The 142,152-nt window shown below is 38.6% G+C and overlaps 14 protein-coding genes, 2 long non-coding RNA genes and 1 pseudogene across 25 annotated transcripts; 11 read left to right on the plus strand and 6 right to left on the minus strand.

Moving 5' to 3' along the window:
* The first annotated feature begins 346 nt into the window (after positions 1-346).
* Positions 347-5,785, plus strand: LOC126793781 (disease resistance protein RUN1-like). Of its 2 annotated transcripts, XR_007672099.1 has the most exons (6): positions 347-462; positions 1,253-1,785; positions 2,146-3,250; positions 3,765-4,043; positions 4,139-5,286; positions 5,404-5,785. XR_007672099.1 is itself a non-coding variant. In XM_050520403.1 (5 exons), exons 2-5 carry the CDS (start codon positions 1,256-1,258, stop codon positions 5,186-5,188), a joined length of 2,964 nt encoding a protein of 987 aa, XP_050376360.1. In that variant the 5' UTR covers positions 347-462; positions 1,253-1,255; the 3' UTR covers positions 5,189-5,785. The 2 variants fall into 2 exon arrangements, 1 of the variants encoding a protein (XP_050376360.1); XM_050520403.1 differs by having other exon boundaries at positions 4,139-5,785.
* Positions 5,786-5,860: 75 nt separating this feature from the next.
* LOC126794701 (mannose-6-phosphate isomerase 2-like) lies at positions 5,861-8,677 on the minus strand. The gene is made up of 4 exons (XM_050521471.1): positions 8,192-8,677; positions 7,925-8,092; positions 7,330-7,542; positions 5,861-7,251 (listed from the first exon to the last, which is right to left on the minus strand). The coding sequence occupies exons 1-4, from the start codon at positions 8,525-8,527 to the stop codon at positions 6,664-6,666; spliced, it is 1,305 nt and encodes a 434-aa protein (XP_050377428.1). The 5' UTR covers positions 8,528-8,677; the 3' UTR covers positions 5,861-6,663.
* A 5,025-nt stretch (positions 8,678-13,702) lies between these two features.
* Positions 13,703-15,466, minus strand: LOC126794959 (uncharacterized). The gene is made up of 3 exons (XR_007672199.1): positions 15,326-15,466; positions 14,982-15,220; positions 13,703-13,886 (listed from the first exon to the last, which is right to left on the minus strand). It is a non-coding gene; the product is annotated as an uncharacterized LOC126794959 (long non-coding RNA).
* Positions 14,952-16,881, plus strand: LOC126794958 (expansin-like B1). The gene is made up of 5 exons (XM_050521759.1): positions 14,952-15,241; positions 15,345-15,451; positions 15,620-15,801; positions 15,927-16,059; positions 16,378-16,881. The coding sequence occupies exons 1-5, from the start codon at positions 15,094-15,096 to the stop codon at positions 16,579-16,581; spliced, it is 774 nt and encodes a 257-aa protein (XP_050377716.1). The 5' UTR covers positions 14,952-15,093; the 3' UTR covers positions 16,582-16,881.
* A 313-nt stretch (positions 16,882-17,194) lies between these two features.
* On the minus strand, positions 17,195-19,476 carry LOC126795101 (pentatricopeptide repeat-containing protein At1g32415, mitochondrial). Its single transcript, XM_050521922.1, has one exon. It carries the CDS (start codon positions 19,440-19,442, stop codon positions 17,229-17,231), a length of 2,214 nt encoding a protein of 737 aa, XP_050377879.1. The 5' UTR covers positions 19,443-19,476; the 3' UTR covers positions 17,195-17,228.
* Positions 19,477-20,328: 852 nt separating this feature from the next.
* On the plus strand, positions 20,329-21,527 carry LOC126794565 (transcription factor MAMYB). Its single transcript, XM_050521313.1, has one exon. It carries the CDS (start codon positions 20,452-20,454, stop codon positions 21,370-21,372), a length of 921 nt encoding a protein of 306 aa, XP_050377270.1. The 5' UTR covers positions 20,329-20,451; the 3' UTR covers positions 21,373-21,527.
* Positions 21,528-29,706: 8,179 nt separating this feature from the next.
* On the minus strand, positions 29,707-33,148 carry LOC126794783 (F-box/LRR-repeat protein At4g14103-like). Of its 2 annotated transcripts, none has more exons than XM_050521561.1 (4): positions 32,761-33,148; positions 31,444-32,487; positions 31,100-31,270; positions 29,707-30,182 (listed from the first exon to the last, which is right to left on the minus strand). In XM_050521561.1, the coding sequence occupies exons 2-4, from the start codon at positions 32,443-32,445 to the stop codon at positions 29,868-29,870; spliced, it is 1,488 nt and encodes a 495-aa protein (XP_050377518.1). In that variant the 5' UTR covers positions 32,446-32,487; positions 32,761-33,148; the 3' UTR covers positions 29,707-29,867. The 2 variants fall into 2 exon arrangements, with proteins under 2 accessions (XP_050377518.1, XP_050377517.1); XM_050521560.1 differs by having other exon boundaries at positions 31,444-32,596.
* An 8,786-nt stretch (positions 33,149-41,934) lies between these two features.
* LOC126794811 (vacuolar protein sorting-associated protein 55 homolog) lies at positions 41,935-45,266 on the plus strand. The gene is made up of 5 exons (XM_050521591.1): positions 41,935-42,082; positions 44,194-44,325; positions 44,431-44,470; positions 44,620-44,701; positions 44,815-45,266. Exons 2-5 carry the CDS (start codon positions 44,227-44,229, stop codon positions 45,005-45,007), a joined length of 414 nt encoding a protein of 137 aa, XP_050377548.1. The 5' UTR covers positions 41,935-42,082; positions 44,194-44,226; the 3' UTR covers positions 45,008-45,266.
* Positions 45,267-51,660: 6,394 nt separating this feature from the next.
* LOC126795140 (eukaryotic translation initiation factor 3 subunit B-like) lies at positions 51,661-54,467 on the plus strand. Its single transcript, XM_050521965.1, has 4 exons — positions 51,661-51,804; positions 51,917-52,157; positions 53,167-53,310; positions 53,988-54,467. Exons 1-4 carry the CDS (start codon positions 51,692-51,694, stop codon positions 54,141-54,143), a joined length of 654 nt encoding a protein of 217 aa, XP_050377922.1. The 5' UTR covers positions 51,661-51,691; the 3' UTR covers positions 54,144-54,467.
* A 433-nt stretch (positions 54,468-54,900) lies between these two features.
* Positions 54,901-58,016, plus strand: LOC126793931 (uncharacterized). Its single transcript, XM_050520565.1, has 3 exons — positions 54,901-55,252; positions 56,791-57,776; positions 57,920-58,016. The coding sequence occupies exons 1-2, from the start codon at positions 54,933-54,935 to the stop codon at positions 56,798-56,800; spliced, it is 330 nt and encodes a 109-aa protein (XP_050376522.1). The 5' UTR covers positions 54,901-54,932; the 3' UTR covers positions 56,801-57,776; positions 57,920-58,016.
* LOC126793928 (phosphoacetylglucosamine mutase) lies at positions 57,955-63,407 on the minus strand. 3 transcript variants are annotated; one of them, XM_050520561.1, is made up of 10 exons: positions 63,355-63,407; positions 61,204-61,296; positions 60,869-61,131; positions 60,649-60,768; positions 60,427-60,569; positions 60,077-60,325; positions 59,079-59,497; positions 58,804-58,979; positions 58,480-58,576; positions 57,955-58,109 (listed from the first exon to the last, which is right to left on the minus strand). In XM_050520561.1, exons 2-10 carry the CDS (start codon positions 61,262-61,264, stop codon positions 57,955-57,957), a joined length of 1,683 nt encoding a protein of 560 aa, XP_050376518.1. In that variant the 5' UTR covers positions 61,265-61,296; positions 63,355-63,407. The 3 variants fall into 3 exon arrangements, with proteins under 3 accessions (XP_050376518.1, XP_050376517.1, XP_050376519.1); XM_050520560.1 differs by lacking the exon at positions 63,355-63,407 and having other exon boundaries at positions 61,204-61,972; XM_050520562.1 differs by lacking the exons at positions 61,204-61,296; positions 63,355-63,407 and having other exon boundaries at positions 60,844-61,117.
* A 126-nt stretch (positions 63,408-63,533) lies between these two features.
* LOC126793930 (uncharacterized) lies at positions 63,534-63,995 on the plus strand. Its single transcript, XM_050520563.1, has one exon. It carries the CDS (start codon positions 63,556-63,558, stop codon positions 63,841-63,843), a length of 288 nt encoding a protein of 95 aa, XP_050376520.1. The 5' UTR covers positions 63,534-63,555; the 3' UTR covers positions 63,844-63,995.
* A 1,853-nt stretch (positions 63,996-65,848) lies between these two features.
* Positions 65,849-66,414, plus strand: LOC126795287 (disease resistance response protein 206-like; annotated as a pseudogene).
* Positions 66,415-68,168: 1,754 nt separating this feature from the next.
* On the plus strand, positions 68,169-71,690 carry LOC126794663 (uncharacterized). Its single transcript, XM_050521424.1, has 10 exons — positions 68,169-68,431; positions 68,594-68,721; positions 68,819-68,890; positions 68,977-69,122; positions 69,211-69,325; positions 69,411-69,491; positions 70,125-70,259; positions 70,884-70,971; positions 71,129-71,242; positions 71,455-71,690. Exons 1-10 carry the CDS (start codon positions 68,176-68,178, stop codon positions 71,496-71,498), a joined length of 1,179 nt encoding a protein of 392 aa, XP_050377381.1. The 5' UTR covers positions 68,169-68,175; the 3' UTR covers positions 71,499-71,690.
* A 4,901-nt stretch (positions 71,691-76,591) lies between these two features.
* LOC126793716 (probable methyltransferase PMT14) lies at positions 76,592-82,365 on the plus strand. The gene is made up of 7 exons (XM_050520318.1): positions 76,592-76,760; positions 77,862-78,533; positions 78,845-79,055; positions 79,662-79,944; positions 80,792-81,163; positions 81,292-81,369; positions 81,832-82,365. Exons 2-7 carry the CDS (start codon positions 77,889-77,891, stop codon positions 82,061-82,063), a joined length of 1,821 nt encoding a protein of 606 aa, XP_050376275.1. The 5' UTR covers positions 76,592-76,760; positions 77,862-77,888; the 3' UTR covers positions 82,064-82,365.
* A 19,715-nt stretch (positions 82,366-102,080) lies between these two features.
* LOC126795149 (two-component response regulator-like APRR2) lies at positions 102,081-108,036 on the plus strand. Of its 6 annotated transcripts, none has more exons than XM_050521976.1 (13): positions 102,081-102,208; positions 102,990-103,194; positions 103,720-103,799; positions 104,009-104,075; positions 104,249-104,295; positions 104,557-104,634; positions 104,729-105,268; positions 105,401-105,541; positions 105,889-106,164; positions 106,269-106,340; positions 106,444-106,518; positions 106,701-106,778; positions 107,242-108,036. In XM_050521976.1, exons 2-13 carry the CDS (start codon positions 103,065-103,067, stop codon positions 107,401-107,403), a joined length of 1,746 nt encoding a protein of 581 aa, XP_050377933.1. In that variant the 5' UTR covers positions 102,081-102,208; positions 102,990-103,064; the 3' UTR covers positions 107,404-108,036. The 6 variants fall into 6 exon arrangements, with proteins under 6 accessions (XP_050377933.1, XP_050377934.1, XP_050377937.1 ...); XM_050521977.1 differs by lacking the exon at positions 102,081-102,208 and adding an exon at positions 102,288-102,376; XM_050521980.1 differs by lacking the exon at positions 102,081-102,208 and adding an exon at positions 102,467-102,856 and having other exon boundaries at positions 106,444-106,494.
* Positions 108,037-120,477: 12,441 nt separating this feature from the next.
* LOC126795156 (uncharacterized) lies at positions 120,478-122,102 on the minus strand. Its single transcript, XR_007672238.1, has 3 exons — positions 121,971-122,102; positions 121,647-121,796; positions 120,478-121,164 (listed from the first exon to the last, which is right to left on the minus strand). It is a non-coding gene; the product is annotated as an uncharacterized LOC126795156 (long non-coding RNA).
* Between the last annotated feature and the right edge of the window lie 20,050 nt (positions 122,103-142,152).

The following is a 142,152-nucleotide window of genomic DNA, read 5'->3' on the forward strand; positions in this document are numbered from 1 at the left end:
GTTTGACATCTAGTTATGAGTTGTTTTTTCACAATTATCTTAGATGCGTTTGTGCATCTTGTTATCTTTTATTGTGTTTCGATGCTTGCATCGCCCCATGTTTTATCTTTTAATTTCTTAAATATAATTTTTTCCTTGTTTTAAAAAAAATGTTGTATTTTGAGAATAGTGTTGTAGTTTCAAAATATGTGATTTTGTTTAAATAATTATGGCCCTTTAATATTGTTTTCTTTGGGCAATGAGCTGTGAACACTAAAGTATATATTGTTGACCTTTTGTTTTTAGAAGAAGTATATATTGTTGACTTGAGAGAACTCTCTTCCCGGAAGCTCTTTTTCCTCTTTAATTCAATTGTCTCCTCCATCTACTATTCGATCCGCCATCCTCTTCTCAAATTCAAGCTCCATTTTTCCTGCAGTTGAGTTGGGGATTCAGAATACAACTACATCAATAGTCAGGAATGTAAGTTTTTTTCTCTTTACGCAAATATGCTCCGCCGCTTTCCTTGCTTGTTGAATTGTTCATTTTTCTCCAATGTTCAACTTGAATCCATGTCGTCTGTAGTTTCTCTCCAATGTTGGGCACCTTTGATCTTACTATGTAGTTTCTCTCCAATGTTGGGCACCTTTGATCTTACTATGTAGTTTCTCTCGTAGGTAGATCAGATCAGATACAAATGTATATAATAAGCAACCCATATGATTGATTGCTCCTGCTACAACAGGATCCGTGTCTTCACTGTCAATTTTATATTTTTAGATCATATGCTGATAGCCAACAGCTAGCATAATTTGTTAGTATAAATCTAAATCAAGGCCTTTTTGACTCTCACTAATGTTCTCCTTTGTTGTTGAAACGAAAACAATGCTTAAAACTTCAATAAACATAAATGATGGAAGTGCGTGCTGTCTTTTCTGAAAGCGCAGATGTATTCTTTTTCTGCCAATATAAGGATGTCCAATAGTAAGTCTCCTTAATTTGAAGAACAGTAGAGGAAAAAAGAAAAAGGGCAGTCATTTCGTGAAAAATTAAAATGCCTACTCACTATGTACAAGTCTCTTGCGGTTCTTGTTTGCTACTTGTTTTTGTGTTTCATTAAGATCAGTCGTAAAGACTGGAGTGTGTCCCTGTGACTGAGCTTAGCGTTATGTAGCCCGCATTTATTTAACACGCAAAAGGAAATGAAAAAAAAAAAAAAAACTACTGTTAGTCATCTGAGCATCCTGCCTTCTGACCAACTGCCATTTTGCAGTCGATGCTACCAATGGCTACCAGTGGGAAAAGGAAATCCGATGAAGCCTCCTCATCATCTGAGTCATCTTCCTCGCATAAATCCAATTATGATGTTTTCTTGAGCTTCAGGGGTGAAGACACGCGCAATAACTTCACTGGCCATCTCTACCTGGCCTTAAAGGAGGCTGGCATCAATGTTTTTATTGACGAAAATGAACTCAAGAAGGGAGAGCTTATACGTAAGGAATTGGTTCAAGCAATCCAAGGGTCCAAAATATCTGTCATTATCTTTTCAAGAAGGTATGTGGATTCTAGTTGGTGTCTTGAGGAGCTCATGAAGATCATGGAGTGTAGAACAACTCTGGGGCAACGAGTCTTCCCTGTATTTTATGATGTTGATCCTTCAGATGTCCGGAAACAGAGTGGTAGTTTTGCAGAGGCTTTTGATCAGAAACATGGAAAGGAAGATGAAAATAAGGTGAAGAAGTGGAGAGCTGCCCTTACTGATGCTGCAGATTTGTCTGGATGGGATCTTAAAACCACAGCTAATGGGTAATATTTACTAACTGATCTACCTTAATTTCTATCTATTAACCTTAACTGATGTTAACAAAATGTAGTTTGCTGGAGTCACAGCTTTCATTACTTGGTTTGCTCAACCCTTATCCCATATCTGGAGCTTTTTACTATAGAAAAAGATGACACTTTAGATCAAGGAGTCACACAATCATATGCACAACCTTTCTATTTGGAGAATTTGATTGATTGAATTCTGAGTTCTAAGTTGCGATTTTGTTATATTCTTTAGGAATGATAACTGTAATCATATTGAAAATTTGAAGTGTGTATCAATACAACATGAAAGAACGATGAGTGTCTACACCTGCTGTGCTGACGTATTGCTATTGCCAGGCATGAAGCGAACATTATACGGATGATAATTCAGGAGATCTCTAAATGTCTTAAAAATAAAGACTTAACGGTGGCAGAGTATGAAATTGGACTCAACTCTCGTATGGAGGATGTTGTTTCTCTTTTAGGTGTTGGAACAACACGAGGTGTTCTCATTGTTGGAATTTGTGGTATGGGTGGAATCGGGAAAACAACTGTTGCAAAGGCTCTTTACAACAAATTTCGTCAACGCTTTGAAGCTTCAAGTTTCCTTGCCGATGTCAGGGAAACTATGCAAACAAAGGAGGGTATGGTTAGGTTGCAAGAAAGGCTTCTTTCTGATATCTCGAACACAATCATGTCAGAGGTAGGTAACGTTGACGAAGGGATCAATGTGATAAAAGATAGTCTCGAATGGAAAAGGGTATTTCTCGTAATTGATGATGTTGATCAAGTGGAGCAATTAAAGGCATTAGCAGTAGACCGTGGCTCGTTTGGCCGAGGAAGCAGAGTGCTTATAACGACAAGAGACGAACATTTGCTAAAGCAACTTGGTGTGGATTCAGTATATCAAGCTCAAGTGATGGACAGAGAAGAAGCTCTTAAACTCTTTACATTGCATGCCTTTAAAACTCATTGTCCTGATGATGAATGTCTTAAACTATCAAGAAGGGTTGTTCATTGCTGTGGAGGTTTGCCACTAGCTCTAAAAGTTCTTGGTTCTTTCCTAGTTGATAGAAACACAAGCTTCTGGGAATGTGCAATCAAGCAAATGCAAACACTTCCTACCCCGGAAATTCAAGAAAGGCTCAAAATTAGTTACAATGGGCTAAGATATGATACAGAGAGAGAGATATTCCTTGACATATCATGTTTTTTTATTGGGAAGGAGGTTGACCGTGTCAAAGAAATATTGGATAGTTGTGACCTTTTCCCAGATTCTGGAATTGAGGTTCTCATTCAACGTTGCCTAATAACTGTTAATGAGGAAAACAAGCTGATGATGCATGATTTGCTTCGCGACATGGGTAGAGCAATTGTTCGTGGAAAGTTCTCAGGGCAACCTGGAAAATGGAGTAGAGTGTGGCGCTTTGAGGATGCAGAAGAGGTGTTGAGGAATGAATCTGTGAGTACCATCCTCGATCAAACATATTTTTAGTTATATGCATATTTTATGGGAGTAGCATTAGCATCCCTCGTCAAATTAGAACTCCCCACATGTGTTTGAACTCATAAAATGAAAAGCTTCCGTATGTTATTGCGTTTAACTCTGATTCACTGGTTGTATTATTAAATGATTTCAAATACAAAACTTTCTATTTCTAAGTAAAATAGATGTTATGCATTATGAACCAACAGTTTCCGGTAATATCCAAAATGTGTATGTAATGCAGTTTTTTTTTCCCACATCATTTAGTATTGTGCTGCTGCATTTAATAAAATTTAAGGCTCGAGTCGTGAAGAATCTACAAATACTTGCTGATTGATAGAGTTTATTAGTGATTTTTAACTTGATACCGTGTCATGTAGCTCTCTAGTAGTTTAGGCCTACCTGTTTTTATAAATCGGCTTATGCATGCGAAGATGTAAATTCACATGCAAATATCCCTGTGTGTGATTCGATGCTTTTTTGCTTACAGGGATGTGAAGAAATTCAAGGATTCACTGTGGACAGGAGCCATAAATATGAGAAAATTCCTCTAAGGACTGAAGCATTTGCAAAAATGAAGAGACTGAGATTTCTCAAACTCAGGAATTTAGAACTCACTGGAGGCTACAAATATCTCCCGAACAAGTTAAGATGCCTTGATTGGACTGGATTCCCTTTAAAATTCATACCAAAAGAGTTTAGTCTAGGAGAAGCAGGTGCTATCTATCTACAAGGCAGCCAACTCAGATACGTTTGGAAAGATTCTAGGGTATATTATTTACAAACCAAATTATCAGTTCTTTACTTGGTTTTGTTCATTGCATCACTCTTGAAATCTATTTTTGTTTTGACCTTGTCCAACAGGTCCTAGCGAAATTGAAGATTCTTGATCTTAGTAATTCTTATTCCCTAAATCAATCACCAGACTTTTCAACCATCCCAAATCTCGAGAAATTAGTCCTCAGATGCTGTTACAACTTGGCAGCGGTTCACCAGTCTATAGGAGGACTTGAACGGCTTTGTTTGGTTGATCTGGAGAACTGCAAAATTCTTGAGAAGCTTCCAAGGAGTTTCTATAAGTTAAAATCTGTAGTAACTCTTGTTCTTGATGGGTGTGAAAGATTTGAAAAATTGGATGAGGACATAGGGGACATGACCTCGTTGTCTACTCTGCGTGTGGATTTCACGGCCATAACAGAACTGCCATCTTCCATAGTGAGATTAGAGAACCTGCATTGTTTATCTCTACATCGAGTGAACTTGTCTTCCTCTGTGCCATATAAGGAGATGGCCCTCCGTCAACTTTTTCGTTCTATGTTTGCTACACGGGCTACACCGGGTTTATACGGTAATCTCATATTGCCTCCTTCCATTCAAGGCTTAAGCTCTATAGTTGATTTATCAATCAGTCACTACATTATGACTAACGTTCCCAATGATCTTGGAAGTCTATATTCCTTGAAAAGATTACATATAGGATTCAGTCAATTGCAAAGCATGCCAAGCCTCAGTGGCCTGTCCCAGCTTGAAGAGCTACGCTTGAAACATTGCTATCTTACTGATGAAGTGATAAAGGTTATGGATCTTGAGAGTCTTTTTGCTTTGAAATCGTTAGATTTAAGTCGCAACAGGTTCAGATGTCTTCCAAGCCTCCACAGCCTATCTAAGCTTGTCCTTCTAGACTTGGATAATTGTAGGAATCTTGTTGCAATCCCAGAGTTACCAGCAAGTTTGAAGACCCTGAGAGCATTTGGCTGCCCCTTATTGCCTGAATTTGTCCTGGAAGTGGAAGTGGAAGAGCTGCACGAAACCATCACAAGGTTTTATGCACAAAGGTTTTCAGACGAGCCAGATTACATATATGAGGATAGTTCGGATAGTTCGGATGAATTTTTTGAATGTGAAGATATATGAGAACGGACTGTGTTGCAATCCCAGGTCCCACAACTGTATTCATGATCTCTCTCTGCTTCACTTTTTTCAAAAGGAAATGCATGGTGATTTCACTGATTGTAAGTTCAATTTGGAAATCCTCCACTTTGTTGAAGTTTCTATTAGAAATATATCTTCATCTTTTGGGAGTGAAGAAATCAGAGGTCACAGTGGTCACTATAATATGTGGATTTCAGGTGCTGGTTGTGATGATAATGCAGTCATCTGACGAGCTGAGACATGAAGCCATTTTGAGGTATTAAATCGTGGTTCTTGTAGGTACTTGTGGAGCACATTCTGGAGATATGCTTGCCATTGGCCAAAAGCTATTCAGAGATCATGATGTTGGTCAATTTTTTCTGTACTGGTAAAAGTGCAAGCGAATATAGGAGGCATACAAAAGAAGAAAGATTCAACAGTGCCTTTTCATTTGATATATGTATGTATGATGTTCTGTTTTTCGATTGGTTTCTTTTTCCTGAAAGTAGGAGCATGCTTGAGTCATACTCGGCAATATCTTGGTGGTATGTACATTTTGCTGAGTAAATTAAGTTCCTCTGCTTTTATTCTCACAATGGATTTCCCAAGTTTTATATATTTCATTCTGCTGAGGAAATATGCTTTACAAGTAGTCGATAATTTTTGAAAATTTATCAGTTCATCTGAATGAATCTCAGTATGTTGTCAGTACTTTCATATGAATTGGTCTATGTACCAGCTCACCTGTTCAGACTATATATCTGTTACGGGTTCTTTCAGATTATGATGACAGAACAATACCATATACCCAATGATATGTACACATTTCTGTAGGATACTTAAACTGACGAGCTCTACCTTAACTTTTACAGATTCATCTTTGATACCTATAAGTTAAGGTAGAGCTTGCAGTTTTAAACTTATAATATTCTACTGGGCTATGTGTACATATCATAGGGTATACGGTATTGTTCAGTCACCATAATCTGAAATAAACTTGCAAAAGGGCATTGCCCTTTGTTCTACACTTGAATCACCACTGTCCGAAGCTTAGATAGAAGATCGAAAGGGGGTTCAACTATTGTTCAAAAGGAGGTTTCTGGAGAAACCGAATCTGTAACTCAGCCAGGTGATCTCGCAAACTCGTATCCATTTCCATGAAAAGTTCACTTTCAGGGATCAACTTGTATCAGAAATTCATGATGTGTAAACAATGTTCCACTATGCAGTGCTCGTAATGAAGTTTGAGTTTGAATGTAAGGCTATCCTTTATATTCATTAAATCTCTTTTTCTTTGCCACCAGTTTAGAACTTTATATTGATCTCATTCGTATAGAACCGGAACTACATACGTTGCATAGACACACACATGAAAGAGCTTTAATATATATCATATCGATCTATATCAAATATGCTTGATCAACAACTTGTTTGCATACCAACATGCTAATATGTGACGCTGGATTCTGCAATTCCCGTCATGGGACTTGAAAGAACTTGCTGTTCACTCCTGCTCTATATATGTGCAGCTCAGATGCACTTGTAATGCCAATCTCAGTATCTGCAGGCATAAAAAGTACCTCTCCTTGTGTAATATTTATATCTCCTGTAAAATCGCTTGTATATATGATTCCCTCCCCAAAGGTGACGACGAAAATGGAAGGACCTTGGACTGCAGGAAATTCCACTGATTCTCCTTGGGGAAGATGGCAGCGATCAACCTCAAATTCATCAAAAGGCGGGAGGTACCTCGTCACATAAGAATTTAAGGCAACTCCTTTCAGGATTTGAGGGTACCCCTGCTCGTAAGTGAGCATGGAACAAAGGGTCTTCACATCCCGATGCTTGGGAGTAAGGCCGGCCCTGACTACATTATCTGAAGTTGCCATGCACTCAATGCAGTCACCAAACAGATAGGCATGGGGTTCATTTGCTCCGAGGTATAGTGCTTCTCCCGGACTAAGTTTGACATAGTTGAGAAAGAAAGCAGATATCACACCAACATCATCCTGATATTGCCTTTCCAGTTCCAACACCAGTTGCTCCTTTTCAGTCAACTGCCTCACCTGATCATATTATGAATATACTTATTCAACTATTGAAGAAAAAAAAATGAATACAGATTGATCATTGTTAGAAATTACCATGTTTTCCATGTATAAACGATTTTTCAATTTAGTTGTTGCAGTAGTTATAATCTCTTTGGTTGCTGACATGAGTTGGGTAAAGATCAAACGCAGAACAAACTTGATTTTATCTTCCCCATCTTCACTTGTGGTGTCAAACACTTGGTTTGCTACTTCACTACCAACCACTTGTACAATCTCAGGAACATTATCAAGCACAACCTTAAGCTCCTGCAAGTTATTCCTCAATCAAATCAGAAATATTAATTTTGCGTATGATAAAGGGTGGTCTCTATGGTCACACACACACTTGCATATAGAGCTTTTTGACCTTTTTAGCATAATGTCAAATTTCTGGCATGATGTCATTTTTGGGTCCCCAAATTAGGCAATCACAGTTATAAGTCAATTACTTGTTTAATGACCAACACAAAGATAACATAGGAAGAACCTAAGCATTTGAAAGCGGTGATGATTATCACGAAAAGGATCAGATCATCAGCAAACAAACAAATTCGTCTAGCTAGCAAGAATATTTTTGTTGAGAAAAACAAAGGGTGTCAATTGTTCGTATCTTAAAAATGGGTGATAGTGACAGAATGAGGATATGTACCTCAAGACTGATAAAGCCACAAAGAGCCTGAAAATGTGTAATAGCAAGAGCCATCTCAGGCTTGTGATTATCGTCCTTGTAAGCACTCGGCATAAACTTGTGCAGAATTTTGGCCAAATCCTTATCCGGATGAGCCTGTATTGACAATGCCTTCCTCACAGACAGCACCTGATTCCGAAAACAGGCACGAAACCATTACAATGTTTGAAGTTGAAGATAGTGATGCTTCTGATGCATAACTGAATTAAAACAGTAATGGTAACTCACTTTGAACAAGAAAGGGAGGCCAGAGCCCCATTTTTGGGCGACTTTGAGACCAAGCAGCTCATTTGAGTTGGACGAAATCCACTCCTTGAGGGACATGGGCATGCCATTGAAATCCTGATGAATCAAGAATGAGGGTCCAGAATCATGAGTTCCCATCCAAAACTCGGCATAAGACTTTTCCGGGTCGATTTCAGAGCCGGAATTGGAGGCATAGAGCCTGGCCACCTCAGAGTCATGGCCAATCTTCCCCCAATCATAGTTCTGAACAGAGCAGCTTAACCTCTGAACACTCCTCTGCTTCAGTTTCATGGACTTCTCGATCAATGTCTTCTCCATTGATCAATACAGCTATCTGTTATCGACTGGCTAAGTAATTAGCAAATGAAAAACAGAACAACACCTGTGTTATATGCTGGAATGGAGATGAATTGTGTAAGGAAGGTTGTGAATATCACTCAAAGTGAAAGAGAATGAGATGCTTGTGAGCATAGGCATATATCATGTGGTAGTTGCTGCTTTTATAAGCGTTTGAATATATAAGGTACAACCAGAGTGAGGGAAATTTACTTACTTGTTAGATAGGGAAAGAAACAGAGGGAGAGGGAGAGAGTGAGTGTAGATGAAGTTAAGAGAAGGAAAGAGATAGAAGGACAGTGGCACCAGGTGGTGGGGTTAGTTTCGATGATGAAGGTGATCTGACTTTATCCACAACCTTGTTACTCTATTATTATTATTATTATTATTCAGTTTCGTACTTGCAGGAAATTTCCTACATTCCCAACGTTGGGGAATCAGAACAATTCCAAAGGGAATTTCATGTAGAGGGTCAATCATCTTAATCATCTATACCACCACCACATATCGTCGTAAAATCTCGAGCATATATTAAGCGACGGGAAGCTTCCATAAACACAACAAATCTCATATATATAAGATTAGAACTTTCTTACAAAGTTGAAAACAGCACATTTTCGTAATCAATTCATTATTAGGGTTCTCTGGGGACTTTTAATTTCGATTCTGTAAATTTGGGTTGCCCTTGGCTTTCTCCTTAGTTCCGTATTGTAATAGTGTTCTTAGTTATTTTCATAGAAAAATAAATTAGGAAACTAGTGTGCGATAGTATAGAAAGAACATCACGACCACATTGCATGGAAGTAAACTTTTCCAAAGCTGAAGGTCGAATATACCAAAGTTTATTGTCCATCAGGTGCAGTTCATACAAAACCCTAGTGAAAACGTAAAAATTTATAGTTGAAAAGACAGGCATGCAACACCATTCAAAATCAAGCGGTGCCCAAAAGTCCACCAAAGAATGAAAGTGAAGGTCTGGGAATATAGAAAAAGAGCGTACCGAGTCAGAAGAACTTGCCGTCGCCGTCAAGGTCGATCACCGGGAGAGAGGGGAAAGAGAGAACGTACTAGGGTTGGTTTGGGACTTTGGGAGAAAGTTTTGGTTATTATGAAGGGGAAAGTTTTTACGACGGGGACGGGCGCCAAGCAAACAAAGGAAGTTAACCGAATCTCATTGCCATGTTGACGTGGTACTCTACTATCTAAACACGTTTCCTTGTGGGATTTACATTCTTATCTTGTCACTCACGGCAAAACGGTGGTGATTTTTTTTCCTTTCTATGTAGCCCATAACTGTCCATCAAGCCCATAATTGCAATGTAATTATCGGGGTTTTGGATATTGGAGTTTAATTGTGATGCCGACAGTTGCCAATATAATATTTCTTAGGCCGAAGACGGATTCCATGACATAATTCTAATCATCGAAAATAATTTATATTCAAAATCTACTACATATATATATATATATATAATTTTCTCCAATCTGACTCAATTAAGCTATATGTGAAAACCTGCATCGATCAAAAATACCCTGCAAAAACTGAGGGTGCTAATAGAATAGAAGAATGAGGCACGAAGATGGACTTAATTAATTATTGTGCAATAGAACTTGTTAACTAGGAGACAAGGCGGTTAGCAATAGTGCATGAAGCACACACAACTTGCAAAAACCCATAAGAAAACATGGCTCAAAGCATGGGATAGTACAGAAAAATGAGGCACGAAGATAGATTTAATGATTTATTGTACTCGTGAACATATAAAGATTAAAATTGGAGAAAAGACAAGATGTGGTGCATGAAGCACACAACGGCCAATGAATGAAATAATGTAGAAGGAGGCACGAAGATGAACTTATTGTGCAAGAGAACGTACTCATCAAAATTAAAGACAAGATCGAAAAACAAGTGGTGCATGAAGCACACAATCATTTGAATACACATAATTAAAACACATATTCAAACGATAATTAAAATAGTATAGAGAATGAATGAGGATGAAATTACTGTGCAAGAAAACTCATATTTTTGATCAGCAAAGTAACCATTCAATAAAGGTTACAAACATCGGAATTAATCTTAATCAATTCAATAAGTCATTCAGACCCATGCCATTTTAGACACAATACAAATTTTCACTCTCATATAAAAGATGCATTTGGCAAGACCATGAAGTTCCACGGAAGAGGGAATAAAAAAGTTGAATTTGTTCCTTTTCTCCCGGATTTGAGGAAGCTGAAACATAGGGATTTGTGCCATAGGGCGGCAACGGCAATCTCCGGCGTCTTGCATGCGTGTTTCAATGGTCCACCGAGTTCTTCTTATGGTAGTGGAGGCGTGTCTGGTCTTGCATGGGCGGATTGTAAGCGGAGGAGGGTAATTTTGGCGGTTGTTGGCTTTGACCAATGAGGCTTCGATGGTGGTGCCGCACCTGTGCTAATTAACTTAACAACGCTCTTTGCTTGAAGCTCGGGGGTTACTGGGGTTAGTAACTTATGAGTTATGACTAGATTCGGTCATTATGGGTGAGTAGTTCATTATTATAGGTTACCTCGTCTCAAAAGTATATAAATCAATTAGGAAAAAATATTTTTCGCACTATTTTGTCAAATAGTGTAAGTACTCTTCCAGTGAGCTGTCAAGACTAGTAGCAAATTTTCATGAGGTGAAATTTGCTACTAGTCATTTTCTAAATATAAAAACAGTGAAAATTTGCCACTAAAAAATAAGGAACTGGGATGGAGAACAAACATTGAAATGCACAAGGAAAAACAGAAACTTAGAAGATCAAACAACTTTCAATTAAGTTGAGCGGTATACTTCCACTGTAAATCCTGAGAAACAAAATGTTCAAAATCAAATTGCGTTTAAATATGTGCTAATAATGAATGGAAGAAATAGAAAGAAAAATCAAACGTGCACAAGGTATTACTATCAGGATCAAAATCTTCACTATGGCAAGCAATTTAGTCAATCAGGTAACCATTGCCTTGCATCCGCGAGAACAGGAAATTTCCAGGCTTAACATCTAAGTGCACCAAACCCTGCAATCACAAATTAAAATGTCAGACCGCATTCTACAAAGATTACAAGAGAATATGATTGTTGTATAGCAACTGTAGTAAACATGCAATATAATAGCCATACCATGGGAGCAGATCCAAAAGTTGGAAGAAACTAAAATAGGACCTAAATAAATGGTCACAATTGTGGTAAGCATTTCTTCTAAGAGGTTCAGTATCAGCGCATAGCAACATCAGCTACCACTGACAATTCCAATCTATTTATACTTGCACAAAATGAGTTGGGTCATTAGCTCAAAGAGACTTGAGCCTATCAGGAATATTTCTAAACAAAATCATCTCATAAGTACCACAGGCCTAGAGATAAAGAAGCAAATAAACGTACAAATCTTTAGACACAAAAACGAAACTACAGCCACATTAATCATGCAAATGCATGCAACACACTTAATGTTATAGACTTATAGTACGTTTGTTCACCTGGTTAAACCATAAGCAATAAAGCCACTCCACTGCCACCCTGTGTTGTGTCCAAAACAGTGCGACTGGAAAGTGACTAAGTGAGACAATTTCAGAGAACGTCACTGAGCTTTTGTACTACGCATCTAGCTAGGGATTTATTCACCTCTCTTGTTAGCACAGTTGTGCTCACCATTTTCCAACTGCAACCAATCACTTCAAAAAACAATTAACAAAAATCAAAAACTACAGAAACATAATGAGATTTGCAGCACTCAGGTTTGGGAGGGTCAAGATTTTGTTTATTATAGAAGAGAGAAACCGTTCATCCTTTGATCCTTTCCCTTGAGGCCTCTTGTCCCTCTCTCTGAAAATTAAGCAAATAAAAAAGTCATAGTGTTAGCTATGATGACTGATCAGAATAAAGAAAACCCCAAAGAGTAATTATGTTTGGCTACAAATCCCAACTTGTGATTATCCAAGAAAGTTTCAATCTTTATATATCCACGCAAAATTGATACTCGGCAGCACAACAGAATGTTCAAAAGACCAATTCAAGTCGAGGAAATAAAAACTAAGAATCCAACAACAAAAGCAAAATGAATAATAAGATCGAAACGATGAAATAACCAGCTGAATCAACCCAGGTTGAAACTCGAGGGTTGAAAGTGCCAGCAAGTTTCTTTCTTTTCCTCTGCTCCTTGCTGTTCAAATTAGTACATGTTAATGATGTTATAACTGAACCAGAACAACCAACCCTAACCAAGGCTTCTTATATATTTTCGTATGATTCTGCTTTTTACCGATTGGTTCGATCAGTAGGGAAAATGATGTTTTAACCTACATTTATACCCCATTAATATTATGTAGCTCAGCACACAGTAGTCGGCATTGCCTCAGAATAATAATCATGTTCTGGGTTTTACAGTTACTTTTGATGACTTGTGCTTCATAATAATACACAGCAATTTGAATCTCTCAAATCTCTCAAGTCTCAAGTTTGAAGAAGTTCGGACATAGGACCATCCCAGCGGAGTGTTTTTATTCAAGTAGGTTGTATAGTGATTGCTTGTAAATTGATCTTAGCATAATGATGGAGATCATGGTGTTCTATTGTCGCAGCATGATCTAATGACCTTACTGCTTACCAGCATGTTGTCTTACACACCATCTCTTTAGACTTGAACCATAATTTTGTAGTTGTGAAAATATGGTAATTCTCTTTAGGTGGAACAGTGTTTAACTTTTTGTGTCTGTGATCCAAGATTCTAAAAAACGCTAGGCGTTAATCGGGCGGACAGTTAAAAACCAGCGCCCAGAGGATTAATCGGGGATTAATCGGCCCAAAATTGAGGCGGCCAAGGGTCTCCGGGCGCCTAGGCGGTCCTAGGCGGGGATTTTTAGAACATTGCTGCGATCACATTGTAAATGTTAGACAAACTCAATACACATGAAGAGAAAATTTGCTCCATCTCTTACGTTTACGTGTCTTTAGTTTTTGTGTAGTTCATAAAAACTGCGTAAAATTAAACCTATACGTGTACAATGATAGAATCTCATCACTTCCATTTTCTTCAAAGACTAAACCACCACTAGAAAAGGAAGTGCAGGTCTGCAGCATAAGATGCCTTGCAATTTGCAACTTATGATGCAACGTTTCAAGCCATTCCCATTTCCCAGCTCTTTCCTCTTACATAGCTAGGCAAATTGAGATTGCCAAGGTGTCATCGTCTGGTCCTTGAAACCCTCAAAGTGGTTTCCATGTCATGGCTGATTTGGTTCTACAGATGTGAGATGTGTTTTCTTTTCTTCAATGGCAGTCCACCTCGGCATGCTCCTGTAAAGCATCTTAACAAGCCTGTCAACATATTCATAAAGTCTTGGTCAGATAATCAAATAAACAACTTAAGAGATAATGATGAACATTATCCCTTATGCGTATATGCATTTCAAACAGTGTTTAATATATGTCTTATGCCTGCCCTATACGGCTATATGTAATAGAAAATTTCATAAAAGTTCGTTTTTAGGGGCATGCTTGGAGTCAAATTCAAGAAACAATGACATCTTTTAGCAGTTGAACTATGCTTTGAGCACAAGTACAAATTAATATGCTATGTCTGATATTCAATAATTACCATCAATGGAATAGTGACCCACTTTGGTTAATTAACTTATTGTACAATATTATGCAGGAAATTTCCCTTGATGTGGTTAACAAACATCTTTTATAGTTTGAGTCATCTTTGTCTAATACATGAAAAAAGCATGCTCTCACCATGAAGTAATAACTAGATTAATACAAACTTCTCCTAAGTGGGAACATTATAGATGCCTAACATATGGTTTCAGAGTGCAAAAACACCAAACTCTGCCTGCTAACTCTATTTCAAGTAAATCCATTTCGTAGTCATTCATTCATTCAAAGGTCTCAATCTTTAATTCTGACTTCTGCCTCTGATTTCAAAAGTCAGTTTCAATTCTGCCTATCATAGTCAAATAACAGCATAACAAATCAACTACGTTGTAAGAATCAAATATTTCCTACCTAAAAGTTCTTATTGAGGGCATGCTTTAATATACTGGTTCTTACTAAAAATATCAAATGAAGAGCCACCAGAAAATGAGGGGAAAAAGAAATTATGTTAACACTGCCTAATAGAGAAAGATAGAGAATGCACTCATTGGATTTTACAACTAGGAGTTGGTAAGTATAATGATTCACACTTGAATACAGGTTAAGTAAAGGCTTTTATTTATTTATTTTAATGCAAGAGATCCAAAGGGGGAGAAGTATCGCAATCACATTCACAACGACATTCAAAAGTCGCAGAAAAGTTTTCCACAATAATATTCTGGATCAGACAAATTAACCTATAGCAAGCTAGGAAGGCAGCAGACAAAACAGTAGTTACAGTAGCAATAGCAAAATGTCAAAGTTGGTGAGGTTTACCAAATTGAAGAGATTACACTTCATAGCTACTATAAATACCATTGTAACCATTTAGCTTCATGCAATATTCCAGCTACACCTCTCATTGAATTCCCTCATCTTCTGTCCTACAATGGCTTTCTGTCTGCGATCACCTTTGTGCCTTCTCATTGCTTTTCTTTATTTACAAACACTAGTCGGCAAGGCTGCAACGTGTGATGACTGCTTTGTTCAATCTCGAGCAGCTTATTATCCAAATTCTGAAACACAAGGAACAGAGAGTAAGAAGATTTTAACTTTCATTTGAACAAAAAATAAAAAATAGAAATGAACAGCATATTTAATATAGATATTCTTATTGATACCTTCTCTTTTGAACTGTAGTCGGTGCTTGCGGGTTCGGTGCGTTTGGAGCAACCATTAATGGTGGGGATGTGTCAGCCGCCTCTGACCTCTATCGCAATGGGGTTGGCTGTGGTGCTTGTTACCAGGTAAGACTGCAAAACTATGAAGATCAGAATATGTGTGTCCTTGTGTGTGATTTTAATAAACTGTGATGAAAGGATACAAAATCTCCAAAGTATGATCTTCATATGCTTAAGTCTGAACGGTGTGTGTACTGTTTGAAATGATAATTTTTTATCCTTCATAATCACTAGGTGAGGTGCAAAAACGGTGGCTACTGCTCGGACAAAGGAGTAACTGTAGTTATAACTGATTCAGGCTCCAGTGATCGCACAGACTTCATCCTCAGCCAACGAGCGTTTGCCCGGATGGCTCAAACAACTGATGCAGCTGCTTCTCTATTATCTCTTGGTATAGTTGATGTTGAATACAGACGGTAAGAGCCTAAATACTGGAGCAACATGTCTAGCTATCAACTGCTGGTTCTTATTCTGTGGAAGACTTTATAGGATGATGGATTCTAACTCAAGTATTGCTCTCTCTGACTCCCTTGCCAAACAGTGTCTCATGCAGCTACCCAAACAAAAATATCACAATTAAGATTGATGAGAACAGCAACTATCCTTATTATTTGGCTTTTGTCATATGGTACCAACAAGGCAAGAAAGATATTACAGCTGTCCAGCTATGTGAGGTATTTAATTCTACTATTAAAGTAATAGCTCTTGCTATATATGATCTTTACCCTTGGATCATACTTGGTACTTTCATCCAAGCATTATATGAACCGAAGCAAGTCTGATTTATTCCATACAGTGATTACTGTTGAAACACAGTAAATACTTGCATGCTAGCACAGTTATAGTTTAAACAGGAAAAGGAGAGAAGAAAGTCTCTACTCTTTTTACTGAACATCTTCTTACCTAATAGCCTATCGTTCTGATCAGCATTGCTTGCTATATATCCACTCATCATCTTCATTATATAATTGGAAGATTTTTGAATGTTGCAGACAGAAAACTTTGTCTGTAAGTTACTGGACCGAAGCTATGGAGCAGTTTGGACGACTACCTCACCTCCAACTGGACCCCTGCAAATAAGGATGCTATTCAGTGATGATGATGGTGATGAGAATTGGGTTGTTCCTGTGAATAACATACCACAAGACTGGAAAGTGGGACAAACATATGACTCAGGAGTTCAAGTGAACGTATAAACATACAACAGATTCCATCATCAAATTTCTTCATATTATAAGGGTCATTTCTTTTATTTATATGTTTCAGCTTTATTCATTATTATTTTCAAATAGAAATATGCTTGAATAAGAGGATTAGCAGACTAGCAGGATTCCATGATGTAATCACTGATTTGTAATTTTTGACCTAGTCGAAAGAATTAATCTTTTACGTAGTTGTTTAATACAGTGACTTCCTGCTATACTTCAAATAAAGTGTATCTTCTGTAAAGAGTATGCTTTACTTAGAGGATTAATAGCAGAATTTTAGTTTATCAATATGCTTAAACTGTACTCTACCTAATCAAAGATTCTTTTACTTGCCTGCAAGATTTCATCCATGTCTGCTTCAACCGAGAGAAGTATATGTTTTTCGATGACTAAATTACATTTCTCAGCTATAGTCTAGGTTTAAAATGTCTATTTCCACTCTAAATCGAATTCGAGCATATTTACTCTTATGTGAAAGTGGTATACAACTATAGATTCACAGTAGTAGAAAAGAAAAAAAGAAAAAAAAGAAAGCAACTACGAATCAGAAGTAGAGCAAGTTTACCCTCCATTATGGGATCAATTCACTGTCACATCGATCTTTCTTAAACATAAGGAACTGTACCTGCAACTCTTTACACAGCGGACTCTTTTTGTGATTTATCCATATCGCCAAATAGGATAGAAAGCATATCATTGACATCTGGGTGTATTTTATCTCCAGAGAGGAATACATTAACTCTTCCTTGCACCAGAATCCAACTGCATCCAGGAAACTTTTTTACTCCTTTCAATCTCATCTCTCTTCGTAGCGCTTTTTCCTCAATATGCAGACCATTTGCTGCATATATATTACAAAGGACCACATGGCCTGGTGCATTTAAAGGATCTATCTCCAAGAGATGTTTCGCTGCATATTTAGCAACCTCAGCATTTGTTTCACCAAACCCACATATACCAAGCAATGCTCCCCAAACAGCATGATCTGGTTTTAAAGGTAGCCTCCTAACCAATTCTCGGGCTTCCTTTACCTTCCCAGCTCTTCCCAGAAGATTAATCATACAAATGCAATGCTCCGAAGCTGGTTGAATTCCATAAACATCATTCATGGCATTGAAAAACTCCCATCCTCTGTGGACTAGCCCTGCATGGCTACATGCTGACAGGATGCCCAAAAAAGTTACAGAGTTTGGGTGAGTCCCGGATTGCACCATTGCTTCAAAGATCTTCAGAGTTTTGTTTGCATGCCCATGGTCTGAAAACCCCATGATCATGGAATTCCAAGAAATCAAATCCCGCAAACTCATGTTTAAGAATGTATGGTAAGCATCATCTATCTCCCCACATTTGGCATACATTGAGATCAGTGAGTTACTAATCAACAAGTCAAGCTCATAATGTGTTTTCGTCAGCAGGCCATGGAACTGTCTGCCAGAATCAAGATATGACATTGCACCTGCAGCTCCAAGAAGGACTGAATATGTTGAATTCAGAGGCGAAACACCTTCTTGACGCATTTTAAAGAAGATATCAGTGGCTTCTGCAAATAGCTCATTTTGGATGTGCCCTGAAATCATCGCTGTCCATGAAATTGCATCCCTATCTGGCATAATTTGGAACATATAACAAGCCTTTGACACTTCCCCAACATTAAAATACCCGGTAATCATTAACGTCCAAGAGATCTTGTCTCGGGTTGGTAGTCTGTCAAAGAGATTTTGAGCCCACTCTAGTTGCTCGATTTGTATGTACCCGTTGATCATAGAATTACAAGACTGAACACTATGAGTATTTGAGTGCCTAACAAACAGAAACTCTGCATAATCCATGATCCCGTAGGCCGAGTACATGTGAATAAGGCCCTTCGATAGCCTCCCATCATAGTCATCATGGTTCCAATTGTTGACAAGCAACTGACCATGTAGTTGCTTTCCAAGCTGAGGCACCCCAACACCGGCACAAGCATATACAAGCGATATGAAGGTTTCTCCATTTGGCTTTGCTCCATTGTCTCCCTTCATTTCAAGGAACAGCAACAGAGCTTCTTTATAAAATCCATTCCAAGCAAACCCCCCAATCATGGCTGTCCAAGAAACAACATTCCTCTCAGGCATTTCACGAAACAAAGCATACCCTTCATCGACATCACCACATCTACAATAACCAGACACCATACTAGTCCAAGTAACCACATTCCTCTCCATCATCCCATCAAACACACCCCTCGCCTCATCCATCCTACACCGCTCCGCATACCCACCAATCATCACATTACACGAAACCACATTCTTCACCGGCATCCCCTCAAAAACCTCCCTCGCCCCCTCCACATCCCCATTCTTGACCAACCCAGCAACCATCGAGTTCCACGAAACAACATTCCTCTCCGGCATTGCCTCAAACACCAGCCTCGCGTCCTCCACCCTCCCTGCCTCAGCCAACCCACACATCATCGACGTCCATGACACCACATTCCTCTCCGGCATCTCCTCAAAAAACCGCCAACCCTCACTCAGCCTCCCAGACTGCACATACCCCGACAGCATAGCGTTATAACTAACCACATTTCTCTCCGGCATTATGTCAAACAGAACCCGTGCCTCGTCGACCCAACCGCCTCTGGAGTACTTGGTCACCAAACGAGTCCACTCGACGATGCGGCCGTGTCTGTCCCTGCTGGGCATTTTATCAAGCACCTTGCGTGCATCTTTAAGCAGACGCTGGGACAGGCACCGAAGCAGCTCGGAATCAAAAGGAGTGAGCTTTGTGAACTGGGTAGTGTACAATCGGAAGCTGATTACGGTTTTGAAGAGGGTAAACTGGGCGGGTCTGTGAAACAAGGCGCGCATTAGTGATGAGTTTGTTTTTAAATCAAAGACTTGACCTTTACGCATAATTCTCGATTTTGATTTGATATTGTAGGCGCCAATTATTATTATTATTATTTTTTATCAAATAAACAACTCAAATACTGTAGCGCAGTCACGACCTCCTACTTATAAAGTGAGACCGACACTACTGTGTATTAAATTTTGTATCGAGCACTTTTCTATCTTACGGTTCCAGCAATGGGTGAATTGATACGAGAAATTGGCTAATTTTTAATGTGGTAAATTGATGGAATCAATACTTATCTCATTTGCTAAGGAAAAGAAAATACTTATTGTCTCTCACATGGAATTGAAAGAGGAGGGAAATATAATTTACAAGAAAACTTGTATCCTAACGTTCCGTAACATAAAAAACCTTCTCCGAGAATTGTTAAAAATATTGTGTAATTTACATGACAATTTGCAACAAAAAAAGATTTTGAGTTTGAAACTTAGTATTTTACAACAAGTATTTCCTGTCGTATTAGTATTTCTTTCCTCATAATTATTTTATGTGAACCAAAAAAATAGGTTAATTGAGTTGAAATGAGATTTGTACAAGTTGAACCTAAAAAAGGTACCAAAGGAGCTATTAGGCATCTCCACCAGCCTAGTTATTTTGAAATTATTGGAAATTTAACAATTTTAGGATAATTGATAGCTCCAACAGAATAATTATTAAAAAATTAAATATAATTTTAGCTAAATAATCTGGTTAAATCTAGCTAGACAATGAATAAAACACTATTTAAAAATTAAATATAATTTTTATTAGAGTACCTTTCTTAAAAGTGATATTGATATTTAACCAACGAAGAAAGTCTTCAATTTCTTTGAGTACGACCTCTCTTGATGTATCTGTCAGTAATGGAAGCATACATGAGTTCTGTCTTTGGTCAGCACGATGAAACGGGTCCAAACGACGTCGTCTCTCTCACCTAAATTAAAACCTCCGGGGCGCAACTGAGATCCAGACTCGGATTCAAAAATGGAGTTCCTAGACGAGGACGCAAGGCCAAGGTTCCTCTTCCAATCCAAACCCGTGACGTCATCTTCATCAGAGTCCAACGAGCCTCAGAATCTCAGCAAGCCCTTGATCGCCGCCACCGTTATAGTCTCGCTGCTCCTACTGGCTCTCTCTTTCTTCTTCCTCCAATCCGAGCCCTACCAGTCTCTCCTTATCTGGGTCGCTGTGTCGGTCCTCGTCGGCCCATTCGCGCCGCCGTCTGTCACCGGCGGCGACATAAGAGTCGGCCGCGGCGCGATCGTGGAGTTCCCGGAGGCTATCGGCGAGGTGGAGGATAAGAGGGCTTCGCAGAAGAGGCAGAAGCCGCGGCGGGGAGAAGATTCCGGCGGGAGTTCGGCCGGAAATGGTGATGGGTATGTGAGGGAGGAGAGAAAGGTGGAGGCTTTGGGAGGTGGTGGGAATGGGGTTAGGGTTTTGGAGGAGGAAGGAGAATGGGGTGAGGAGGATGTGGAGGTGTTGAAGAAGCAGATGGTGAAGAATCCGGTGGGGAAGCCGAGGCGGTGGGAGGTGATTGCTGAGGGGTTGGGAGGGAGGTATAAGGTGGAGAGTGTGATCAAGAAGGCGAAAGAGCTGGGGGAGAAGAGGGTGAGTGATTCGGATTCGTATGCCGAGTTTTTGAGGAAGAGGAAGTTTAATGAGAAGAAGGTGGAGAGTGGGAGTGAGGAAATGGGGGAGGAGGGCCATGCTGATGGTGGAGTGAGTTGGGGTGCGAGTGAGGACATTGCATTGCTTAATGCGTTGAAGGCGTTTCCGAAGGAGGCGTCGATGAGGTGGGAGAAGATTGCAGCTGCTGTGCCGGGGAAGACCAAGGCGGCTTGTGTGAAGAGAGTGGCGGAGTTGAAGAAGGGATTTCGGAGCGCTAAGGCTGCGGCGGAGGAGTAGATTGGAGGATCAGTTTTGATTTGGAATTTGAGGAAGGTACTTTGATGAATCGTTGAGTTTTATTTTGCGGTATCTGTTGAATTTGAGATCAGGGTCTTTGTTTTGAGTCGGTTATGGTCGATGAGAAATGTTATTTTGATTACAATCATGAAAGATGTAATGGCCTACTTTAGAGTTTTAGTTCTCATGTTTGATTACTTAACAAATACGAACCAAGTTTCATGCTTGTATACTAGAGAGTGTCTTTGCATATGGCGTTCTATCCAATATTGTTTACATAATAAATGGAAAGAAGATACTTTGATGGTTTTCCATCCCTGTGGTTCTATTGGAAGTTTGATATACAACCTAAAGCTGTAGAAACTTACCAGTAATGAATGATGAAGTCTGAAGAGCACTTGTCAAATTGAGGACTAGTACAGATGAATTAGATCTCTGCTGGTGATATTAGGAATGTCAGCCTCATAGAAAATATCAAATGTTACATGGATAGAAACTTGAAATCCCAAACCAGGCAACAGATTGAGGTTGTTTCCATTAGTCATTTTTAAATAACACTCTCCTCTGCTTGTCTTGGCAGAAATGTGAGATTCCATAAGTTTTAGTTAAAACCCATTATGTATTGGAAATTATGGAAATCCTACTATGGATTAAGCCATATAATATCGGCATTTATATCTGACTCCACTAATGTCTAGTTCTGTGATTATTTTCAGCGTATGTTGAATACATAATTCTTTATTGTAAATTATTGAAAGATATCAAAACACTTTTTTGAATTGTTTCATCCCTTGTCACTCGTATGAATTACAAAGAAGGGATCATATTCTCCATATTCGGAGTTATCAACCATCAAATAAGTGAAACACTGAAGATAATCACTTGTTGATTGGCTAACATATTTGGTTAACGTTTGGTCCGATGAATTTAGACTGAGTAATTAGTTATTGCTGGGTAGTCGTACAACTGAGTGAGTGCGTTAGAAATTTCTTTAGAGCTGGTATATGCGATTGTGGAGGCTGAGATAGTAATCACGGTTCACAAGCTCTTCTACATCTAAGAAACACATCTTGGCTTTCCTCAGGCATTTGGTATTCTTCAAAGAATAGCTCACCAGAAGATCATAGTAGATATCCAACTCTTCAAGATTTGGAGCATCAGCACTAACAAACATTTGGCTCCCATAATTTTCATAATCCTCATGATGATGATCTGCAATTATCATAGCAAATTTACGGACAATGAAACTAACCAAAACCTACTAGGCAAAATTCTGTTGGGCGCCAAAGCGACCATACCAAGTACCAGTCAACACCACCAGGACTACACTACCAATCTGCCATGCCTGCCAAAACCCAGTATCGTTCTGATTTGTTGCTCCTACTCTCGGAGACCTTTTGTTTGCCGTTCTTGTGTGAAACCAATCCCGTCTACGCTTACATCATTCTTCAGACAATAACATCCAACTCTTCAAGACAATCAGCACCAATGAGAACTGAAAGCTTAATTTATTGAAGTAATTGGCACCATGAAACTCATCGGCATTGATACTATAGGATGCAGAATTAACAAGAATTCGGCATTCAGAAACAGAATACCCACCAAGAGTTCCAGCAATACTGAAGCCAGAATCAGTAGGAAATAGGAAAAACATACTGATCACCATAAGGCCAAGTAATACCAACGCCGCCCTCAATGCTAAAGTGGGTAATCTAGCAATGGATGAGGATGGAGATCGGAAGACACTATAGACACAAGAAATTTAATGAAGTAAATCATTTTCATTAAATGATTAAATCGATCAAGAATCCGACAAAATTACACACGTGACCTAAAAGTCAACAAAGTCAGTACAGACCCGAATAAAATTCGCGTAAGCACATAAACGGATGATCGTAATCAAAACTACGTGATTCCGACTTTAATTGAAAATTAAATGTCATTAACGATCGAAATGGTAATCGGATATTTCATTAAATTAATAAATTTCTTTATGGTTATAATTAAATCAATTATTTGAATCTTGATTATTTAAACTAATCAGAAAATACATATTGATTTAATTATACAACTAAAAAAATATTATTATTTTAGTGTCATTAAAATATTCTATAAAATAGAATATTCTTGAAACTATAAATACCTCTTTCAACATAAAGAGATGAAAGATTTTTTACATTGGAGAAAGAAGAAAATCACTTGAGAAATATCACTCTCGACAAATCCCGAAGTCTCTCAAGTCCACGAAGATCATCAAATTCACGAAAAATCGTCAAGCCATCAAATCGCTCGTTCTTCATCAAATCCAAATCCAAACTCAAGTCCACGAGGAATCATCAAGCGGCCAAATCGCTCGTTCTTCATCAAATTCAAATCCAATCTCAAGTCCACGAAGAATCATCAAGCGGCCAAATCGCTCGTTCTTCATCAAATCCAAATCCAAACTCAAGTCCACGAAGAATCATCAAGCGGTCAAATCGCTCGTTCTTCATCTAATCCAAATCCAAATCAAACTCAAATTCTCAAGATCAAGTGCACGTCACCTTGAGCCAAGTCATATACAAAGATAGAATCAGAGGAGTTCAAAAAGATTGTAACCCGGCGCTTGATATTCAATAAATTACATTTTATTTGTACACGTGTCTGCATTCTCGTTTGTTTTCAGATTCGCGTTCTACAAATTGGATTTATTTTGAAGCACCGAGGCATCGAAGTAGATCAATCCAAAATTAAAGCCATCCAGGAAATGTCGGAGCCAAGAAATTTGCGCGAGTTGAAAAGTCTCCAAGGACGGCTTGCTTTCATCAGACGGTTCATATCAAACTTGGCGGGCCGTTGCCAACCATTCAGTCGACTCATGAAGAAAGATGTTCCATTTATATGGGATGAAACTTGTCGCAATGCCTTTGAGAGCATAAAGAAATACCTGGCGAATCCTCCGGTGTTGGGTGCACCTATCGTCGGGAAACCTCTTATCATTTACATCGCGGCACAAGAGAGATCACTTGGGGCCCTTCTTGCCCAAGAAAATGAAGCTAAAAAGGAGAAACCCTTGTACTACTTAAGTCGGACCCTCACCAGACCTGAGCTAAATTATCCGCCGATAGAGAAAATGTGTCTTGCACTCGTGTTTGTCATTCAAAAGTTGAGACATTACATGCAAGCTTACACAATGCACTTGGTGGTGCGAGCCGATCCAGTTAAGTTCATATTATCTAAACCAGTTCTAACCGGACGCATGGCTAAGTGGGCGTTACTATTGAACCAATACGACATCGTATATGTGCCCGCTAAAGCAGTGAAAGGACAGGCATTTGCCGACTTCCTGGCAGACCACCCTATTCCAGCGGATTGGGAAATCTCAGATGAATTCCCGAACAAGGAAGTCTTCCTTGCAGAGGTCCTCCCTACTTGGAAGATGTTTTTCGATGGCTCATCTAGAGCAGACGGGGCAGGGGATGGTGTTATCTTTGTCTCTTCACAAAAGTAGATATTGCCTTATTCTTTCACTCTTGGGGAATTGTGCTCCAACAATGTCGCAGAGTACCAAGCCTTGATCATGGGATTGCAAACAATATTAGAAATTGAAATCCAAAGTCTCGAAGTGTATGGACACTCGAAGTTGGTGATTGATTAACTGCTCACTAAGTACGAGGTCAAGAAGGAAGATTTGGTACCTTATTTCCAACTCACCACACAACGCTTGAAGGGGTTTGATAAAGTTACACTCATACATGTGCCACAGAAAGAAAATCAAATGGCAGACGCATTGGCAAACTTGGCATTGTCTGGAGACGAAATTTTGGACATCCCAATTTGCCAAAGGTGGGTCATGACAACAAAGCATTCACTCCAGTGTGTCAGTTCTCATGTAGTGTCAGTTTACACCATTGATGTTGAAGATTGGAGGGATCCTTTTATCGACTATCTTGAGCACAACAAGCTTCCCGAACATTCAAAGCAAAGGTGGAGCATCAAGCGGCGAGCACCGCGCTTCCTCTACTACAAAGAAACTTTATATCGGAGGTCATTTGACGGAGTACTTCTTCGATGCTTGGGAAAAGATGAAGCGGTCAAAGCCATGGAAGAGGTTCATTCTGAAGTATGTGAAGCACATCAGTCAGGACCAAAATTACATTTTCAAGTAAGACGACTAGGGTATTATTGGCCCACCATGGTCAAGGATTGTATGGAGTATGCACAGAAATGCCAAGCTTGTTAGTTTCATACCAACTTTATTCATCAGCCACCTGAGCCGTTGCATCCGACAATTGCTTCACACCCATTCGATGTCTGGGAAATGGATGCAATCGGACCCATCACTCCGAAATCATCGGTTGGTCATGTGTACATTTTGGCAGCCATGGATTGCTTCTCAAAGTGGGCAGAGGCGATACCGCTCAAAGAAATAAAGAAAGAGAATGTTGTGGAATTCATTACGTAAGCATTATACAGCGCTATGGTATACCACGGTGCATCATCACATACAACGCCAAGTACTTCTCGAATACCGCAACAGAAAAGTTAAGCAAACAATTCCACTTCAAGCTTCACTTCTCGTCAATGTACAATGCTCCGGCAAATGGTTTGGCAGAAGCATTCAATAAAACGCTTTGTAACATTCTGACGAAAACTGTCAGCAAGAAGCAGAGGGATTGGCATGAGAAATTGGGCGAAGCTCTCTGGGCTTATATAACGACGTATCGGACAGACACAAATGCTACACCTTATTCTCTTGTCTATGGTGTCGAAGCCGTGTTACCATTAGAGAAAGAAATCCCTTCATTGAGAATCGCTTTGCAAGAAGGTCTCACAAATGAGGAAAATTTCAAGTTGCGCCTTCAAGAGTTAGAAGCTTTGGACGGGAAGAGGTTTGATGCACAACAACACCTGAAATGCTACCAAGCTCGGATGTCACACGCCTTCAACAAAGGTGTTCGACCACGGTCATTTCAAGTCGATGATTTAGTTCTTGCTGTTCGAAGACCCATCATTATGACGCACAAGTCTGGCTCCAAATTCAAGTCAAAGTGGGATGGTCCTTACGTCGTCAGAGAAGTTTACACCAATGGAGCTTATAAAATTGTGGCAGAAGACGGTTTGAGGATCGGTCCCATCAACGGCAAGTTCTTGAAGAAGTACCATGCTTGAAAACGTCAAAGATGCTCCAAGTCTGCACGAGCCTAAACTGCACAAGACACACAAAAAAAAAACAAAAAAACAAAAGAACATGCTCCACGCCTACATGAGCTTAAACTGCACAAGGCACCAAAAGAAAAACCCTTGAACTACATGATGACTTGATTCTTTCTTTAGAAGGATACGTAGGCAGCTTGAGAATAGCAATCTTAAGTTCAGTCACATCAAATGATAGACAAATTCTTATTTCACTGCGTAAGTCCACTACAAGACGGGAGTTGAGCTGCCATAGAATGAAGCTTTAAAAGTGAATGGCCCAGTAAGAGAGGGATACACGGTTAAAATGGTGCCATCATGTTGCCCATCTTCAACATCGTCAAAGATAGTGATTGTCTCGTCTTTGAAACTTCTGAAAGCCGCCATGCTGAATGTGATGCGTAAAGCCTAAAATGCTTTCATTGAGTGTTGTCAAGTCTATGAATTTAGAGCAGTCAAGCGATTAGATCGTTTACGTTCTTCAAACTCTTGAAGGCCACCGTGGTGAATGTGATGCGTAAAGCCTAAAACGCTTTTATTGAGTGTTGTCAAGTATATGAATTGAGAGCAGTCAAACGATTAGGTCGTTTACGTCCTTGAAACATCTGAAGGCCGCCATGTTGAATGTGATGCGTAAAGCCTAAAACGCTTTTTATTGAGTGCTGTCAAGTCTATGAATTGAGAGCAGTCAAGCGATTAGGTCGTTTACATTCTTCAAACTCTGAAAGCCGCCATGTTGAATGTGATGCGTAATTTTATTGAGTGCTGTCAAATCTATGAATTGAGAGCAGTCAAGCGATTAGGTCGTTTACGTTCTTCAAATCCGTCAGAAACCTACGCGTTTCGAAAGAAATCGAATGGTTAGATTGATCGCGGCGCTCGAATTGTTGTCAAAATCCTACAAAAAAAAAAGGTTAAAAAAATCGGATTCAAACCTCAAAAAAAAAATTTTGGATTCAAACTGTAAAAAAAAAGTCAAAGTCAAACAAAAGTCAATGTCAAAAAAAAGGTCGCACCTTAAGCCTGCGGGCAAGCCCGCACAGGATCATACCAGCCGGGGTCGCACCTTAAGCATGTGGGCATGCCCGCACAGGATCATACCAACCAAAACAAAAAGAAATCAGCCCGAGAATAACCCATAAATTCACAAAAGCTCCCCCTCATTCTTGCAATCCGATCTCTGGCGACTCTACACCTCTGGCCGGTGCACCACCTGCATCACCATCAGCTCACCGTCGCCGTCCTCCCTTCGGCCTTGGATGGCCCCGCCGCCACCGAAAATAGGAGAACAAAGGAAGAGACAGTCGGCTCTTTCCGGCGTCTCCGACCACCTGTCCGGCCACCATTTTGGGTCAACTCCGGTACTTTTCTTCTTCTTCTCTTCGTGCTAAACAAGTTTGTGTAATTAGTTTTTGGAGTGGATGAAGATTTGAGGAATCTGGATTTTGGAAATTCTTGAAGCCGTGTTGTTCTTCGTGCTTTGATAGTAAAGGCTGCTGCTGCTTGATTCTATTATTCTTGATACCTGTTGTGAAGTCTGGTTGTTAGCTTTCTGGATTGAATGGATGAAGATTCAAAATTTCTGCATATTGATTGTTGAAATGCATGAATTTTTCTGAGCAGCTACGGGTAAAAAAAAAGGGGAAACAGAAAACTACCTTGCATCCATGGCCTTATGTTGTTAGACTGGCAGAACGGAAGAACTCCAAGTTGAAGAGGAAGATGAAAATTAAACAGCTTATGTTGAACTAGAAGATCACGGGTGATTAAATAGAACTTCATGGGAGAATGCAAAAGCACGCTCAAGCAGACAAACATGCAGCTCATTAATGCAGGCAGAAGAAAAAAAATCCAACACTGCTGAGCAATCAATGCAGCTCATTAATGCAGGCAGAAAAAAAAGGCAACACTGCTGAGCAATAAATGCTAGAGATGAATTGTCAATGATCATCAATAAATGCTCAAACCATGTCAAATCAACACCAAATCAAATAAATCGACGGGAAAATGAATAATTTCTCTTTGTGACGAACTAAATCTCGTAAGTCATAAGGAAAGATTACTACAAAATTTACAGAGTCCCAGAAGCTAGCTCCAGAAATTCTCCAAATTAAAGTACATACTTCAAGCTGCACTTTTGGCACGTGACGACGACATGTCTGCAGCACGACTTGAAGTTGAGGCATTTATAGACACAAGAAATTTAATTAAGTAAATCATTTTCATTAAATGATTAAATCGACCAAGAACCCGACAAAATTACACACGTGGCCTAAAAGTCAACAAAGTCAGTACAGACCCGAATAAAATTCGCGTCAGCACATAAACGGATGATCGTAATCAAAGCTACGTGATTCCGACTTTAATTAGAAATTAAATGTCATTGAGGATCGAAATGGTAATCGGACATTTAATTAAATTAATAAATTTCTTTATGGTAATAATTAAATCAATTATTTGGATCTTGATTATTTAAATTAATCAGAAAATACATATTAATTTAATTATACAACTAAAGAAATATTATTATTTTAGTGTCATTAAAATATTCTATAAAATAGAATATTCTTGACACTATAAATACCCCTTTCAACATAAAGAGGGGGGATTTTTTACATTGGAGAAGGGAGAAAATCACTTGAGCAAGATCACTCTCGACAAATTCCGAAGTCTCTCAAGTCCACGAAGATCATCAAATCCACGAAGAATAGTCAAACTATCAAATCGCTCGTTCTTCATCAAATCCAAATCCAAATTCAAGTCCACGAGGAATTATCAAGCGGCCAAATCGCTCGTTCTTCATCAAATTCAAATCCAAACTTAAGTCCACGAAGAATCATCAAGCGGCCAAATCGCTCGTTCTTCATCAAATCCAAATCCAAACTTAAGTCCACGAAGAATCATCAAGAGGTCAAATCACTCGTTCTTCATCAAATCCAAATCCAAATCAAACTCAAATTCTCAAGATCAAGTGCACGTCACCCTTGAGCCAAGTTATATACGGAGATAGAATCAGAGGAGTTCACAAAGATTGTAACCCTGCGCTTGATATTTAATAAATTACATTTTATTTGTACACGTGTCTGCATTCTTATTTGTTTTCAGATTCGCGTTCTACAGACACTATTTAAAAAAGATACAAAGTTAGCAGTTAAAACCGAAGTGCACATAAGTAAAGGCACGTCATTCCCAAAGAAATATACATGCCAAAAGATTGTTTGGAGGAAACTTGGAGTTACCAGTTAGAACTTACAATAAAGAACGAAAGTAAAAGGGCTATATCTAAAACAGCAACATATTCCCCAGAATGTGGATCCCAGTCAAACAATTGTCTGAAATTCAATTTCACAGTTCTTGGAAGCCATCGGGAAATTAGAAAATTTGGACGATAAGGTGATAGGAGACTGTGACTTTGTCTCTTTGTCGTCACTAAGACGAGTATGAATAGTCACCTTATTCAAAGACTTGGCATGCTTCACCAAGTACTTTGCCACTCTTATGTCGTTTGGACACCCCTTGAAATCCCATAGGCAAACAGTCTTGAGGAGTGAAATTAAACAAGTATGTGCAAACTCTGGTGCTTCCCATTCATGAACAAGAACATCCTCATCGCCATCATCACAATATTTGGGTTCCTATTTGAAACAACGCGAGTTAAATTTACTTCTATAGGATACCGGTATATAACTTGGCGAAAGTTATTCAATGCACGGGCCGTGCATATGGACGGGTCATCTAGACCGTTCATATCAACACGTGGATGTATTTTAAGGTCGTCTGAGATCAGACGCCAATTTAATCCAAGAGTCGCGTGAGGCTCCTAAAACCATCCATAGCTGCATCTGGGTTCAGATGCATTAAGAGTCCCATCTTTCAAAATTTTGAGATTATAATCAAATGAGAAGAGGAGATACAACGAGGTGATCAAAGTCTTGCAATCAAGTTGCCGTCGTAGCTTTGCAATCGCCGAGCTCCCAGACCTTCAACATATAACTTCTTGATCTTCCCATTTCAATTAGAATTATGAGTCTGTCTCTATAATTTTATTATTTTTTTATTCCGAACTGAGTTCTTGTGGATTAAATTGGAACTGAGATTTGGGAGTGAGATTTCTTAGCCGAAGAAGGAGAATTGGGAATTGGGATAGTTAAGCGGAGCTCAGCGATGATTGTCGCCGATGGCTTCGGTTTTGAGGTTGACTCGATGGGACAGTGGGGAGGCTGCGGCGGCAGAGTAACCAAAACATATCAAATAGGGGGTGGGAGATGAGATGAAGGAGTGTGTTGTCTTGTTTGTACAGAGAAGGGGTGGAGGGATGGAGGTGTTGTGTTTCATGTGCAGGTCAGCCCCAAACACCAGTAGCACTAATAGCGCGTGCCGTGCAAACATCCCCGTGTATATACACGGCCCGTGTATGGAATAAGCTCTCATAACTTGGAACAACATCCGCATTGTCATCATCACAATAAATGGAGTCCTTTTATAATTGAAAATAGATCTTCTATATTATACCCGTATCATCTTGGGATAAAGACAGTCAAGATATACTTACATTTCTAAGCACGTATTTTGTGATTGCCGATATCTTGAGATGCTCCAAATTTGGTGATATCTTGAGCAAAGTTGCCAGTGATTGCAAACATCGACAAGTCTGAAGTTGTAGCTCCAAGTGGTTCAAATTCTTAAAAGTAGGCAGAAGATGATGATGTCCGACATTGAGAGCCTACAGAAATGATGAAGTAAATAGGTCAGTCAAAGAATAACAGTTTGTTGCCATCATATAGCTTACATTCCACTGAAAAATCCCAGCAATTGGACAGAGAGGCTTCTATTGTTCAAAAAACAAAGAAAGACAGAAAGGCTTTCAATCACTGCATGAACAAACAACATACGTACCACCAAAATTGGAGCTTCTATTGTCAAGTACTTCGCATGACAAATGCCTACATAAATCTGACGAATGCGATCAGCTAGGCCAAGGAAACAATCATGTTTCTCTAGCTCTTTCAAATCAGAGAACTCTATCTTGGCTTTGCTTAGACTTTTGGCATTCTTCAAAGAAAAGCTCACCAAAACATCAGAGCAGAGATTCAACTCTTCAAGGATTGGAGCATCAACATTAACGAAAGTTTGGCACACATAATTTACAAAATCATTAGCAGGAGGAACCATGGCAAACTTATGAACATAGAGCTTAATTTGTAGTCTCTTTAGTTTAGGTGCAGATACATCAAGTTTGAAAGCTGATGTGTCTGCAAGGTTCCCAGCTATAATCAGATCTTCAAGCACAGGGAAATGAGAAAAGAGCTTCTCCATCGAGTCAGAATCGGGATACGATAGTCTGACATCAAGGAACTTGAGACGTGGGAAGCAATTTGAGCTAGGAGTAATGACACTAATACCTCTGCGCAGCCACAGCTTTAAACTCACCAGTGTGCGGCACATGAAAAGCCTTTTGGGAACCTCAAAATGTGGGTCTGTAGGAGTGCCAATACTAAGATCAAGCTCCAAAACATTACGCCGAATGGCAGTGGCAATCCAAGCATAAATAAGAGAAACATCATGCATTCTTGAAGCTACAAGGCGGAATCTATGAATGTCTCCAGGGCAACGAAACATAAGTACTCGATTCACAAACTGTGCAAACCAATCCGGGCGATATCTTTTAGTCCGAGGTAAAGTATGATACATATATGCTCTGTGATATTCTTCTTCATCCAAATCAAGAATGGGAACTGAAGCCCACACATTCTTCCATCTATGTGATAACACACTGGTCCTTACAGCCTCTCTGGTCGAAAAGCACGAAAGAATGTGGCAAAGAAGTGCATCAGACAACCCACTAATCCTATCCTCGTTTTGAGAGCATGACTTGAGACGCTTTGAGTTTGAATCCATTTTATGATGTGAAACTTTTTCTGGAAAACAAAATGTGGAGCACTGGTTAAGACCCAACTGCAACCATGTTAGTCGGATGATCCCCAATCTCCCCCCAAATAATTATATAGCAGAACTTCCATAAAAAACAGATCAGGGTATTCCATCTTTACTGTAAAGTACTAAACTCAAGTTAGTTTGATTGGAAAAACAAGCTTAAAGTACATGCAACAACTGGATATGAAACAGAGAAGACAGATTGCGGAGATAGCAAACTGGGTGTTCACTTTTCAAAGTTGAGTAATAATCGAATAAAAACAGAGATTGGGGAAGTACCTGAGGCGGAGGGAGTCAGACGGCGTCGTTTTGCGGGCGGTTGTTGGTGGTGGTTCTGGGGTGTAGGAAGAGGTGGCGATAGTGCTGGAGGAGGAACAAGAGGAGCATTGTACGAGGGTGTAGTGGGGTTAGGCTGAGTCGGTAATGGGTGTTGTTAAATACCCGGCAAAGTGCCCTTCTTGCATACATTCATGGAACCTATTCTCTGCCTCAGCCCCCAGGTCGTTGTTTAGGAATCATGATGAATCGTATGAGATATGAACATGCCTAACATGAGACAATTACAAAAATCTTTGACGGATTATATAATTATAAGTTAAGCTAAGCTAAGAGGAAACACAGATTTCATGGGAGCATTGGATGGACTCATATTTGATGAAAAGCTTGAACGTGCGCTCTTCTAACTCCCTCACAGAGTCTCTTCCTCCTCTTCTGTTTGTAAATATACCCTCAAGGCCTCGTATGGTTCTCTTGCTTGGTTAGAGATTTCTATCACTTTGTTATCTCTACTGCTATAAAACCACACCTCAAGTACCAACTTTCAAATATATCAATATGTAATTTTACTCTCACACACATAGGCATAAGGACACTTACGTAAAAATACTGATTAATTTTTTTTAAAACTATCTTTCTGTTTCAGGATGAAATAATTGTGTATTATTGAATGATATGGTGGTCTTTATATAGGCATTACAAAACTACAATCCCGTAGGATTCGGAGTCCTAATCTATTACGGAGATGCTAATCTATCTCCTAACAGGAAACCTATTAGGCTAAGACACACATAAGGGTAGAATAGTAATTCTCCCGGAACACTCCCCCTTGTGTCGCATGCCTAGGTTGCATGGTGCACACATCGTTGCCTCGGTAAAAACCTTGTCAAGCAAAACAAAAACCTCTTGGGTAAAACAAAAGCTTGATCGAAGGGAAAAAGAGCACAACGCACCGTCTACATTTGATAGCATCATGTGAGCTAGACTCCCCCTGAAGTCTACGAAACAACTCCCCCTGATTAATGCCATAATCATGGAGTACAAAGAACAACGTATACAACGTTCATTACATGCTTCTCAAACGTAGTCTTGGGCTAATGATTAATCATTAATCTAGCCACACATCCTTAGATCATCCATGCTATACTTAGCCAAACTTAGATCTTAGGAAACAAGATTGCATAACAACTCAAAACAAGAGTTTGCAATGAAAATCAGATTCTCGGGTAGAATGACCTTCACTCACTTAAACGGCCATAACTTCTTCGTCAAAATAGGTATCAGTGAACCGTAAAATGTTCTGAAAAGTAGACACCCGTGTCTTTCCAGTGACATAAGGTTCACAACCTCATCCGATCGGAGCAGTTCACAATGCTCTGTCGAAGTTGACTGACTTGCAAATTTCCAGACATGACTGTCCTATTTTGCTAAAACGGGCATAACTCACTCAATATGATAGCTATGAACGAATGGTTGATGTGCATGGAAAGTAGACACATAGGCCTTTCCAACGGTACCAATTTCACCATATTTCATCGAGCGAGCTGTCTTGTAGGTCTCGTTGAAGTTGACCTACGAAACTGGACAGATTCTGATTTGTCACATTTAATGTGTCTTTCGCGAAAAGAATGGGGGAATGGACCAATGAAGGACTGATTTTTAGTCCAAGACAGAACCGTACGCATCCTCTACGCTACCAGTGTCGACTGCTACACCAAGGCGTACGTTGATGTTGCTGGAGCTGCTGGCGGCGTTGGTGTGGATAGGATTTGTGTTGGTTCACTAAGTGTAGAACTAAACCCATGTCAAAGAAGCAATGCAAGTCCAATGACAATGCATAGGCGCATAGTTAATCACGTCATAATGAAGGCAATAGTGTCCCAACAACACTAGCATGCATGAATGTATAGCTCATTGAATCTCTTCATCATCTATACTTAGACGGAATAGAGAATCAAGAATTAGCTTCATATGAACACATATGGGTATGAGTTCTTGCAACCGATTGTACTACGTTCTCTCGAACGTCGCAATCTGATTACATAAGCTCTCCGTGGTCTAGAGGCATTTAAAGTCCCTCAGGCACTCTCATATCTGCGTCAAGATCCCTTTACAGATATTCTATGACCACTATCATATGCTGCAAATCAGTTTTCATGGACACTACTACTGATCAAGTAGCGGAAAGAAATTATGTCCATAACGAGAGAATATAACTCATCGTAGTCAATACTAGGATAATGAGACAATCTTTGCGCCATAAGTCCTGCATATATCGCATGACTTCATCTTTCTCATTACACTTACGAACAACGACCAACATAACAAGTCTAGTTCAGCCTGTATTGATTCTTTCCACTTCGGTCAAGTTGCTCATCGTTGATGCTTTACAACGGAATAAGAGCATAAGCGAATACATCATCAATCATGGGAGATCAATACATTAAACACACGCGCGCGCTGTATACGATCAATTCGTGAGATTTCTATTCTTCTCTAACATCAACAAAAGGAGTCTGTAGCGTCCCACAGAAACTTAGTCGATACACATGTTTAGAGAATATCTCTTGATGATGGGCGAAATACTTGTGCCTACGCACTTCGCTTCTTTCTAGTTTTGATTCTAGAGAATAATGGTCTCCCCCTCATCTAGGCAGGAGCCAAGACCGAAGCTATGACCCTTACTAGTCCATCTTTGCGTTTGCCGCCCTTATTTTGTGGTGCAATGCCACGGGCGCCGACAACACCACAGCGTACGATGGTGCCATCGCCGGCTTCCTTCCCACTGTCAGGGATGGTGCCAACGGTGCTAGGACCAGGTCATATGAAATTCTCTCATATTCTGAGAGTTCCAACCTTACCGGCACATCACAGCATTTATGTGCGATCTCGTCACTTTCGCAATATCGGTAAAGTCATTAAGCATCGAATCTTTGACTTTCTGGAGGTCGATAATGCGTTGCACATTTGCTCACTTTGAGTAGTGCGGGATCTTAATGAGACATAGTGCCACACCACGTCAATTCCTGGCGTTAAAACCAGAATGGGAGCATTCCATATCTCCCCCTAACGACGGGAAGTATGTCTCATCAAAGTGACCGTCTGCTAATATCGCAGGATAGAGATCAACGGTTGTAGATTGGAAATAGCGGACAAGTGTTGGTGATTCATAAATCATAACCAACCAGAATACTTAATCGTTTCAAGTAGACCCCTTGAGATAACTACAATAGAGGCACATAAACAACTTTAACCAAATAGGCGTTAGTGAAAAGAACGTTGGGACCGTATCCAGTGACCATCTGGTACGCACTAAACGCTTGGCAAGTTGTGGGTCTGAAACGAATAAGTGTCGCTGCATGCAACATCATTACATATCCCCATGCAAAAATCGGCAGGTTAGTACCCATAACCAAGTCCGAGCTCTGCTAGATCGTGCGGTGAATGAACATGAGGAATAATATGTTCAACGACGATCCTAGTAGATATGCAAAACGAAATCATCAAAGTCGTGGAGGTGAACTCTCCAATGGTATCCATTCAAATAGATTTGAGAGGATAGGAAGGGTGGTGAGCCCTTAGTATGATGATCATAGCTAAAAACTTTAGCGAATGCAGCGTTTCTTGTGGAAAGCAAAGCGACGTGTGACCAACGCGTCGATGCTCTTAACCTATACCATAAAAATACTGAAAAATGTCTGTATTCGGTTGGATAGGGTCCACTAATGTCACCTTAAATACTTTGTAAGAATGGAATGTTCTCGGTTGGAGCCTTAGCAAATAAGGACTTCCTTGAAATCTAGCAAAAGAACAAGCTTTGCAAAATGAGCGATTGGCATCAGAGATTGTCATGGAGGCATTAGAAGACACGGGAGGCATCACAAGCTCCTGTGAAGGAGGGGATGCCGCCACCGACGGCCTTAATGCCATGGAGCCGCCGAAATAGGCAGGCTCGGCCTCACCGTGTGGAGCATGGGTGAGGTGGTCCTCCAATCGCTTCGTGAACATGAAAAATAGATGATAATGTGAATTTCAAAGAACTCGAATCATCATATCTTGTTCAAAATGACCAAAAAAACGATCATGTCAAAACCGAGAAGACAGTAAAACCGAACCCATGATTCAAAGAATCTTGAGTTACATAAAGCTACTGCTGCAGGCAAGCAAAACGATGTCTACAGGCTAACAAAGCTATTGTCGAAGCTTGAAAAAGATACTGTCAATGAAATCTGACAGATTTATTCCTCTCCATTCTTAACACAAATATCAAGATGAAAATCCATCATTGGCATGTATGGCCTTTAAAACTTAGCAAGGCACGAAGATATAGAACACAATCTCCGCACGAGATCCATAAAACAACTACCTGCGCCGTAGGACAGTGTGGGTGGTTACGCAATTAGCAAGACACTCGATTTCATGGCGGGACATTCTCAAAATGAAGATTAAGAAAGTCAACGACGCGGTGAACTTCTCTACACAATACGCCGTAGGATATTGTAAGAGAGGGGATTGAAACAAATGGCAATCCCATCGAATGTATCACATGGCAATAGAACTACATTCTTCAACTCAAGAGTTGGAAAAACATGGTATTCGAGCAGTTGAATACCAAACAATTTAGGTGGTAAAAACCATCCAATTGGTGCGGGTGGTCACCAATAATAATAAAATCATTTGAGCTATGAAACGACTTGGAGAAAACCGGAAAATTAACCGGAAAACCATGTCAAATTAACTCAAAACCGGGTGAATTTTGGACTAGGAAAACATGGCAGCAAGAACTGCTGAGATATGCCGGAAAAATGACGAGAAACGACGAAAAAAAAAAACACGTCGGAAGCCGGCGGCACCGATTGCCGGAAATCCGGCCGGCGGTGGCCGGACCTGGCCGGTATGGAGGCCGTAACTTCAGGTCCGACAGGGAACGCCGTCCGGAACCGGATGGCGGTGCCGGAAACGCCGGCAAATGGCCGGAAGGCGGCTAATACGCCAGTAAAACGCCGGAAAACGTTCCGGAAACGCCGGAACAGTGACCGGAAAAAACGACGTCAATTTTGACGTTCCGAGGTCCGTTTTCCAAATTTCAAAGTCCAAAATCACAATGTAGTGCTATTGGGGTCCCATGTAACCCAAAAGCGGCCAATTTAAAAACCACGTGAGTTGCAACGTTGACCATGCATGCTAAGCCAAGGCAAATAAAATTCTCACGAGTCAATCTTGTAAACAAGAAATACGAGAGATTTTATAGAATATGCCAATATTTAATACAACACAAACAAGCTTCCAATTCCAATAGACGACTTAAGCTAAAGTCGAGCAATAAGCATGGCAATGCCAACGTCATACTTGAAAAATAGTAAGCAGAAAACATAGTCAAAATAGATTGACTAATCAAAAGTCCGTAGCAACAAATCTTGCATATCGGATTGGGCGGAGCCTTAGCCTGAGGCTCAAAAATGTTTGCTTACTTGAGAATGGAAGAATGTTACTTTTCCATCTCCAAAATTCCCTCAAGAAATAGATACAGGTGCCAAAAAGGGCATGCGTTTCTTGGATGTGGAGTATGCATCAAGGTCAACTCTGATAATACAACGTCATAGACGTTCATTAAATCACTTTAAGTGTGTCCCATAGAATTCTTTATTTTTGAGATCTTTTGTCAGCAAATAGTGCTGCATCAGAGTAATGAATCAACTCAAATAAATGAGTACGTAGACCTTGGGATTATCGTTTATAGACATGAGTTTAAGAAAACTCAAACATTCAAATAACAGTCGCGATGGCGACGCATCCATAAGAAACGAGGGTTGTATAGGTTTCGAATAATCGAAATATTCAAGTATGTAACCGGAATTAGAAGGGTTGTGATGTATATGGTCACAAAATAATCGATGCATATCGGCGATTCTCATGATCGCACCCAAAACAGCGGTGCACTCAGGCGACCACACGAAATCGATATCTTCCTTTTTAAATAATAACGTGACTCCCCCAGGACCGTCACACGAAAAACGTCGACCAAGAGGGGAATCATATCCCTCTTTGGTCTCATCGGCGTTATAAGAAAGGCCGGAAAAGAAGACATGAAAAAGGCTAATAGCGCCCGATAATTTATATATATATGTTCAAAAGCAGCAACTCTAAGAAAAACATACTTGTTGGTCTGCCAAATAGACCGCATATAAGTAAATTGCTCTGCAAATCGATCGTCATGCATGAAGTTGCTTGTTGAATTCCTTTTCGATCTTCGTCCGATGACATAAAAATCTTGGGAGGATACGATCGGAATCGTATGTAGATGGCAAAAGTATCGTCCATCTCGGCATGAATGTCATCACCATAGTACGACGAGTAATCACTTTTCCTATGCAAGCACGCGAAACAGAGTTAGAAAACGAAACCGTGCAAATAAATGATTTAATAAGCAATAGGAAAAGAAAAAGGAAAAAAGAGAAATAGTTTAAAGGCCCAAAATGGTAGAGAAGACGGGAGTAGCTTCTCTTGAGCGAAGAGTTTGCTTGTGCAGTTCGCGTTCATTGCGTATATATGCGGGAGGAGCAATTTTGAATCCTCTGATGCGGGGTTTGTCGGGGCAAAAAGATGTTTTTGCGGAGCGAATGCGGAGGATACCCTGCGGGGCTGCGGAGGCTGCGTGCAGGGGTAGCAGGGGGGTCGCAGGGTCTGCAGGGGGGGTCGCAGGGGCTGCAGGGCAGGGCAGCGTGCGGGGCTGCGGGGGGCAGCGTGCAGGGGCTGCGTGCGTGCATGCAGGGGCTGCGCGCGGGGCTGCGGGGGCAGCACGCAGGGGCTGCGCGCGGGGCTGCAGGGGCTGCGGGGCTGCGTTGCGGCGGCAGCGATGCGGCGGCTGCAGGAGGTGCGCCGGCGAGGAGATGCCGGAGCTTGGAATCGACGGCGGCCGGCGGAGGAGAGAGAGAGAGAAAAAAAATAGGGCTCTAAAAGTTCAGGGTTTTAGAGCAACGTGCTGATAACGTGTTTCAGGATGAAATAATTGTGTATTATTGAATGATATGGTGGCCTTTATATAGGCATTACAAAACCACAATCCCGTAGGATTCGGAGTCCTAATCTATTACGGAGATGCTAATCTATTTCCTAACAGGAAACCTATTAGGCTAAGACACACATAAGGGTAGAATAGTAATTCTCCCGGAACACTTTCATAATAAACAAAATTACATAATAATATTACATTTTAAACTTAAAATTAAACGTTACAAATGACAAACATGTGTTATAAAATCATGTGCATCGCACGGTTAATAGGTTAGTTCTATTTAAAGTCAAGTTTTTTAATTAAAAAACAAACTCACAACAATAATCATCGTTATAAAGTTTTTCATTTGATTATTGAAACACGGAAATGTAAAAGAGAGAGATAGGGAGGTGATGTGTATGCTCTTTTGGAATAGAGTTTTTTTTTTGATACGAAAAGAAATGCATTAAAAAGATGAGCTTCTAGGACATCCACATTGTATAATATCAAATAATAAGACATTAGAAGCCTCATTAGGAACCCTATCCAACCAACTAGTCCCTTGGCAATGCGAGTGATCAAGGTTTGCTACAACATCAGCAACAAAGTTTGCTTCCCTATAAACATATTTGAAAGAAATTGAATCAAAACTTGCAGCTAGAGTTCTAATGTTTTCCACAACGCTAAATAGGCGCCACGGAGCTCCATAAACACTATTGATTGCATTGATTACAAATTTTGAATCACATTCGACTTCCAGATTGCGAGCCTTTATCTTTTGCAATGACAAGGCTATCTCTAAGGGCTATAGCATCAACGGGTACTGGGTCTAAATAACTAAGGGGCAAACCAGAAAAATAAGTGATAAAATTAAAATATTAGGTATATTTAGATATTTATTTGGTATATTTGACTGCACCCGTCGGTATTATAATTAGAAAGGTTTATGTGTCGTAGAGTTGAGTCTTGATATTTCTTTAGAATCCCACATCGAAAATAAATAAGTTAGTGCGAAACGGGTTTATATGTGTTTGGCTGTTTGTAAATAATGTGGGAGTGTACCCCACGGGGTACGTATGACCTATGCGAATTGGAATACATACCTGTGCCTTGGACATGTAGCCGACTTGTTCCTTGGACATGTAGCCGACTAGATTCTGACATGAACTTGTACTGCTAACATTAACTTCAATTTGGCTAACGCATCCACCAAAACAGAGAAGGATCCCAAGATAGTGATAGACATAGACTAGACTCTCCTTACCGTTCAAGGTAAGCTACTTGAAGAGTATATAGTAGATATGCCATTGAGGAAGTCATATTTGCTATGAGTGCCTTGAGCAGAATACATTTCCTCACTTATTTGCTCGTCTTGCTCTCAAATTTGGATTCTGTGAATGAAGGGTTGTTGGGATCATTAGATTGACCGGCCGCTGAACTCGTCCTTCAAACTCTTAACACATTTTACTTGCACAAATTTTCTCATGGAACTGTGGTTCATCACAGATATATCACTCTCCCACACCATCACAATCATCAATCGTGCCCACAAAATAAAAATATAATGGGGTTAAAGGAGTTCATTGCATTTGCTTTTTTGCAATGATGTATACTTCTAGGTTGGTTTGGCCATATATGTATACCAGACATCATTTCTAATTTCATGTTCTGCTACAAGAATTTTGTAAGGTCACTTTACGACTTTACGTTGCAATACTTGGCTAACCGGGTGTTTGTTAGGTACCTATTAACAAAAGAAATATCCCCGTGGGTAAGAACAACAAACAAGACATGCACCAAAAACATGAGATTTGAAACTCTAAAGCAACACATAGTTGAACTCTAAAAATGAACACTCAGTGTAAATCAACATTCGTTGCGCTACCAACTTCTTAATGTGAATTATAAAGCATAAACAAGAGAACAAGAGGTTAAGACATGCATAAAGTTTCTAATCCTATAATTAAATAAATCGCTCCTTTCTTTTGGCCTTGAGTTATACGATTCGAGATGATCTAAATATGTTTGGTGGATGAATGTGATAACTAGATCATGAGATCATCTACCATGACGCACCCAAGTCCCCGCTCCTATGCTTCGCATATTATTATTTTTCTCTATTTATCAATATTAATTTAAATATACCACAATATATATACCACTGTCACTCCAAATAGGTATTCTTTCTTTGTTGAGCTGCGTAGCTGTCACTCACTTCATCTCTTCTCAGACTCATCACGTTGCTCTAGAATTGCAGCACTCACCTCCGATCCGGCCCACGCCTTTCGATCAGCGCAGCGTGTTTGGCTCTCACAATCAATCCCAGCTCCGGTACGCCTTCCTTTCCTCTTCTCATATTCAAAGTGTGTGTTGTCTCGGAAAGATGAAATCTTTGCTTACTAGAGTTCAGAAATTTCGAATCTTTTTTACTCCTTGGTGTGATTCTTGTGGATTTGAATGGGCTAGTGGTAATTCTTGTTTGTATTGAGCTTTGAAATTCTTCATCTTTGGTTACTAATTGTGTTGGTTTCATTTCATTGCAATTGTAGTTTTATAATGCAAGACTTTTGCTCCAATTGAGTAATTTGATCCCATGGCTTTTTACCACTGAAATGTCGTGTAAAAAAGTTCAACCTTATACCAACTGTTTGTCTGTTCCAAAGTAGGTGTTTAGTTAGGAAAAGTTGGACCTCAGTCCTTAAAGAATTGCTTAAGTTAGCTCTGAACTGCTTGTTATGTCAGAATTGATGAAGTTCTTTAGGAAATTTTGATTGTGGATGATGTCGCGCAGCGTCACACATCAAGAATACAGTGTGTCCTAGGAAGTGTTCTGTGGAACAGTTGTTTTTATTTGTAGATTTTTGGATCCACGTTTTAGGTCCTGCAATAAGCTTTTGAAATGTTTTAATAGAAGTTTGGAGCCATGCTCATAGTGGAAGAATGAATGCAATAAATGTCTGGAGGCTTGAATTTAGAGTCAGTTTAGATATCAGAATGCGGGTCAACGCAAGGAAGATCATACCTTAGTAGTTATAATTTTCATCTTCATCATCATAATTAGCAAACACTTTGGTTTAAATTCAACTTTTTAGTCTTTCAGGTTACTTCTCATGTTATTTCTAGTCAGTCTGTTGGTCTTTCTCACGATGCATTTAGCTTTCTATATCATCGATGGTCAGTTAAATCATATTCCAATTTCCAAATGTTTCTTAACAAAGGCGTTGTAGGTTAATCTTTTCATTCACTCTTATTATATTTCTCAACATTCTCATTCCTGGAAACATATATGCAGATGTTCTCTATTAGTCCCAAATGTTTGCTAATTATGGCTACTTCAATAAGAGTAATGTAGAGTTTCTTTAATAAAATCTTAATCACATCGTACCAGTTATCTTGGTGTAGTTGTATCTCTGTCTATTAAGAGATCTCAGTTGATACCCACCTCCTCACCCAATATGCTTTGAAATTAGAGACCAAACCAACCTGCTTGCAGGTCTGGGCTTGACAGTAGGTTATACAGCCAAAGCTTTGATCTTTACGATACTTCCTAGCAACTAGCAGGGATGGTACCATAAAGTATCAATTTCTCTCCACATCTGCCGTTAATATTCAACTTGAATAATGTGCAAGAAGTCAATATCTTAGAAATGTATTTCCCTTGTCCGACTGCACAACCTTACCCATATGGAAACAGTGTCTAGAGTAGTTTGGAGCTTCCTATCTGGCACTAAATGTCTTTGAACCTTTTCTTTCTCACCTTATATGGTTATTTGGACTGCCTTTCAATGTGGTTGATTTTACCAACTAATATTTTTCTAAGATTAACCTAAATTTACACACAAAAAAGGCTCTATTTGTGTTATGGTTGAAAATACGCTTGAACTTGACATGAATACATTTAGGAGTATCTCTAACTGTTAATGTGCACACAGAAAAACTATTCCCTTTGTCCAATTTCAAAGCAGTGAATCATGTTAATATTAGTCATGTAATGTTGTGTCACGCGAAACATAAGTAGTCAAATTCATTTGTACGTTAACAAATAGATGATTATTCCATCACTGGCACAGTTTTTGTTTAATTATATAATAACTAATTCAAGTATGATGATATGTTAGTTTACTGGCCAAGACTTCTGTTTCACATTAAGTTACGATCAAGCGGATGATACTCCTATTGTGCATGGCTTTTGTACCATGGCATCCACTGTGGCTTTGCTTCAAAACATGGCCTGAATAGGATGTCAATTATAAAAATGTGAAGTAAATGAAAATATGTGTATTAATCTCTAGCTCAGTTGTTTTGTTCATCATTATGGAGAGTTGTAGGATGTCTTAGATGTGATTTCCTCTTTGTGATCCCAATGGATTTATTTCTGTCTTTTTCTCTTCTCCAGTATATATGTTTACACTATAATAATTGTAATCATTTCACAATTTCAGTTGTTCTGATCTATGAGGTGAAGCAAGCACGTGATGGCTGACTTACCACGATATATGCGTCTCTGCTTGCAATCTGGAAAACTTGCTTTCGTGGCAATTTTGGTATCTGGAGGGATTGTATTGCAAATTTTGGTGGGTCCTTATTGTCTTTTCTATCTGCTCAAGTTTAATGTAACTGTTGAGCTTTTCCTTGTTTCAAGGTCATTAAGTTGTTCCATGTTATGTGTTTTGGGGCAGGCATGTGCGTTGTTCAATAACTGGTGGCCGATGCTAACTGGTAGGGAACTAAACTTCTGTATCTTACAAGTGTTACCTTGTCTCTGAGAAAATGGTATTTCAAAACTGGTTTCCCTCTAGAAGATAAGGTCACAACAACTTTCTTTTTGTGATAACATATGGTCTACTAATCTCATTTTTCTCTTGCAGTAATAATGTATGTGATTCTTCCCATGCCATTGATGTTCTTTGTGGGATCAGATCTTTCTATTTTCCAGGCATCTGATAATGTGTATGTCTCTTTTCTCTTGAACTGATTAACTGAAACATATATATTTTGTTTCAAAGACTGAAGCTGGATCTGATTGCTGCTTCTTACTTTCTTTCCAACCACTGATGAAATAGCTGGGTTAACGTAACCAAGTTCTTGACTGGAGCTTCAGCCATTGGAAGCATTGCAATACCAGCCATCTTATTACACGCTGGCGTTATTGGTTGGGGTGCCCTGGCCTTGGAGCTCTCATCCTTTTTCGTATTTGTACTTGCCATAATGTGTTACATTCGAACAGGCGATGACAACAGCTACAGTTCTATCTGAGGTACGCCTCTCTACAAGATTATCAGATTACTGTAAAGATGCATAGGTTGCAATAGGAATATAGGGAGGTTGTATCTGTTTGTGTGCGATGATCACCACTATCAGCTTGTTATAGTTTCAGAAAACTCTCTGGGTGTGATTCTTTGTCCATGTATTTGAGTGGGGTTTTGAATATTATACGTTTCGACCCCCCATAACAAACTCGAGGTCGATTGTATTGACATAAAATGCCTTTCTGGTTATATTTTTTTAGCACAAACTGTGAAATTTCCAAAACAGGATTAAGTTTTAACAGAAAACCATTTACTTGAAGCAAATTGTATAGCAGTAGCCAACATAGTGAGACAAGCTAAATTAAAAGCAAGAAAGCACAGCTAGTAGCGTGTGGGTGAGCTTCAACTTCATCCTTAAGAGAGATTTAGGTGATCGACCAAATTATGGAGGGAAACGGAGACTCGAACTTGTTAATTTGGATGGATGTGATAAGAGACTCAAAAACTTTGTTTTCTGAGACCAAAATAAAATTATATATCTGGTTCATATAAACATACGTTTCGTCAAAACGTGCATATTTGACAATTGCATACCAGAACTAGTGTCTCTAAAACATATGAAACGTACAGTACCCTGAATGTAAGGATGTAGATTCGATAAATAGGAACCCGCCAGAGAAAGTCTCACAATCTCCTTTTGGATTTAAAGGCTGAGAATCTTAGAAAGTCCAGGCTCAAAAATCTTCATTCCCCTAAATCCCTAATGATGACGAGAGGAATGAGTGGAACGTCGACCTTCGCCTTATAGATTCAATCATGGATAACTTCCTAACTATGAGGTTAATCCATGTTACCGTATGTCGCTAGTATACTTTATCTTCGACAAAGTTAGGTCTATCAGAGTTAACTTTTGGTTGTTACGTCCCTGTGTTATAGTAACTCTTGATCATAATGGTAACCAGGTAAGTGATAGATCATAATGGTGATCACAGTAGAGGGAGAGAGAGTCGAGCGGCCGTGCCGGCGAATAGAGAGAGACAGCAACAAAGAGTAGTAGATGATTCCCCGGTATTTGAAAATGTTTTGGCAACACTCTTGTTTCCGATATATTCTTAATCTAATAGCAACGTGATGAGCCTCCGCCATCTCAACTGCTGAATCCTAAACCCGCGAGCTCCAGATCTTCGAGGACTGAGTTGTTGATGGCTCATTATTTACCTGCGTGCCTTTTTCAATATGATTGTCCGTAGTTCCTTCTTGGTTCTGCTGATTCATTTGGATCCACATTATCGATCACCGTCACGTCCAATATATTAACATTGTACTAGCTGGGAAGCAGTAACATTGAAATTATGGCGCAGCATCACTATCACGACTAGTTGAATCTAACACCTTCACTTTGGTTCTCTCCTTATCTTGGAATTGAATGTGGTGATCTAGGTTGCACGGACACACCACTGCAATATACGCCCGCGTGTCTGACACGGACACGCACACGAACACGCCGGAGTGCCGGACACGCGAACTGACTTTGGATACGGTCCGGACACGCGAGTGTCCAAATCAGACACGCGGACACACTTCAACTCATAATAAAAGTGAAAGTGATTATGGTGAGTCCGACACGCACACACACACGAACACGCCGGACACGCGTGTCCGCATTCGGACACGCGAACTGACTTTGGATACGGTCTGGACACGCGAGTGTCCAAATCAGACACGCGGACACACACCAACTCATAATAAAAGTGAAAGTGATTATGGTGAGAATCGAACATTGGTCATCTAATGACCTCAACAACTCCTCAACCATTCCAACAGATTCAGTTTTTGTTATATTTATGCACACTTTAATATATATAAAGAGAGAAACTCGTGATAAAAATAAGAATGTTTGTGGTGGGATTCGAACCTTGGTTATCCAAGGTACTTATCAAGTCCTTAGCAATTCTAACAAGTTATGTTTTCATCATTTTAATGCACACTTTGACATATATATATAAAAAATTCTAAATATTTTCAAATTTATAAAATAATTTTTTTAATAAATATATATATATATTAAAAATAATATTTAATTAACGTGTCCACCACGTGTCCGTGTCCAAAAAAAATTATATATGCCGTGTCTACGTATCGAATCGTGTCTAATACGGACACTTGTGTTCGTGTCCGTGCTACTTATGTGGTGATAGAAAGATTGCCGATCTAAGGCTTTGTAATTGTGGCAACTCTGGACGAGACAAAAACTTCAGTTCACTCGATTTGTTCTAGCTAGGTGAGTGGATGTTACACCGGTAAACAAAGATGCGGCATAGACATTCTCGACGTCCACAACCACATGCCTTCCACTCCAAGAAAGCTTTACAGAACCTCCACGTACATTGACCGGCTCCAAACAGTATATATTATGATCAACCTTTCATGCATATCGCTCGTGGAAGAAAATAAAAGGCAAAATAGATCCTTCATAAACGCCGTGATCGGAAATTCATATTCCGGCCTGAAAACAAGTTGTATGAGGTCTTCGCATCGATGACATGAAACAAGGTGTTTGATTTTAGTTCTCTGATGTCCATGTCTAGTCTGATCATTCCTATCGCTCTTTGTCCTCCTTGGTTAAAACCTTGGATCATGAGACGACTCTTTGATAACTCATCAACGTTTAACCCGAGTTGAGACATGGTTGACTTGGGCATGATATTTACTGCTAACCCTCCGTCTATGAGCATGCGATTCAACTTCCGCTCTCGTATGTATCATGTCACAAAAAGAGGCCGATTATGTGGCTTATAACCCAATTGGAGGTCATCATCTATGAAGTGAATGGTATCACAATATTCATCACACACGCCACATTCCTTCATGTTTGTGGAGTGTTTTCCTACATCAATGAGCAATTCCACAAGCGCGCATCTCGTTGATTTTAGAAATTACATCAAGTCAGAGAGGCTAAGTTGGAAAGGTAGACTCTCCAATTGTTTCAACACCTCATTCTTCTTTAACACTTGACTTGCACCTATTTCTCTCGCTTCAGGCTTTTCATCTTTTTGGAGCTGACTTCACAACTTGTGGCCATTGAAGTGACCTTCGGTTGTTTTGTAGGCAATTGCTCTATTGACAAGTTCCGGTGAAGAGGCTTCCACAAATATGGAACGACTTTCGTTTCAAAACGTCCTCGTCCATTATCCTCCATTCGGGGAGGTGATTTCTTATGGCTTGGTTGGGCAATCGGTGAATTTGACATCATACCTTTACGAGTTCTTCTCCAGGTGACCAATATTCATCCTTCATTATCGGCATTAGAGGCAACTTGGAGGATAGGCGTGGAAGTAGGACATTCTTTAACCTCTTTGATCTTCTTACGTTCGTGTGTCTCCTTTGTGAAACAGAACGGTGCTTTCATCGGGTGAAAAGGGAGTAGAACTGGTTCGAACGACCCGAATGTTACGGTAGTGCAATGGACTTCAGCAACGTCGTCAACGTCCAGCTCAATCTTCCCTTGCTTGGCAAGGTTCATTAACCAATCCTTGAGAACAAATCACTTCTCTATAGGGTGACTAACGAGGCGATGATATTTGCAATACTTCGGATCGTTGACACGATGCATTTCTTCTGGACGCTTACACTCCGGAAGATCTATTATCTTGTTTTCGAGCAGATCCTCTAACATGCCCGCCACATCAGAGTCTGGGAACATGTACGTCTTTCGCTCCATCTCCTTCAACGTGCGTTTACTTCTATCGTAGGTTTGAGGAGGTTCCACCTTATTGAACTCTTTCTTATCCCGCGTAGAGATCTTAACAGGTGCAGTATTGATGACCATTGATTCTTTGGAAGGCTTCTTCACAACCTTGTCAAATCTGCTTCCGAAGACTTTGTCTTTTCATTGGTCGACTAGGGTTTCATTCTTTCCCTTATGACTTGCCAAGCTTAGCTCCATGTCGTGGGCTCGAGTAGCCAACTCTTCAAAAGAACGAGGCTTAATTCCTTGCAAGATGTATAGCAAATCAAAGTGCATGCCTTGGATGCACATTTCAACGGCTGACACCTCTGACAGTCGGTCCTTGCAATCGAGGCTAAGTGAGCGCCATCTATTGATGTAGCCGATCGCGGGTTCATCCTTCCGTTGCTTCGTGTTAGTTAGCTCCATCATGCTCACCGTCCGCCTTGTACTATAGAATCGATTAAGGAACTCGCGCTCCATTTGGTCCCAACTGTCAACATACTCCGGCTCTAAGTCTGTATAGCACTCGAATGCATTTCCCTTCAACGAGCAAACAAACTGCTTGACAAGGTGATCACCTTCTGTCCCGGTGTTACTGCAAGTCTCCACAAAGTGGGCAACATGTTACTTTGGGTTCCCTTTACCTTCAAATTGTTGGAAATTTGGTGGCTGATACCCCAACGGTATCCTTAAGTTGTCAATCCTCTTAGTGTAAGGTTTGGAGTAAGTGAGGGAGTCACGAGAAGAACCTCCATATTGAGCCCGAATTGAGTTGGTGATGATGTCCTGCAATTGCTGGAGTGATAAGGAACCAAGCGAGTCGCCATCCTTCTCGAAAGTTTCTTTCTTTTCATTTACTTTGCTCCTGCCAGACAACCCTTTGGTGGAGTTCTCATCTTTATGATATTCCAACTTGCTATAGAGCTCAGCGATTTGCACATCCTTTTCTTCAACCGTTCAGGTGAGCTTTTCAACCATCTCCAACAGATTGGAGAGTTGCTTTTCGATTGTGGATGCCCCCGTCACCAAGACCTGCGCATTGTCAGAAGAGGATTCATGTGCCATATAATGAAAGTTATCGCCATCTTCTTTGGGACTTCCATGGTATGATGCCGTGCTTGATTCGTCATAAGAGAAAACGTCTTCCAGGATAGGGCCATCACCATGAACGGATAGAGGAGATTGCTCCTTTGGCTCATTCTCCTTTGACAATTGCTTCTTCCCACTTTGAGAGGCATGCTTTATTGCTCCCAAGCTCTCCAAGGTGATGACTGGTTGACGAGGCTTACTAGCAAGTGCCATAAAACGTCGTGAGTTGAGCTCTAACGACGCTCCGGGTGACAAGGGCAATCGGTTCACTCTTTGATTTGGAGAAGGCTTGTTTGGATTTCTTGACCGGCTCGGCCTCTCCGCTTAATCTCCCGGTTGTGGACTTGGATTTCTTCAATGGAACGGCTTGGTTGTTCTTGGAAGACATCGCACAAACGAAAGATTTCTTCGGAGAAGAAGATGAGAGGCCAAAAATGTCCCACTGGGCGTGCCAATTTGTAGAACGAGAATCTGAAAACAAATATGAATGTAGACACGTGTACAAATAAAGTGTGATTTATTGAATATCAAGCGCGAGGTGACAATCTTTGTGAACTCCTCTGATTCTATCTCTGTATATGACTTGGCTCAAGGGTGATATGCACTTGATCTTGAGAATTTGAGTTTGATTTGGATTTGGATTGGATGAAGAACGAGCGATTTGGTGGCTTGACGATTCTTCGTGGATTTGATGATCTTCGTGGACTTGAGAGACTTCGGGATTTGTCGAGAGTGATCTTGCTCAAGTGATTTTCTCTTTTCTTCTCAAGTCTCTTCTCTTCATGTTGAAGGAGGTATTTTATAGTGTCAAAGTTTCTATTTTGTAGAATATTTTAATGACACTAAAATAATAAATTATTTAATTGTATAATTAAATTAATATATATTTTCCGATTAATTTAAAATTAGTTATTCTCATACCTAAATTAAACTGAAAATAATTGACTTAATTATAACCGTTAAAGAATTTATTAATTTAAACAAATATCCGATTACCATTTCGAATCGTCAATGACATTTATTTTTTCGATTTACATCTGAATTACGTAGTTTCAATTACGATCATCCATTTATGTGCTGACACGAGTTTTATTCGGATCCGCACCATCTTCGTTGACTTTTGGGTCACGTGTGCTATTTTATCGAGTCTTTGGTCGATTTAATTATTTAACGAAGATGATTTACTTCATTAAATTTCATGTATCTACAAGCAGATTCATCAAATAATTTCAAGATGCAATTGATTTGATCACAACCATGATGATATCATGCATTCTTGTGTTTCGTTCATAATGTTTTCCTTAAATATGTAGTGTAATGTATGCATGCATGTTTATTCATGTAGCTGCTTCACATACCCTATCCCTGTATAAAGTCTGTCATCGTTAGTTGTCACAGAGACAAACACAGATAGATGTTCCTCTTACTTGCTTCATAGTAACAGGTATTTTTTTTCCCTGTTTTGATGAACACTAGCACTTTGTACGTAGAAGGGAAAATACTAACAATTGTATCATGGACAAATCAGATCATCCTTGCAATTTTATTTTCATAATGAACTGAAGAACTTGAAAGCTCAGCAATTTTAATCGTAGGATAGCGAAATTGTTAGCCGAGAAAGTACGTGTTTACATTCATAAATAGGGGTATACATATACAAGCAATGTAATGAGAAATAAAATTCTATCCAGAAGGCCTCTGTGTTTGTGTTTAGAGATGCTATTGGGAAAGAAATACATACTTCAAACCAGTACTGTACTGGAGTATTTATTACAAGGTGTTTGTACCGTATTTGTACAATATCCTCTGCACCCTATAAAAACAAAATAACCGGTCTCCATTCCAAAACGCAGAAGTACCAAACAGGCAAACATGACAGTAGACAGCGCCACCATGGAAGACATGGAAGCCGAGGCCGACCACCTCGGTATCCAACTCTCCTCCATCGACATAAACTCTACAAACCCACCTCACTTTGATTTCAGGTACCCAACACCCTACACAAAGAGACTCCCTTTTTACGTTTTTTCGACTTCTAACTCCAAACTTGTGTTTCAGTGATTCACTTATAATTGATTTTTATTATATGTATTACAGTGAATGCCAAGAAGTGTTTTACGACGAGAATGGTTTCATTCCCAATATTGAGTTTGGGAGTGTGATTGTGGTTAATAACCTGCCCGTTGTTGAGGCAGAGATGGCCAAGGAGCTCGAAAGCGAGATTCGAGTGGTGTTTAATGATGTTGGTGTTATTAAGGAAGATGGGTTTGCGATGCCTGTGAATCCCAGCACCCAGGAAACCTTGGGTCATTGTTTCATAGAGTTTAATTCTCATCAGGTAGGGTTGCTTTGTTCTCTGCTCTGTTTTTAGTTTCAATTGTTTCTTGGGTTTGTTTGGTGTGATGTAGAGAATATGTGTGGTCTTTTGTTTTGTGGAATTTAATTTCTGTTGAATTTGATAACCCAATTTTGAAAAAATTCACAGCGATATGAGGTTTATCTTGGAGTCATGGTCGCTTAGGCTACATTCTGTAGACATATTGTAAACTTTAATCTTTAGTTAATTAGTTGTCAGATTGTATGGAAACTTGTGATTGAGTGCAGTGCCTAGAATATCGCTGAGTTCATAGAACTCCATTTTCTCAAGACAAGCAATGGTGAATGATTTTTAGTGTGTGGTATCTTTGTATCCTGGAGGACAGATGAATAAATAAAATAACAAATTGAATTTCGAAGCAACGAAAATGGTTTTGGGCTTCTTTTTGTTGTCAGTTCCCTCTTAGTTTTGGTTAATTCAGTTTCCCCTTATCTGATGCTGTATTTAACATGCAACTTGGTCTGTTTAGTTATTGTCTTCTTAGTTGAGCTGTTATAAGTCGTCAGGTGTCTTGGACATTGTTTGATGTTGAGGTTTGCGATTTTGTATGCATTTGAAGATGCATTCAAGAGGAAAGCTTGTCCTCACTATCTTGGAAATTTGACTCATACCATACTAGATACAACATCTGTTTCTCCTTCTAAAAACAAAAAAAGGTATTGTCTTTAATTTGTGTGAGTATGTGTGCGCGGCTCCTACCGGGGTGGAGGGGGAGGAGGGGTTGTGAGTTAGCTTTCTTGCTGTAAATGTGTTTGGGTGCAAAGGGGCACATGCATTCAATATGATAACCCAAAGTCCTCTTCATTTGCCAATGTTTGATACTAATAATAATTGGTTTGATAGTAAAATAGAGCTGTTTTATTTTATTTTCATATACAGTTTCAGGTCAGTATCTCGTGTAATAGTAAAATCATGCTTACAGAGGTATGGTATTTTTAGTCTCGTCATCGTTTGATGGTTGCTTTTGTAGGAAGCTGCACTTGCTAGGAACAAGAGGGATGGACACACGTTCGGTAACTGCAAGATGTCAGTAACCCTATATGATGCCTTTGGCAGTTTAGTTGAAACCCCTGACCCGGTGACTTGTTCAGAGACTAATGCATCCTTTTTTGGGGTAAGTTCCGCAATCACTTTGTATTTTTTGGGTTTTATATATTTGAGTTGTATGTGCAATCACATCCTTCTACTTTTTCTTATGTATGTGTTTCATTGATTAGGCAACATTTCAATCAAAGTTCAAAGCACTCTCCACAGATGGAGAGATTTCTTATTTATATATTTGCATTCAATTTTCTGGTAGCACGTCTCATTGAGTTGAGAATAGCATGAACAGAAGTATCAGTAAAACAGTAAGTACTAGATCTAACAAGCTGTTTTCTTTGGCTTCCTATTTAGTGAGACCACTTACAACTTGTCATGTCGTGAGGAGGGGACCCTTAGTTGCATCATGATGCACTTAAGTGGCCCACTATCCACCTATATCACTGATTTTTCTATTCATCTAGTATCTTGAGTTCTTTCTTTTCAAAAAAAAAAAAAAGGTATATTGAGTTCTTAAGTTGGTTGGTGTTTTAGAATCCATCTAATATTTAGGTGCTACTCATGATCCTCGCTTAACAGAAGCTTCAGTCTCTGCAAATCACTAGGGATTCCATTGATCCATTCTCACGTTTCTTGGTACTTTTTGTTGTCACATTGGGCAATTGTTTACCAGATTTGATCTTTGGAATTCTGCTAACAAATTTAAGTTTGTGGTATTGATTTCTCACATATATACTCTTTATGCTGCAGTCCTCAAGGTACTCAGGGTCGCCTTCCTTGCTTAACCCCGTGACAGAGGAAGACGAGGAACCCGTTTATAGTGATGTCTCTACTGTGGATGACCTCCATGAAATAATGCAGTGGAGTGACCAAGAAAGCGATATGAGCAGTGAGAAATTTAGGTAACTCACGGATTAGTAGTATGATGAGAATTCCCAAGAAATGTAGTGAAACCAATTAGGTTCAAATTCCTCATCTTGCCTTGTTCTGGATGATTACAAGCTTTCCGTACACTCTTTGGAAACATCTGACCTGCCTTCACTTGTAAAGTAGTAGGAACTAGGAAAAGATTGTGTTCTTGTAAGCAGGATGCTGTTATGCAGTTTGAGCTATCAAGTATCAATGTTGAAAACTAGTATCCTTCTTTGCTTGTAATTGAAGAAACATAAATGTCTTCAATTTCTTTTGACATCTGATAATAGACGTCGTCATAGATAATTGAAAAATGAATTCAGATTTGTGAAAGAAAATATGTATAATGTGCCCATTGATCACTAAAGGAAACTTCAAATATGGAAAGAATTGAGATTGCCGCACATTGCTGTCATCGTTTTGGCCATCTGCTTCACATATAAAACTGCTAGCATGGTTAATTCTTTTGCTTGTAAAGAATCAAAGAGTCGTACCAATTTGCTTAAAAGAGAATCAAAGAGCCATACTGATTTGCTTAAAAGAGAATTCAGTGACATTTTTTGAGGAAAAATCATACGATTTTATATAATCAACAAAGGTTAGAATAGTCATAGCTCATTACATACCATTCCGCTGTCATGTTTCAGACAAACTAGGAATCGAGTGTTGTGGTAAGGTTTTAAATTTTACCGACCCAAGGCCTCGGTAACTTTATGTTTTTATAAGAACAGTGTTTTGCCGTCTCCAAAAATATCGAATCCCCAACCAGAAAAAAAAAACAGAATGAACGCGGCGGCGAGGAATGGGTGGAGTCTGTTCCGGCGGGCGAGTGAGGGGCTGGGCGAGTCACTGAGTGGCGGGGCGAGTCATGAGCAAGTTCGGGGGATCCGGGTGAAGGTGCTGAACGGGAACTTGGAGCAGGCGCTGGCATTTATGCAGAGGAAGATGCGGACGAGTGGGATCGAGAGAATGATCAAGAACCCGCAGACCTTCCACCTCAAGAACTCCGAGAAGCGCGTGCTTGCACGCAAGACTCTCGAGCGTAGGCTCAGGTCCCAAGACCTCGCCCGGAAGCTCAAGGCCATCCTCCTCAAGAAAGTCAGGTATTTTTTATCTGCTTTCTACTATTTTGGGAGATTTGGGAATTCAATTTCTGGGTTTTGGTTTTGAATTGCAATGGAGATGCTATATGCATGTTTAGGGTTTAGGATAGTGTGTTAAAGTAGAGAACTTTGGAAATTCTTGAACTCTATAGGGTGATGTGTATGTTTAGGTGGCTTGAGAATTTCATTTGGGGTTGGGAGACTGTGAATCAATCAGAGATATCTGATTGTGTGTGCATTGTGTTTGAAAGGTTTAGGCAGGGTGAATGAGGAGGAACTAGCTTGGATTTGGAAATGGCTTGGTGTGGTTATTCGTGAATTTAAGTTGTTAAATTAGAGGAATTTTAGGGGCCTTTGATGAAATACATTTCGTAGGAGGGTGCGTTGGAATTTTGACTATACAGTAGTTACGCTTATTCGATTGTATTGAAAGTAGAGTACTTTGAAATCTTACCCCCGTCAACCTAGGTAGTATTTTCCTGAAATGCTTTAATGTACCAGTTTACTTTATGAAATGAAAATGGGGAAGGAAGATACAAGGTTGGAGTCATTCAACTTCCTGTCTTTGGTTATGAGTGAAAGTAAGCAAGTTTTCTATAAAGAAACAGAGTTAAGATTGAGAACAAGGAGAAATGGTTATTCATTTCCTCTGATACTTTGTCAAGAGACCTGACTCATAAGTCAGGAGCTCATGGGAGCAATAATGAACCAATTGACTAGGTTCTGGCAGTCTACATTGCGGATTTGTCCTTCGTTTTCTCAAAACAATTCTGGTTTTGATTGAAGAACAAATGCCCAAGTGTTGTGAGGCTGTGGGTATCTTCGCCGTGTTCAGGGTGCTGTGGATGGAATGAGAATTAAGCGTGAACAATCATATTAACCACATGCTGGATGGAATGATATAGAAGAGTTTTTTTTTCTTAATTCTATTAAGTGGCAGTGATTGTGTGGGCTTTGGGATTGTTTTTGGTTGGATCTTCAGGATTAGTTTCTGTGGCCTGTAAACGTTATAGCTTCTGTTGTATTTTGAGGGACTTGAAAGCAGCATTATCTTAGAAATTTCCATCTCTTGGGTTTCCTTGTGGGATTACTGGTTTTTTGCTGCTTCTCTTTTGAGCTTCTGCTGTCTGGACTTCTTGTCTACTGTTTGTTCTTGTAGTTTAAAAAAAAAATTTACCATTCTTAGAATCTGTTTGACTAAAATCTATAAAAAAAAACTGAAATAATTAAAACCCTGAAACTCATGGGTCTTATCTGTTACTTTCTCCTCTTACTCTAGTTTTCATTGAAATCCAAGTTTGGAATTTTATACATACTTCAAGAGCAGGCTATAGCTTTTCTGTGTAATGTTAGAGTTTGAACATAGACCAGGATCAAAGGGTTGGAAGTACTCGACCACCATTGTGGTTAATAGTTGTTCCAATGTGGCACCTTTTGTTTTTCCTGTTGTATGAATCTGTGGGAATATTATCTTTTACGGGTGCATTCTTCTTACTGCTTCTTATATAAATACTTATATTCCTGTTCTCTTGTTGCAGAGGCCTATGAGATCATTCAAGCACATTCTTGATGGCGGATGTTGCTTTCTCTTCTTGTATTTCATGAGTACTGCAGCACCTGCTTTTCATCTGGGTTCTTGGCAGCTTCTACTGCCACTCTAGTTTTCATAGATGAATGGATTTGACTGTGTATTTCAAAAGTTCGTATGTCAGTTGTAATTCTGCATCAATTTTGCCATTAAACAAGAAGGTTATGGTAGTTTGCCAATATCTTCATCATCCAGAGCATAGGGGCGATGGGAGAAGTCATGAGTTTCATTATCAATTTGCATAAAGGGCAACTATTGTCCTAAATATGAGCATATCTGGAAAGTCTTTTTCTGGTCTTTAGTCTGCTATTCCTGGAAAGTAACATATAAGATAAGTGACGCATCCTTTTGCCCAGTCACCCTTGTTTAATTTGTAGTAACTAGTTACAACTTACAAACTGTCATTGATTGCTGCATATTGGATTATGTCAAAAGTTTTCGAATTGTACAGTTAAAGTTTACAATTGCAAATTACACTTGAGAATGCCAATTTAAAGGTTTACCTGGGGTAATCAACCTTTCTTTAGATGAAGTTACAGATATTATGTTTTTAATATATGCACCCTATTGATCAGTGACAGTTAATGTGATTTGCAAGATGAAACTGAATAAGAAGGTTAAGTCAACTTTGCAACAACTATTCTCTAACTTATTTCTTTTCTTCTCAATCGAAGCTTAACTCTGATCTTATTTTGCATCGTGCAGTTTTATTTGAAGAAATCAGTTAAGCATTTATGAAGAGACGTCTGATCAAAACCTTTATGGTCGACTCATCCCTAGGCTACAAGAGAGTGGCTAGTCTGTATAGGTTACGATGCTATTCACAAGCTGCTGTAACATGGTGACTGCTGTGACACTAATCAGATTGAAATGGTGGAATGCTCTAATCTGAACGAGAATGATGACTGAAGGCATTTCATATAACCCACAAGCACGGTGAAATTGAACCGAACCAATTATAATCTAAAATCCATTTCAGATAGAATTGTGCATGATCACACAATTCCAAGTTCTGTTTTAGTCTTCTATCTCATTGTTATTCAAGAAGCTAATTCTCATCTATATGTTAAATTTGACAGCTTGAATTTGCAAGGAAATAGGACGCCGAAGGAGATTATGAGGTGCCAGACCCCAGTTTTTGGCCTACAACTTTTGCCACAGAACTGGCTAAGCTGTCCGCTGCATTCTCAGTGGATGCCTCTGCATATACTCGTATAACATCCTCTGTTCCAGATGGTCGTATAAAACACCGGCCTCCAGGGTACTTAGCTGCAATAAAAAAAATGATGAGATGACAAATTAATTTGTACCGTAAAAACCCAAAAAAGAATGAGAATTTAGGAAAAGATGAGAAATTTCTTGAGATAGGATTACCACAGCTCTAATATCTTAAAAGTAACACATGAGAAATTTTGCAAAAGATGTTGCATATATTCTTTTGGCTATTTGGTTTACAACAAAAACCACAAAGGAACACTGAATCAATTTGTGCAAGAGCCGGCCAAACCATGTCAATGAACATTTTCTTTGGGTCTGAGTGTCTGACCAAACTCCATAATCACCAAGGGTATTGTGGAGAGAAGATGATGTGCAGTATACTAGACATAAGGCAACAATGAGGGTCTCATACACAGCTTACCAGTTTCAGCGTCAATAGCTTCTTGAATGCCAGGGGGCTTTGCAACCACAGTTTCTGCATTTGCTGTGACAACAGCAGTTCTGTCTGCAACTTTGACCTGATAATTGCTACTGTTATTTTCTTTAAAACACAGAGAAATCATTACACTTAGAATGCAAAAGCACAATATGTGCAAAGCTTCCAAAAAAAAAATATTGAACTATTTTGAGTAACGCATGACCAAATCCCAAGGTATACAAGTATACAGGAAATAAACCTTGATGTAAAATACAAAGATGATAAGCTTTCTCATGAAAAGGTAATTAAGGAGGCAAGGATACATGCCTTAAGCTGCCTACTAGGTAGATCCTGATAGAGGGCATTCCATTTCTCGATTGACCATCCCATGTGTTGTAAAATGGCCTCAACCAAGAGCATCCCACCTAAAGCATCTCCAACAGCCTGGTTAATCAATTTTGTGACCGCCAAGAGTCTCATAGCAGCCTTGTGTGGTTCTGAACCTGAAATAAACAAAGCAGGTCCGTCATTCAGATCCATGATATAGAATGAAACAGCAAAACATAATCCAACTCTAATAGATCAAAGCTCTTTGGTTTAACCTTTAGCTACATCAGAGAGATCAGCAATCTTGGCCTCTAACCAGTCTAAAAATTGTTCTGAGAACAAGATGGTGCCATGGCCATTTGCCTCAAAATATATCCCAATATCATATTGTTCTGCTTTCTCATGCAGGTACTTCACACCTGTAGGAGTGAAAACAACTTCCAGGCCTAACTGTTTGAGATAATTAGTGGATGCTCCATTTGCATAAGCAGTTTGCACGATACCAAGACAGCATTGATAACCATCATTCACATTAACATCTCTTTCCTTATTCAAGATGCTTAATTGCTCCTTGATGAATACAGCAAACAACGATAATATCTTGTCCCCATCAACAAGTTCAATCTTACTACTACTTGTAGATGGGACAATAAAGTATACAAGTCGATCTGCATCACCATCCAAGCTACAACACCTGAAAAGCTAGACCCATCCAAAAAGTTAGTTCCACTCTCGTCTTTCAGTGCAGTTTGAATTTTGCGAACTCAATCGAACATTGAATAATTGACTGCACAGCAAAGTTGACCTACCTGATACCCCAAGAACAACATGTGGATGCCAATTTTTTAAAACCGCCCAAATGCTTTAGATGACATTATGAAAAAAGAAGCTAAACTCGTTTTCAAGCCAACTGTCATTTATAACTATGAAAAGCAGTCTAAGAGTTATCTTCACACAAACGAATATTATAGTATATAAAATAGCAGTAAACCTCACTTATTTTGCTATCACAAAAACATTAGTAAGCCAATAAACCCCCGAATTCTGTAACTTTTTAAATATTTCACATTGACCTAGTATCAGTAGTATGCTTGTTCCATCCATAACCAACTAAACATATTATTGAAACAACTTGTTGAAAACATGATTTCCAATCATTATTCAGTAATATGCACATGATGCAGGCATTTCAGTTAAGTTGGTAGAGAACAGTTAACGCTTTGGGCATACGTGATATAATCACAATTAAATTTATAATCAAAAGATAGCTGACCTTTTCCCAACATCTTCTGGACCAAAACCAGACGGAGCAACCTTCTCTTTCTGCACATAATCAGCACCAACCCCTTCATTGAGTACACCTCCTTCTTTTCCAGAGTTCCGAATATCAATAACCAAACCATTACAAATCTTCTTCAAAATATCGAGCTTTTCTCCACCAACTCCATTAGCCCCATCTACAACCAACGTATCTGATTCATTTCTGGGATTAGATCCACTGGGCATCAGATCGACTAAGCACCTGAAAAACCGCAGAATGTTCTTAAAGTGAAAGCAGACAAACAACATGTCTTGTTTTAGAACAAATTAAGCCCATACACCAACATCTAGCTGAAAACTAACCTGAATGAGCTGGAGAGCTGGTCAAAGTAATCAAATTCTGATGCGTTCACACCCTTATTTCTTGCACGAACCATCCAATGGAGTGTCGGGGTTGTTAATATTCCCATGTCAAGGGCAACTGCTCCAATTATAGAACTGATTCCCTTCACAGAGCGAATGTAAATCAATATTTTCGAAAGATTTTAATATACGCAAGATTAAAACCTCTTAAAAGACATGTACATGTCTAGCAGCTTCAAGCAGAGATACGCCACTGGGCCTTGTATCTCTCGCCAGTAATATGTCCACCGACTTGGCTCCGTCCAGTGTGATTTTTTCATTTTCAGCAAATTCAGTTATCAGCTGTGAGATGTTATAAACATTAGTTGTGAGCATCTACAGAAAGGAAAAGGCATAAAAAAATACATAGACCCATACAAGCAATGATCGTATAAAGACAGACTTGAACAAGATGTTGGGGATCACGGGCATTGGCAAGTGTATCTGCAAAGGGTTCCCAATCTTGAGTGAGCATTCCACCACTAGGGTCAGCAACTTTGATTCCATTGTCCGAGACTTTGTTGTGAGAGGCCGTGATCATCAACCCGATCACTGATTGGGTCTTGACTGCTCTAAGAGCTGCTAAAATTCCCACCCTGTAAACAGTGGATTGAAGAATCGAGGCATCTGCTCGGAACCCAGCCGTTCCGTATGATAACTTCACTCCTGAATCAAAATTCCTAACTGTAAACATAATTTTGTCGACAAATACATAAATATTTCAGAGAAAATGTGAACCTTCTGGAGGTGGGAAGCGAGATGCCGAGCTGAGAAGGAGTGAGCGTTGCTCTTCATTCATGGTTGTTAAAAAAGAACTTCTCAACAAAGACACTGCTGATTCAAAATTATAAGAATTTATTGACAGTTAGTCATGAGAGCAAGTATAGGACTCAATAAGCAGAAAATATTCTTATTATTCTCACTTCCTTTTCAGAATCAGATTCTAGATTGTAATTATCCAGATATCAAATAGTAGACTGTTGGAAAGTACTTAATCTATTGGAAAAGTGTAAGGACATATAAGAAACTTAAAAGGTTAATCCTCAACCCCCTTGTTTCAACCGTACTTAAAAAACTTTTATACCTTTTGTGAAAATTGTAGATCGTAGAGAAATGCACCAAAATCATATTATAATTTAAATATTGGAATATACAATCCCATTATTTTACACATATTTCATTGCAATTTTTAGTTGTTTCGATGTATTGCATGCAAAATATCAAAAATGACAAGAACTACAAATTCATATCATTGGCAGTGGATTATGAGCAAAATTCTAAATTCCTACTGTTTGGATGCATTCCCCAGAAGCCCAAACAAGCAAGAAAAAGTCATCGTATAATGCAAACAGGTTGCTTAATTTGTTCCTCTTGATACCATACTCCAGACAATTACCAATGTCACATAATCAGCACACCAAATAGTACACTCCCACACCAGATATGCAGGGATCAAAATGATATATGGGACCAATTAGAACAACGACATTTATGGAAACAAATATTGTAGATAGAGACCAAAAACGAGTTGACTGAGAAAAAAAAAAAACAAAGCCAGACTAGACAAAACTACTCTGCCAAAGTGAATTTTAATCAACATTGAGCAACAATTATCACCAAACCATCCCACAAATATACAGAAAGAACCCAACTTCCATGCCCTCAGATCATAAGATACACTTGCATGGCACAGAACTCTTGCGAGATATAAATTATCTATAGATTGAGCTTGTACATGCAGTTTGGAAAAGCTAACCATAAAGACTTCAGTAAGATGAATATAATTGCAAGCTTTGTACGCAATGAGTTAAGAAGAAACAAAAGTAGAACCACGAAAGTACTTGATCAACTGTTTCATATCCATAGGTCATTATGAAAAAACTTGTGTTCTTTAAAAAGATAAATAGAGCTAATATATTTTTGTCTTGCTTGGCAATGCCGGGATATATGAGCTGCTTATGGTAAACTAAATCGTCAGAAAAGCTAAAGCGAAGAATCTCAAAGCTCTAGATAGAGTTACAAATCCCAAAAGTTGTATTCATATAATTAAGCCTCTAGGTAGAAGCCAAAGGTTTAGGATCTTATTTGACGATCAGGTTATCATTGACTTGGTTTAGTTTGCTGCAAAAGGAAAGCATGGTCGTTTTCCATGAAAAAGGTTGGATAGGGTTGTTTGTGATAAGGTATTGGTGGATTGAACTTGCTGAGACTTTAGTAGGTTCTACATTTGCCTAATCAGACCATTCATTTAGTCATAAGCTATTCTTTGGTCTGAAAGCTTCAGGATTCAAGGTGTAAGAGTGTATGACATGAGGCTGAAGTGCCCTAGCCAAATTGTTCTCATCATAAGGTCTCAAAGTGCTAGCTTACAAGGCTTTCTAAGATTATAATATCCATTGTGAAACCATCCCAGTATCAAGCACCATTTGATGATTCACATTCACTCTAGACTCGAAACCACTACAGAAATATGATTTTCACAATCAAGTGGAATCGACTGATCCATGAACTAACTTCTTTGTGACAGAAAGATGCATTTCCCAGCTCAACTCAATATATCCGAAACTAATAACACCAACAAAACCAATGCATCTGCTGATCTGCAAGTCAAGAACTATCCAAACTATATAAAACTCTATGATCTCCAAACATTTAAACCCAGAAACAAACCCATTCAAAGCATCAAAATGCATGATTGCATTTGATTCAACAAACCAAACATGGGCATGAAGGCTACCACTAAAATCACACAATAATCAAACAAAACAATACAACCACCCAATTCACACCAACACACCCACAACAATCTAAAACCACAAAAAAACCCATTCAACATTTCAATCCAAAACCTCAAAAAAAAAAATCAATCTTCAATAGTTCAATACCAACCTTGATCCAGAAAAAAGCAATTCTAACTCTCTACTTCAATTTCTAAACTTTCCTCTTCTGCCCTGTTTCTCAGGTCTCTTTAAAACCTCAATGGCACTTCTGTTATTTATACAAACCCTAAGCCCACTTTCTTATCCCTATATCGCCTATAACTCTAAGCAATTTCCCAAATCCAATCTAACATTCACAGAGTCAGTCGTGATGGGTCTTCTCTCCTGGTGGAAAGGCAGCGACTCCAAAGCCGAAACCAAGCCCAGCAACCCGGACCCGAAACCGGTCGAAGTTCCCGGCATGAACGGCGCCGTTGAGGTCCCTCGACCCGCCGCCGCAGCCAAAGTCACCGTCTTTGAGTTCGGGTCTGTCGCCGCTTCTTCAGATAAGGTCACTCTCGTCGGGTACTGCCCCGTCTCCGAGGAGCTCGAGCCCTGCCGCTGGGAGATCCTCTCCGCGAGTGGCTCCGACGCGCCGCAGTTCCGCGTGGTGTTCTGAGCTCAAAAAGGTGTTGCCTTTGGTTGGAATTCTGAGGTTTAAGCCTGTTTGCTGTAATTTGAAGTTTTATGAGGAGTTAGGGTTTTGCTGAATTTGTGTAGAACTATAAATGTTTAGCTTGGAATGACAATTCAGTAAGATTTACGTGGTAATTTTTGACACAACAATTTTTTAGTTTTAAAAAGCTGACATTCATTATATTGCTTAAAGAATTCACTTTCTAGTCTTTTTTATTCTTGGAATACTTGAAATAATTGAACTTGGTGTAAGAGTGGCAGCTAAGATTAGAGGTTCAGTACTGACTGAAGTGTGTAGGTTTTGGGAAGCTGCTCATTTGTGGATGGGATTTGAAATGTGATGGAAAATTTAAGTGGGGATGATGAAGGAGATGGGGTAAGGGTAATGTGTCAAGTCATTTTTGAATGGATTAGGATTTGGAGTTGGCTGGAGTGATGCTATATCCATTAGCCAGAATGTTTTTGGCTGTTGGTGCCTGACTATAAGTTTGTTGCCCGATCGACTTTGTTACTTTGGAATGTTGTTTAGAACTCTTATCATACATTGGACAGAAAAATAGCACAAGTTGGGATGTTGCATGGTATCAAACCTCTCCAGTTGAACCATTTTATGGGAATCTGATTGTGATGTTACAAAACCAAAAATGCCATCAGAAAAGCTTTTAAATTGAGGAAGTGGATTTGTTCTTCTGCCTGTTTTGGTTGGCCATTACTGCATCTTTGTTGTCATGCAAAATTGCAAATTTGATCTATATCCCAGGGTTATAACTTGCAGATGGAAAAAATTACATATCTGGAGGCAACTGTGCAGAGTTATGCTTATTTTCCACAAAGGAGAGCTAGTTTACCCTAGCTTCTTTCTTTGCACCGTGCAACTTCTCCGAGTCTATGGAATAGAACAGCCATTAGCTAGCAAATGATGAATGGATATTCACAATCTCCCATATGAAAATCATGGAATGGCTATTAGTACATTGCTCAAGCAAGCAAAAGCATTGTTCTACTTGCCGATTCATTAATCTAGCCTCATCCCAGTGAATCAATTCCGATTCCCTCAATCCAAATAAAGAGAACCGTTGAAAGAGCTCCTCCCCGCCTAGCACGAACAGTAAATGAAGATGGACGAATGTGATGCACTGATGTAAGAGTGTTTTGGGTGGGTAGGTAGAATAGTGCTGAGGGAATCCCTTCAACGACATCATGTCGGTGAAGTTGCAGTTCTGTTCAAAGAGATTAATTAGGGATTTGATAGAAAGGAAAGAAATTAGAAAACAAACTACCGCTCCTTTGTGGAAAACTATATATAACTTCGGACAATAACCTTCCTATTTGTGCTTTCTAATGACAATAAACATGCACACTAATGCATGGCCAACCGAAATTCACGAGCAGAAGAACAATCCGATCCGCGTACTCAACCTATAAAATTCCCACCCGCCCAGATTTTAGGGAAATATGTTCCACTAGCTGGCATAAGGTTTTCATAGTTGGCTTAATTGGTTAGACCAGTTGAATGAAGTAAAAAAACTAGGTCGGCTGTTTCATTCTCAGAGTCTCAGCGAGTGAGTTTATATCATATTACCAGAACTAAAATCATGTGAATCTTAGACTATTTATTTGCAGTCTGTCGGATTTTGAGTCTCCACGGTTGGATTACTTTTTTCCAGTCTCATGGCGTGAAGAAGAGAGTTAGCTGTGAAGGAGAGCTGTAGCTCCATTTTCGTCCTCTCGGACGAGATAGGTTAGGTTACAAGTTGGTCATGTAGTGGCTCCTGCACTGTATTGTTCCTTCCCTTGACAATTTCTTCTCCATGAATGAATTGTCTTCATTGGATCAGGAAAAAAAAAAGGACTAGAAGCTAACGAAATAAACTAGGGCACGGCACCTATGCCTTTCAAGCCAATCCCCATGCCATCACATCCCCTTCACCACTCAGAGCACTTGATCAGTTCTCTATACAGAATATACTAGACGAAAGGCTATTGTAATGGAGTCAAAAACTTTAGCTTTAACCCTCTTCCTCTTCGTTCTTCTCTCTGGAACCTCAGCAGCTTCCCCCACCCTCAAACTCAAGCCTCGTTCTCGACCATGCAAACGCCTCGTTTTCTATTTCCACGATATTCTCTACAACGGTAAGAATACCAAGAACGCCACAGCAGCATTGTAGGTTCATCACCTGCATGGGGCAACAATACCATATTGACAAAGGACAATTGTTTTGGGGATGTCGTTGTGTTCGACGATCCGATCACTTCGGACATCAATTTGCATTCGACCCCGGCTGGTCGTGCACAAGGTTTTTACTTGTACGATGGGAAAGATGCATTCACCGCCTTGTTCGGGTGTTCCTTCGTGTTCAACTCGTCAACCCAATACAAAGGAAGCATCAACTTTCTTGGGGCTGATCCGTTGGCTAAGACTAGAGACATTTCAGTTGTTGGTGGAACGGGTGATTTCTTCATGGCCGGAGGGATTGCTACTTGGATGACTGATGTTGAGAGTGTTGTATATTTCCGTGTCAAAGTGGACATTAAGTTCTACGAGTGTTGGTGAAGAGAAAATTAAAAGGATGGTGATGTCTATGCATGGTGTCACGGCCCGACTTACTATGCAGCAGAATATAACCCGTGTCATCCCGACTTATTATTTACTAAAGCCAGTCTATCTCAACAACCATCTATGATGCCAACATTTTTTTTTTCTTACTTGTGCACCTCCCGTGTCATTCTGATCATTCTCACTACATTCCTTGCTTGTGAGCTTCCACCATAGAAGCTACTCACACATGAGTCTCACAACTTGTGACTTACCGATCGCTTCCTTGTGTCATGATCGTTCCATGACACTCGCCCAACCGATAGTCTTCCATGTCGTCCCAGTTAGTGTCAAACCCTTATTGACCAACATGCACCTTGCACCTTGTAGCAAGCGGCATGACAGTAGGCTGAGATCCTGATGGTCCTTGATTCCTTCTATCTGATCGTCTCTTGGAAGCTTGCGCACTTTACTCACCTCGTGAGCATCCCTCATCATACTCACTTGGCATATAGGCATCCCTTGTCTGCACCTCACCCATGAGGTATTCATATGAGCAACCTGGCCCATGGATGTTTACTTGATGGGCGAGGCTTGCCTCCACGACTCACCTCCGACATATCATCCCAACACGTAACCATCTTGACAACATACTTTTTCATAGGCCACTTGCCTACATATGCCCACTATGGGCATGCTTTTTTCTTTCTTTATAGCACGGTGTCGGCCTTCCGTACTTGCTGACAATTATTTCTTTTGGACAAGGTCAAACCCTGAACCTATGCCCATGTCGCTTTTGCTCCGTAGCCATTACGCACCATAGGGTTTCAACACATCTTCCTTAAGCCCACACATTTGCACATGTCGCTGGCATAAAGATCGCCCATGTACGAACCTTACCACCCATATGGACCCGCAATATCGGCTTGCCGACCAAACATGTTCGTGAGACATCCTGACTCATAGAGACGTATGTCGCCCCTCTATGGCGACATCCGCCAGGCTCCTAGGCTTCCCATAGGTTCCCTAAGGATTGACTTGCTTAGTACCCCATAAGGCCAGCACCAAGGGTGGTGGAGAGTTAGACACCAAGTACCCCTCTCTTGGGCACAGCCCCCAAGAAGTGTCACGATGACACAACCATTTGTGCAGACCATGACACCTAGCATGGACAACAATCATTTTTTTAATAAATACTTTATATATATACTAGAGTATTATGCACCTAATAAAAGCAGAGATTGGTCCTTTCTTTTTTGCTTAACAATCCATTTTCTTGGATGTATCATGTTTTTCTTGTTTAAATTTCAACAAGTTGATTTATTGATAACAAATTCAAAAAGAAACTTCAAGGTTCAAGATGTTTTCATTTATTCTAGTACTATATATAGAATTTAACCTACTTAGATCTGTACACAGCTACAACGTCCTCCGGCCAATTACTTTTCTGGAGTATATGAGTAACGCGATTGTGCCAAAGAAACCATATACTAATATACGTATAAACATAATGCATTGTAGGTGCCCTAAAATGTATATATTGTGAGCGTCCGCAAGAGCCTAGCGATCACAATTTGATGAATTCATAAATTGTTGTTGTATCACGCAAATCCTACATTTTTTTTGATATAAAATTTGTTTACTCATCTCTTGCTAATGCAAAACTCGGACCCAAATATTCTAACGGGTCGGGCCTCACTTGAATTTGTTTACCCGATCCAATATAAACTCGGATTCTTTTCCTTCCTCAGTTCGATGTGGTGTGTAAAACCTTGATCAATGTCTTCCACTCCCAAAAAGCGCTCCAAACCCAAACCCAGGCCTCCCTCCGACTCTCTCTCTTCTTCAATCCCTTCCCTCCTTGAACCTCCTCAGTCTCTCTTCCCCACCAAGACCGAGCTCCTCAGCCTCTTCGCCGTCCTCGCCATCGCCACCTCCGTCGCTCTCACCTTCAATTTCCTCTACTCCGCTCTCTTCAACCCCCGCTCATCCCCCTTCTGCGACGGCCCCGACTCCTCCCTCGACTTCGTCTCCGGTAACCTCAAGCCCTAAATTTTGTTTCTTTTATTCATTTCTTATAGTTCCGTAGTCTGAACTCAAGCTCCTGCCATCAGCATTGTTGCAATTTTTGAGCTCGTAGTTTTCGGCAGTTGTGCATTTGGTTATTGTGATGATAGTGGTTGTTAGTTTGTTACAGATTCGTGTGAGGCGTGTCCGAGTCATGGACGGTGTCGAGAAGGCGAGTTGGAATGTGATCAGGGATATACGAAGCGGGGGAAGTTATGTGTGGAGGATGGAGTTATTCAGGACACGGCGACCAAGCTTGTGAGTCTAGTGATTTAGTGTTTTTGGTGTAAATTTTGAACTAGCTAAAGCATATACATGGTTAGATGTTTTTTTATTTAGAATTTGTGTAATGCAGTCGGAAACGGTGGAAATGAGGCTTTGTAAAGCTTATGCTGAGTTTCTGTGCTATGGGACTGGAACGATTTGGGTGAGTTACTTTACAAATCATACAGAATTTGTTTGGATCATGTTCGTTTGGAGACTTTGGATTGATGTTTTCTGTGGCCCTGACAGGTTGAACAGAATGACATATGGAGTGACTTGGATAAGAGTGAGCTCGCGGAAGATGTTGGCCTAGACAATGCTATTTATATGTATGCGAAACAAAGGGCGATAGAGATGATTAGTAGATTGCTGGACGGAAGGACAAATTCTCTTGGGTGTGTGATTTTATATAAGAGGGAAGTGTGTTGAGTTTCTGAATGTGGTGTGGTTTTCTTTTTTTGTGCTTACTTTCTTTGTGTATAGGGTGAAAGAGTTTAAGTGTCCTGAAGTGCTAGCAGAACACTACAAACCATCTTCTTGTCGCATCCGTCAGTGGATCTCTGAGCATGCATTACTTATTTTTCCCGTTTGCGCATCGGTACTCCACTCTAGTAGGCAGCCTTTAATGCTTATGTTTTAGTATCACCGTATTGAAGCTTGTTTGACTGTATTGAGATCTCCAGCTCCTGGGATTCACATTGTTACTTTGGAAGTTCCACCAAAGGCAGTATCTATCGGCTAGGGTTGATGAGGTTTACCAACAGGTATTTGTTGCCATATTTCCTTTAGTTGCAAGGGACTTCTGCAATCAAGGTTTTTGTATGTTACTTAGTCAGTTTGACATACTGAGGGGTATCTCTTTTTACACAATTATATTACCTATACATTTATATGTTGCTTGCATCTGAATGTGTGAGAACTATTTTATCTGCCGTAACAAAAACAGGGAGAGAGGCACTCCTACACGTCCTTTACATGGTCTCAGCATACTCTTTTTTATCGTTTTTCTTTTTAAACTAAGAATTAGATTTGATATTTTATGATCTCCTTCACTAGGATGCCAAATGTTTGTTTCTTTTATCGTCACAATTAACACTCATCTTATTAGTTGATATTCCACATACATCACAACCACACTATGCTTCTGTTCACAAATTTTATAATTGACCTCCCAATCAAGCTTTGTAATCCTATGTCACATGAATTCAACATACCGATGCACATTCATGTAAATAATTACTGAAACTTTGTATAATACCAGAGTAATGCCCAATGATGCGTAACATAGATCTTTGCTGTATTAACTTGACAAACTGATACACATTCATATAAAACTATTATGTTATAATCAATGCTATGCTGGAGTTGATATTTTAGTTTTTTGGTTTGCGTCATAGATCTGTGAGGAGCTCGAGGAGAAAGCCTTGATGAATAGAGAAAATAATAAATCTGAACCATGGGTTGTTGCCTCTGCATTGCGTGATTCACTTCTTTCCCTGAAAGAGAGGAAAAATCCTGTATTATGGAAAAAGGTACTTTAATCTCTGCTTGGCTCTAAATTATAATTTACCATTTTAAATTTCAAGTGCTAACTTCTTGTTGAATTGATCTTGTACTAATGCATAATATATATTTCATTTATGTACATCTTTCTTGGCTTGAGAAGTTGTTCTCAGTTTCACTCGAATTTGATTTTTAAGCATAAGAATCATGTGAAATTGGACCTTTGATTGGTGTTGTTTCGATCTTCTAAAAAAATTGCTTTTAATGTTTACAACTTTCATTTCTCTTTCTAGAGAAAAATAAACAATACAGAAGAATTGTACCCAAAAACTAAAGGTAGAAATCAAAAACCAAATCTGACTCAGACCCAATTGGATTGAATGATTCACCATTGCCTTCTGCTGGGTTTTGGTTCGGTAGATTGGGCGAGCTCAGTTGCACCAATGGTGATAACTTTATGTATATGTTTTGTGCATTTGTTACAATCAATTATTACTAGTTCTACAAGTCTAACAGGTAAAGGTATACAATATATTTGGTGTAAGCATGGAATGAACTTCTGCCACCTGTCCAGTTTTACATGTAAAATAATTGGTTTGATCATTACCCGAGGAAAATTATAGTTGATCATACTTTATTTGTGTTATGGACAGGTAGAAGAGTTGGTTCGGGAAGATTCCCGTGTGGATCGTTATCCAACGTTGGTGAAAGGTGAATCAAAAGTAGTGTGGGAATGGCAAGGTATGATGGCGGAAAGGATGTCATCTATTGATGTGTTGTGTCCTTTGAAAGTTGCCTTATCTGTTAACATTTCTTGAAACAGTCATATAAATATGTGTGAGCTTTTCTTGAAACAAATGAAGTTGTATATTCTTCTGAAACCACCTATTTTGTGCAGTTGAAGGATCTTTGAGCTCTTCAAGGAAAAGAAGAAAGGGTGAGGCTAGCAAATTGAAGTCAAGCAGAGGTACAGAAAGAAGTCCTGATCAACTTCTCTATTCACTCGAGGCCGGTACGTCTTTTTTTTTTTTTTTTTTTTTTACAATAGAGGCTGGTACGTCTTGAACAAGTTTTTTATATTTGATGTTAAATTTGTTTACGTGTTTCCATCAACCAGTTAATTCTCACTCCCAGCTTGCACCTGGTATACTCTATTTGTTTCGAAATTGTTGTTTGTCTCAATCTACCGGCACTGATTTCTTTTGTACCCCACTTTTCATACAGACCGAAGACAATTGGATTTGGAGTCAATGATGTTGAGGCAGTGACAGTAATTTTATCAGATAAGGCGATCACAATATTTTGTCGGTAAAGTTAATTCATCCGGAGATGTATGACGAACTGTAAATTTGTAATGGGATATAGAGCAAGATGTCTATCTTCAAATAATTCACATTTTTTTAATTTGAAATTTTAGCTATATTGATATTTCCACTATGTTTCCTTTCGGAAGATCGAAATTTCTAATCTCCTTGATATTTTAGTCCTAGGTTAAATGACTATGTTCTAGGTCCTCTGTCTCTCGTTCTTCCTGGTATCATTGTTTTTCTCCCTAATGGGATATAAGCTTTAATTGGGTAATTTCCTAAATGTTGAGAAAATACACTAGTGATTTAGTACCGAACTACTCTACATGCAACGTTGATATGTATTTATAAATATGACAACGCTTCTTCATCCACATATAAAGACAGGATTTTAAGAGAGGTGTGTTTGGACTTTGGAGGTAGAGGCTTTTGCGCCGTCAGCCTATCGCGATGTTCTGGTGTGGTCTCGTACTATCTTAATTTGTGCTGCTAGGTATGACTTTTTAAATTAATTTTTTATTAATATAACAATTACCTAATTAGAGTCGGCGGGATTGGGAAGTTCCACACTTATATGATGTGTACATTCTTATTTGTCAACATATAATTTCTTTTGATTTAACATTCTCCTAAACTAAAAACATTGTAAACGCCACAATGTTTTACCCAAATTGGCCACTTAAGATCGATCATAGCTCCCTTCAAAGATCAAACTAGAGGCAACGCGAACGCGGCAAGTTGAACTCATTGTTAAATGCAATGACTAAAAAATTGATAATTTCCGTGAAATTATCCTTTTTTTTTGTCACCGAATTATCTTTGCCTACTAGTAGAGTTTCGTCCGATATTTTAGAAATTTCCTGATCTTTTCTCAATATTTTCGCGAAATTTGGCAAAATCTCATATCAACCTCAGTTTGGGCTGAGAATAAGTTGAATAAAAACACATATGTCTTGAGGAGATTCAAACCTTGGATTGCCCATGTAAGAAATCAGCACCTCAATCATCCCTGTTGAGCCAACTTTTGGTTTATTCATGTTGGTTTTAATATATAAATCCCAAATAATTCACATTTTTTAATTCAAAACTTTAGCTATATCAATATTTCCACGATGTTTCCACCGAAATATAGATATTTCGGAAGATCGAAATTTCCAATCTCCTCGGTATTTTAGTCCTAGGTTAAATGACTATGTTATAGTTAGGCCTCATCATTTAGCCCGCGGATCCGAAAAGCCCCCGGAGGCCCGCAAACCCGATGGGCTTTTACCCGGCCCGGCCCTCGAGAAAACCCGTCAAATCCCGCTTCCGTGGGTAGAGAGTCGGGCTTAGTTTAGAGGTATGAAACCGGCCCAGCCTGACAAAAGCCCGCAAGGCCCGGCCCGTAAAAGCCCACCAAAAATAAAATATTAAACATGTATATAATCTATTATACATATATCAATTATATGTCTTTTTATAATAATTATATATATAATATTATATATGTTAATAATACTATATTTAAAATTTTATATTTATTTATATTATAACTTTATACTTGATTTAAAATAAAATTGTAGTATTATGAAACAATTATATGAAGTATATGAAGTAAACTTTTCGGGATTAATCGACACCAGCTGATGTTATTGGTACTAATATTTAGGGACCCTGTTAAAACTTCATCTAATCTAGACCTCGTCTGACCGACAGAATTTCCGGTAAACCGAAAACACCACTAATATGCCCTAAAGGATGACCCATTACGAGGATGCGAACGTCGAAAGTTGTTTTGCATATATGAAATCATCTAATTTTTGTCACTGATCGTGGGCAGTCGCACTGAGGAAACTCATTTTGCAAAGCCCTGGTCAATGGGGTTTTAATATGTCAAAATGCCATTTTTTTTGTTGACCGTAGGTACGGACAGTCAAACTATGTCCAAAACGGACGAAATTTTTACGGGGTCCCTAAATATATATATATATATACGGATTACATCTATTAGTGCCGATCTACCGTATTTAGAACTAGAGTTGTCGATCGCCGAAGTGTCTACTAATGTATCATAACCTTTATACTAGGTTTAAAATAAATCTATCACATTATGAAGTGACTATATGAAGGAAACTTCTTGGGATTAATCGACACCAGCCGATGTGATCGGTACTTATATTTAGTGACCCTGTAAAAATTTCATCTAATTCGAACCTTGTTTAACCTTCGAAATTTTCGGTAAACTGAAAATACAACTAATATGCCCTAACGGATGACCCATTACGAAGATGCGAACGCCGAAAGCCGTTTGCATATCTGAAATCACTTAATTTTTGTTATGTATCGTACGCGATCAGATTGAGGAAACCGATTTGGAAAAGCCCCGGTCAATGGGTCTTCAATATGTCAAAACGCCTCTTTTTTTGTTGACCGTACGTACGAATGGTCAAACCATGTCCAAAACAGACGAATTTTTATACAGAGTCCTAAATATATATACTGATCACATCTGCTGGTGTTGATCGACCATATTTCGAATTAGAGTTATCGATTGTGTAAGTGTCTACTAATGTATCATAACCTTTTTATATTATGTTTATAATAAAACTATCGTATTATGAAGCAACTATATAAAAAGAAAGTTCGCATGATCAATCGACACCAGCCGATGTGATCGGTATATATATTTAGTGATCCTGTAAAAATTTCATCCAATTCGGACATCGTTTGACCGTCATAATTTGTGGTAAACCAAAAACACCAATAATATGCCCTAAGGGGAGACCTATTACCAAGATGCGAACATCGAAAGACGTTTGCATATTTGAAATCACATATTTTTTGTCACTGATTGTGCGCAGTCGCATCGAGAAAACCCATTTGGCAAAGCCCCGGTCAATGGAGTTTTTAATATGTCAAAGCACTTCTTTTTTTGTTGACCGTAGGTACGAACAATCAAACCATGTCCAAAACAGATGAAATTTTATGGGTTCCATAAATATATATACTGATCGCATCTGCTAGTGTCAATCGACCATATTTCGAATTGGAGTTATCGATCGCTGCAGTGTCTACTAATGTATCATAACCTTTATATTAGGTTTATAATAAAACTAACGCATTATGAAGCGACTATAAGAATGAAAATTCTCATAATCGATCGACACCATCCGATGTGATTGGTATATATATTTAGTGACTATTTTAAAATTTCATTCAATTCGGACCTCGTTTTACCGTTGGAATTTTCGGTAAAACCAAAAACAACACTTATGTGCTTTAATGGATGACCAATTACTAAGATGCGAATGCCGAAAGGTGTTTACATATTTTGAAATCAACTAATTTTTGTCACTAATCATGCGTGGCCGCAATAAGGAAACCCATTTGGGAAAGCCTCGGTCAATTGAGTTTTATTATGTCAAAACGCCTCTTTTTTAGTTGATCGTAGGCAGTGACGGATCCATAAAAATTTGCTTGTCACTTGAAAATATGATTTAACTCATTGAAAAATTACAGTATGGAAAATACTTGTGTTCATATCAGTATGGACGCACACGTCCATACCCTATCTTATTTTAATATTTTTAGTAGTGTGATTTTATAATGTTAACCGTTCAAAAAATTAATGGTTTAATAAATATCATCTATGTAAAATATAAATTGAAACAAAAATCGTTTGCTAAGTTGTTTACATCAAACAAATGAACGGTACTCGTAAAAATTAGTAGTTCATAATCAGCCGTCTGTTTATTTGATACAATCGGCTAAGCAAACAATATTTATTTACATTGATTTTTTACAAAAGTGATTTTTATTTATTAACAAAACTTTTGAACGGTTAAGATTTTTTATTCACACTACCAAATGTATAAAAATAAGAGGAGTTTGGACGCACACGTCCATACCGGAATGGATACAAGTATTTTCCATGTTATGGGTATAATAACATTTTAGATTTTATTGTTTACATGTCTAAATTATAAAAAAAATCAATAAATTCAATCAAAGTTATCAAAATGACATAGCATCTCAGGCAAACTAATTTACATTACATATGAATAAGTTTATTGAATCAAGAATAACAAAAATTGTTTGTACGTCTTATTTGGGGGAGATGAGAGAACCTTATTCAACTTGGTTTTGGGGTTTGGGTCTCTGAAAGATTAAGACGTAGAGAAACCTTGTTAGACTATTGGCCTATTAGACTTGATTGATATTTGATTTGAGGAGTTAATGAGTCGTGCGGGCAACTTGCGTCTGTTATACACGAAACGATGTTGTTACGACTCAATTAATAAGAAGCACGGCGTCGTTTTGGGTTGCAAATTGGAAAAAAAAACAGACTACCTCTATAAATCGTATTCTTCCTCTAACTTTCACTAGATTTGCCATTTTTACATGACTTTTCTCAGGAAAAATCTACACTCCAAACCTAGAGTCAAGAACCCAACCTAGGCAACTGTCTAGGCTTGGCCATGAATGAATCCGCCCCTGACCGTAGGTACGGACGGTCAAATCATGTTTAAAATGGACGAAATTTTTACAGGGCTTTAAACACACACACACACACATATATATATATATCGATCACATCTACCGGTGTAGATCGACAATATTACGAAACTAGAAATTTTTTGTGATTTTTTTTAGAATGTTTTCTAATAATTCTTTTATTGTTCTAAACATCTAAATAATAGTATTTTTTTTTTTTCTAATACAAGCCCGCAAGGCTCGGCCTGACCCGTACAAGCCTACAAGTCACGCTTTAAGTGGACGAGCTCAGATTTTTATATTTGTGAAAATATCCGACTCGTCATTTATTTAAATTTATTAAGACCCGACCTCATGACGAGCACTATGTGTCTTATTTAAATTTAGATCCGTCTCTTTATTATTAATTTAACTTTTAACAGTTCATCCCCAAAGGCAGCAAGTCATTACACGCGCCGGTGTGTACTGCATCCACTCTGTCGGCGGATTATTCAACCATCCAGTCCACTCACGGTTGAAAATCTTTAGACTTCTTCTTACGCGTTTATAAACCCATATTTCTCTCCCTACTCAAATCTCACACTCACTCTCTCACTACTGGCGCTTTGTGGGAGAGGGAGAGAGAAACAATACGGGAGCTTCAAATACCATTAGACCCACTTCACCACTTGAGCTCTCTATCTCTCTCTCTCTCTCTCTCTCTCTCTCTCTCTGAACTCATCAAAGAGCTGCTTCTCTCATCCATTTCAGGTTTTGAAACTTGATCTCTCTTATGTGTTGTGTTCTTTCTATGTTGTCTTTATATACTGTGTTTTGTTTTCTCACTCAAGATCTGTCTTGTCTTGTTTCTGGGTTTTGTGAAAGATGTGATCTTTGGTTTTGTAGTTTGGTTTAAATATGTCCGGGTTTGATGGGTTCTCAATTCAGGCATTGATTTCTTTGTTTGTTACATCTTGGTTCAAATCGAAAGTTTTCCTTTTTGGGTGGGAAAAGACTTGACATTAATGATCCGAGAGTTGAGCTAGATTTAAGGCAATGGTTGATCATTGATCTTTTTACTTTTGGCCTGGAGGTAGTAATTGTTGATCCCAAATTGGAAACATTAATAATCCAGTTGGTATTGAAGTAATGATGTTAGATTTGCATGGTAAAGGTTAATCCTTGATTTAATCCAATTTGCCAGAAAATCTACAAATTAGATCACTGATATGCATCTGATCTGAAGCTTTATCACTTCATCTAATCCAGCTTTGAGTTCAAAACTTTGTGCAAGTAAATATAGTCACTGCTAATTAATTGCTTACAAGCCTGAGCTTTAATTGCATGTTGGACATCCTTCTCTATAAGCTTAGCATTTTGGATGTTGTCTACTCTATTGGTTCCTTTAGTTATGCTTCACCGTTGTAGACTTGAAAAGAATTTGACTTTGTTTTGTATGCCAAAGTTTAAAGAGAACTAAGAAGGCAGCTTATGTGATAACCCAGCATATTTTTTGTAAAACAATGTTCTGCAATCTACAAAGTCTTTCTTATGTGTTCTTTTGGTGCTTGCATTTTCAACAATGGTTTTGACTGTTCTTCCCAACTCTTGTTATTGTTTTGTTCGATAGAATATAGCTTGTGAATCTTTGACAACTATTCAGATGGTCAAAGTGATGTTAAGTATTTAGGATTAAGTCTGACGATAAAGACTGAAACTTGACTGGACACCATACTTGATAGTAGAAAGGTAGAAACATTACTCAAGTGGCTGAATTTATTTGTTCTTCTAATATTTAGTGGACAGCTATATAACCTTTATTACAACAAAATACTTCAAATGACCCCTGTAACGTACTTGTTATTGGTGTAGGTCTGAGGGAGTTATCTCAACAATATAATGGGGTCTAAGCAGAATCCTCCTGGAAACAGAACAAGACGCACATTGTCTATGTTTGTTGTAATTGCGCTGTGCTGTTTCTTCTACCTTCTTGGAGCATGGCAAAAGAGTGGTTTTGGCAAAGGTGATAAGATAGCATTTGAAGTACCCAAGCAGACAGAGTGCAATGTCTTTAGTACTAATTTGAACTTTGAACCCCATCACAATGATGTGGAGATAATTGAACGCTCTGAACCAAAAGTCGAGGAGTTCAAGCCCTGTGATCCAAAGTACAGGGATTATACTCCTTGCCAAGAGCAAGACCGAGCAATGAAGTTCCCAAGGGAAAATATGGTGTACAGAGAAAGACATTGCCCCCCAGAAGAGGAAAAATTGCACTGTCTTATTCCAGCACCCAAAGGGTATATTGCTCCGTTTCCCTGGCCTAAAAGCCGTGACTATGCACATTATGCTAATGTCCCTTATAAACACCTGGCAGTTGAGAAAGCTGTTCAGCACTGGGTAGAGTTTCAGGGTAATGTTTTCAAATTTCCAGGAGGAGGAACCATGTTTCCTCATGGGGCCGATGCATATATTAATGAACTTGCATCAGTTATTCCAATTGCAGATGGATCTGTGAGAACAGCTTTGGATACTGGATGTGGGGTATGTTGGTTTTCTACACTCCATTGGTTCTATTATTTTTTGCATTTGATGTTTCATTCCTTCATTTGGGCAATTGGGTGTGTATTTAGTTTGACCTGGACTCCTTCCAAAACCACTATTTAGGTAGATGTAATATTGCTTACACATATCTACAAAGATGCTCTCGCAATTTGTGGGGTGGATTGATATCTCTGCAGATATAACGCATATGTAGCTATATTTTGTATGTGAGCTCTCTATCTATTTGTTAACACGGTAAGTTATCTTGTTTAGTCATAGTTGTTGTCCTAATGAGATCAACTGTTACTTAGGTTGCAAGCTGGGGTGCATACTTGCTGAGCAGAAATGTATTAGCTATGTCATTTGCACCGAAGGACAATCATGAAGCACAAGTTCAGTTTGCACTGGAACGAGGTGTACCTGCAGTTATTGGTGTTCTGGGATCAATACGTCTTCCATACCCATCTAGGGCCTTTGATATGTCTCAATGCTCTCGATGCCTGATTCCATGGACTGCAAATGGTAAGATATTGGAAAAACTAATAATAAGATTGAGCACTCACATCTTGATTCTTTAGTCAACTACTTTGTAAGAATACGACCCCAGAAACTAGAAAAACATATACATCTATTTTGATGCTCAAAATAATATGGTTACATAAATGGTCATGAACTTGCCTGAGCTCTCAAAAAAATTGATAATTTGAGATAATTTGAGGCTTTCGGTCCATTTGTACACTTGCATTATAGTTGTATTAGCGTTAACCGTTATGCAAAGTTTCATTGCAAAGAGAATTTTGCAACGTAACTTAATTTCTTTCCAAAGACTCTAAATTAAATGTTGGGTTTTGACACTGATTATAGTTTGGCATGTTCTGGATGACTGTTGGTCTGGTCAGGAACCCTTTAAATTTTCCACCCAAGGTTTTGTTTTTTGGTTATTGACCGCCAAAAATATAATTTTTCTTTCGGTTAATTGAATTCCTCTGTCGTTCGTTACATGTAGACTTACTGGGTTTCTGATTGTAGTTGGATTTTTGTATGTATGATCGGATTTGGTGTCTGCCAATATTTTTCTTACCATTGTATGTGGTGGAACTAAATATAAACGTCAATTTCTTTGTTCAGATGGGATGTACCTAAAAGAAGTTGATCGGGTCCTTAGACCTGGGGGATATTGGATCTTGTCTGGACCTCCAATTAATTGGAAGACTTACTACAAAACCTGGAAAAGGTCTAAGGAGGATGTCCAGGCAGAGCAAATGAAGATTGAAGAACTAGCTGAAAGTCTGTGTTGGGAGAAAAAGTATGAGAAAGGAGATCTTGCTATCTGGAAGAAGAAAGCTAATACTAAATCCTGCCTAAGGGAGTCTGACAATATATGTCGAGCAAGGGATGCGGATGATGTCTGGTATGTCACCATGAATGAGCCTTATTTGTTTCGGTGGTTTCTCCTGATTTACTTCTCTATTGTCATACCCATTCAATGAGCCTTGTTTGTGTTCCTATTACTTTTCGAACCAGTGTTTTCATGTTCAAATTGTCATGGATACGCCTGGTTCCATGAAGTGAAAAAGTTGACTGTCTTGACCTAAATTTGCAATTTTTTATCCTCTTGCATCATGCCCATTGGTTTTGCAATTTTGTACTGGTCGGTATAATTGACACTCTTTATGGTCTATTCAATTCATTGCAAGCATCTTCGGAAAAAAAATTCCATTTCGGTTCTTAAGAAATATAAACCTCTTTTGTTCTGGAAGAAGAAAGCTAATACTAAATCCTGCCTAAGGGAGTCTGACAATATATGTCGAGCAAGGGATGCGGATGATGTCTGGTATGTCACCATGAATGAGCCTTATTTGTTTCGGTGGTTTCTCCTGATTTACTTCTCTATTGTCATACCCATTCAATGAGCCTTGTTTGTGTTCCTATTACTTTTCGAACCAGTGTTTTCATGTTCAAATTGTCATGGATACGCCTGGTTCCATGAAGTGAAAAAGTTGACTGTCTTGACCTAAATTTGCAATTTTTTATCCTCTTGCATCATGCCCATTGGTTTTGCAATTTTGTACTGGTCGGTATAATTGACACTCTTTATGGTCTATTCAATTCATTGCAAGCATCTTCGGAAAAAAAATTCCATTTCGGTTCTTAAGAAATATAAACCTCTTTTGTTGTATTGTTTTCTTCTCTTAAATCTGTTATTCTATAGTTCCCACACTGCCTTCTTAATTCTTAGCTTGTTGTCATCTTTCCAGGTACAAGAAAATGGAAACATGTGTCACCCCTCCCGTTGCAAATGATGCAGCTGTTGGGCAGTTGAAGTTTCCTGCGAGGCTATATGCAGTCCCTCCTCGAATAGCTAATGGATTAATTCCAGGGTTTACAACTGAGTCCTACCAAGAAGACAATAAACTTTGGAAAAAGCGAGTTAATTCCTACAAAAGAAACAATAAATTAATTGGCACTACTAGATATCGGAACGTCATGGATATGAATGCTGGCCTCGGAGGATTTGCAGCAGCCCTTGAATCACGAAAGTCTTGGGTTATGAATGTCGTACCTTCACTAGCAAAGAATACTTTAGGTGTTGTTTATGAGAGAGGTCTAATCGGCATATACCATGACTGGTACTTTTAATCCGTGCACCAAATTATGTCACATTTTTCTTCTACTTATAAATTATAAGTGCATAGTCTTCTCCATCAATACATATTAACAAAAACAACATTAACAAAATCAAAATTCTCAATTTCAGGTGTGAAGGTTTCTCTACATATCCAAGAACATATGACCTTATTCATGCTAGTGGGGTGTTCAGCTTGTACAAAAATGAGTAAGTATCATCATATTCTTCCAATGTGATACAGTGTTTTTTTTATGATATAGCAATTGTGACATTGGATTTAATATTCTTGATATGAATTTTTCTGCACAATTTTAGTTTACTACAACTGTTTAAACAAGAAGGTGCAATGGTTATTAAATCATTAGTCCAATAGTTTCATTTATCAATATTTTTCTCGTCTGTTCTAGTATATGCTGGACTTTGTGGTAATACTGAATCATAGCACAAACTTGGTAAAAATTTACAGAATTCCTTGATATTTAGTTTCCTCGCTCTTCATAATTCTTTCTTTAGGGATATGTAAAGTAATTTGTCAATTTTCCCCGAAACTTTTAATGGAAAAGTTATTTTGATTAGTTAGGGATTGTTTTAAAGAGAAAACATATTTTTAAGGGTTGAACCGTTGAAGCATTTCTCAATGTCCTAATATATGTTCAATCTATTAAGCAGGTGTAAAGCGGAAGATATCCTTCTGGAGATGGATCGCATCTTGCGGCCTGAAGGAACAGTCATCTTAAGGGATGAGGTCAATGTCCTGAACAAAGTTAAGAAGATCGCTGGGGGCATGAGATGGGATACTAAAATGATGGACCATGAGGATGGACCTCTTGTACCTGAGAAGATACTGGTTGTTGTTAAACAGTACTGGGTTGAAAGCAGCGGAAACAGCACGATCCAGTGATGACTAACCAATCGATCATGTGGTTGTGAATGAAATAGGACATACACCATGGAAGGAAGGATAGCTCGGGACGGAAGAGTTCGATTCTTATCCTTAAACCTGAATTGTGCAATGTAATTTATAGCTTTGTAGTACTGATGTATGATTTAGAATAGAGCGCATTTATTTCCCTTGCTTTTTCTACTGGTTTGACAGGGAATAGGATACAGGGATGTTGAATAATTAGTTCAAGAATGTCTACATTTTTTTTAAAACAATGTCTACAGATTATTTGAAGCAAAATAGAAGGCTATTCATATAAATTTTTGTTCTTAATTGGCCAATTAAAAAGTTTCTTCTCTTCCCAGCTCTCTATCTCAATATTACATTTTTTTCTTCTTTTGGCTGGAGAAATAAAGTTGCATGCAAAATTCCTTCTGTAATCCACTGTTGGTCAAAGCAGTAGCATTATTAACCGTGCTAGGTCTAATACTAAACCAAAACCAGTTTTCTGTTATCTCCTCCCCTGGATATGTTTCCTAGGGCATATGCTAATTACTCATTACCAAAATGCGAACACTAAAAGCCGTTTGTATATATGAAATCACCTAATTTTTGTCACCGATTGTGTGCGGTCGCACAAAAAAAACTCATTTGGCAAAGCCCCGGTCAATGAGGATTTTAATATGTCAAAACGCTTTTTTTGTTCACCATAAGTATGGACGGTCAATCAATATCCAAATCGGACGAAATTTTTACGGGTTCCCAAAATATATATACTGATCACATCTGCTGGTGTCGATCGACCATATTTCAAACTGAAGTTATCGATTGCCGAAGTGTCCACTAATGTATCATACATTTATATTAGGTTTTAAAATAAAACTATCGCATTATGAACCGACTATATGAATGAAACTTATAGGGATCGATCGACACCATCCGATGTGATCGGTATATATATTTAATAACCCTATAAAAATTTCATCCAATTCGGACCTCATTTGAACGTCGGAATTTTCGGTACATCGAAAACACCACTATTATGCTATAAGGGAGGACCTATTACAAATATGCGAACGCCGAAAGCCGTTTGCATATCTGAAATCACCTAATTTTTGTTACCTATCATGCGCGGTCGCACTAAAGAAATCTATTTGGCAAAGCCCCGGTTAATGGGGTTTCAATATGTCAAAACGCCTCTTTTTTTGTTGACCGTAGGTACGAAAGGTTAAACCATGTCCAAAATGGACGAAATTTTTACGGGGTTCCTAAATAAATATACCAATCACATCTGCTGGTGTTGATCGACCATATTTCGAATTAGAGTTGACGATCACCTAAGTGTCAACTAATGTATCATAACCTTTATATTAGGTTTAAAATAAAACTATCGCATTATGAAGCGATTATATGAAGGAAACTTATAGGGATCGATCGACACCAGCCGATGTAATCAGTATATATATTTAGTAACCCTATAAAAATTTCATCCAATTCTGACCTCATTTGACCGTCGGAATTTTCAGTACATCAAAAACATCACTATTATGCTATAAGGGAGGACCTATTACAAATATGCGAACGCCGAAAGCCGTTTGCATATCTGAAATCACCTAATTTTTGTTACCTATCATGCACGATCGCACTAAAGAAATCTATTTGGCAAAGCCCCGGTCAATGGGGTTTCAATAAGTCAAAACGCCTCATTTTTTGTTGACCGTATGTACGAACGGTCAAACCATGTCCAAAATGGACCAAATTTTTACGGGGTCCCTAAATAAATATACCAATCACATCTGCTGGTGTCGATCGACCATATGTCGAATTAGAGTTGACGATCACCTAAGTGTCAACTAATATATCATAACCTTTTATATTAGGTTTAAAATAAAACTATCCCATTATGAAGCGACTATATGAAGGAAACTTATAGGGATCGATCAACACCAGCCGATGTGATCGGTATATATATTTAGTAACCCTATAAAAATTTCATCCAATTCGGACCTCATTTGACCGTCGAAATTTTTGATACATCGAAAACACCACTATTATGCTATAAGGGAGGACATATTACAAATATGCGAACGCCGAAAGCCGTTTGCATATCTGAAATCACCTAATTTTTGTTACCTATCATGCACGATCGCACTAAAGAAATCTATTTGGCAAAGCCCCGGTCAATGAGGTTTCAATATGTCAAAACGCCTCTTTTTTTGTCGACCATAGGTACGAACGGTCAAACCATGTCCAAAATGGACCAAATTTTTACGGGGTCCCTAAATAAATATACCAATCACATCTGCTGGTGTCGATCGACCATATTTCGAATTAGAGTTGACGATCACCTAAGTGTCAACTAATGTATCATAACCTTTATATTAGGTTTAAAATAAAACTATCACATTATGAAGGAAGCAAGATGGCTAAATAATGCGCCTCTTATAAATTAGGTCAATTATGTTAGAAATTAGGTACGACTGTGAGGCCGACTGCACTATTTTTTTTATTAAAAAAATAATAATAATGTAAAATTATAAATATGACAAAATGATGTCGTTTTGTAACGTTGACCATTGACTTCGGATTGTTCGGGTCGGTTCGGTTTCTAAAGGACTGAACTCAAAACCCAACCCAAATAGAATTGGTTCGGTTCGGTTTTTTTATTTTCGGTTCGGTTTGATTCGAATTTCGGTTTTTTCGAATTCAGTTTGGATTCGGGTCCGATTTTTTTCGGTTTTCGGGTCAGTTTGTCCACCCCTATCTGCTACTCCATTAGGTTCTCTATATGATGTGGTTTGCTTACAGAATATAACTATGCAGTCACTAGTTCCGTACTGATCGTAAGATATATTATTAGTTTATTACAGAATAACACTGCAAGAACAATTACTTAATTGTTTAAGCTTAAGCTAGGTTTAAGGGTTTTGATTAGACCACCCTCTTGGGAATGGTGGACACACTCACACAGTCACACACAGGATTGTTCTTTAATTGTGCCACTTCACAATGCAATCCCGATGGGAAATGGTGTGAGCAGGGCAAGCAAGGAGCAACTCTCGCTCGCAGGCGGCAGCGCTGCTTACCGTGGCTTCTCAATGTGGACATATATATATTGGAAGTACGTGATGTTGTGGCGCTCCTCGTGGGTTATATGATTTGTTTCTTGCCTTCTCCTCCATCAGTTAGGTCCTTCATACAAATAACACAAGACCACGTCCCTTGTTCTAATCCTAAGCCAGTAATTAAGCAGCTGCCAACTCTCACTAGCTCTCTCCAAACCCTTGAACAATGATATCGGATTATCATCTACGTACAGAGGCAGAAGAATGCTGTACGTAGGACCAAGAGGTACGGTAGTCATCCACGTACTTCCAATATATATATGTCCACATTGAGAACATATTAACAGAAAATGTGCTAGCTAGAGGATGAGAGGCTACAAGCTAGATCTTCTTCCCCCACCAGTTATACTACTTTTAACAGCTCGTTATGAGAGAGATAATGAATATGGTTAATCCATTATGTGAGAGCAATGGTTGATCGCACGTAAGTGACTCCGAAGATAATTACCATATAGTGTAGACCCCTAGCTTGTTTCTTTTTGAAGCAAGTCCTCGCCCTCTCATTACTCTCGATCGAATGGATATTACTCAAATTTAGTAATTATCACTGAACAACTGAAAGAAATGATCCGTGGTGCCTTCTATATAGCTAGCTAGCTACGTACGTACGTAGTCCTAAATCAACGGGGACTACAACTTTCCTGGTAAATAAGCAAAACTTGGGAGAAATCAGGAAAGAATGATGCATTTTGTGATTAACCTAGCAAATTTCCAGAATTAATGCAATCTATGAAATAAAACTGAAATAATGACAATGATAGATCAGATTAACAACTGAACGATGAATAATTTCCAGAATTATTGTCATATTTTATATTCTCTTGGCAAGAATGAGCGGATGACCGATATAAAATGACATGATAATATGAACACCTTGATCATTCGAGTACGTACTGCAACTCTGCAAGTTTCTAGTGAAATTAACTCCAACTTTCATGTTGGACTTGTAATTAAGGAACTTGTACCAATATGCACGAATATGCAATTACCTATTTCACGTGCGACCTTACATGAGTTACATCATTGCAGGCACAACCATCCAATATCAGTGAGATTCGAATTCGAGTACTCCCCTGGAAACCTGCTCTGGTAAAATAAATCAGTGGGCTGGAGCCTGGAGCCCTGGGGACAAGGTTATTATATGAAGTCATGAACTTACCAGAAATAAAAGGTTGATTGCATTAAGCGAGATGAACCATTTTTCATTTAGCACATCAATTGTACCACCCAAGGTTTATTGCCTGCCCTAAGTTGGCTTTCTCGTACCCTACATTCATCTACCACCTGTGGAACTCACAACTGGCCGAAACACGTACGTACCAGTAGGACTTGACACCAAATTCAAATAGTATCAACATCAGTAATCAGTTCACTTATTTAGGGTTTCACTCACATGGTGCCATGTATGATGTATATGCTGCCCTTACTGTACTTTGACATGCCTCATTCAAAAAGCTAGTTTCTACATGCAGTAATTTCATTCGCGAGGAAAACTTAGCAACTAGGGTTTACGAGTGTGGTTGACGGCATATCTGTGCCTACGAATACTTGGATTTTCCGTACGAATGTGTGCTGATCTCCCACGAGATAATGTTTGAACTCAATCTGCTTTCTATTCAAGATCTCATGTTTTCATTTTCCTATCACATAATATCATCATGTTTGAGTACGTATACTATATGACTGCGGAGAAAATGAGACTGGTTTGATTGATTATGAGGCTTTAATAGGAATTTAAGTATCCTCTCACCTTTTCAGAACATGAATTTAACAAACCATAGCCATCAAATTGAATAATTGATGATAAAAAGGAAGATAGCTTTGAGCCCTTTTTTTTCTCCTTAGTTGTAGTGGAAACCCCACAATGATCATCCTCCAGATCCTTGTCCGGCCAACTACAAAAAGTTCTAGCCTATTCTCCATTACTTCGTTATCACATTATCATACTTTTGTTTCTGGATTTAGTTTTTGTCTAATTGAAATGCACCGTACTAACATGGGACTACATAGATAACGTGATCAACTGATGATTTTGTTCTATTAGTCGACCATGAACGATTGAAATTATTCCGATTAGCAAAATGCATAATTGATCGAACTCTTAGATTTTCACTTTCGCTAACTATGAAGATGCGCGCAGTATAAATTGCTTCAAACTTACTGCAGAAAACAAACTTGAATGGAGGTCATAATCGAAGAGTTCAAATTAAAATCTTCTTTCCAGTGTACGTACGAAACAGATCGGATTGCAGATGAAATAAATGTATGCCAATCAAAGGGCTTGGAGTTTGTATTAATTGTGAGATATATTAGGTCAATGGCCACTACACCATATTAATTGTACCCATTTTGGCTTAGCTAGTCATAACGAGATCGATGACATAAAAAAAAAAGTGTCATAAGTCATAACGAGATGTTAAGTCTTGAATCGAGACTTCCAGAAAGGACGGTAACCTAGGCACAGGAAGACTAACTAACTACATGAGAAAGAGGGGACAGTTTTTGTATGATTGGAGACAAGTGGCTTGATTAACCACTACATCGTATCCCGTTCTCTCTACCAATGTCATATGGTTCGACACCTGCATATATATACACAAGTTTGAAACAAAGAAACAAGTGCAAGAGTGGGATTTCTGAAATTAGATGGACTTGCACTCTTGGCATTTGGTGTTGCTATAATATGGAGGGTGGTGTTCTTGAGGTAGCCTTGGTAAAGCATTCTACGTTTTAGTTTTAGTTTTTCTTTTTCATATGGACGAAACAAGTCACAAATATAAGCCCGAAGCTTCCTTTGTCGCCCTATCAACCTAAAAAGAGAAAAGGACACGGTTTGACCAAGATCGGCGATAAAATTAACCACAAAATTGGAATCACCCTCCACTTTACGTCTCGCAGCATCAGTCCCTTAGAACAGTAGCTTCACCAACTGAACCGAAGTGTCTCCAATATCAATTGCACGAGGCTACTAGGATTAGTCTACCGTACTTCAGAGTTGTGAACGATAAAACTCCCAACGGCAGAATTCCTCTGAACCAAACCATCAAAAGAACTAGCATGTTACTACAACTTCATCGTGGAAGAGAGGTTTAGAAACTCAGCCCTGCTAACTAGTAATTGCACTTGTCATTTGAATTAGCAGTTAGCAGTAAGAAAACTTGTTGTAGTTATGTCAACTGAAAGAGGTTAGGGACTACCTATAAGCACCAAATCATTCCTAACTTTCCCAATGAGCCAACAAGTAGTAATTAAGAAATTTCTATAACTGATGAGGATCATATACGTCCTAGCTAAAAGAAGGTGAATGAAGACATCAATAGAATGGTTAGCAGTTAATTTCGTTATCACTATTACATAAGGGCAGGAATTATCTTTGGTTGAACATGTAGTTCCCGAAGCTTATTCAACAAGCTAATATTAGGATATGCATGCTTCTATACAAATTATTAACTGTATCCAGGCTGCAGACTTATTGAGAGCTTGCCATGCCATTAGAAGGAGGCCCCTAAATTACCTCATGTTCCTATTGGAACACTGGTAGAGGGATACTTAAGATGTGCTTAGCAATGTTCTGATCAAGCACACTTTCAAGCTTACTTTGTTCGGGAACCATTTGGAATTAATAAGAAACTTTATCGTCCAGATTAAAAAGTTGGTCATAACCTGGAGAGACATAATTGAACAAGGGGCAATCAAACATTGAGTTAAAATATTTCCAAAATCACCTCTGATGCAAGCTAAATCTAAACAAAGATAATAGTTGTGCAATAACGCACATAATAAACAAATCAGAGTCTGAAAAAAAAAAGTCCAAACAAGTGGACAATCTAGGAATGAAATGCAAAACAAATATGTAACTCCTCAAAAACTAAGTTCCAATAAATCAAACAATCAATTCAAGCATAAGACATCAAGGGTACACAATAAATGGAAGATTGGTTGAATCCTAGAGATTGAGAAGGATCTTTCCCCATGAGTCAAAAACATACTAAACCAACAAGGGAAGAAAGAGAACTAGACTGAGCCAGCCCAAAAGACTAAGGCCCACAACCCCAAAACCTCCCTCTCCCACTGTAGATCCGGCCAGCTTCGACTACATGGTTTTCTCTGCCACCTCAGTCCGGTGGCTTGCTTGGCTTTGGCACCATGGTGACAATGAGAGTGAAGCTTGACGCCGCCTTTCCAAAATAGATTGAGCCGCCACTGCTAGGGAATTGAGATTAGAATATAAGATCGCACCCCCCCCCCCCAAATTCCAATCAAGGACCAAGAACAAACCAATCTATCGCCGCCGCACACATCGCCGACAACCTAAAGCCTTGACACCTTTAGCCTCTAAAGAACCCTTCCGGCGCAGACTAAATTATAACACTGATGGGAAACAATCGACAAAGCCAACGACAACCCCAATTGCCTAGGCAACCTAACCTCTACTTGTGCTTGAATCGCTTGTAGTATCCAACACCGAGATGTCCTGGAGCAGCCAGTTATAATGTCGCCGCCTTACGTCACGAATCCTAGGAGTCTAGGTTTTGGAATATTTGCTCCGTGAAAAGTGGAGCTCAAAAAGTCTTTGTTTTTTAATTGCTAAATTTCAACATTATTGTTTGTATGTTACTCTGTTATATGCAATTAGCTAAGTGAACTATTTCTGTTTATGTTAGGTTTGCAAAGATGATCCTCATAATCATATATTTACTTGGCCAAAAGTATTCGAATAAGATAGAGTTTGAATTTATGCACGTGTACAAACTAGTTCGGATGCAAGTAATTCCCTGACCTAATTGATGCCCAACGCATACCAAGCATGATTGATATTACTATTGCTACTGTAATATAAATTTCACATTATGAAAGAACAAGTAATTATGTGATGTTTTTTTTTAAGTAATAATTATGTGATATTAAGGAAAATAAAATAAAAAAGACAATCACATGTTTCCTGTAAAATACTTAAATCCACTGCTAGGTCATGGGAGTTGCAGCAGTTGCCTACTATATTGCTACAGAAGTAACAGAGCCTTTATGTAAAAAGCATGTAGAGTTCACATGTGAGGAATTTGCAATAGATATGTAGGTTTTGTTTTTTGGGTTAAGATCCCATTTGCAATTGAAAAGCACTCATCATGATACATTTGTTAGCCATATTTGAGTTGGTGACTTGGTGCTAACAAAAGCTCAAAAGCCCATATAAAGGCAAGGTAAAATCATGGAACAGACAACTTAATCGATTTCTATTAAAAGGTGTGTATTATGATATAAGTGGCGAACAGATTTTTCATCGTAATTTCAGTCAAGTGTCTAATCAATTTAAGTAATTTCTTACAAAAAATTGATATAACCATATGTGTAATCAATTAAAAAATGAGTGATACGAATTATGATATGATGACGCCCTAAAATACAGGAAATGAGAGTTCAGACGGACAATTGCAAACTTTTATTTCTCTCAAAATTTTAAATGGGATGGTAATTGGGTGTAGGGGTGGCACTTAAGATTGAAAAATCGAAAATCAAACCGAAAAAATCGGACCGAAATTGAAAAAAAACGAACCGAACACAAGAAAACTGAACCGAACCGAATTAATTAGTTTGGTTTCCGATTTGGGCACATAAGAAACCGAATCGAACCGAATATTTGATTTAATTAATGTGATTTTAGGTTTATATTATATATAATTATATGTTTCTCTTTTGTAGTGTTATATATGTATATATAATCATCTATGTTTATATGTATGCCAATATATGTATGTTTCAAATAAGTTTACTAAAGCAAACATATATATATATATATATATATATATATATACAAGCGGATGTGAAATTACTAAATCCGCTTTAATATGAAGCAACTATATGAAGGAAACTTCTCGGGATCGATCGACACCAGTCGATATGATTGATATATATATAAATATATATATAGTGACCTCGTAAAATTTTTATCCAATTCGGACATCGTTTAACCGTCGAAATTTCCGGTAAACTGAAAACAATACTAATATGTCATAAGGGAAGACCCATTACCAAAATACGAACATCAAAAATCGTTTGAATATTTGAAATCACCTAATTTTTGTCACCAATTGTGTGCAGTCACACCAAAGAAACCCATTTGTCAAAGACCTGGTCAATGAAAATTTTAATATGTCAAAACGCCTCTTTTTTAGTTGACCGTTGGTATGAACAATCAAACCATATCCAAAACGGAGACGAAAATTTTATGGGGTCCCTAAATATGTATACAGATCACATTTGCTAGTGTCGATCGACCATATTTTGAAATAGAGCTGGCGATCACCTAAGTGTCAACTAATGTATCATAACATTTATATTAGGTTTAAAATAAAATTATCGCATTATGAAGCGGCTATATGAAGGAAACTTCTCAGAATCGATCGACACCAGCCGATATGATCGGTATATATATTTAGTAACCCTATAAAAATTTCATCCAATTCGGATCTTGTTTGACCGTCAAAATTTTCGGTAAATCAAAAATACCACTAATATGCTCTAAGAAAGGACCTATTACAAATATGTGAACGCCGAAAGCTACTTGCATATCTGAAATCACCTAATTTTTGTTACCTATCGTGCGTGGTAGCAATGAGGAAACTCATTTAGCAATGCCCCGGTCAATAAGGTTTTATTATGTGAAAACGCTTGTTTTTTGGTTGACTGTTGGTACGGACGGTCAAACCATTTTCAAAACGGACGAAATTTTTACGGGTTCCCCAAATATATATACCGATCACATCTACTGGTGTCGATCGACCATATTTCGAACTGGAGTTGTCGATCGCCGAAGTGTCAACTAATGTATCATAACCTTTTTATATTAGAGTTATAATAAAACTATCACATTATGAAGCGACTATATGAAGGAAGCTTCTCGGAATTGATCGACACCATCCGATGTGATCAGTATATATATTTAGTGATCATTTTAAAATTTCATCCAATTTGGACCTCGTTTGACCGTCGGAATTTCCGGTAAATTAAAAACAACACTAATATACCCCAAGGGAGGACCCATTACCAAGATGCGAATGAGAAAAGTTGTTTACATATTTGAAATCACATAATTTTTGTCATCGATCGTGCGTGGTCGAAACAAGGAAACTCATTCGGCAAATCCCCGGTAAATGAGGTTTTATTATGTGAAAACACATCTTTTTTTGTTAATCGTTGGTACAGACGGTCAAATCATGTTTAAAATGGATGAAATTTTTACATAGTCCCTAAATATATATGTCGATCACATCTATTGGTGTCGATCGACAATATTTTGAAACTATAATTAAAAAAAAATTCAAAAAAAAAAAACGAAAAAAACCGAACCGAACTGTTCGGTTCGTTTTCAGTTTGACCTATCAGAGAACCGTGAACCGAACCGAACCAAAGTTCAATTTCATGAAATTCCGGTTTGAGCCTAAAACCGAACCGTTTGAACCGAATGGTACCCCTAATTGGGTGGAAGTTACTTCTCTATTATATTTGATTCCTTCGGTCCCATTTAGTGCCTACACAACTTCAGGTTCAATATGGTACAGAAAAAATTTAGTAAACAGTGTGAGATCGTTCAAAATAATGTATGACTACCTTTCAATCTCGATTCAATTTTGTACCTCACTCATTTAAATGTAAGTGTATTTTGGTCTCTACCTTTTATTTGACTAAGTTTTGTCTATGAGTTATTGATAGAAAATGGACACCACGCGTTCTTTGTGCATCCATGGTTTTTGTTTTTTTTTTTTAAATCTGCTTATGTCCCTCCCCTCCTACATAGCACGGAAGCTTGGTTGGACGACCGATTCCCGCTTCGGAAGCGGAAGCGGGAGCGGAAGCGCGGGGAAGCGCGACGGAAACGCGATTCCGAAAAAGGTGGGTTTGGAAGCGCCGCGGAAGCGTTGGCTTCCAAATTGGAAGCGCGACGGAAGCGTTGACTTCTAAATTGGAAGCTTGATGGAAGCGTTAGCTTCCAAATTGGAAGCGCGGCGGAAGCGTTGTCTTCCAAATTGAAGTGTGATTCATTCTCTACCTCTATTTCATCAATCAATGTCTTGAGACTCTTCTTGTCGTCTCATCTTCTTATTTATTTCGTTAAGCGGTTAAAGATGATCATCATCAATCAATCTAATATGTGTCAGAAATAAGGGGGAGAGATATCAGGAAAATCTAGATGAGAGAGATATAGAGAGAAGACAGAGAGTTGTGGAGAGATATGAAAAAAAATCCATATGAGAAAGAGAGACAGAGGGAAGACGAACCTTTTTTTTTTATCAATTTCATCTAAGTGATATCTCTTTGACTTGCACGTGCCCAACACCTTCACACTATGTTGTACATTCTTTTGTTTGAATTTTGAAATGAAGCTTTAATAATGCTATAATTAAAGATAATCATGGCTTAGAAAATAAGTCATTAATAGTTATCCAGTTATTTTAATACTAGATAAAATAATTAAAAAATAAAATATTATAATTGTTCCGGGAGAATTACTATTCTACCCTTGTGTGTGTCTTAGCCTAATAGGTTTCCTGTTAGGAGATAGATTAGCATCTCCGTAGTAGATTAGGACTCCGAATCCTACGGGATTGTGGTGTTGTAAATGCCTATATATAGGCCCCCATATCATTCAATAATATACAAGTTTTTCATCCTCAAACACGTTATCAGCACGAAGCCCTAAAACCCTGAATCTTTTAGAGCATTCCGAAATTTTTTTTCCTTACCTCCGCCGCACCGCTGCCTCCTGCCGCCGCCGCGCCGCTGCCTCCTGCCGTCGCCGCAACCCCCTGCTGCCGCCGCCGCAGCCCCTGCCTGCCCTCGCAGCCCATGCCTGCCCTCGCAGCCCCTGCCCTCGCAAGCCCCGCAGCCCTGCAGCCCCGCAGCCCCGCAGCCCCGCAGCCCTGCAGCCCAGCAGCTCCTGCACGCAGCCCCGCAGCCCCACAGTGCTTCCTCCGCATTCGCTCCGCAAAGAAATCTTTTTGCCCCGCAAGTTCCCGCATCAAATCACTCAAAATTGCTCATCCCGCATATTCACGCAAGAGACGTGAAAGTCACAAGCAAGGACTTCGCTCAAGAGAAGCTACTCCCGTATACTACAAACCCTCCAAGGTAAATTTTTCATAAACGTTCCCGCTTTTGAACGTATAGATATATTATATCGGGCGCTATTAGCCTTCTTCTTGTCTTAACTCCGGCCTTTCTTATAACGCCGATGAGACTATAGAGGGATGGGTTTCCTCTCTTGGTCGATGTTTTCTGTGTGACGGTCCTGGGGGAGTCACGATTGTTTTGAAAGGGAAGTTAATCGATTTTCGTGTGGTCGCCTGAGTGCACCGCTGTTTTGGGTGCGATCATGAGTATCGCCGCTTGCATCGATTTTTCTTGTGACCATATACGTCACCCCTTCTAATTCCTATTATACTTGAATCTAATCGATTCCGTATTCGTTTTGTAGATGTCATCGCCATCTCGACCGGAATTTGGCCTTCTTGATCTAGAAGGAAAGGAATACCACCGCTGGGTTTCCGACATGGAACTCGCTTTCGAGAGCCGAGGGATTGAAGGCATGTTTGCCGACCCTCCTGCTGATTTCCCACCCATGGCTAAGACTCAGACTCTCATCTTCATGAGACGTCACATCCATGCAACTCTCAAGAGGCAATACTTGAACGTAAAAGATCCTAAAGAATTATGGGACAAACTACGCTTGCGGTACAACAACGTTCATGATAAGCTTCTTCCTGAATTGACCGTTAGATGGGACAACATCCGTCTATTGGACTATAAGAGAGTGGATGATTTCAATCAGGATATGCTATGCTTGCAATCCGATCTTGGCACCGTTGGTATCATCAAGACCGACCTAGATCTTCTCAATAAGACATTGGACACGTTTCCAATCAACTATGAGGTTCAAGCTCATACGTACCGCACTCATGTAGAGGAATGGAAGATCCGGTCTTTTGCCGACTTAATGGCACTCTTAGCTAAGAAGGAGAGACATTCTGAGATTCTCCTCAACAACAACAATAGACCTGTTGGCACTAAAAGAATTTCTACGCCACAGGCTAACTATGGGAAAGCTCCTAAGCAAAAGAATCAATCAAGGAACGCTCCATATCAGCACCAAAATAACAACTCTCGTGGTGGGAGACAACAAGGCCGATCTCGGCCTCGGTCCAATACATGGACCCGTGATGGTGGCGGCGCCGCACCCTCAGGGGGAGGCCGTACCCGTCCCACACTCCAAGGAGGCCGTGCGCCTCCTAATGCCTCCACTTCCGGTAATGGCAAGTCTCCATGCTTCAAATGTGGCTCCTTCAAGCACTTTAATCGCGATTGTCGCGCTAGCAAAGAGATGATCAAGGCTTACTCCGCCTACAAGAAGTTTCTACAACCCGAATCGAATCATGTGGATGAGGACCATGAGATCGAGACTCACCATATGTCCATGAAACCCGAGCCCCTTGCTTCTAAGGCTAGGCCTCCGGTTGCTACCATGGATACTCCCGACTTTGATTAGTCGTTTTAGCTTCTTTAGCTTTATGATTCAAGTAGCGTTATGGCCGACCGCCATTGTTATTTTCATTGACTTTGTAATAGTCTTTTGCTTTTGGAATTAGAAGTTTATGTGTGATGTATTAAAGATTGGCATTCAATAAAATTTCTCATTTCTTGCTTACAAGACGATCTCTTTGAGAATTTTATTTATCCGACACTTAGCATGATGATCAACGTGTGCAACTCACGTGGTTTTTAAATTGGACGTTTTTTGGGTCACATGGGACCCCAATAGCACTACATTGTGAACTTGGAACTTAAAATTCGGAAAACGAACCTCGGAACGTCGAAAACGACGTCGTTTTGCCTTGGCCGGCCCCGGTTACTATTCCGGCGTTTCCGGCACGTTTTGCCGGTGTATTCGCCGTCTTCCGGACATTTCCCGGCGTTTCCGGCACCGCCACTCGGTTTCTGCCGGCGTCCCCTGTCGGACCTGAAATCCCGGCCTCCATACCGGCCAGTTTCGACAGCCGCCGGCCGGTTTTTCCGGCAATAGGTGCCGCCGGTTTTCCACCGAGTTTTTCGACGATTTTTTCGTCGTTTTCTCGTGATTCTTCCGGCATATTGCAGCAGCCCCTGCTGCCACGTTTTCCTCGTCCAAAATTCACCCGGTTTAGAGTTTTTTTAACATGGTTTCCCGGTTTGTTTTTCCGGTTTTCTCCAAGTCCGTTATATGCACTCACCGGTACTTTTTGTGTGTGTTCCCACACCATTTTTGGATGGTTTATACCACCCTAGTTTACTGTTTGGTATTTCACTGCTTCAATACCATGATTTCCAACTCTTTAGTTGAAGAATGTAGTACTATTGCCATGTGATACATTCGATGGGATCGACCTTCGTTCCGATTCCCATTCTTACAATATCCTACGGCGTATTGTATAGAATTGTTCCCGTGTCGCTGACTCTCTTAATTGTCATTTTGTAGATGTCCCGCGGTGAAATCGAATGTCTAGCTGATTGCGGAATCACCCACACTGTCCTACGGCACAGACAGTTGTTTACGGATCTAGTGTTTTCGACTTCTTCGATGACTACAATGATTGGCTCGAAATCCATCATTCAAGGAAGAGGCACTGCTTCTTTCATGTTGCCTAATGGTACGACTCTTAACGTCGTAGACGCTCTTTATGCGCCGAAGTCTCCCCGCACCTTGCTAAGTTTTAAGGACATACGTGCCAATGGTTTTCACCTCGATACTTATGTTGAGAATGGAGAGGAATATCTTTGCGTTACCTCTGAGAAAGCAGGCCATCGCCGCATCTTAGAGAAGATGAAGAGTCTTGGGAATGGTTTGTATCTTACTTCCATTCGGATCTTTGAATCATATGCGGTTGAACGCAACTTTTGTGATTCGGACTCTTATATGCTTTGGCATGCCCGTCTTGGGCACCCTGGACGTGATATGATGATTAGAATTCTTAAGAATTCACATGGTCATCCATTTTTCAAGTCCCGGAAGCGATTGGAGGATCACCTCACCCGTGCTCCGCACGGTGAGGCCGTGCCTACCCATGCACCGCATGGTGCGGCCGAGCATGCCCCACTCGGCAGCTCCTCGGCTTTCATGCCGTCGGTGGCGGCATCCCCTCCTTCACAGGAGCTTGTGATGCCTCCCGTGCTTTCCCATGCCTCCATGGCAATTTCTGATGCCCATCGCTCGTTTTGCAAAGCTTGTTCTCTTGCTAAATTTCAAGGAAGTCCTTCTTTTGCTAAGGCTTCAACCGAGAACATTCCATTCTTACAACGTATCCAAGGTGACATTTATGGACCTATTCAACCAGAATGCGGACCTTTTCGATATTTTATGGTATTGGTTGATGCATCGACGCGTTGGTCACACGTCGCTTTGCTATCCACAAGGAATGCTGCATTTGCTAAGTTATTAGCTGAGATCATCAAACTTCGGGCTCACCACCCCGATTATCCTATCAAATCCATTCGTTTGGATAATGCTGGAGAATTCACCTCCAAAACTTTTGATGATTACTGCATGTCTATTGGGATCGAAGTTGAACATCCCGTTCCTCATGTTCATTCACAGAACGGTCTAGCAGAGGCTACCATCAAGCGTATTCAGCTTGTTGCTCGGGCAATGGTTATGGGTACTAACCTGCCGGTCTCTGCGTGGGGATATGCAGTGTTGCATGCAGCGACACTTATTCGTTTCCGACCCGCGGCTAACCAAGCGTTTAGTGCGTACCAGATGGTAACTGGTTACGAACCCAATATTTCACACTTACGCATCTTTGGTTGCGCCGTTTATGTGCCTATTACGCCTCCGCTGCGTACTAAGATGGGTCCTCAGAGACGATTAGGTATCTATGTTGGCTATAATTCTCCAACGATTGTCCGCTACTTAGAACCAACCACCGGAGATCTCTTTACTGTAAGATTTGCAGATTGTCACTTTGATGAGACATGCTTCCCGTCGTTAGGGGGAGATGGGAATGTTATCATTCCAAATGAACGTCAGGAATTGACGTGGTGTGTCCCCACTATGTCTCATTATGATCCCCGCACTGCTCAAAGTGAGTTAGAAGTGCAACGCATTATCGACCTCCAGAAAGTCGCGGATTCGATGCCCGACGGCTTTGTAGATATTGCTAAAGTGACGAGATCAAACATACCCGCTGCGAACGTACCGGCACGGTTGGATGTCCCGAAATACGGGCGTGGAAGACAAGCTCCTGGACCTAGCAACGTTGGCACCGCCCCTGACAGTGGGACGGAGGCCGACGGCGGCACCATCGTACGCCGTGGTGTTGCCGGCGCCCCTTGTGGCGACGATGCTGAGAAGGCCCGGCATGGAGCAGCTTCGGCCTCGGCTAGTCAAAGAAAAAGGGGGAGACCGATAAACTCTAGGGATTCAAAACCTAGAAAGAAGCGAATGACTAAGGCACAGCGCGTCATCAACGATGAATCACCATCGTATGAAGTTGTCTCTGATTACAGCTATGTCCATGAATCAACTCAAGTGTTTCCGTGGGACGCTATGGAACCTTGTTTGATGCCAGAGAACAACGAAATCTCAGTGAACTACACAAGTGAGCAGTCGGTCCGAAACCGAGCCACTACATGCATTGATGACGTTTTCGCTTATTCCGTCGCACTTGAGATCATATCTGAAGACGGCGTTGAACCTCGCTCTGTAGCTGAATGCGAACGCAGAGCAGATTGGCCGAAGTGGAAGGAAGCAATCCAGGTAGAACTTGACTCATTAGCGAAGCGAGAAGTCTTCGGAAAGGTTGAATTGACTCCAAGAGATGTCAAACCTGTTGGACATAAATGGGTCTTCGTTCGTAAGCGTAATGAGATGAACGAGATCGTGCGTTATAAGGCAAGACTCGTGGCGCAAGGATTCTCACAACGACCTGGTATTGACTATGAAGAGACTTATTCTCCTGTTATGGACATCATTACCTTCCGCTACCTTATTAGTCTGGTAGTGTCCGAAAGACTAAACATGCAGCTTATGGATGTGGTCACAACTTATCTCTATGGGGATCTTGACGCAGAGATATACATGAAAGCTCCTGAGGGACTACCTTTACCTCCATCAAGTGCCTCCAGACCACGGAGTGCTCATGCAGTCAGATTACGTCGTTCATTGTACGGGTTAAAGCAATCCGGAAGAATGTGGTACAATCGGTTGCATCAATACTTGGTGAGAAGGGGTTACAAGAATGATGAACTATGCCCATGCGTGTTCATACGAAAGACAAATTCCGGATTCGTCATCGTTGCGGTCTACGTTGATGACATGAACATAATCGGTACTCTTGATGAGATTGAAGAGACCGTGTCTTATCTGAAGTCAGAATTTGAGATGAAAGACCTAGGGAGGACGAAATTCTGTCTCGGCCTTGAGCTTGTGCATAGGGCCGACGACATCTTAGTGCATCAGTCAAATTACACGCAGAAGATGCTTCGACGTTTCAATATGGATCTATGCAGTCCATTGTCTACTCCCATGGTCGTCCGAAGTCTAGATATCAAGAAGGATCCCTTCCGTCCTAAAGAGGATGATGAAGACGTTCTTGGTCTTGAAGTTCCATACCTTAGTGCGATTGGGGCACTATTGTATCTTGCTCAATGCACTAGACCGGACATATCTTTCGCAGTGAACTTATTAGCTAGATTTAGCTCCGCACATACGCTACGTCATTGGAATGGAATCAAGCATTTGTTTCGATACTTGAAAGGTTCCATTGACATGAGATTGTTCTACCCCTATTGCAGAGAGAACACCGCCACGGTATCTCCCCACACCACCGCCGTCGCCGACCCCGGCCTTGCCGCCGTACGCCGCAGCGATGCCGCCGGCCGCCATGGCGTGGAGACCGTGCGCGGTGCCGAGAGCAGCAACCGGTCCCGTGCAGCTCTATCCCCCGATGCAAAGACTCCAAACAACTTGTTAGTTGGTTATGCCGACGCAGGGTACCTCTCTGACCCTCACAAGGCTCGTTCTCAAACCGGGTATGTGTTTACCATTGGGAATACGGCGATATCTTGGAGATCCACAAAGCAATCTCTTGTTGCTACTTCTTCGAATCACGCGGAGATCATCGCTCTCCAAGAAGCAGTGAAAGAATGTGTTTGGCTACGATCACTTGTTCGCCATATTCGTGATTCTTGTGGATTAGTCTCTACAACTGATCAACCTACATGCATTTATGAAGATAATGCTGCTTGCATAGAGCAGACGAAGTTAGGTTTCATTAAGGGAGACAACACCAAGCATATTTCGCCTAAGTTCTTCTACAACGTTCAACAACAGAAGTTCTTGAATGTTCAGATCAATCAAGTGAGTTCAGAATCCAATGTTGCGGATTTGTTCACTAAGTCTTTGCCTAAATCTACTTTTGTGAAACATGTGAAGAGCATTGGCATGCGTCGTTTATCGGAACACTAGAGTTTGGTAGACTTCAGGGGGAGTCTACATCACATGTTAAGATCCTTAAGTAGTTGGTGCGTTGTGCTCTTTTTCCCTTCGATCAAGCTTTTGTTTTACCCAAAAGGTTTTTGTTTTGCTTGACAAGGTTTTTACCGAGACAACGATGTGTGCACCATGCAACCTAGGCATGCGACACAAGGGGGAGTGTTCCGGGAGAATTACTATTCTACCCTTGTGTGTGTCTTAGCCTAATAGGTTTCCTGTTAGGAGATAGATTAGCATCTCCGTAGTAGATTAGGACTCCGAATCCTACGGGATTGTGGTGTTGTAAATGCCTATATATAGGCCCCCATATCATTCAATAATATACAAGTTTTTCATCCTCAAACAATAATATATATATATATATATTATTCTGACCCTTCTAAAACGCACCCGCTTTCTTAATTTTTGAAAAAAAAAACGCTTCCGCGTTTTTAAACGCTTCGCTTCCATGTACCCGCACCCGATTCCATGCAGCCTAGCTCCCCTCCGATCTCTTCTTCCTTTCTATCATAACAAAACTATATAATCAGTCCTGCTCCCACCCTATATATATAATTGAAAAACAAGAAAAATGTCAGAAAAATGTATTAAAAATTCCACGAAGTACCATAATTGTTAACATGAGGTTTTCAATGGCTTAGCCACATCTTAACTGACATCTAATCAACTTCAAAGGAATTGAAAACCACAAAAGATTCTCTAACCAATCTAGTTAACATGAGGTGCATTAGCGCATTTGGGTTTGTTTCCTATTTGACCAATGACCATTAATCCTGTTGCACCCGGAAAAACTTCCGGTCAATGATCAATGACGGGTAATGGAGTGAAGAAAATGAACAAGGATGATTTCATTCTTTGATTCCACCCACCTTAATTAACTTACCCGACCGGACGTGAAATGAGGGCAGGAGGCTTCGTGTGGAGTTCTGGGTGAATGGGTTACGGCGAGTCGGCGACGGCCATGGCGAAGATCATTTATCTTACAAAACAACGGTGGCAATAAATTAAATATAGGCTGAGTTACTAAAGGCAATGAAGAGCTTGAAATGAAGGAAAGGGAGATGGGTCGGCTGAGTTTACTAAAGGGAGGGATCAGGGATCCAACAACACACTCACACACAATTGGTAATTCAATTTTTGTTTTACTGTCTATTGTTTGGAGCAAAACTGACTGCGCCTGCAGTGACGCTCTGTTAATAGAACGGTGGGTGAAGGCCCACTAGGTGGACGGAATAACCTCCGTTGTAAAAACGAAAAGTTATACCGACATCTCAGACAAAGGGAAGGAAAAGGCTCTAACTTTTTGTATATTCTGTTGAATCTGTGGTCCGAAAACAACCGATGGTAACTGTGCAGACGTCTCAGGCATTCAGAAAGTCTCAAGCTTTCCACATGCAGCCAAAGACGACTTGAATGGGGGATAGAAAAAAAAAACCTCTTCTTTACTTCATAGAGCGTACATGATGTGAAAAACTAAAACCCCACATTTTCCTGTCTTTTTCTCCCGTTTGGTAAATGGTAAAGATTGCATCTTTCACTGCATTTTCCCTGAGTTATCGATCATGGTGATAGTCTAATAGATATGTTATATTCTAAGCTTCAGCAGAGCTCACTCTTGGTCTTGGAGATATATAAAGTCCTGTTTTCTGGGGCTATTGTGCTTATTATGTGCATGCATGCGTTTGGGTTAGACTCTTGTCTTCTTGGAAGAATTTCCCAGTTCTTTGCTTCTGCCTGATTCCTGGGTAGTTGATTTTTCTTGATTTTCTCTGTTTTTGAAAGATGTCTTTGTCCTTGTTAGCTCTCTTCTTTTGGCAGAGATCTTACTTGGGTTTTGTCTAGTTGTTGTTCTGCTAAATTAGCTCTAGCCAATAAGATCTTTCACTTCAGTAAAATCTATCTCTTTCTTGTTCCTGTACCAACTAAGAAGTTTGACCCTCTTGTTTTATGTGCTCAACTTCATCTGAGCTTAGGAATAAGATCCAACACTTTGCAACACTTTGGTATCCCCAAACAGAACTTGTTCCCACCAGATAGCTCCAGTGTTTCATAGAACTTCGGGTTTGATTCAATCATCAAAGACCAGTCTATGTTATAGTGTTTACTGACCTGTTAGGCTGTTACTACAAAAACTCATTCAATTTGGAACCAGGTGTTCTCAAATATGTATGTTTTAGAATTGAGAATCTTTCCAAGTTTACAGCTGCTCTATCCCAACTCATTGTGATTTTTAGTCTTTTTGGTACACTTTAATCAAGCAAAGATTGGCTCTGATGTGTGGTTCTTGTGGATCTGGCAGAATCAGTTGAAGGCTAATGAGCTGTTATCTGTTACATTGTTCTAGGACGTCCTGAGAAACGATGCCAAATCAGCTATGGTTTGCACTGCCAGTGATTTAGAAGGGTGGAAAAATTTCCCCAAGGGCCTGAGAGTTCTAGTTCTTGATGAAGACACCAGTTATTCGGCCGAGATAAAATCAAAGCTTGAGGCCATGGATTATATTGGTTTGAGATCTTTCAATCATTCATGTTCTTTATAGTTTTGGTTTTTCTTTAGAGTTTCCTTATATTAGTTTCACTCTTTTCCAATATTAATCTCCCTCTTTTCCACTCTTCATTATCCACTAGTATGCTGGTCCCCTTTTTCTTTCTTCTTTAAAGCATCTCATGATGCTTCTTAATCATATGGCTAGATTCCGGCTTTAGTTTTATATGGTTTTGGATTTTAGTAAAATTGGAGCTTAGAAAGAACCTGAACAAGGAAGAAAAATCAATTTCTGCAAGTTCTCAACAGAAAAGTAATTTCTTTTTCTCACTACAGAATTTAAGTTATTGATCATCTATAATTTCTTGGGATCTAATCGGTGAAGTAGATGCTTTAATTTGTTAATGGGCAGTGATGCAACATTAGAATGTAATCAATGTAGGGGAAATATTAAAATCATGTTGTTTAGATGTAGTGCGCTTGTGTCTTTGTGTTTGCGTTCAGCCATCTACACGATTCGTTTAACATCACTATGTCTGTCACAGTTACTACATTCTGCAATGAAACCGAAGCATTGTCAGCATTTTCAAGCAACCCTGAAGGTTTCCATGTTGCAATTGTTGAGGTAACTAATTAAATATGCAACTAGAAAAGCTATCTTGCTTCTGTAACGTATTGGTTTTTATTGCTGATTTTAGACATTATAGGACTAGGAGTGGAATTTTGTTCTTTCGTTCAGTTATATGAGCATTGTGATCATTTCACAATTCTCTTGATCAATTGCTTGTCACGTCATTCCTATAGCCATATTAATGTAAATCAATATTGTCCCAGGTGAATACAAGTAAATGTGATTGGGGTTTCCAATTTCTCGACACTGCCAAGGACATGCCAATCATTAGTAAGTTCATACGAAAACCTACTATTCTAAGCTACCCATAAAATTCTCTTGTTGATTTCTTATTTAGGATGTGTGTTTCCCTGATTCTACTTTTGTTCAAACAAATTATCTTCTTAACCATCTAAAACTCATTACATAGTTTTTAAATGAAATTTACTAAATCCTTCTTGCAGTGACTTCAAACATTCATTGCCTGAACACCATGATGAAGTGTATATCGGTGAGATATTTTCACTGACCACTCATGCACTACTTTATGATTTTTATTTATTTATTTACTTCTGAGTGTCCGATATAATAAGTATAATGAAGCACTGTCAAATCTCTTCTTCTAAATTTTCAAACTGATTAAGAAGATTTTATGTTTGGTTATTCAACGTTGGCCTCTCCAATTGTTGCTCAAATCATAAGTGAAAGGTTCTATATATAATACAGTTGATCAAGCTTACCATCTTGCATGTATTTGACAATTTACTTCCAGCTTGGTGCAGTTGAGTTTCTTCGGAAACCTCTCTGTGATGAGAAACTTCAGAATATTTGGCAGCATGTTGTTCATAAGGTCCGTTATAGTAAGGGGATATTGTGCCGAGATTAACTACAAAATATGATGAACATTTTGCAATTAAATAACTGATATTGTAAATGCTGAGCAGGCATTCAATGCAGGAGAGAAAGCAGTCTCTGAATCAGTCAAGCTTGTTAGAGAGTCTTTACTACCCATGTTGCAGCCCAAATTGGAAACTGAACCACCAAAATGCAAAATCTCAGTGGTAACAGAAAACGCTCCCAGGGTTGTTGAACATGACAATGAACAATCCACCGGAAGTGACAAGTACCCAGCTCCTTCAACACCACAGATAAAACAAGGATCTCGTTTACTGGATGATGGGGATTGCCAAGATCAAACTAACTGCTTTTCAGAGAAAGAGTGCGGGGAGCATGATGGTGAATCTAAATCTGTCGAAACTACATGTGGCAATGCTGATGATACTCATCAAATAAGTGAACCTCAGATGCCTGAGAAGATAGTGATCAAACAGGAAAAGGACTCTCCTGATGTTTCTAAGAGTGAAAAAAATTTGTCTCAGCCTCATATTAGAGACTGTACCAATGATACTGGTCTTGCGACTGAAAAACTGAGTAAAATAGCGGGTCTCAATCATTCATACAAACCTAATAGGAAAAAGATGAAGGTGATCTTGTACACATGCACTTCTCAATCAAAAATATTATTATTTTTGTAATAGTTTCAGACTTTCAGTGACCATGATTTCAGTCCGGGACCTTGCATTCTGAATGCATTTCTGTTTTATGTATGCTTTCAGGTAGACTGGACGCCGGAACTGCACAAAAAATTTGTCCACGCAGTGGAGCAATTGGGTGTAGATCAAGCCATTCCTTCTCGAATACTTGAGCTTATGAAAGCTGAAGGTTTGACAAGGCATAATGTAGCAAGCCATCTCCAGGTCAGTATTTACTAGCTCCTTAATAACCAATCAAGTTCAATAGAAATTACTCGTCCGTGATGAAAGTTATTGTGCAGTGCCTGTTCAGGTTTTCTTTTTGTATTATTTAATGAGAAGCTCATTGTTAACCAACTATTTTTGTAGTGATTTAGGTATGGATTAATCAAACAAAAAGAGTAGAAAAAACATAGTGGAAGTTGTCTTGCTCTCCCTAGAATTTCCATAAATCAGCTACATATCAGTTCCCAGCTCTTTTCTACCTTGAATATTATTGTTAGTGTTTGAGGTAATGGTTTTTAGTCATTGAGTTCTGCAACCTAATGAAGCAATTGACTATCGTTGTAAAGCAGAAGTATCGTATGCACAAGAGACACATATTGCCGAAGGATGAAGACCGCAGAATGTTACATCCTAGAGATCCAACCCAAATGTGTTATTATCCTCATAAGCCTATCATGGCTTTTCCCCCATATCATTATAACAATGGTGTATCAATGCCACCGGTCTATCCTATGTGGGGCCAACCTGCCAGCCACCCGTCCAATATCCAGATGTGGGGTCCACCTAGCAATCCTCCATGGCAATCGTCGGATAGTTGGCATTGGAAGCCTCCTTATCCGGGGGTAATAGATGCTGGTTATTATTTAAGAATTATGGTCAATCTCTTCTATAAAGCATATTATTCACTAGAAGATCCATTGATAATTGCATTATTTTAACATTGCAGTTACATGCTGATGCTTGGGGTTGCCCTGTGATGCCTCAACCTCTGCAAGGTGGTTATTCCTCTTATCCTCAAGTGAGTATGCCAATAAAAATGTCCACACTTGTTTTTGCACAAGTCATCAGTTCTGTTTTCCAATTCGTATCAATCTTACGTATACTACGTTTTGACAATGCAGACTGCATCAGGGGTTCATAATGCACATATAGTAGACAATGGCTGCACAATGGTACATAACTCGGAACTTCATCCGGTACTACCGCACAACCTTGGTTTATGCAGTGTTCCTAATGCACATACTGCATTCTATTTCTGTTGTGTACTTAAGATTCAAATATCTACCCTGTAACCAACTGACCAATCTTGCAAACCACTCCTATACTTGAACAATCATTTATCCAATCTTGTTCCGTACTCATTGTTTCTCTATTGCAGATTGCATCAGGGTTAAACAGCACACATGTAGCAGGTAACGGCCATAGCATGGCACGTGATTCTTCTGAACCTCATCTGGTAATACCACTCGCCCTTAATTTGCGCACATTGCTAGAACTTTGTTCGTAGCATTCCTTTAGGTTATGCAATCAAACCATCATTAACATCCACTCCTTGATTTTGGCGAAGTTAAGAACCACATGCACCAAGTTAAATTTTAAATCATTGTTTGTCAATTGAAGCAATATGAGAAGGAAGCAATGGTATTTATCATGGAAAAACAATATGTAAGGAGAGAATAATGTCCGAATGATTGGCATTGTATTTGACAAAATAATGTACCATTATATTTACGTATTGTGTCGGTTCAAGATTTGATCAACCTGCAACCTAATTGAATCAGACAAGTCATGAGTGTTATAACTTGCCTTCAAATAATGCACATCCAGAATCTAAGTGGTGGGGTGTTGACATAAACCAAACGTTAAAATTGCCCATCAAATCTGATTCTTTTTTGTTTCTTTGGTTTTGTCACATGCAGGCAGATGAAATCATTGACAGGGTTGTAAAGGAGGCAATGAGCCAGCCATGGCTACCCCTCCCTTTAGGCCTTAAGCTTCCTTCCACTGAAGGTGTACTAGCTGAACTCTCAAGGCAAGGCATCTCCAACATCCCTCCGATCAACGGTTCTAACTTCCGTTGACGCGTTCCCTTATGGTACCGGCTCGCAAGCTAGGAGGTCCACAGTGAATTAGCATGATGAGGACGCGTCAATGGCGACATTATGTTACAAGGAATACGATGTCTTTTAGGCTTTTAGATTTAACATGTGTTTCACTTGATTTGTGAGGGCCAAACTACCTATTGTGGCCTCGGAGCTACCTGAGTTATCTCTGTCATCATTTTAACACAAGAGAGCATGAGTCAAGTTCAGATGTTGACACACTCAAAATAACTGAGTTGGATCCTTTCCATCTTTAGCAATGGTTAGCTGGAGCAACTTTTTTCGGTGGACATTAGACGGCTGTGGCCAGGCCACGTTGATGAAATGCTGCCCATGTAAAATTCAATTCCGAGTGTAAATAGTTCCAAACACAAATGAGGGTCCTCCCTTGTTATCTTATATGATCTGTTCTGTAAGGTGATGTCCTTTTTAGTGTTGTTGAGTAGGTCATGCAGTGGTTGCTGTCTAATAATGGAAGGGATAGCAGTGTTGCTCTGCCCCACGAGGCACTTGTGAATTATTTCAACGAAAATGAAGCTTTACAAGTGGATGCTGACTTGGGGCTTATCTTGTTCTTGTTTAGTTGTTTGTATCAAGAAAAATGGACCAGCGCATGTTTGGTCAAGTGTTGGCTTTCACAGTTTCACAGACATCGAAATGGAAATTTGGTCATGTATTTTGCATTCAGTAATTTTGATCCTTGTGTTTAGTACCGCACGCATGTAGGGGTCTGTATGGTCCATTTTTCGTCTCTAAACTTTAAGATTTGAATTTGACCTCTGATTAAGAAGTGTTTAAATAACATAAGGACTTGACAAAAATAAGGTGCAGAGACGAGGAAACGGAACCAATGTCAATAAGAGAATGGATGGTGGAGCCAAATCCCACTAAACCAAAGTTTGGCACCGCAAATCCTCTAATGCAAATTAACAAGGTCAAAAGATTGAATGAAACTTAGAACAAGTGAAATCTTGCCTCTAATTGAAACCAACATGCATCCAATCTCCGACATATTCAGTTCTTTAGCTTAACCGTTGTATCCCACTTCTATTAATGTTGAAGTTGATATTGATAAAGTGATTTGAGATTCACATCCAAAACCAATTGACAAATGGATTAAATGGTTCAAACCCTTATAAACCCACAAATTAGGTCTCAATTCCCAATGTGAGATTTATGTTCTCAACATATATTCCTAAACTGAGACAAAATGCACCCAGAAAAGCACATTTGTAGTCTCAACTCTAGCACTCTCCCTTGATAAGGTCGCATTGGTCGAAATGACGTTATTTCAGGATCGCTATTCGCTAAACACAAATCAATATTGTCAAGTTTATCTATTAATTAACATGTATACAAGATGATGATGGTATGTAAAGTGGCTTGAAATTATGACCACGATCTTAATTTGATTTGTTACTCATGCAGACATGCATACCTTCGAGGTTATAGAAGAGTAACCTTTGAAAGTTTAAGGATTCTCAATAAGGCGCCAACTGCATGCTGCAACGCTATCTAGCTACAAGTACTCGTTACCCTGCTAGAGCAAGCTTGATTGATCAACAACCACAGACGAAAGCGTACGATTTGATTTCGACAATAACAGAAAACTGTGAACCAACCAAGACCGGAGAAGTGGTGTCTTCTAAGAGCTTTTGCATTGGTGTTGTCTTTTGGTTTTGTCATATTTAGAATTTGACATATATATGATATAGAAGAGTTATTTTGGTTACGGGGTATTTCACTATACACCCAATTTTTTAAAGCTCTTTTAAAAGAAATTTACAGAGTTTATTATTCATTATACATTGAATTATTGACATTCTCTTAATTCTAAATTACAAGATGTCACTATTAAAAGCTGATTAGTCAATCAACAAATTATGCTCGTATTTACTATCTTAATTATAGATTTTCATAGTCTCTTAATAATTGCAATTTTTCTTTTACTCATCATAAATTTAGAAATAATGGAACATTCCTTACCTTAAATCTAAATTACAAGATGCCACTATTAAAAGCTGATTAATCAATCAACAAATTATGCTCTCATTTACTATCTTAATTATAGATTTTCATAGTCTCTTAATAATTGCAATTTTTCTTTTACTCATCATAAATTTAGAAATAATGGAACATTCCTTAATTACATATCTAGATTTCAGAAGCTTTTTAAATTTAAATCAATTCAATATTGAAATCATTTAATGGTGACACAAACTTTCCATTTTTTTAAATAATTTAAACATTTTATTTCATATGTATATTTTATATGAACAACAATGCAACCTACGTTTGAGGTATATATATAAGTTTTTCCCCCTATCTAATAGGTTTTTTATTTTTAATTACAAACTAACGATTATGTATGTATCTATATAGATGTTTACATATTTTCTATGAATTTTATATCAACCTGTTTGTTAGGTAACTATTTCAAAATATCTCTTTTCATAGGTTGAATTTGCACCTTATACAGATATGCATGCTTCTATTTATTAGGTATCAGTAAAAAGTGAAAATGAAAATGAAAAGTTTAAACCTAGAATAAAGGTTTATTGTTATACAAAGTTCATGTACAATGATACGAAAAGAAAAGATTTGAGAAAATATATATATACATATTGCATGGATAACGACATACGTACCTTATTGATAGATTCAAAAATTGAAATGAATAAATGATACAAATACACAACAAGCTAGCTTGAAATTCTCTCATATGGTCTATAAAAGTTGAACTAGTGTTTGTGTTCTGAAACTTTGATATTAGCTATATAAAGAAGTTTTTCTCAAGTAAAATTTGAAATTAAATCTTTCAGCAATTTAATATAATGAAAATTATTTGAGTGTTTGAATTAGACATGTAAAATGAAAATTTAGAAATAGATGCTAAGATTAAGTAAACTAACATGATCAAAAGGGCAAAATATACTTATATAAAAAGAATTTGGGTGTAATTTGAAAAAACATTTGGGCGTGGGTTTAATTTCAAAGAGGTGATCTAATATTGAGTTTATCTCTAATTTTCTCTTTGGTCTATACACCCAATTTCACTATCCAATGAATTGGTCTTTTTCTAAGGAGCTAAAATAATAAACATAATATTATATCTTAAAAATTAAACGCTTAAATATATATCAACTCTCACTGGGCTATTTTATTTAATTTTGAAATTTTTCTGGTATAGTGAATTGAATCTATTGATTTGATTGGGTAAGGGTGTTGATTGGAAATTCGGGAGGGTGCCGAACTGAATTGCTCCAAAACTCAACCTTAATTAATTTCATTTTGTCATTCATTGTCATACAACATCTCTCTCTCTCTCTCTCTCTCTCTCTCTCTCTCTCTCTCTCTCTCTCTCTCTCTCTCTCTGGGCCTGAGGCGGTTTCCTCTTAGGCCTCCCCTCATGTCCAAGCCTGAACCAACTCACTGATCCCAAACACGTAGCTATGTATATAGTTTTCCCATTGTTAACCGCGAACTCCAAATCCAATGGGGAAGATTAAGACTATATATCGTCTATATATAGGTCAAAATCTGAAGTCTCCAATATGACTTAAGTCTGAAACCAAGGGGGTGAAATTAGCTTGATGAATTTCACCTTTTGTTAGAAACATCATAAAATACTTTCCAATATGACTTATCGCGGTAGTTATTGCCACAAATCTGGTAGTACGCGCGCGGGACTATTGCATGTTGATGTAGTTGATCAAGGACTGAGGCAAAGAAGCTGAGGACCGGAGGCTCATGACCAGCAACAATTCGATCGTCGTAGCTGGTATAGCTACTGAGTCGAGCTGATGGCCGCCCGTTTCTCTACAACTCTAGCTTTTTTGAGTTTTGATTCATGTTAATCCTGTGGGAGGTTTAACTAAATAATTCCCCAATTATTGACAATTTTAAACTTTCGTACCTCAATTTTGGAAACTATTGCATTAGTACCTCAAGTCTCTACATTATCAGTGTGAGTCATAGAATGTAATTTAAGGATGTACATCGTATAATTAGTACTTATATCGGAGCTCATCAGTTTTCGGTGCTAAATCACAAAATCGAAAGAAAATGAAAGAACGAAACTACTCTTGAAAATTGGTGGAAAATGAAGACTTAACAGTGTTAATTGACGGAATAAATCAAAATTAAGTTAATGTAGAAACTTGAGATACTAATACGATAATTTCTAAAATTAAGGTGTGAAAATTTAGATTTATCAATAATTTAAGGATTGTTTAGTTAAATCTCCCTAATTATGTTCTCTGTATAATTTGGCTCTACCAGTGGTGGTACTGGTGTCACTGATGTGCTTCGATCAGCACTATCTACCTACTTAACTACTCGCCACTTATTGAAGAATCCTTCAATAAGTGTGGCAAGGGACCAAGGCTCCTAGTGCTGGCTGGGGTAACCTTACCTAGCTATTACCTACACATGAGGTAGTTAACTAATTAAAATAATTAATACATATTTCAGCTTGTTTTTTAGGTAGGGTAACTCTTCGCAGGGATCAGTTAATCCATCCAACTCTATCATTATAATTTATTTTCTTAATTTGATTTAGTTCATGGGTTTGCTCATAATCTTCTTCTTTTCTTCTAAAAAAAAAGTTCATGGGGTTTGTGCATGTAATATTTTATGATTGAGTAAATCATATCTGATTTTTTTTAATTATTTCAATAGATTGTAGATGTACTCTCAATGTAGAAACAAACTTTTGTGTACAAAGAATGAAATGAAAAAGAACAACCGCGCGACATTGTTGAAAAATTGAAAAGAACAAAACAAGACCTATGACTATTCTATTACAAAGTCATAATGAAATGATAAATTTGGGAGAGAGTAGTTCTTTATTGATCGGAAGTTAGGTTCGCAATCCTCACTTCGCAGACACTAACGTCCCACTTCTTCTTCTTCTTTTTTCTGTTTAAAATCTGATAAAAATACGGTCAACGATCGAATATAACAGCTGCCTAAGGGCTAAGACGTACACCAGCCCAATTATGATCATGAAAGCAAGTAAAACCAAATGGTACAGATTCTTGGAACTATAATCAGTGAACAATCAATTGACACTAGCTGCAATATAGACAATTGTTCTTGAGTGAGCAACAAGCTAGCTAGGAAGCAACTAAAATCTTAATAATTGATTTTAAACGTTCTAAACCGAAGGCAGAGACAACTATGATCCCTTTTGCATACACAAGAACTGATTACAGAAACAAGTAATTAAAGCAGATAGAAGAAGGCCAGCAATCAATTGTATGAGCTCAAATATTAATGATCGATTTGTTATGACCTAGCTCACCGCTGATGAGTCTCTAAGAGTAGCAGTGGCAGTTGCGGTTGAATGTGGCCTTGACACAGTCTACTCCTGGGGGTTCAAATTTTTTTTACCGGCGTGACATTGAGAATTTTTGCTTCGATCACACGACGACGCCTTTGAAGGATCCAACGCATTTTTAGTGCAGGATTCTCCTGCTGATTTCAGAATACATCATGAACTCATCCGAGTCCAAGTCAGTCCGATAAGACACGAGGGGTCGTTGGTGCGGCCGCCTTCACACCAAGATGATACTGATCTAGAGGTGATGGTGTTGTTAATGCTATGAGTTGTGGTGAAAAGGGTAATCAGAATCATCACCGCTACTACCGACTGGGGACTAATCTTTGCAAAAAAAGAAGAAGAGGAAAACCAACTCCTCAGATATCTTATGCTTACGTGATCCTTCACTTGCTCATTAGGTATTATATAGCTGGCCGGCCTGGCCCAGTTCATGAGTGATCCTAGAATAATCTGTCAACATATCACCATTATTTGCTAAATTTCAGAGGTTGATGTTGACGTCCTATAATTTTTTAGAAAAATTTACTAACGATCTCTGAAGTCTTATGACATGGTCAGTTTGATTTCTGACTTTTAAAATTGATCCCTCAACTCCCTGTTTTATTATCAACTAGATCCATCCAACCAAATTTCGTCACTGTTTTGTTAATTTCATGATATGCATCACACGTGAGTCCCACAAAAAGAGGTAAATGAGATATATTACTGAAAATGAAGGCTTAAACTTGTTTTCACTCAATATCTCTCTTAATTAGGTCTTCATTCTCTCAATTCTAAACTTATTTTGTTAACTCTAAATTTGGTAGGAAGTTAATTTGATCGAGACTGAGGGTTACAAATGTCATTTGCCCATTTTATAGGGCTCACGCATGATCCACGTTATGAAATTAACAAAAAACGTAACAGAATTTGGTTGAATGGATCTAGTTGATAGCAAAGCAGAAGTTGAGAGATCATTTTGATCGATTTTAAAAGTTAGAGATCAAACTGACAATGTCACAAAAGTTAAGAGACTGTTAGTGAATTTTTCTCTTTTGGCTGAAGGGTCCTATATGTTACTAAATGAATTTATTTATATGCTATGAAAGATACAACCATTTGATGTACAGATGGGAGGCTAAAATCAATATAGATGGGGCCTTTGATGTGTCGAGTGGGAGTGGAGGAATTGGTGCGCATGTGGTGATGTGTGATGATGTGGGTGGGCGAGTTGCGGGAATGCGCCTCAAGCTAGATCGTTAGTACATGGTTGCTCAACTTTGAATAACGAAGGTGTTGTCGATCACGTGTAGGGAGGCTCTTTTACTTGCTCTTCGATCACCAAGGTTGGCCGGAAGTTGATATTGAGATTATCGTCCTAAATAGGGAGGAGGATATGTTGGAGGTACGTGAGGCTGTTTTCAATCTATTTGATCGAATTCGTTACTGTTAGCATGAGTCAACAAACAACAAACAATCTCACCAACCAAATCTATAGCCGTACTAATTGACAAATCTGTATTTGGTTTCATACTAGATAAACAGTAGTTTAGATCTCTATAAATACCTTGTAATTGTTCATATCAATTAAGAGAGAATATATACCTTTTCTACTTGGTATCAGAGCCTCCGTGCTCTGTTTTTCTGGGCAATTTTCCCCGTTTTTTTCCGGCAGGCTACTGCCTTCTTGCTCGCCGCTGCATCCTCCCCTCCGGCGCTCCATCACCGCTGTTCCCCGGCGCTCCCCGACGTCGCCCTTCACCTGAGCCAAGCCCGACGTCGCCGACACTCCTCCAGCGCTCCCGCTGATTCTCGGCCCGACGCCGTCCGCTCCGCTCTCTCCCCAACGTCGTCCTCTCGTCACCGCTGCGCCGCTGTTGCTATCTCTGCGCCCCCCGCTCCGACGTCGCTCGCCGCTCCTCAGTCGCCGCACTTCACCGGACGTGTTCTCCTCCAAATCGCAGAAAATCAAATCAACCCCAAATCGCAGAAAATCAACCCTAAATTGATCTCCCGACCCAGTTCAATTAAAACCTGGCCCGAACTCGACCCGGCCCAGCCCATAAACGGTGCGGCCCGGCCCACTCGATCCGACCCGGATTTATCCCGGGTTCGACCCGACCCAGATACGACCCGACCCGGCTTTGACCCGACCCGACTTCAAATCCGACCCGCACCAGATCCGACCCGGCCCAGAATTCATATCTCTTTAATGTCAGTGTAGGTGCACTGACATTGAACGTGCACCGAAGACAGGTTCTTATCAGTTTTTTTGGTGTTTCCGCTGCATAAATCCTGATTCTGTTTTTTCCATTTCCTTTCCAATGGGTTCTGGAGACGAAACTGATGTTCCGAAATTTGAAGTATCTGTCAAGAGTTCTGACAGTGGGTCCTTTGGGGGTACTAAACTCAATGGAACCAATTTCCGTAAATGGAAGCGACTTATGGCGGCTCATCTTCGCGGCATGCACAAGATGGGGCATGTAACCGGAGTCACTCAGGCTCCTAGTAAAGATGATATTATTGCCTACACTAAATGGGACGATGATGATGGCCTTGTGATGTCCGTCTTGTGGAAAGCTATGAATGACGAAATAATTGATTTGGTGGAAGCATGCGACACTGCGCAGGCAATATGGCTGACACTTGAAGGCTTATACACTAATGGTTCTGATTTCATACAGGTTCATGAGTTAATGTGCACCGCTTTGGCGATGCAACAAGATGGGCAACCGGTGGCGCAATATTTCACCAAACTAAGAAATATTTGGGCAGAGATTGATGTGAAACGTCCTTGCATGATCAAACATCAGGAGGATATTGTTTGGTACCAACGTGAGAAGGAGCTTGAGCGAGTCTACCATTTTCCGAAAGGTCTTGATACTAAACATAACAGTGCAAAAGGGGAATTACTCCGCCAGACCGAACCCCCTAGCTTAATTACAGCTTTCACCTATATCCGTAAGGATGAATCTCACCAGGAAAGTCTTCATCAGACACAAGTTGAAGTTTCCAGCCTTACTATTCATGCTAGATCTTCAGCACCACCCCTTCAGCAGGCCACTTCATCTCCACTTCATCACTGAGGACCACCACCAGGTTTCGGGAACCAGCCCCGCCCTCCTTGTTCTTATTGCCATGATACAAACCATGCTCGTGCAACCTGTTGGAAGTTGTATCCACACCTTAGGCCCCAAATGCCTAATTATCGTCCTAAGGCAAAAGCAGCTATTCAACTGGTCCAAGAACCAGATATTTATGGTGTGGTTGGACATGATCATCATACAGCAGGAGGAGCAACACCCATAGCATCAATAGCTGGTCGTAGTAAGATTGGTATGGCTTTACATATTTCTCACTTTGATGGTTTTGATACATGGATTATTGATTCTGGTGCGTCTGATCATATGACTTATGACAAATCTTATTTTACTATATTATCTCCCCCACCAGTACCATATGTTACTAATGCTAATGGTGAGGCCTTCCCCGTATTAGGAAAAGGATCAGTTCGTATTACTCCCACAATAGAGCTTCACAATGTCTTATATGTACCTGCTTTATCTCATCATTTGATATCTGTCCCACAAATGAATACTGAAGCTAAGTGCTCTGTGACATTTTTTCCGATGTATGTGATATTTCAGGATCTTCTCACCGGGGAGTTAATTGGTCGAGGGTATCTACGGGGCAGGTTGTTTCATCTGGATTAGACATATGCGGGGGAAAAACCAGGGGCACAGTCCCGGATCGCTTTGCTCTCCACTTCTGATAAGCTAACTGAAGTTTGGTTATGGCATCGTCGCTTGGGGCATCCTTCATTTAGTGTTATGAAAAAATCCATGCCTACTTTGTTTATTGGTGTGGATGAGTCAGTTTTTCGTTGTGAAACATGTGTTTTGGGCAAAAGTCATCGGTCTACTTATTCCCCTAGTACTTCTAATAAAAGTATTCTTCCTTTTGAATTAATTCATTCTGATGTTTGGGGACCCTCCAAAGAATCTACTGTGTCGGGAATGCGGTATTATGTGTCATTTATTGATGATTGTACACGTCTTTCATGGATTGTTCTTCTAAAAACCAAAAAGGAGGTTTTTTCAGCTTTTCAAGCCTTCTATACCACTGTCCAAAAACAATATAATGCCACAATTAAAATTCTTCGTTCTGATAATGGGGGGGAATATGTGAATCGTGTCTTTCAGGAGTTTTTTAACACACACGGAATTGTTCATCAAACAACGTGTCCTTACACACCTGAGCAGAATGGAGTTTCCGAAAGGAAAAATTGTCATTTACTTGATATGGCTCGGTGTATTCTCTTTAGTGCCCATATGCCTAAATACCTTTGGGGTGATGCTGTCATAACTTCCGCCCACCTCATTAATCGTCTTCCATCTCGTGTCCTTGAAGGCAGAGTTCCATATGAGGTGCTTGCTTCCCATGTTTCCTTACCCTCATTTCATAATCTTCCAGCCCGTGTTTTCGGTTGTGTTGCTTTTGTCCATCTTCCAAAACATCAGAGGTCTAAGTTGGATGCCCGAGCGGTTAAATGTGTGTTTGTTGGATACGGAGGACATCAAAAAGGGTACAGATGCTTTCATCCACCTACCAGACAGTATTATGTCACTATGGATGTTTCTTTCTTTGAGGACATGAGCTATTTACATCTTCTGATACTGCTCTTCACGGGGAGATTTCATATTTTGAAGAACTGTATCATGGAAAGGGGGAGACAAGTCAGCCAAGAGATATGGTGCCAGATTCGGTTGGGATTACTGATGTGTCAGCTACACATGCACCACCAGATGATTCTGGTATAAACACTCCAGAGATTCAGGTACCGGAAGCTGAGAGCACAACTGCCTCCCCTACTGTTATTTATACCCCTGACCAACGTTCCCCTGGTACAGAAGATCACTTATCTGAGGTTAGTAATTCTATTGGGACTAGTACTAGTGAAGCTAATAGTAGACAATATATCCTGCCAAATAGGTCTACTCGGGGTCAGCCAACAAAAAAATATGAACCTACCCTTCAGGCTAAAGCTAAGTATCATGTGGCAAATTTTATGTCTACTAAAAGATTGTCTAAGTCATATGAATCATTTGTGAATCAAATTTCTGCTGTATCAATACCTAACAAAGTGCAGGATGCATTAGAAGATCCAAAATGGAGGAAAGCGATGGAGGAAGAGATGGAAGCATTACATAAGAACAATACGTGTGAGCTTGTATCTCCACCACATGGCAAGAAGGCAGTGGGATGTCGTTGGGTGTTTACAGTAAAACATAATCCAGATGGGTCAGTAAGCCGGTATAAAGCACGCCTAGTAGCAAAAGGGTTCACCCAAACATATGGCATAGACTATGATGAGACTTTTGCACTTGTTGCAAAGATGAACACTATTCGGGTATTGCTCTCCTTTGCTGCTACCTTAAACTGGCCGCTTAGACAATTTGATGTTAAGAATGCATTCCTTCATGGAGAACTTACAGAGGAAGTGTATATGGATATTCCTCCTGGATATGTGGCAGCTTCTCCAGATAACTGTGTATGCAGGTTGAGAAAGTCTTTGTATGGTCTTAAACAGTCTCCTCGTGCTTGGTTTGGAAGATTTTCACAATTCATGAGGAAAATTGGCTACAGACAGAGTAATTCAGACCACACATTATTTCTCAAACATCAACAAGGGAAGGTAACAGCCCTAATTATATATGTTGATGATATGGTAGTTACTGGTAACGATACTATTGAGGTGGACAGATTACAAAAACAGCAAGCCACAGAATTCGAGATGAAGGACCTAGGTACACTCAAGTACTTCTTAGGCATTGAGGTAGCCCGGGGAAGTGATGGTATCTATATGTGTCAGAGGAAGTACATCCTTGATCTACTAACAGAGACAGGTATGTTGGATTGCACTCCAATCGATACTCCTATTGAGCAAAACCATCGATTAGCAGAGCACCTAAATCAGGTACCTACTGACAAAACTCGTTATCAAAGGCTAGTTGGACGCCTGATTTATTTGTCACATACCAGACCAGATCTTGCGTATGCAGTAAGTGTAGTAAGTCAGTTCATGCATAATCCCAGTATGGATCACATGGATGCTGTTGTGAGGATTTTGAGGTATTTGAAGTCAGCTCCAGGAAGAGGAGTAATGTTTTCTAATCACAACAATACCATTGAGGTTTGTGGTTTCACAGATGCAGACTGGGCTGGAAATATTACAGATCGGAGGTCCACATCAGGGTACTTTACTTTTGTTGGGGGTAATCTTGTTACTTGGAAGAGTAAGAAACAAAAGGTGGTAGCTCGATCTAGTGCTGAAGCAGAATACAGAGGTATGACTCAGGGAGATTGCGAGTTGTTATGGCTTAGAAATTTGCTACAAGATTTGGGTGTTAAGCCTAAGAATGTTATGCAGTTGTACTGTGACAACAAGGCAGCTGTTGATATTTCACATAATCCTGTACAACATGATCGTACAAAGCATGTGGAGGTTGATCGTCACTTTATAAAGGAGAAGCTAGATGCTAAAATCATTAGCTTTCTTTTTGTTCCTTCAGAAGAGCAACTTGCAGATATACTCACAAAATGAGTATCTAAGAAGGTTTTTTATGACTCACTTAGCAAGTTGGGCATGGTCGATATGTATGCACCAACTTGAGGGGGAGTGTTAGCATGAGTCAACAAACAACAAACAATCTCACCAACCAAATCTATAGCCGTACTAATTGACAAATCTGTATTTGGTTTCATACTAGATAAACAGTAGTTTAGATCTCTATAAATACCTTGTAATTGTTCATATCAATTAAGAGAGAATATATACCTTTTCTACTGTCACTTCTCTATATAAACGGTGCTACAAGTCGTCTGGTAGGAGCTTATTGCTTGATGATATAAATGATATATGTATGGTTAGGTAAGACACCTATTAACTCATGTAACACAAGGTCTTTCGTTAGGGGGTTTTAGTCATTTTTGGCATGTAGGCAAGATAACATAGATATTTGGCAAATTAATGGACCTAATTCTTGTGAATTGATATATTATGGACCTTTTTAACCTACTTTAACTAGAATGGTGCATCTACGATGCACGTCTGTCTGATGAAAACGTATGTGCTGAAAACCTCGTACCTATGTGATAGCAACTAAAACAACAATTTTAAACTGTTGTATGAACTATTCCCAGACGACATCTTTTTATGTCAAATCTCGTCTGAGTTATCTTGAATTCACTTAAAACTGAGACAAATATAAGCTATGTGCTATATGACGTATAAACAAACCAAGTATTAATATCGTTTTACTTACAAACATACGGCATAATAATGCTGTGTGATATACATTTTATAGTGGATTTTGAATAGAGCATGTGCTGTCCAAATGATATCATCTTTCATAATCTTGAATACTTGATCTTTCAATGATAATTCAACGGTAGATAAATGTTGTGTGAATAAGCTTGTAATAACAGGTCTTCTGTAATATCATGTTAATGTGACTCAAACAGCATTTAGGTGCTGTCTAAAACAATGTGTAACAGAGTAATCTAATTTATTTATATTGTTCCTGTCATGCTCTACTATAATCACATGTGAACCCGCCATATATGCTTATAGTAACCTTCAAATAGTATAAACCACATTCCTTTCAAAAGTACAAATAAGAAACTTTTATCACTCAATCATATACATAACCTAAACCAAAGATGACATCAAATGTAGTAAGTTTCTTTGATTATATTGTTCCTGTAATGGCAAATCAAAATCCATTTGTCATTACATCTTCAATCAGAAGTACAATCTATCCATATTCGGTTTCTAAAACCAAAGAAACTTTTATCACTTGATCATATACATAACCTAAACCTACAAAACTTGGCGCATTCAGCTCAGACCTCATCAATGGGTTGCGGAAGCTTCAACTTCTCTTTTCAACAATCTCCAGATACCTCTATAGGTATGTGTCTTTGGAATATGTAATGGTCATGTAGCAACAATCCCAATAGAAAAAAATTGCATAAAAAATGCTTTAAAGTTATTTAAGTTGTACAAAAATGGTTCTACTTTTCTCTGGTGAAGAAATATACTTGCAATTAATCAATGTAGTAAAGAACTTACAGCTGCTGCAACATTACAGCCAAATGTTACGATACAGGCTATTAGAAGTACATAGATGATTAGAGGAAGACACTAAGAATAACTAAAAAGTCGATGACAAAGTAGAAATAAGAATAATAAACCCTTACCTTCTGCAAAAGAAATCCAGCTACAGATAGCCTCATGAATTTTGTTACACCCTCAGTTGAAGAATGGATTCAGTGTGCAGTTCCAAATGCATCATCAACAAAAAGGTCAGAAGCCGAAGTGACATGCTCAGGGTCATTCTCCTCCTTCAACATTTCTGATCATAATACGGTAGTATAGTAAGAAATGAGAAGAAAATGGAGTGCATTACATAAAGATATATAGTTACTTGGAAAGGTTAGCAACATTTGCAAAGAGATGTATCAGACTCAAGTATTAGATGATCTAAATGGTAACTGGATTTGTTAATAGTTGACCATTCTTATGTGCAGTGAATGCCATTAATTCATTTGATCAAAGTAAATAAGTGGTTTCATCTCTGCAGCCATACCTTTATGTCACAGATAATTCAATCAATAAATAACACATAGTTTATTGTATATCTCTTCTGTTGCAGTACTATGGTATATCTTCTGGTTTACATGTAAATGGTAAATAAACTTGTAAACGGGTCACTATTTTTATGTGCAGTGAATGCCATAGAATCATTTAACTTGGCAAATATCTTCAATGGAATCTGATCTTTCACCAAAGCAGAGAAGTAGTTTCATCCCAGTAACCATCTACTAGAAAAACTACCTTTCTATCGTGTTATATACTGCATAAAAGATACATCATGGTGATGAAGAGAAGGCTCCTCTCAGGCCACTATCTTATCTGAGAAGGCTCAACATTAGTTGCTTTTCAAGATCCACCATCCTCCTTCGGAACTTGGAGACTATATGTACACTACACACATTTAAAGAGACATAATAGAATTAGGAGTTGCATTTTCTATGAAATCACTGGAAGAACACACTTTAGATTCTGATCCATGAATACGGTCTCCTATTTTGGCCTGAAGGCTTCCAATGGTCTCCCCCATTCTGTTTATTATTAACAAACTTAACAAATAAAACTTACCTTTTCATTTGGTACTTATATCTAGAATTCCACATTAGTTCAACTGCTACAATTGCCTGGGCACCTGAGAAGGAGAACACCCTGTATCAGCCTACCAATATGTACATTGAATTTAGCATGAAAGACGAAGCCAAAATGAGAGAGAGAGAGAGAGAGAGTGTGTGTGTGTGTGTCTGTGTGTGTGAGAGCTCTTTAACCCTTAATGCTGAACGATTATGTATTTTTCTCAATCTTCTGATAGAGGGGGAAAAACCTGCTTAGGAAAGGATGGCTAAAATCTACAACTCTCACTTCCTCCTACATAATCAAATGATTCATCTTAGTAACTACAAACTCATCTGTTCTTAGATACTAATACTAATTCAAACCCATAGGAAACTAACAAATATAATCTCTAAAACGCAGCTGGTCAACCAAAAGAACTGAAATAACATGCAACCAAACTGAATTATACCTATATAGCATCCTAACCAAAGACATTAACTCAAAGATACCAAACACTGTAACACTAATGAAATATTAATCCCCTCCTCCAATGTTGACTAGCTGTCCCCATTATGGTTTTCTTAAAAACAGTATTTATTTTGAGCAAAACCAACCAGTAGTCCAGTACCCCTAACTTACATAGCACAAATGGGGCAAGAATCCACAACCAAAAACAATGTTTTTGTAAAAAGAAAATGCCTGAAATTAAAATGTACTACAATGCCAGTCGTATAAACTACACTCATAAATACAAATGAACTAGAATCATACTTCAGACCAAAACAAAGAACTGGAATCACAATACTATGGAATTCAACAGTTTTCCTAACATGTAAGATTACACTCAATCAGCAGAATTCAATATCTAAAACAACCACCATTTCTCATAAAGTCATACTCCAAATCATTCACACCCAATTCAGCAGTACTGTTTCCAAATAAAAAAGCAAAAACTTTCAACAGAACCGATCTATTCCACATTGAAAATCACAAATTCCAGCACAAATCGACTACCTAGAACCACAAATCATATGTAAAAGACGGAAGTATTGTGCAGAAAACACTACCTTTGAAGGGTGGAAGTGAAAACATTATTAAGGAAGATTACGACAACGGTGAAGGAGGATGGATTGGGGCTGGAGCAGAATGAAGATGGACCTCTGTGAGACTGGCAATATAAAAAAGAGTCAGAGAATAAGAAAACCCCAGTTCTATGCATTCATTACGAAGAACAAAGAGGAAGAGGGACAATTGATTTCAATGCCCGAATTCGAAGCCCTGATTCAACTCACTCAAAATCGGAATTCTATTAAGCAAAAAAGAAGAAATCCAAGTTCAATGCATTCATTACCAAGAAGAAAGATGAAGAAGGGATAAATAGGAATCGATTTCAATGCTTCAAAGCCCTAAAGCGATCCACTCCCAACAGAAATCTATTTAGCAAAGAACAAGAAAACCCAAATTGATAAGATCCCCAGAAGTTTGAAGAACAAAGACAGAAATAGAAAGCAAGGCTTGGCATTACCTTTCATAAACGACCAGTTGAGAGAATTGATCTGTTGAATTCAACTTTGCTTTGAGATTTTTCAAATTATCGTCTCATTGTTTAGGAATGAGGAACGAGCAAATCAAGCCCCAAATCCGACTAAGAAATTCCAAGGCCCAATAATCATTTGATAAACAACCCAAAAACAACCAAGCTAGTTATCACATATATATTTTAGGCATAAATGCCGATTTGCACCCAAATTTGGCTGAAATTGTCAATTTGCACCATGAACTTGCATTTGAGTCAATTTACCTCCTAAACTTGGTAAAAATTACCGATTTACACCCCGAACTTATATTTGAGTCAATTTACCTCCTAAACTTGGTAAAAATTGCCGATTTGCACCCCATCTGTTAAATTTAACTGTTTCTATCCAATTTTGCGTCACATGTCATACACATGAGGGGTAATGTTGTCATTTTCTATTTATATTTTTCTTAAAAATAAATAAAAATATTTTTTTAAATGAGGATTATTTTGTTAATCAAATTATTTATTTACATCTTTTTTATACCTACTTAACCCTACTTTGAATTATATATTCAATATACCTACCCATTCAAATATAGTGTGTTGTGTATAAATATATTTTTATATGTACACATTGTTGGAGGATGAACAAAACGAGAATAATAACGACATAATAGAACAGAACGTAACCGTTTATTGATTGATAATGAGGCCAATATATAGGCATTACATAACCACAATCAGTAGGATTCGGAGTCTTAATCTATTACAGAGATGCAAATCTATCTCTAATAGGAAACCTAATAAGGCTAACACACATAATGGTAGAATAGTAATTCTCTCGGAACACACATTTATTTTTAATTTTCAATGTATTTATTTATTTATATTTTTTCTAATATCTTTTAACATACCATATCACATAAAATAATAAATATATAAATCAATAACATGTTTCAAAAAAACAAACATTGTAGCAAGTGTTCCTCTTAAGTAATTTTATTAATTTATTTCATTATTCAATATGAATAAATATATAATGACAATACTACTCCTCAAATGCATGACATATGACTTAAATTGGATTGAAAACATTAAATTTGACGGATAGGGTGCAAATCGGCAATTTTTACCAAGTTTAGGAGGTAAATTGACTCAAATGCAAGTTCATGGTGTAAATCAGTAATTTGTACCAAGTTTAGGAGGTAAATTAACTCAAATGCAAGTTCGGGGTGCAAATTGACAATTTCAGCCAAGTTTGGGGTGCAAATCGGCATTTATGCCTATATTTTATGATGCCTAAATTGTGCTGTCTGAAAACTTTTTTAAATAGGGTGGCAATGGTATATAAAACCATCCCAACCAATTCGTATATTAACCGTATTAAATACGTTGGTATATCATATATTCGGTACACGTTATATTATACAGTATACCATACCAATATTAAAAATATGGTAGATAGGTGGTATAGATTTTCCATATACCATGGTATATCGTACCTACCAACTTATATTATATTAAATTATTTAATTAAATATATATATCTTTAAATTTCAACCGTATATTTATTGAAAAATAAATCTAAACCGTATAAATCTACTAACCTTAATCTAATCTCTCTGAATTTCTTTCTCAAGTACACTATTTTTCTCGTCTTCAATTTCTTTATTTAATTATAAATGAATCGATTCAATCGAATTCGTAAGTACAAATGCTTAGACCTATCATTAGCACCATCACTGCTTACAACATGTCAACATATATCGCATTTAAACCGATCATTTATTTTTTCAATTGTTTTGAGAATTCATAAGTACTTTAACAGTTTGACTATTTGGACTTTGGTTTTCTATTTATGACTTTGTATTTGGTAATCTGGTTAAAGTTATATAAGACTTTGGAATTCTATTGCTATTTCACTTATTTGTTATTACTTATTTGGATTGGGCCTTTAAATTTTTAAGACTTAAATATGTTGGTACAAGCCCATTACCAACCGTACCACTTAATTGGTATACCAACGTTATTGGTTGGTATAAAATTGAGGATTTTTCATACCAAATATATATTGGTTGGTATATGGTATTGGAAAATTAAGACTGGTATACCAACCAATCCAGCCCTATTTTTAACCTAGTGGATGAAAAAAACAGACTTTATTTGTCGTTACATCTGTTTTGATTTTTACCAACACATAATCCTTTTGTGTAATTCTATTTACTAAAAATGATATTTTAGATAAAATACTTTTTGATAATTTGTAAAAGATGCTGGCTTTATATAGTTGTAATACCCCGGAAATTAGTAATTAAATTGTAAAGACTTTTCATAGACCTTTATGTTGGCCATGGTCCAATTTCATGGTACAAGGGTGAAAATAAAAGCGTTCAAGCAATTAAATTTCTTGGAAACACTCAAATTAAAAGATCAAAGAGATGACTTTTTATTCATTGAGAATCTCATAAAACTTCCTTTAGGAAAGTTGTATAGCTCGTCGATACGAGCTAGTGGACATGCGGTATGCGTGATTCGGAAATCATATGAAAAAATTACGATCAATAGAAGTTTTAGTTCTTGAAATTTTAAGTATAATTATAATTTTTTTCCCCTTTAGGGTTACATTATTTACGCAGCCAATTTTCTTCCTCTTTCTTTCTCTCCCACGCACCTTCACTATCAAAGAAACCTGACCCACACGACCCAGATCCGACTTTTCCGGGGAACTCCGGTCGACTCAGGTGTAATACTTCGAAATTTAGTATTTACTACTTAGTTTTCTAAGGTTATATTAACTTAGAATTAATTCAATTTTTCTTCTAAAATTTCTCTTTAGAAACCAATGATGCTAAGGTTCATACTTTTAAAGATAGAATTTTTTTTTTATAAGTATTAGACTACGAATTGAGTACGTTAGCACAAATTTCTTGCCTATACTCGATACTTTGTAATCAAATTTAAGACGAATATTAATAGTATTATCTTTTATGCATTATATTAGTATTAGATAGTGCGAATATATTAAAAACCTTATGAAATGAATATACTAAATTCCTTTACTTTTTAGAATAACACATTTAAATGTGTTTGCTATATCTACATATATATATATATAATCCTTATGCCAATATGTTTTGAAAATAGCTTATTTATTTTTATGTTTTACCCCATTACACTTTTTTTTCTTTGTGAACAACCACCCTAACTAGCTAGGCTATCACTCATATTAATTCTTGCTCTTTTAAGTCAAGAATGGTAGTTGAGAATTAAATTTTTGTGAGCTGCCTCAAGCTTCCTTCACACTTCAAAATCAGAAATCATGAAAGGTTGGAGTTCACTTAGTTGATAGAAAACTCAATCAACCAATGTTCCTCAAGCTAAAATTCTAGTTTTCACTTTTTCTCGCTTAAACAAGTTCTTTCTTTACTAAAGTAATCTAATTTTGGATCTACATCAAAACCTTCCTTTCACCCCTGAAACATCAAGGTAAGTACATCCTACATCCTTATAATCTTTTGTCTTTTAAGATTTATCAAAGTGCATAGCTAAAGATAAAATGGAAAAGACCATGTTTTGGTAAGAGCTATATTTTCGTATTTTATAATATTTGAGTTTGTCAGAGGTAAAAATAGCATTAAATTCCTTTGCTTCAATTTAGGCTTTTGAATCACTCAGAAATGTTTAGAAATGGAGAAATTATGGCTAATCAAAGTTAGAGTTAATAAACTCACTAGAAATCTCTCGTAGCACTCACGACTTTAGAAACTCATATTTCACTCATTTCTTAACCATTTTCCACAAAAACTTTATATCAAATTAAAGTTTAAGACCTCTACTTTTAATCTGGAAAGTTTCAGAAGAAATGATGAAATTTTTGTTATAAGTAGAATACGTAAACATTTAAGATGATAACTTGATGATCGGTTTCTGCACTGCTACTGTGTTTGAACGTTTTGGACTCAATGACTTTGAACTGGACTATATGATTTATGCTATTGGATTCCTTACGAAAAATCCATGAACATAGATCTCTTTTGTATTTTAGGCTGACTTTGTTGGAAAATGGTTAGAAAAACCATTTAAAACCTGGTTGGAAAATGGTTTGACTTCCAAGTGGATTTTCAAAAAGAAATTAATGGGTCAATAGACAAGTACAAGGCTAGACTTGTTATTAAAGGCTATTGGCAAAAGGAGGGTCAATAGACAAGTACAAGACGAGAATAACCTCCATACGGATAATACTTGCAATTGCAGCGATGCGCAAACTTGAAGTACACCAAATGGATGTAAAGACGGCTTTCCTAAATGGAGATGTAGAAGGAGAAATCTACATGGAACAGCCAGAAGGGTTTTCTACGCCTTCTCAAAGTAAGAAGGTGTGCAGATTGGTTAAGTCATTATATGGCTTGAAACAAGCACCAAAACAATGGCATGAGAAATTTTATAATGACATGATCACCAGTGGATTTAGAATAAATGAAGGTGATAAGTGTGTATATGTCAAAGACACTGAAAATGGATATATCGTTCTATGTCTATATGTGGATGATATGCTTATCGTTGGGAGCAACGATAAGATGATCAAGTCCACTAAAGACATGTTGAATTCTAAGTTTGACATGAAAGACTTGGGACTTGCTGATGTCATTTTAGGAATTAAAATTACGAGAACATCAGAAGGGTTTGTGTTGAGTCAAACACACTATATGGACAATATTCTTGGGAAATTTGACAAGGAAGGTTCTGGCATGGTCAGAACTCCTGTAGATAGGAATCTACATTTTTCCAAGAATAAAGGTGAAAGTGTTTCCTAATTAGAGTATTCAAGAATAATTGGGAGTCTAATGTACTTAACAAGTTGTACAAGACCAGATCTAGCTTATGCGGTTCATAAGCTAAGTAGGTACACGAGTAATCCTGGAGCTATGCATTGGCAAGCGATTGGAAGAGTACTCAAATACCTAAGGTATACTCGTACCTATTGGTTGCACTACACATCATACCCAGCTGTTATAGAAGGGTTCACTTATGCGAACTGGATATCTGACATGAAAGACTCAAAGTCTACTAGCGGATATGTATTTACGTTAGGGGGTGCAGCCGTGTCCTGGTAGTCCTCAAAACAAACAGTTATAACTAGATCCACAATGGAGTCTGAGTTTGTAGCACTAGAAAAATGTGGGGAGGAAGCAGAATGGTTACGCCAGTTCATAGAGGACATTCCTAGATGGACAAAACTTGTGCCTGCGATTGGTATACATTGTGATAGTCAATCTGCAATTAGCAAGGCACAAAGCAAGATGTATAATGGTAAGTCTAGACACATTCGTCGAAGACATAATACCATTAGACAACTACTCTCAACTGAAGTTATCTCTATAGACTATGTAAAGTCTAAGGATAATATTGCTGATCCTTTAACCAAAGGGTTAAACAGAGAGTTAGTTGAAAAATCATCGAAGGGAATGAGACTAAAGCCCATTGGAAACTAAAAATTACTACAGTGGATACCCAACCTAGCTGACTAGAGATCCCAAGATCTAGGTTCAAAAGGGAAAACCAAATTGTAGAGATTAGTTCGGATCACTGTGGGGAGTTCCCCAAGTCCATTCCTATGATAAAAAACAGTGATACCCGTATGGATGAGGTTAAGATAAAACTTTTAATGATTCTTATGCGTCGAGAAATCAAGCAGAGTAATGCGAGTTACTCTTAATTAAGAGATCACCTATGCAAGAGAGAAGTGGGGCCGCTTCTAGGGGAGTTAATGAGGGCATAACTCTTATCAAATTACTTGCAGAACCAGACGTGTGTTCCATGGCCAAAATGGGCACAAAAATGAGAACCGAAGTGTATTAGGGAGACTCCTGTGTGAAGTATGTCATCATTTACACAAAGGACAAATAGTTCAAAGACATCACGTCTACTATTTAGTTAGTAAAGTAAGCATACTTTTATAAGGGAAGGTTCAAAGGGTCAAACCTGCATATCCTATGCAGGTTTCAACCGTAGAAATCTATCACCAAATTCTATCGAGTCTTTGGTGGCCAATTTCATTCATGTGAGGAATTGTTGGAAAATGGTTGGAAAACCATTTAAAACCAAATTTTAATTGATTAATTAAATTAAATTAAACTTATAATTAATCAAAGATGAACATAGATTTGAGTTCTCCATAATGAGGGCTACAAGATCATATGTTTGTTTGTGTAATTTGGTTTCTGGGTGAATAAGAAATTGTCACTCAAAGATGGCTACTTAGAATGAGGGAAATGTATTTGTCCCACATTGGAAAAAAGAAGTGTTGAAAAGACTTTATATAGAATCCATTGTGTATGGATTGTAAAGTGTGTAAGCCCCCTTATACCCTCTCGCGCACGCGCAGGGGGGGTGCAAATCCTAGGTCACAAGGGAAACTCGTGTATGCCCGTGCGACCTGCGGACACGAATGCAACACTGAATTGAGGGTCGGAACGCAGATTCTTTTTGCATTTCCGAAAAATTCGGTTTTGACTTTTCAAATTCTCTTGACTGTTCAAATTCTTCTTTTGTAACAACTGAGTTATTGTGTGTTATGGAGAATTATAACATAATTGAAATCAATGTTTGTAACATATGTAACTCATATATGTTATGATCTTTTGATTTCTATAACAGCCATCTTATTAATTGCTGATTGCAAATCCTCACAGTATAAATAGACACCAACCTTTCATTGTAAGATCATCCCATTCGAAACACAATCCTCTCCTACTCTTAAAATTCTTAGCTTTTCTCTGGTGATAGAAATAGGTACCTTTCGAGTTCGTTGAAGGTTCTAGTTAGTAGTGCAACTTCCTAGAATCGTTTAGTCGTTATATCCTGGGAGACAAGCGCCAAGCATCCTTGCACCGGTAGATGAGGCGTAGAAGTCTTAAGGACAGTGTGGTATCACACACGTCTTGACTAGTTCTTCCATCACCAATCGTTCGGTATTTTAGTTGAATTTCTTTTCGTGTTCTTCGTTTCTGATTTATAATTATTTATAATTCGGCTTATTAAATTATATATGCATTATATCAATGCTTTTTCTAACAATCTTAAGACGTTTATTTTTATATTGCTTATATAATTTGTATTCGATATTTATCTATAATTTTTCAAGTAAACTTACACCTTGTGTGTGTGTTTCAGTTTCTAAAAATGACTAACGGAGAAAATTCTGGAAATGGCAAGGGACATTTGGTGCCAACTGTGCATGTTGCCCCGTTGTACCTGTCTCAGTATCCCATGGGGAAAAACCTGAGAAGTTTAACGGTTTGCATTTCAAGAGGTGACAACAAAAGATGATGTTTTATCTGACCACTCTGAATCTGGCAAGATTTTTGATGGAAAATGCTCCTGAATTCAAGGAAGATGACTATGGCGATCAAACAAAGATTGCTGTTGTGAATGCATGGAATAATTCTGATTACTTATGTAGGAATTATATCATTAATGGTCTAGCCGACTCATTGTACAATGTGTATATTAGCATGGGAACGACAAATGAGCTATGGGAATCCTTGGAGAAAAAATATAAAACTGAGGATGTCGGCGCCAAGAAGTTTATCGTGGGCCGCTTCCTTGATTATAAAATGGTGGATTCCAAAATTGTGATGAGTCAATTCTATGAGATTCAGCTAAGCCTGCATGAGATTCACGCTGAAGGAATGCAACTAGGTGAAAGTTTTCAAGTGGCATGTGCTATTGAAAAGTTACCACCTGCTTGGAAGGACTTCAATAATTATTTGAAACACAAGCGAAAGGAAATGACCATGGAGGATCTAGAGGTTAGACTTCGCATTGAGGAAGACAACCGAGGATCCGAAAAGAAAGCATGGATCAATGATGTCTCTGCTAAGGCAAACATGATGGAACATGGTCAAGGTTCCAAAAACAAGAAATGCAAGTATCAAAGGTCCAAGCTGGGGCCGAAAGGAGGCATCTCCAAGAAGCCAAGGTTTGAAAGCAAGTGCTACAACTGTGACAAGACTGGTCACAAGTCTGTCGACTGCAACAAACCTAAGAGGAACAAAAGGAAGGAGGCAAACCTGATTGAAGCTGTCACTCAAGAGGTTGCTGACATGAACCTCTGTTGTATGATATCAGAGGATAGTATGGAAAAAGTCAGTGATTATGACTGGGGACTAAATGACTTAGAGCTATGGTATGACCAAGCCAAGTTTTTGTATTGATCTTTAGAACAGAACTGAAATTATCGAATAAATTGATATATGTTCTTAAGGGTTTTATGAGTATAAAACTCAATGTTGACAAATGTGTTTTGTCTGAAATTAATATAGAGCCATGGGTGGTGGATTGTTTATTACACCTATATGAGTCTTCCTAATTTATGGTAGTGAAGAATATAGTATATGTCAATTAACATGCATAAGTGTGAACTTGTGTAGAGACAAAACTGACTAGATCATCTTTCCAAAGTGTTGAAAGAAACATTGAACTACTTGATCTGATTCATACATATGTGTGTGATTTAAAATCAACGTTATTTAGACGGAATAATAAATACTTTATTACCTTCATAGATGATAGCACGAAATATTGCTATGTGTATTTGCTAAAATGCAAGAGTGAGGCTATAGAGAAGTTCATTCTCTATAAAAATGAGGTTGAGAACCAACTCAACAACAAAATTAAGGCACTAAGAAGTGACCGAGAGGGTGAGTATGAATCGCCATTTGCTGAGATTTGTGCTCATAATGGGATTATACATCAAATGACTGCTCCATACTCACCACATCCAATGGTGTAGTAGAACGCAAAAATCGTACTCTAAAGGATATGATGAATGCTATGCTACTCAGTTCTAGGATGCCACCCAACATGTGGGGAGACGCGATTCTCACGGCAAATTACCTTTTAAATAAGGTGCCCAAAAATAAATAAGAGAAAACTCCATATGAGTTATGGAAATGGAGAAAACCATCCTACAAATACTTAAAAGTTTGGGGATGTTTGGCAAAAGTTGAAATTCCTAAACCTAAAAAGGTGAAGAATGGGCCTAAAACGGTTGATTGCATCTTTATTGGATATGCACATAACAGTTCGGCTTATCGATTCCTAGTCCACGATTCGAATATTCCTGAAATCCATAAGGATACGATAATGGAATCGAGAAATGCATCTTTCTTTGAAATGTATTTCCACGGAAGTCTAGAGAGGAATTTAATTCTTCTAAACGGGCATGTGAAGACAACCGTGCCGAAACTGATGATGCTCAGGATCAAGAATCTGAGTCGGAGTCCGAATCTGAGTCTGAGGTGGAACCTAGACGAAGTAAAAGGGCAAGGACTGCAAAGTCCTATAGACCTGACTTCCTGTCATATATGGTTGAAGGTGATCCCCGTACATTCAAAGAGACAGTTAGCTCTACTGATGGTCCTCTATGGAAAGAAGCAATCAAAAGTGAGGTTGACTCCATCATGCAAATTCACACTTGGGAATTAGTGGATTTGCCACCTGAGTGTAAGTCTTTGACTTCCAAGTGGATTTTCAAAAAGAAATTAAAAGCTGATGGGTCAATAGACAAGTACAAGGCTAGACTTGTTATTAAAGGCTATAGACAAAATGATGGTTTGGATTATTTTGACACTTATTAATTGCTGATTGCAAATCCTCACAGTATAAATAGCTACCATCCTTTCATTGTAAGATCATCCCATTCGAAACACAATCCTCTCCTACTCTTAAAATTCTTAGCTTTTCTCTGGTGATAGAAAGAGGTACCTTTCGAGTTCGTTGAAGGTTCTAGTTAGTAGTGCAACTTTCTAGAATCGTTTAGTCGTTATATCCTGGGAGACAAGCGCCAAACATCCTTGCACCGGTAGAGGAGGCGTAAAAGTCTTAACGACAGTGTGGTATCACACACGTCTCGACTAGTTCTTCAATCACCAATCGTTCGGTATTTTAGTTGAATTTCTTTTCGTGTTCTTCGTTTCTGATTTATAATTATTTATCTTAAGACGTTTATTTTTTATATTGCTTATATAATTTGTATTTGATATTTATCTATAATTTTTCAAGTAAACTTACACCTTGTATTCGATATGCAATATATCAATGCTTTTTCTAACAGACTTAGCGCCTAATACCTAATTTATATGTAATCACATTCAAAAACACGTAGTATATAATTCAAACAAGATCACATGTAAGTACCAGATCTTTGTCGGAGACATTAACATGGAGGCGTCACTCACCATGGAATACATGCAAATTTCCAAAAATTTAAACCCTTTTAATTGATACAAACCAAACCTACTTAGCGCATGATTTGATTTGTATCAAAATGGTAGATGAAAATAGCACCCAAACACTATCACAAAAACTATATTTAAACACTAAATTCGGTTGCACATATCTGAAAATTATCAAAAAAAAAACATATAAAGGCAATGAAGAACAAATGAATTGAATCACAAATAGAGAAATTGTTATAACATAAGGACTGTAAATTGTCTTCTAATTATCAAATAAAATCTGAAAAATTATTAACAACATACAATACCAAAGACTAAACATAAACACATACTCAAATCGTTCATAAACAAATGTATATGAAACTACAAAGATCAACGAAACCAGGATGAAGGTTGCGAGAATCACACTTTGGAATGATTTTTGTGGGCTATGTTCCAAAGGGGACTGCTCGGCGTGGATGGTGGAGTGTCACACGGTGCTGCTTAGCGCTAGGGTCGTGAGGTGGTGGAAGGAAAGGTGAATGAAATGGTGGAGATGCTGCTGATTTTCTGTAAGTGTGTATGGAGAGAATTTGGCAGAGTTTTAACTTGTATTTGCAAAGGAGAAGTGATGCCAATGTGTATGAATGACATGCTATTTATAGAGGAATAAGGGAGAAGGGTTGCATGGTAATGGGCTAATTCTCTATATCTTTTTTCTTCTTTTCTTTCTTTCTCGATTGAATGATGATCATCTTTGTTGGTCACATGCATTCTCCCTTATTCTAGGCCACATTCATTCTTCATAAATATCTCTTAGTTCTCTCCTTCCTTTTTCTTCTTTTGTTTACTTTTTTTCTTCTTTCCTTTTTATGGCCGGATGAACTTTTCCTCCTTTGAGGCTGCATACTTTATCTTTTTCATCTCATTCAAAAACTAAATTACTTCTTTCATTTTTCCTTTTGTTTCCTTCTTCTCCTCTTTCTTTCCTTAATTTTGAAGCCATTATCTCTCATTTAATTCTGAAAATAAGGAAAGAAAATAATAAATATAAATCACAAATATTACATAAATGTCGAATAATAAAAATCATAACCCAACTAGGTTTCCTAGTTCGACAAGAAATGCTACTCTATAGTACTCTTGACAATTTCTGCGTTTTACACCCGTTTTAGCACCAAAATGCAAGCAAAGACTCCTAACTCGACTCAATGACTCAATACTACAATAATAAGGGCTAAGTAAAGTACAAATAAAGGTAAAAACATGTCGCACAAAGTGCTCCGATCACTTGTCTAATTTGGACGTTTATTGATTGAGTTATTGATACGGAAAGTTGACGGACTTTAACACTATTATTTGAAGGATAATTGCTATTTTGGATAAAGACTTTCCTTATTATGGGAGAAATGACTACTAATCTTTTGACTACTAATCTTTTGACTACTAACTAATATTGTCTAGTTATTTTTAATTTAAAGTATATTTACTTTATTGCACATTTACTTTCAAGTTTATTAACTTGTTTATTTCATACATACATTGAGTTTTTGATGAGTATTTATATCTTGGTGTAAGGTTATATACTTTATTAGTATTTAAATATTTTCTTAATTACTAAACTTTGTGATATTTTTTTACGTTATTGAGTTGGAGGTGTGAAGCCGGGTGATTAGTAGTACCCCGTACTTTAGTGAATTACTAGTAAAATTGTTTTGTGCTTTGTGAGTTAGCCTTGGGCCCTAGTCCCTACAGATAATGCACTATTATACTTATAGGAGAATTGACGTTGAGTATACATACTTTGGTGTTGGTCTCGGTATGATGAGGCTTATCCGTGTTTTGGGTAAAAGTGAACCCTAACATGTGACTTTGTGATTAATTACCAGATTTCTTGAAAATTCACATAATTGATTGAATATATTGATGCTGATATGTATATCTATATGCATATCTATATGCATAAGTAAGAATTTGTGTGACCAAATACACCTGGTTCTTGGTACATTTTACTTGGTTGTTCATATTTGAATTTCTCATTAGGCAAATTATTATAAGAATGTATTATGTACTTACTAGGTCTGTGTTACTCATGATGCTACATAATCTTATTTTCAGGTAATGAGTAGATGCTTTGGGAGTGGGATGAATCTACTAAATAAAATGATGGTTTTTCTTCAATTACTATTTCAAGACAATAAATGGGAGACTCATGTATCTTCACTAAAATTCAGTATTTCTAAATCCGCTGTATTGCAAAATGACTCTGATTTTATTTCCTAATAAAAATATTATTCATACATATATTTATGTTAGTTTTATTGAGGAAATTTTATTGGTTTTAAGGTCACGCCTCTAATTCGGGAACCATATTTCCATATAATAGTGATCTCAAATTTGAGGGCGTAACATCAGGCGACTGGACCAGTCAAAAATTCTTCGGCTCCTCCATCCGCCTTGCTCTGTGGTGGTGGCTAGCACCGTTTCTCACTGATCTACATACATTAAGGCTTGAAGCCATAGTTGTGACCCGGTTTTGACCCAGTTTCTCTCTGGCTGTTTCTGGCGATCGTTCGACGTGGAGCTACCCATATCTTGATGCTATATTTGTTCTAAACGCAACCATGTAAGCCAACTCATTTGAGGTGTAGAGAGAGCTGAGTTGAAGCCATTCTTCCCGGCATGTTGGAGGCTTTTTCCGGCCAAACTGGCCTTAGTTACAGGTATAAAAAAGACCCTTGAGTTGTGATCTTCGTTTTAGGTGTAGTGGGTAGAGCTAAATTTCAAGTGGAAGAATGGTAGTGTGTGGGAACACAGGAAGCCTCTATCGGCGTCTTGTGGTGGTGAATTTGATCTTTGATAGAGCTAATGAGAGCTATGTAGGCTCATGCTCATTGGTACGAGCGTTTCGGCATATAATTTGTAAGTTTTGGTTGTCGTATGAGGAAGTTAGTTTTTTTTTTTCAATTTGTTTGTGAACTTTGAATTTGGCGAGTATCGCTACGCTTGTTGCTTAGCTAGATGTATTAAATCGTCGAGAGCTTCGGTGACCTTGGGGGGTCTTGGAGAAAGAGTTGTCTCAAGGAACAAGTCTTCGGGTTAGATTTGAGTGTTGGTGCGAGTAAAGTCATTTTGTTAGTATTTGTTACTAAGTTGTAATATTGACTCTTAGGTAATTGAAACCGATGCATTGTTCTATATCTTGTGTTGATGAAGACGCATCAGGAGCTAAGGTGAGTAAACCTCTTTTGATACAAGTAAATCGATATTTTAAAAGGGAAATGATTTCTAAGAGCATTTATGATTATTGACCATGGTTAATGCAAGTGAAAAAAATTATTGGAGTATGTATGTGGCTATTGATATGATATAGTTTATTTATATATGTGTATTTAATAGTAATAATAATATACATATAAATGTGGCTATGTTATATTGTGTCATGTTCATATATCATTGTGGTAGTGTGTGAGATATATGATGCTAGTGATTTTGGAGGGTGAGTAAAACCCATTATGAAACATGTTTTCCTTGTTGCCTTAAATAATGAGAAATTATTGGAGAAAATGCATTTTAATTTTTTTAAATTATATGAACTTGATCGTCAACGGTTCATATGTAATGAATTTCTTATAAAATTACTCTTATGTTTCTCATATAAAGGAAAATTATTGTTAATGAGTCAAGTGTATATATATGTGCATGTTCATGAAAAATATACATGTATAATGGTGATATGACTATAGAGTTGTTATAAGGACTCGTAGTACTTGCATGTTGGAGATGACTTGTTTATAAATCAACCATTATCTTTTTAATAGTAATCTATGAATGGTAGTGTGGAATTGTTGTTGCTTGTGATAGTCTTGTGACTAAGTGAAAGCGTTGGTTTGGTAACCAACGTGGTAAGTGTAGATGAGATCTCTCCTTAATAGCGAAGAAGATCTATGTTGTGTAATTGTTTATGCTTTATGGTCTCTCTTAAGTGGCGAATGAGACCTTTGATCCCTCCTATATGGCAAATGAGATCATGATCATTCCTTAGTGGCGAAAGGGATCTTTAAGCATAAATAACTCATACCTTGTCCGGGTAAGTGGGTACAGATATAGCTCTAGTCTTATTACCTAAGTGTTTTATAGGTAATGACATTAATCATTACGCCTGAGTGTGTGTCTTTTAGGAAGGGTTAGGGATACCTCCTACTTGTCTAAGAGTTGACTAATGTTGCAGAATACTTGTGTGCATGTTTTAGGAGTTGAGTGCAGAATACTTGTGTGCATGATTTAGGAGGAGAGTGTTTCCTCTGTTTATGCTATTATGGAACTGTTGCAATTCTCATTGTACAAAGTTGGTTTTGTTCCGTTATCATAATTAAATGCAAACTTGTAAGGTTTTTGATGTCGTTTAGTTCGGTTTACTCATACTGGTTTTATAGTTTACTGGGTTTGTTGTTACAACCCGGTGTATCAATTCATGGTATAGGGTTTTGCAGGCAGGTGAGGATCATGCATTGGGTTTGAGAACTCTGTTGTAGTGAACTTCTTATGAGCATTAACTTTTACTTGTTATTTAAGTTATGTAAAAAAAATGTAATGTAATAATTTAATTTAATACCCTCAAATTGTTGAATTTTGTTACTCTAAAATTCGGGGTGTGAGAATAGTAACGTAGATATAGATTAATATGAATGCCGATGGACAAAATTATTTTCTATCAAGAGAATACAATTTAAGGAGTAATAAATATTAAATCCATCATTCAATTGATCAATTCAGAGCTAGTGAAGATAGTACAATAAAAAGCGACTAAAGGCAGCCTAAATCTCACAGACAATGCATGCATGTGATGCAAAACGGAGTACCTCGCAAAATACACACTTAAATTGAAATGCTTGAAAGCTAGAAAGTACAGTTGCGCGCAGCATATACGTATTTAGGGAACGTATATATTCTGCAAAAACCAAATATAAAACGCAGTTATCAGATGCATATTATTTCTCTCCATGCGCCCAAACTTAATTAGGACAGTGCATGATAACCCGACAAGCATATCTACTTAGGGGTAGTGGTAGCAATCTCGTTTTGTTTTTTCGTTGCAGTTTTTGTTATTCCCGTTGCCCGACGTACCGTGGCACGGAGTATTTTTCGGCGGTCGGCCACACAAAGCTGGGTTATTAGGATCACCTGTCCCACCAGTGAAGGTGGAAGGCGCCAGGATTCTTCTGCTGAAGTCGGAGTTCAGCATGAACTCATCGGAATCCAAATCAGTCTCTCCAATCAAGCACGACGGGTCGTCGTTGAGGCCATTGCACCAGGTAGAGGCGATGGTGATTGTCTCGTTCATGCTGAAGCAATCAATTTTGGAGATGAACAGTGTCATCATCACCACAATCATTGCCAACAGAGCTGCTGCTGATGATGAGGAGGAGGAGTTTCCACTCATGATCTTTGCTACGCTACCTCTCATTTCTTCTTTCCTGCTCTTCTTTGATGATATGCACTTCTCACTTGAGCAAACGTCTCCTACATATATAGGGCTATAAGCCATGTATTCTGAATTTAATCTAGCCATGCGTGATTCACGACTTCACAACATGCAGCATCAACTTTTCTTTTTCATATTTTCGATTTTAGCCCTGAATTATAGAGATAAAGATGTAATCTCGTTATTGGTCCAATGGTCCTTATGGAAAAAGATGTACTATTTCTCAACTTTCTTTTATCCAGTGCGTCTTTCCCTTTTCTTTTTATTTTTATTTGGGCCCTTCCTGGAAAGAAGAAATTGGGAGGGAAAAAGAAACAGGAGTGATTGGGCTCAGCACAGTGGAGCGGAAGAACAAAGTTACCACTAGAAAAAGCTGTATGCTAATTAATTAAGCACTCAACAACAAATATTTAATATTGTGACCTGTGTAATAATGCACCACGTACGGTTTGTATGTTCATGTGAGAATAATGCAACATGTCGGTGAGCCATTGTCTTCTTGGTTAGCTAGTCTAACTGACATGTTGAGGTAGTAGGTTCCATAATTTAAGTTTTCTGTATCGTCTTCAGCTTTTTCTCTATGATTTGTATTTCAATATTGTTTCATGGGAAGAGATTCACGCTACAAACACATAAGCGGCCTTTCCATTAATATTACGAAAAAAAATGATTACAAATGTCAAGGGTCGATGTAACTTAACAGGTTAGATTTGAGGTTATTAGTGTAACAATTGCAAGCTGATCTTATTACTAAAATAGGACATAATTAAGCTCTTTTTAGTGTAACAATAAGGATATATATTATTGGACCTCATCATGTCTAGATCAGGTTCACACTACAAGAGTGATCTAATGAGTCATGACATGCGTTTATGCAAAGTTGTCATTGAGGTGACACTAAATTTCGAAGACTGAAGAGAAGAGATCGTTGATGTGGCCTGATAGAGTATAACTAAGCATACCTACCAAGTAGACCAGGATCCGACATTTTTATTTGACTAAAATCATCACCTTGAACACTTACAAATATGATTGCAAAACAAACAGGAATATGTCATTAAATCATTTTCAACTTCGAACTGAAAGGCGGATTAGCTGACCTAACATATACAGTACTTGCCTAAGCCAACTTGTAATAATCGGATATCATTAAGTCGTTATTAAATAAGTAAATAACCTAAAACAATGCATTCATCAAGATGTTAAAAGACATTTGAAGCTCATATAATCAAACGTAGTGAGTAGTGACGTCCCCAATGAGAGCTTTGAACAATATCGAGTAGGGCGAACCTATTTGAAGGGCAGTCTAGGCTATAGTGAAACAACCCGATCTAAAATTAACATATTTATGTAATAAAAATTTGATTTAAAACAATAATAATCCATATTTTAATCTAGAATATTTGTGGCTGCATTCAAACCTTAGTTGTACTGACTGCGTACACTTTAAAAGGGATCAAGTCATTCGTAGTTCAATTTTTCATCACTCTCACATTTATAACAAACCTACAACACTCACCTTAACCACGCAAGCCTCATAGTCATTCTGGTACGTATATCACAAATGCATCATAACAACCGACACATAACCAATATCATAACATTCATCCATCAAACACACAATACCATATCTATTAACAATCAAGAGAATCATATTCTTAACACATGACTATCAATCAACGATTTCGGAAAATAAAACCGCATGCATATATTCATACACATTTATAAATTCGTAACTTATAACTTCGAAAACTCCCCACACGCTTATACTAAAACCAAATTCGACAAATAATATGTTGTTGGATTCGTATCAACGAATATCACTCAATAGAGCAACTCATTGCTCCAAAAACCTCCACACGCGCCACTATTCTCCAACCACGCCAAAACGACTTGACTCCAACATGAAAGTTATAGATCATCAGAAAACAAATCTTTTTCATGATCGACCGGGAAGTGGCCGGAAATTACTGTTGCAACATGGAACAATACACCGAATTCCCAAATTGTGATACTCGATCTTGCCGCTCGATTCAAACACTGAAATGCTTGGAATCGAAACCAGAAGAAGGAAATAAAGGGGAAGAGAGTAGTCTGGGTGGCCGAACGCGGCAGCGCCGATGACGACAAACCTTCCAACTGTTGCAGCTCCGAGCATGGTGGTTGGTGGGATGCGGCACCATTCAGATTGATGGAGGACGGCGAGACGGTTGAAACGAGACCTATGGCGCATCGATCGGTGGCCGGATGGCGAAGATTGGCCAAACGGAAAATTTTTGGATTTTTCTCGGGTGAACAGTACCTGACCCAAGATTTTCTGATTTTTCCATCATTTTTCTGATTTTCACCCATATTTATACTATTTTCCAAAAATGCCCCATACCCTTTTTGATTCATAACTTTTTCATACGAACTCTGATTTGAGTGTACCACATGTCTACAAATTCATATCGACGAACCTTACAACTTTCGTGAATGAAGTTTTCCCGAAAAACTTGCGCATCAAAAAGTCAATATTTAGAGTCTCTACACTTAACGACATTATACGGGTAAAAAGGTCGGGATGTGACATGCAGCCCATACAATTTTTCCTTAAGATACAAATTTTTGCATCAATATCACAAAATTTCTTTGGAGTTCAGTTGGTTTTCTACCTTGTAAAGTAGTTTGAAGTTTGTGCCAAGTCCTTGGTTCGAAACTTATCATGGTTTTTTTTTGTTTGCAACTTTTTACATTTTCTTCATTCTTTTCTCTTCTCCCTCCTTTTTCAATATAATATATCATATTTTCTAGTTTTTCTTGTGAGAGAATCTTTTTTCTATTGGTATTATTACTTTTCTTCTTATTTTCTTTCTCAAAGTTTTCTCCAAAATTGGGTTTAATAAGGTGATTGTATTGAAATATCATTTCAACCAAAGAAAAATATCAAAATTATATTGACGAAACCGACTGTATATAAGGGAGTAAACTAGC

The sequence above is a fragment of the Argentina anserina genome, chromosome 5, assembly GCF_933775445.1.
Source record: "Argentina anserina chromosome 5, drPotAnse1.1, whole genome shotgun sequence".
NCBI lineage: Eukaryota > Viridiplantae > Streptophyta > Magnoliopsida > Rosales > Rosaceae > Argentina > Argentina anserina.

Coding starts and splice junctions, on each gene's coding strand:
- LOC126793781 (XM_050520403.1), top strand. CDS start 1,256: ATGCTACCAATGGCTACCAGTGGGAAAAGGAAATCCGATGAAGCCTCC. Junction 1,786..2,145: donor CTTAAAACCACAGCTAATGG/GTAATATTTACT, acceptor TGCTATTGCCAG/GCATGAAGCGAACATTATAC. Junction 4,044..4,138: donor ACGTTTGGAAAGATTCTAGG/GTATATTATTTA, acceptor CTTGTCCAACAG/GTCCTAGCGAAATTGAAGAT.
- LOC126794701 (XM_050521471.1), bottom strand. CDS start 8,527: ATGGAGAAGACATTGATCGAGAAGTCCATGAAACTGAAGCAGAGGAGT. Junction 7,543..7,924: donor GTGGCTTTATCAGTCTTGAG/GTACATATCCTC, acceptor AATAACTTGCAG/GAGCTTAAGGTTGTGCTTGA. Junction 7,252..7,329: donor GTTTATACATGGAAAACATG/GTAATTTCTAAC, acceptor TAATATGATCAG/GTGAGGCAGTTGACTGAAAA.
- LOC126794958 (XM_050521759.1), top strand. CDS start 15,094: ATGGCTTTCTGTCTGCGATCACCTTTGTGCCTTCTCATTGCTTTTCTT. Junction 15,242..15,344: donor TGAAACACAAGGAACAGAGA/GTAAGAAGATTT, acceptor TTTGAACTGTAG/TCGGTGCTTGCGGGTTCGGT. Junction 16,060..16,377: donor CAGCTGTCCAGCTATGTGAG/GTATTTAATTCT, acceptor TGAATGTTGCAG/ACAGAAAACTTTGTCTGTAA.
- LOC126795101 (XM_050521922.1), bottom strand. CDS start 19,442: ATGCGCGCCTTGTTTCACAGACCCGCCCAGTTTACCCTCTTCAAAACC.
- LOC126794565 (XM_050521313.1), top strand. CDS start 20,452: ATGGAGTTCCTAGACGAGGACGCAAGGCCAAGGTTCCTCTTCCAATCC.
- LOC126794783 (XM_050521561.1), bottom strand. CDS start 32,445: ATGGATTCAAACTCAAAGCGTCTCAAGTCATGCTCTCAAAACGAGGAT. Junction 31,271..31,443: donor TAGAAGCTCCAATTTTGGTG/GTACGTATGTTG, acceptor TCATTTCTGTAG/GCTCTCAATGTCGGACATCA. Junction 30,183..31,099: donor CAAAATACGTGCTTAGAAAT/GTAAGTATATCT, acceptor TGTTTCAAATAG/GAACCCAAATATTGTGATGA.
- LOC126794811 (XM_050521591.1), top strand. CDS start 44,227: ATGGCTGACTTACCACGATATATGCGTCTCTGCTTGCAATCTGGAAAA. Junction 44,326..44,430: donor GGATTGTATTGCAAATTTTG/GTGGGTCCTTAT, acceptor GTTTTGGGGCAG/GCATGTGCGTTGTTCAATAA. Junction 44,471..44,619: donor CTGGTGGCCGATGCTAACTG/GTAGGGAACTAA, acceptor TTTCTCTTGCAG/TAATAATGTATGTGATTCTT.
- LOC126795140 (XM_050521965.1), top strand. CDS start 51,692: ATGACAGTAGACAGCGCCACCATGGAAGACATGGAAGCCGAGGCCGAC. Junction 52,158..53,166: donor TAGAGTTTAATTCTCATCAG/GTAGGGTTGCTT, acceptor TTGCTTTTGTAG/GAAGCTGCACTTGCTAGGAA. Junction 53,311..53,987: donor CTAATGCATCCTTTTTTGGG/GTAAGTTCCGCA, acceptor TTTATGCTGCAG/TCCTCAAGGTACTCAGGGTC.
- LOC126793931 (XM_050520565.1), top strand. CDS start 54,933: ATGAACGCGGCGGCGAGGAATGGGTGGAGTCTGTTCCGGCGGGCGAGT.
- LOC126793928 (XM_050520561.1), bottom strand. CDS start 61,264: ATGAATGAAGAGCAACGCTCACTCCTTCTCAGCTCGGCATCTCGCTTC. Junction 61,132..61,203: donor TCGCTTCCCACCTCCAGAAG/GTTCACATTTTC, acceptor ATTTTGATTCAG/GAGTGAAGTTATCATACGGA. Junction 58,980..59,078: donor TCTCTCTGATGTAGCTAAAG/GTTAAACCAAAG, acceptor TGTTTATTTCAG/GTTCAGAACCACACAAGGCT.
- LOC126793930 (XM_050520563.1), top strand. CDS start 63,556: ATGGGTCTTCTCTCCTGGTGGAAAGGCAGCGACTCCAAAGCCGAAACC.
- LOC126794663 (XM_050521424.1), top strand. CDS start 68,176: ATGTCTTCCACTCCCAAAAAGCGCTCCAAACCCAAACCCAGGCCTCCC. Junction 70,972..71,128: donor AGTAGTGTGGGAATGGCAAG/GTATGATGGCGG, acceptor TATTTTGTGCAG/TTGAAGGATCTTTGAGCTCT. Junction 71,243..71,454: donor TCTCTATTCACTCGAGGCCG/GTACGTCTTTTT, acceptor CTTTTCATACAG/ACCGAAGACAATTGGATTTG.
- LOC126793716 (XM_050520318.1), top strand. CDS start 77,889: ATGGGGTCTAAGCAGAATCCTCCTGGAAACAGAACAAGACGCACATTG. Junction 79,945..80,791: donor AGGGATGCGGATGATGTCTG/GTATGTCACCAT, acceptor TCATCTTTCCAG/GTACAAGAAAATGGAAACAT. Junction 81,370..81,831: donor TTCAGCTTGTACAAAAATGA/GTAAGTATCATC, acceptor TCTATTAAGCAG/GTGTAAAGCGGAAGATATCC.
- LOC126795149 (XM_050521976.1), top strand. CDS start 103,065: ATGGTTTGCACTGCCAGTGATTTAGAAGGGTGGAAAAATTTCCCCAAG. Junction 106,165..106,268: donor GGAAGCCTCCTTATCCGGGG/GTAATAGATGCT, acceptor TTAACATTGCAG/TTACATGCTGATGCTTGGGG. Junction 106,519..106,700: donor ATAACTCGGAACTTCATCCG/GTACTACCGCAC, acceptor TCTCTATTGCAG/ATTGCATCAGGGTTAAACAG.